A 144,179-nucleotide genomic window follows, 5' to 3' on the forward strand; every position below is an offset into this window, starting at 1 on the left:
CACACAAACTTCACTAGGACTGGGTCTGGACCTCTCTTGACTCACCTACAAACACATGAATGAGCGTGAGCGATAGCCTAGTAAATAATATCAAATAAGAAGATACAAACAATATGTAGAACAACATACTCTGAACGGCCTTGGGCCCAATTCACATTTTTATTTAACATTTATATACGCAATTTAAGTCAAGTGACTGTGGTTTCAAACGGACTGGCCTTTGGCCCATTTATCTTTCATTCCTGTCAAACGGCTTTTGGCCCATCCATTCATGTCAAAACGGCCTTTGGCCCATTCATTCATGTCAAAACGGTCTTTGGCCCATCCATTCATGTCAAAACGACCTTTGGCCCATCCATTCATGTCAAAACGGCCTTTGGCCTATCCCTTCCTGTCAAAACGGCCTTCGGCCCATCCATTCATGTCAAAATGGCCTTTGGCCCATTCATTCATGTCAAAATAGCCTTTAGCCCATTCATTCATGTCAAAACGGCCTTCGGCGCAATCATTTATGTCAATCGGTTGTCCATAATTCAAACTAGCAAACTGGTAGAGAAATAAGCAATTGGACAAATGACAAACTTCAAAATATCGATGTTACTCACAGTTATCGGTTGGTTGGTTTGCCCTGGAGCTCGACCCTACACAGTCCATAAACATAAAAGGGTCACCAACAATTCAATCCGTTCTTAAATTCACATTTTCCTCTTTAGGCTTTATTCTTATCTCTTTAATTCAATTACAATGCTCAATGCATGCCTAAGAGTACTTAGAAGTGAAAGAGAACAGAAAACGAAACTCAGAATGCATAAACAAAATTTTAGAAAATAGGGTCCCCGCTCGAGCGTGGACTTCCCCGCTCGAGCGGACCCTTGAGGCCTGCAAAAGTATTGGGAGCATCAAAATTACGCTCGAGCTTGAAGTCTAGCGCTCGAGCGGAAGGCCTCTCTTCGTGGCTCCCCGCTCGAGCATGAAATTACCTCGCTAGAGCGGACGCCATGTCTGCAAAAAGTGCTGGATACATCATTTTTACGCTCGAGCGTGAACTCGGACGCTCGAGCTGAAGGTTTGTCTACATAGCTCCCCGCTCGAGCGGACATCCAAGTCTGCAAAATACTGGGAGCACGAAATTCACGCTCGAGTGGCGGTTTCCCCGCTCGAGCGGACTTCAAATTTCTGGAAAATCCAGAACATGTTCTTGAGCTTCAACTTCAAATTCAAAGGCTCCAAATGCATGATTTTGACTCAAACTTCATGTATATGTGTACTAACATGGTACAAACACTAGATTACAACATTTTGAAGCTCAATTTCATAAATCAAACCCATGCATGGCTTATTCTCCACCAAATTCATTATTAACATAGCAACTTCATGCATTCAAAGCTTCTACTCCCATAGATTATACATGCATGTGACATATAACCCTCATTCTCATCCCATATAATGAAAAGATGGTCAAACACATGGATTTCAACCAATATTCAACATGAGTCATGTAATTCAAGCCAAAATATGCAAATTCAAGACAACTACACACATGCATGCATACATTGACCTTCAATTCAACAAAACTAACCCAATTTCATGTCAAACTTACTCTTGATTACCCAATTAGCTTGAACACACAAAATTACAAACTAGAATCCATGAGATACTCACCTAGGAGCTTAATTCTCCCAATCTATAGCAAAATCTTGGGTTTAATCTTCCAATTCTCCACAAACTTGAGCCAAACACAACTTTTCTCCTCTTACCCTCTCTAGCCAACCCTCTCTCTACTCTTAGAGTCAAAAATCAGCCAAGATGCAACAAAATAGGAGAATTGAGGTGTGGTGCCCCTTTTACAACAATTCCCACTAACTTAATTTAATAATAATAAATAATTGGGCACTAATTCAATAATTTAATCAACTTAATTTGGTTCGAATCAGTTTTCAATTAAATTTCACCGTAGGCTCTAAAAATCACACTAATCACAATGACGTAATCAATTCCGGGTTCTGTGGCCGATAAAGCCTTCAATTTAATTTTCAAAGTAGACAGTCAAACAGATATTCCTACGGTAAACAGATAGAAATTCAAAACCACATATTTTCACATAATGGCACACAAAATCATATTAAACACATAATCATACTTAGGTTAAGGACCAATTAACATATTACGGGACAGGGGTATCACACCCCATTTTTTACAACCCTTAGGACTTGGGCGCCACTGATTGATCACTCGATGATGAAAGTTATGCTGTGCAAATGTTCGACTTCTTCCGCAAGAAGAGCTTCTAAATCCCAACCTTACACCCTATTTTGACCAAAACTATTTTAGACCTTAAAATCCTCTTTTTTCAAAATATTTTTGCAAATGTTTCTATGTTGTTCTGAAGCTCGCATTTCGTTTAAAATATTGCACTTTTTGGTAAACAGAGTAAGAACAAAGTGGAAATAAATGGAAGAGAGGTGAAATCTTTGAAAAATCTTTAAAAGCATCTTATTTATAAGTTTGGAGTTTAGGGAAATAGGAGGGAATGGAAGAAAACTAGTTGAGGAGGAAGTTAGGCATCAATCCGTTAGGACAAAAATGAGTAGCCTTCACTAAAATAGATATATCTCTTTTCACACTTAGAATTTATATGTGAGGCCACTACCATTGAAAAGTAGACGTCTGGGGCTTCAATTTAGACTCAATAATGACCTAAAACCGAGTTCGAATGAAGGAGATATGCCCATTTGAAATTGGGCCTGGAAGCAGATTTTTGTGGCCGCCCAATTGTGCAAAATTTGGCCACTTTAGTCACTTTAGTAAAAGATTTCAAAAAATGTTTTGCGTGGTCCTATGAAGACATGCTTGGAATTGATATTGAGATTGTACAGCATAGGATCACCTCGGCCTCAAGACTTAACCCCTTTGCTTTCACGCTTTGATTCAGAATGATCAACGATCAACCATAATATAAGGCTTGCATGGCTGAATTGGAAGCATCTCTTGAACTAGGGGCAAGAAGGTCAGATGTGATCAAAAGAAGCTTGCATAGCTAGATGAGAAGTAGCCCTTGAACTAGGGGCAAAAAAGGTCAGATATGCTCGAAGATTCCAAACTGGGTCATTTCTCAAGAGGATGACAAGCGCCCAGTCCATGACAAGTGGTATTAGAGCCAGCTTAGAGGCACTATGATGGGGATGCTACGTGCGACTTACACGAAGCACCTTCATTGTGGGGTTCGCACCAAGGGCGGTGTCTACGTGGGGTGGGTTTCCCAAGGGTAGGGGAACTGACAAGCATAGAGGCAAACAAGGAAATGTCCCGCTAACGAGGGCTGTAGGGATTGGCGGTGATAGCATGTCACGTATGTGAGTTTTACACCAAGCACTTAGCAAGTGTATTAGTTTGTGATTCGTAAGGCAGGCAGGGTAGATCTCTATTACATCACCTGGGTTAGTCCTTGGGCATAATGTATGGGGGTACGCAATATCCCTTATAGAGCTGGCTTCTTGAAAGGATGACAAGCATCCAATCCATGACAGTCAGCATCGTTAGAGGTTCTAGGAAGTGGAAATTTATATGAAGCTGAGAGTCGTAAAATTATGTTAATTTGTGCATATCACTACATCTGTGTAGTGTTTCTGTAACGCCCTACTACTTGTTGGCCCAAGTAACTTGTGGGTCGACCAACAATACCCAAAAACTTAAGTCCAAGTTATTTAGTAGCAAGGTAGTGGTGCTTTATATGCCCAAGATCACCCATGCAAAATTCCGATGTGGGACAGGGTGTTACAAACTCCTCCACTTATAAATCATCGCGTCCTCGCGAGGGTCTATAATCAATCAGAATACCACGACAAGCTCGTGGTCAGCCCAGAATAAGTGGCCTACATGGTTGTGTGCATGAGTTGGCTCTGATACCATTTGTAACGCCCTACTACTTGCTAGCCCAAATAACTTGTGGGTCGACCAACAATACCCAAAAGCTTAAGTCCAAGTTATTTAGTAGCAAGGTAGTGGTGCTTTATATGCCCAAGATCACCCATGCAAAGTTCCGATGTGGGACAGGGTGTTACAGTTTCTCTTTGTTATGTCTACATGTCTAGTTTTTATCTATCTTGTCTATTTTTTTCATTTTTTTTTCTGGAGCTCTTTACTTTTGTATATGTTGTGAAAGATTGTAGTGTTTAATAAACCCTAAACTTATATTTCACATTTTCTTTGATTTTAAATAGATGATTGCAGGGCAAATATTAATAATGGTGCATACCCAAAAAAAAAAAAAAAAAAAGATTACCTAAAGATTTGTGACGATATTTAACAATGTCATACTCAATTTATGGTTCTGTTTATACTTTGAGATGCCTATTGACAATGTTATATATTTTTTCAGGGCCACAAACTCATAGTGACCTGAGTCTGTTGAAGCTCCTGTAAGAATATCCATAAAGTGGTCCATATGCCACATGTTTGTTTTATTTATTTATATTATATATATTTAATTGGTTTAATGACTAATTAATTAGTTTAATGACTAATGGGTAACTAATGTCTGTTCACTATCCCATATGGTGGTTTCATGGGACTTTACAACTTCCCTGATGGTACGAAGTTATAAGGAGTTACACTTGAATATGGGTCCAAGCCTATCTATATATATGCATGTGATAGCCATCAAACATAGATGTTGTTTTGTGAATAGAATAGGCTTGAAACTCTGTCCCTTTCAGTTTTCCCATATGGTTCTGTAAAAGTGTTCTGTGAGTGGGTTTTTTATACATTCAAGATTTGATCATTCAAGGATAAAGATTCAAAGGCTTGAACATCATGGCAGGAGGTATTCTTCTTTCTGAATTAAAATTATTTTAATTCTCATAATTGGTATCAGAGCCAACCTTCTATTATGTTGTTTAGTATTTGTTTCATCTACATAAAATCAAACTTCCGCATCTTACAATGTAGAACGTTTTATTCAACAATTTACTGAATGTTTTGATGCGTACAGTCGTATACTGAATCTAATTCACACCATAAAATTTAACAATTTAGAATCATTGTAGAATCAAAATGAGTAATTTATATTGCATAACTTTTGAATATCACTATTAAAGAAAAAGGAAGCACTGTTGCAATAGTAGAGTCCATCGTGATTTGTGCTAGTGGTATTTACATTTATTTAGAATTTTCTCCTACTCTGAATCTATTTTATTTAGGAGACTTGTTGTGTGTCATTAACTATTATTTTTGATATACACATTAAAGAGCAAAATATTTAATCTGATTCTGTATAAAATCTAGAAATTCTCATACTTTTATTTGGATTTATTTGGTTTATTTTAAAAAGGCATGAAAGACTTGAATTTATTTCTAGAATTTTCATAAAGAAATTTTAACATGCTGTTAAGGATGTTTTGTTTATTATCGTTGCATGTTTAAATAGTAAGCAAATTCAACTGAATCGCATACAGTGAATTATAACATGTTCTTTTAGTTTTTATAATTTTTGAGATTCATTGGCATGTCATCTAAAATAATGTAATATTATATTACATGCATTAAAGTAATTATTTATGCATTGAAAATTCATGTGAAATAAGAGTATGAATACACTATGTGTTAGGCTTATGGAATTTATTTTGGTCCAATTTTTAAGCAAATTCTAGTATAAGGTTGAGTTACATGTGTTTGGTCTTGGGATTTTTCATGTGATATTACTCTGATTGTATGTATTATACATTATGTGCATTGAAAGATTATGTATTTGTTGCGACTATAAGGATTTGCTCACACTAATAAATTATGCCATATTTAAAAACTGTATTCTGTTTTAAGAGTAGCCGCAGCATCTTAAGACATAGAGATGTGATTCTCCGTATTTTGATCACATAAAGTTAAAAATTAATTTGGCATTTTTGCATTGCAATTATGTTTTATAAATAATTTCTTGGTCCCACAAGAAAGTAATTATTTATGAAATTTAATTGGAATAAGATAATGGATTAGGTATTAAAGGGATTGAACACTTTAAACCCACATGTATGAGTTTTCTTTTCCTTACATATTTCGGAACTTATTAGTCTTATTACAAAGTAATAGCAAATCTATTACAGTTTAGTGACCTCTACCCACAGGAAGGTTTAGATTTATTACTGAATTTGACATTGGTTGATTCAGACTATAGCTATTGTTTCAAAGCATTAATAATGTTCTTGGTAATTGCAGTGATTTCTACCTCTGTACTATCTAATGAGTCTTCTCGTATTCCATTCTTGAACAGTGATAATTTTTCGGACTAGAAGGACAAAATCCTTCTAACATTAGGATGCATGGACCTCGATCTGGCACTCCGTGTGAATGAACCTCCTGAACCCACGGACGAGAGTTCCGCTGGAGAAAAGAGTGTTTATGATAAGTGGGAGCGATCCAATCGCTTAAGCCTAATGCTCATAAAGTCACATATTAGCCAGAGCATTAGGGGCTCAATCCCACCATCTGATAAGGTCAAGAACTACATGAGGGCTATTGAAGAGCAATTTGTTAGTTCTGACAAAGCATTAGCAAGTACCCTAATGAACAAACTATCAGGAATGAAGCATAACAATTCTAGGAGTGTGCGTGAGCACATTATGGAAATGAGGGACATTGCAGCTCGTCTTAAGTCCTTAGAGATTGAGATTTCTGAGTCATTCTTGTCAATTTCATACTCAATTCTCTTCCTATGGAATATGGAGCATTCCAAATTTCCTACAACACATAGAAGGGAAAATGGTCTATCAATGAACTTTTAACCATGTGTGTTCAAGAGGAAGAGAGATTGAAGCATGGAAAAGTGGAAAGTGCTCATTTAGCAACACATAAAGGAGGGCAATGGAAAAAAGGCAAAGGTGATCAGAAATGGAAGAAGCTTGGTAAAGTGCCGTTTAAAAATCATGGCAATAAGGGTGCATGCTTCTTCTGCAAGAAAAAGGGTCACATGAAGAAAGACTGCCCCAAGTATAAGAAATGGCTTGAGAAGAAAGGTAATCTCATATCTCTTGTGTGTTATGAATCTAATTTTGTTAATACTCATCAATATGATTGGTGGATTGATTCGGGTTCTACAATTAACATTGCTAATACCATGCCGGGCTTCCTCGGCCAAAGGAAACTGACGGGAAGTGAACAAGGCATCTATTCGGGCAATGGGATGCGTTCGCAAGTCGAAACTGTTGGAACTTTCCGACTTATTTTAAAAAATGGCTTTGTTTTGGATCTTGAAAACGCATTTTACATTCTATCTTTTTCAAAAAACTTAATTTATATTTCTAGACTAGTACCGTTTGGATTTGAATTTCAGTTTGTTGGTGCAAATTTTAGTTTGTTTAAAGACTCTGTTTCTGTAGGATTTGGTACTTTAATTAATGGTTTGCACAAAATAAATCTGGATCCTGTTTTTGAACAAAATCTTTTAACCTTGCATGGTGATATTGGCATTAAGCGTAATATTGTTGATGAGTCCTCCTCTATTTTTTGGCATAATAGATTGGGACATATCTCCATTGAGAGAATAAAGAGGTTAGTTAATGATGAAGTCCTTCCGATTCTTGATTTTACCAACTTTGGTATTTGTGTGGACTGTATAAAGGGAAAGTAGACTAACAAGACTAGTGCAGGTGCCAAAAGGAGTGAGGAAATTCTTGGAATCATACACACTGATATATGTGGACCATTTACTCCACCTTGTCTGAATGGTCAGAGATATTTTATCTCATTTATTGATGAATTTGCACGATACATGTATCTCTGCCTCTTGTTTGATAAGGCCGAGGTACTTGATGCCTTTAAAGTTTATAAAGCAGAGGTAGAGACACAAACAGAAAAGAAAATTAAAATTGTGAGGTCAGACAGGGGTGAAGAATATTATGGGAGGTACACAGAATTGGGACAATTAACAGGTCCATTTGCTAAGTTCCTTAAGGAAGAAGGCATTATTGCACAATATTCAATGTCTGGCACACCACAACAAAATGGTGTTGTTGAAAGAAGGAACCGAACACTTATGGACATGGTAAGGAACATGCTTAGTTATTCTAATGTGTCTATAAATTTATGGAGTGAAGCTTTGAAAACCGTTGTATATATCTTAAACAGGGTTCCATCCAAGGTTGTTCCCAAAACACCGTTTGAGTTATGGAAAGAATGGAAGCCAAGTTTAAGACACTTACACGTTTGGGGGTGTCCAGTTGAAGTGAGGGTGTATAACCCACATTTAAAGAAATTGGACCTCAGAACAATTAGTGGTTTTTTCATAGGCTATGCGGAAAACTCCAAGGGTTACAGATTTTATTGTCCTTCAAATTCACTTAGAATTGTTGAAGCCGAAAATGCTAAGTTTATGGAGGAAGTTGACTCTAATGGGAGTTACCCTCGAAATATAGAGTGGAAGGAATCACAGGATCCTAATACAACAACCATGAATATAGGTGAATTGGTTGTCTTTCAAGATAATCAACCCGATATTCTTGAAAATCAACAAATTCAAGAACTTTTACCATAAGAGGAACAAGTGAACATAGAGCCTATAGCTTAAGTCCCAATTGAGACTACAGAATTAAGGAGATCCTCACGAGCTAGAAAGTCAGCAATTTTCTGGTGATTATTTTGTATACTCAATGGAGTCTAATTTTGACATCGGACCTAAAGATGATCCTATTTCATTTTCCAATGCCATGAATAGGGATGATTCTAAATTATGGCATGATGCCATGAAAGAAGAGTTGGAATCTATGGCTAAGAATCAAGTTTGGGAAATTGTCGAGTTGCCTAAAGTAGTTAAAGTGATTGGCTGTAAATGGGTCTATAAGACCAAGAAAGACTCAAATGGCAATGTCGAACGATATAAAGCCAGACTCGTAGCTAAAGGTTTCACTCAAAGAGAAGGCATCGATTATCATAATACATTTTCTCCGGTTTCTAAGAAGGATTCATTTCAAATTATTATGGCATTAGTAGCTCATTTTGATTTAGAGCTACAACAAATGGATGTGAAAACGACATTTTTAAATGGAGATCTTGAGGAAGAAGTATACATGAACCAACCTGAAGGTTTTTGTTCTGATAAAGATAGTCACATAGTTTGCAAGCTCAAGAAATCCATATATGAACTAAAACAAGCTTCCCAACAGTGGTATTTAAAGTTCCACAATGTTATTACTTCATATGGTTTTACGAAGAATGTTGTGGACAACTGTATATACCTCAAGGTTGGTGGGAGCAAATATATTTTTCTGGTTCTATATGTGGATGACATTTTACTTGCATCTAATGATTTGAGATTGTTGCATAATACTAAACAATTTCTTTCTCACAATTTTGAAATGAAGGATATGGGTGAAGCTTCTTATGTCATTGACATAAAGATTCACAGAGATAGGACTATCTCATAAAGCCTAAATTGAAAGAGTTTTGGAGAAATTCAAGATGAGTGATTGCACTCCTAATGCAGCACCCCTTTTAAAGGGTGACAAATTCAGTTTAAGTCAATGTCCGAAGAATGATTTGGAAAAGGAACAAATGGTTAGCATTCCCAATGCGTCTGCCGTAGGCAGTTTAATGCATGCTTTGGTTTGTACACGACCTGACATTGCATTTGCAGTTGGGATGCTTGGAAGATACCAAAGTAATTCAGGAATGGAACATTGGAAAGCTGCAAAGAAAATCATGAGGTACTTAAAGGGAACCAAGAACTACATGCTTACTTAAAAGCATGTTGACTGTCTTGAGGTGGTTAGATATTCAGACTCGGATTTTGCGGGTTGTCAAGATTCCAGAAAATCCACTTTAGGATATGTTTATCTGCTAGCAGGCGGTGCTATTTCAGGGAAGAGCGCCAAAAAGACGATAATTGCATCGTCAACAATGGAAGCAGAGTTTATAGCCTGCTTTGAAGCAACCTCACAGGCTATTTGGTTAAGGTATTTTATCACAGGGCTTCGAATTGTGGATTCAATTTCTAGGCTATTAAAGGTTTACTATGATAATTTCGCTGCGGTTTTCTTCTCTAACAACAACAAAAGTGGTAGCCGAAGCAAGCATATTGACATAAAGTATCTTGCTATTCGAGACCGTGTTAAGAAGCAATAAGTCAGCATTGAGCATATTAGTACCGATATGATGATTGCAGATCTCATGACCAAAGGTCTTTCTGTAAAGGTATTTTCAAAACACGTTGAGGGCATGAGACTGATTGGTTAGCTCAATAATTTTTCTAGTTGCTGTTTTATTTTGTTTTGTCATGACATTTTGATTATTTTTAGTGAAAAGCATCATTTTGTGCACCTAAAGTATTTGTGAAGCTATGCAGTCCATTGGGACTATTGATCCATAGGGATTATTGGACCTAGAATAACTTATTAGAAGTTATTCATAAAGAATGACACCACATAAAATTGAGAGTATGATACAATGTAATACATGGAAGGAAATACTTAATTGATAGAGTATAACCGCCATGATTCGTGTATTATACCTCTAAGGTTTGGGTATTTTTATTTAATGGCCATCATCAGTTTGTTAGTTACCCGATAGTCAACAACGTGTGTTATATGTGCCAAGTGGAAGAATGTAAGAATATCCATAAAGTGGCCCATATGCCACATGTTTGTTTTATTTGTTTATTTATATTATATATATTTAATTGGTTTAATGACTAATGGGTAACTAATGTCCGTTCACTATCCCATATGGTGGTTTCATGGGACTTTACAACTTTCCTGATGGTGCGAAGTTATAAGGAGTTACATTGGATATGGGTCCAAGCCTATCTATATATATGTCTGTGATACAACTTTCCTGATGGTGCGAAGTTATAAGGAGTTACACTTGGATATGGGTCCAAGCCTATCTATATATACGTCTGTGATAGCCATCAAACATAGATGTTATTTTGCGAATAGAATAGGTTTGAAACTCTGTCCCTTTTACTTTTCTCATATGGTTCTGTAAAAGTGTTCTGTGAGTGGGTTTTTTATACATTCAAGATTTGATCATTAAAGAATAAAGATTCAAAGGCTTGAATATGATGACAGGAGATATTCTTCTTTCTGAATTAAAATTATTTTAATTCTCACAGCTCCATCATACATTTTCTAAAAAAATCAACTATTTCAAAAAATTTGGTTATAATTTTCTTTCTACTTTAATAAAGCAAGACCTTATGACTAACATAATTTGAATTCACAACCTACTTTTACGGATTGTCAAACAGCGATGATACAAGGAAAGAGTTAGGGGGAGAGAATAAGGTAGAGATAGTTAATATAGAGACAACTAATTTATACAAGAAACTAAATATGACTCAAATACAAGGATTATGGCTTCGTTTGGAAAGTTAGGTTGGCTTTTTAATTTTTTTAGTTATTTTAACATCGGTTAAAAAGTTTGTTTGTATTGATTTTTTTAACTTTTGTAAGAGAAAAAGTAAAATGTTTACGATTTGGAGATAACATTTTGTCTTATTAATTTTTTAACCTATTTTATTTTTTCGTGATTAATTTAGCTAAAAAACCAACCCAACGTTCATGCCAAACAACACCTATGTCACTATAAATTACAATAAACAAGGAATGAAGGGAATCGACAAAAACATTTGGACAAATACCCTAATAATTATTTTGTTAAAAGTGGATTTGATATTACAATTTTGAGTAATATAATCTTTTAAATTATATTTATTTTTATAGTTTTTGTTAAAAAAAAAATTAAAAGTTGAAATTATGGTCCAAATCCCCTATGTTCAAACAAAGTTGAATGAACAATGATTATGCTCTTACATATGTTCCCAAATATTAACAAAATGAATCCAACAGCGTAGTATTTCTCCTATGAAAATTATGCTCTTAGTTGGCGCGATGATTTTTTTTTTTTTTTTTTCTGTGCCTAAAATCAAAATGTTAAGGGCCTGTTTATAGATACATTTTTTGTTTTTGTTATTATTAATTTTTTGTTAGTTAGAAAATAGTTGCTTCAGTTTTAGCCACTTGAATTTTCAAATTTTTTTTTTTATTCTCATCAAATGAATAGTATCTAGAAAAGTATATTGCAATTGATTTATTGGAAAATATATTTTAAATCTGTTATTTTTTTATTTTATTTTTTGTATTTCATTTTGTAAAGAAAAGAATTATATATTTTTTATTGTAAAAGTAAATAATGAAACCATAATTTAACTTAATTTATCATAAAAAGTGTATTTTTTTTTCACTTGAACGATATCATTTTTCCCCGCATTCAAGCAAAAAAGGGTGATTATTAATAATTTTTATAGCAATCACACTTTAACTTAATTTTCCCAATAAATTACATTTTGGTCTAATTATTTAAATTTTTAAATAAAAAAACCTAAATGGGTCAAAGTCCTAGTTTTAGAGATGACAAAATTATCCAACTCGATTATATTTATTTCAATTTGATTTTAATAAAAGAAGTATGTGAAAGCATTGATAAAGTAGGGTAAAGTATATAAATAGATAGGTCAAAATTGCAAAAATAAAGTAAAATACAAAATTATATTATTAAAATAGTTAAGTTTAAAACATAGAATTATCGTGCAAATTCTGAAACCCGACCCGGTTAACATCCATACCCGGCCCCTTCTTCATAAATTTGAACCCGTGCATTAGGTGGAAATCGAATTAATACGACGTCGTGGCGTAGAGAATCACAGATTTGCTCTGAAGGTGCCAGCATAAATTTGCCTCCGCTCCCAAATCTTTGACAAGTGCCTGATCACTCCAACACCGCTCACCGAAAACTCTCTCTCTCTCTCTCTCTCATGCAAAGCAAAAGCACTCTCATAAACCACAAACCCTAGCCAGTCCAAGCATTCCGCCCAAAGTTATACATTGGTATAATCTTCCATCTCAGAGTTTCAAAGTGAGCTCTTCTTCAATTCATTTATTTGAATTTCATATATCTGAATAGATTGCCATTGAATTTCAAGTCCAGTCACAATGTTTGATGTTGATTGATAATCGCTAGCTACAACTTTAAAAGGATTAATCACTTCCTATCACTATATATACCAGCAAAAGATTGGTGTATAATAATTTCATTGTTCTTTGACATGATTATTTTATAAAACCATCATTTGATTCTGTGTAGTAAAGCTCTGGGATTAACAACCACATGATTCAAAGTGATCCTACACTTCACAGAAACTATGTGTGTGTCCATTGACATGATATCCATGTTATAGTTACATGAGCCTGTGATTTTATTCATAGAAAGAATAATGGTTTGTAGGTGGGGTTGTGCTATGCGTATCTATATGAATTGGTTTAATCCACAAATGTAACAAGAAGAACAACCCAGATCGTTTTAAAATTTGATCAATTGTATAGTTTTACTCATTTTCTTTTTAGGGTTTTAACTCCTACAGTGAAGATCATTAATTAATATTTCAGAGTTGATTTCCTGGTAATTTACCAAGTTAAGATCCTTTTAGTATCTTTGTTAGTACGTGGTTGTGTATACATGGATATGTAGATGTTTATTTTCTCTGATAGCAGTTAGGAAGAATGGAGCGGTTAGAGTTCTTATGCATTCTATATGAACGATGTTGAACTGAGAATTACTAGTTCAATGTAACTGTTGAATTTCAGTGGAATTCTTACTTTCACACCTCGACCAAATGGCCAAGCGCACATATATGGTAGAATGAGATGATCAACGGAAAAAAGGAAATAGGCTGGATTAAGACTTAAGTTGGTCAGTAATGGTATGATTATACTAATTATATTTTTGGGTCACACAGGCGTTTAATTGGTGACTATTTTGTAGGTTTTAATTTGGAGGATATTCAATATAATGCTGGACACTGCATTTTAGCATTATTTTGAACTGTCGATACAACAATTGCTTAGAGAAGTGAGTTAAGACTTTCAATGGTATGTTCTGCCTTTTCAGTATAGATGTAAACTACTGAACCTTATTTATTTATCTATTTTCTTTCTGTATGCAATAATGGGTTTTCTTCAACACTCATTGAACTGTTATGGTCTATATTAAAATGTTTGTTAGCACCAATCCTCTTGCCTCTATGTCAAATGTTTGACTTTATCAGGGAAATATGTATATGACTGCATTGTCCTGCATTTATGGCTTTTCGATTCTCCATATGCATTGACAAAATTTCTAGTAGCACAGGATCCAAAGCTGTAATGTTGTAATTAGGGGGTTGGTTAACCAATATACATTTTTAAAAAACAAGGGCTTTTTTACACTTTATTCCCAAACTATGTGAAAGCTTTGTTGCTAAACATGTTTTTTGAAAGCATGTTTAGCAATTATGCTTTTAAATTTCCTTGTTTTGAAGTTAGATTTAGAGTAGAAGTTTGTTAATATGAAATGTATTGAAAATATGGATGCTAACAATCCTTTTTTTTATTGAAATTGTTGTTACCAATCACATTGTCACAAGAGTTTGAGTAACATAGGAAAAATTGAGGCCTTTCATTGCGTTGCACGGGCCTCTCTTGATCTGGCCTCCTTCCATCACTAGAACTATCACTTTCTCCTCTAGATGGTTGATTTAATTCATTCTCAACCTCCCTACCACGATCAAATTCATGCTCACTTTCATTCCTACAGTTTCGGTTATAGTTGCTTGCATAACCGTGTAAGGTTCTGAATTTGTTCCTGCAGTGCTTGAACAATTTCAACTATTACGTCTACCTCTACAACTACGATTTCCTCTTCTACCGCTTCCACCCCTTCCACTTCTTGCAGCCATGGTTTTAGCAACTTTAAATATTTTAAACACAAATGACAAGCAACCCCAAGGAAGGGATTTGCTCTGATACCAAATTGATGCAAATAGGGGCAACAAAAACAAGAAACTCTTACAGAAGGCAGCAAATAAGCAAACATATGCAACAAACAAGAAACTCTTACATAAAAACAACGCCCAATTAATACACATTAATGTGTGTTTGGGAGGGATAGATTGAGTAAACACCTAACTTTTGGCATAATACACAAAGTGGTGACCATGGGTTCAATTGTTAAGAACCTTAAATTAATTGATTATAATTGTGACATTGCTAATATTGAATGTAAAGTAGTCAAAAGGGAAAATCACTGCAATCACAAATAGGATCAAATAATCCTACACTAATGATACATTAATCATAAAATGCCCGTTGAAATGAAAATTAAACACAAATTCCCCAATGAACAAGATGTATCTAAATTTGATAATGAAACTGATTCTTTGGCATTATAAATTGAAGGACACATACTTGAACATTGCTTCAATTAGCCTTTTGGCCACGGGATTGATTACAATTCGATCTTTTGCAAGACAAAGATTTGTGATTAGCCAATTCTTCCTTGATTAAGCTTCCAATTTTTATTTTTCTTGCTTTCTCTGCTATTCGATTAGGCAAATGCCTTCTATATCCTTCCATTTTTTCTTGCCTCGTGTTTTTGCTCAATGCATGTAACCCTAGGAACCAATTGTCATGGATGCGAAAAAGATCTAACCTTTAAGTTTAATATCAACAAAAAAGGGTGATTACTAATAATTTTTGTAGCAATCACACTTTAATTTTTCACTTGAACGATATCATTTTTCCCTAAGTGATGGCATTCAAGCAAAAAAGGGTGATTACTAATAATTTTTATAGCAATCACACTTTAACTTAATTTTCCCAATAAATTACATTTTGGTTTAATTATTTAAATTTTTAAATAAAAAAACCTAAATGGGCCAAAGTCCTAGCTTTAGAGATGACAAAATTATCCGACTCAATTATATTTATTCCAATTTGATTTTAATAAAAGAAGTATGTGAGAGCATTGATAAGGTAGAGTAAAGCATATAAATAGATAAGTCAAAATTGCCAAAATAAGATAAAATACAAAATTATATTATTAAAATAGTTGAGTTTAAAACATAGAATTATTGTGCAAAATTTGAAAACCCGACCCGGTTACCATCAATACCCGACCTTTCTTCATAAACTTGAACCCGTGCATTATATCGAAGGAAGGAAAGTGAATTAATACGACGTCGTGGTGTAGAGAATCACAGATTTGCTCTAAAGGTGCCAGCATAAATTTGCCTCCGCTCCCAAATTTTTGACAAGTGCCTGATCACTCCAACACCGCTCACCGAAAACTCACTCTCTCTCTCTCTCTCATGCAAAGCAAAAGCACTCTCATAAACCACAAACCCTAGCCAGTCCCAGCATTCCGCCCAAAGTTATTCGAAGTGAGCTCTTTTCCAATTCATTTATTTGAATTTCATATATCTGAATCGATTGCCATTGAATTTCAAGTCCAGTCACAATGTTTTATGTTGATTGATAATCACTAGCTAGAACTTTAAAAGGATTAATCACTTCCTATCACTATATATATATCAGCGAAAGATTGGTGTATAATAATTTCGTTGTTCTTTGACATGATTATTTTATAAAACCATCATTTGATTCTGTGTAGTAAAGCTCTGGAATTAACAACTACATGATTCAAAGTGATCCTACACTTCACAGAAACTATGTGTGTATCCATTGACATGATATCCATGTTACAGTTACATGAGCCTGTGATTTTATTCATAGAAACAACAATGGTTTGTAGGTGGGGTTGTGCTATGCGTATCTATATGAATTGGTTTAATCTACAAATGTAGCAAGAAGAACAACCCAAATCGTTTTAAAATTTGATCAATTGTATGGTTTTACTCATTTTCTTTTTAGGGTTTTAACTGCTACAGCGAAGATCATTAATTAATATTTCAGAGTTGATTTCCTGGTAATTTACTAGGTTAAGATCCTTTTAGTATCTTTGTTAGTTCGTGATTGTGTATACATGGATATGTAGATGTTTATGTAGAAATTTAATGTATAAAGAGAAATAGAGAATTGTATAGATATTGATTGTATTATTGATTGATGTATATTGTGTTATCTATTACAAATGGTGAGGGGCTCCTTATATAGGAGATGTAGTGGAGTAGGTGGTAGTAGGTGGTAGTGGTAGGTGTGTAGTAGGTGGTGGTAGGTGTAGTAGGTGGAGTAGGTGATGCTAGGTTTTAACAGCCCCCCGCAAACTCAAGGGGGATAGGAATTAACCAACTTGAGTTTGGAGAGAGTAACAAAACAAGAAAATAATCTGAAAAATAAAAAATGGATAGGAGACACTGTATGGTCGTGTCAGACCGTTGTAGAAGACTGTATGGTTATGGCAGACCGATGTAGAAGACACTGGCTCGTGTTGGACCGATGTAGAAGACAGTTTATGGGGTCATGTCGGACCGTTGTAGCAGACAATGTTGTGACAGTTGTTGTGACAGTTTACGGAGTCTTGCTGGACCCTTGTAGAAACTAACCGGAATCAATGTCGGGACAGTTTACAGAGTCTTGTCGGACCCATGAAGGAGCTAACCGGAATCAATGTCGGGACAGTTTACAGAGTCTTGTCGGACCCCTAAAAAGTCGCACCCTCAAAAGGTGTGCCCAATCTGTCAAAAGGCGTGCCATCAAAAGGCGTGCCCAATCCATAAAAAGGTGTGCCGGACATGATGGCGAGGCGCGTGACTACCTTGGCTTGCGCGCCCGTTTTGTCGTCTGGCGTCAAGTGGCGCGCGATGCGCGTATCGGCCCTGGCTATTTAAACCAAGGTTGAGGCGGAGGCTGTGCAAACCAGTCTGAAACCGCCGAACATTTGCATTCTGAAATACTCTGTAAACACTCTGTAACCAATCCTTCTCTGAAAGTACCAGTCGGAAATCGCTGCTTCGCTGAAACACTCAGCAACCCAAAAGCATGGCCTCTTCTTCCCGTCCAGCTACCCAGAACATGGCCTCCTCTTCCCGTGGTCTGCTTACGCTCTTTCCAGAGAAATAACTGGTGCGGTGGCCAGTGAACCTCAACCAAACACCTCTGGTTTTGCTCCGTTGAACTTTCCGATGCGGTCTGTGGAGCAAAAAATGGCGGTGCAAACTGATATTGAGGCCAATCAGTATACTTTGAAGTCATGTGTGGAGACCATGACGGCGGTCACAAACTTGTCGCACCGGCTTCAGAGTAGGACAAATGAGGTGCAACAGTTAAACGCCCAACTGGCTCTGCTCCAACGCATGTATAAGGATGCGCGAACAGAGATAAGTGTGCTAAAGGCGGAAAACAAGGAGCTGAAGCGGAAGGCCACCGTTATGTTCCGATTTGGAGGTCCGCCATATGCTGCAGTGGAGGAGCAGGGAGTAGTGATCGTGCCCAGTGGAGTGGGAAACACGGAGGCAACACCGGCAAGGGCCGTCCAGGACGGAGGCAAGAGGAAGAGACCGGCGGCAGAGTAGAGAAGAAAAAATCCTGCCTGTGGATGTGGTTGTTTTGTGTGTTTTTTTTTTTTTTTTGGTGTAAAATGCTGATCGGGGTTGATCCCGGCATAAAGAAATGACAAGTTTGTAAAATGTTGTTTTTTTATTTTTTATTTTTTATTTTTTATTTTTTTTGTATTTTGGGAGTGTTGTGTTGAAAAAATAAAAATAAAATGAAAGAAAACAAGGGAGAAAGAAAATAGATAAAAAAATATTTATAGATGGATTATATGAAAAATATCAGTGTGATTGTTTCAAAATAAAGTGGGGTTATTTAAAAAGGAGGAAAAGTGATTTGGGAAAAATAAATAAAAAATAAGTGATTTTAAAATCAAATGGAGGAGAGTTTGAGTAATAGAATATAATAAAAAGATATATATATATATATATATAAAATAAAGAAGGTGGGGAACAACATGATAAGGGTGTATTTTAAAATGATAAATAAAAGAAAGTTGAAGACAACATGATACCGGTGTGTATGGATGTGATAATGAGAGTGAAACAAACTTGGTGAGTGTGATTAAATAAATAAAAGAAGAATGGGTGTGCTTTCCTTAGTGCTCCTCTCTCTGCCTTCAAAGTCGAGATTGGTCCTCTGAAAAGGTTCTAACCATGTGCCACAAAATTGGCCCCACCATTATTTGCCTGATAGATAGATGGCTGGAAGCCCTTGACAACACCAGCACCACATATGGCACCAAGGCACTGCATCACTATGTAGAAAACAGCCCTTGTTAGGGACAGCTTCCTTGCCAGAAACAATCCAAAGGTCACTGCTGGGTTAATATGTCCTCCTGAGATACCAGCAGTGCAGTAGACAAGGGCAAAGATCATACCACCAAAAGCCCCATGTTTTTCAAGCATCTCATCAAGCTTCTGTGCTTGGACCACAGTCCTTGGAAATCCATCAAGGATGAAACCCTTTTGACACGAAGGCTTTTTCAAAGCTTCATCGATTATCCCAACAACTAAGTCATCGGAAACAAGTTCTCCCTTGTCCATAGCCTCTTTGGCCATAATCCCAAGAGGAGTTTTAGCAGCAACAGCAGCCCTTAGCATATCACCAGTAGCCAAGTGGCATAAGCAGTACTCATCCTTAATAATTGGTGATTGGGTACCTTTTCCAGATCCAGGTGGGCCGACGAGAATGAGGCGTTTGTCTGGTTTGGTAGAACACTTCATGCGACGCAAGAGCTCGGTCATGAGATCTACTGAAGGAATGTCCTCCAAACTCGCCATTGTCGACCTTCCTAGGGTTTCTCTCTCTCTACGTGTACTATGATACCATGTATTTTTTTTTTTTTTTTTTTTCCAGAACTGTGTTTTTCTCTCCCTTTAGAGACTGAACTAAACTGTAGTAGAAAGAAAAGGTTGAGAAGGTGGTGTAGAGAGAAACCGAAGAGAGAGTTGCCGAGAGAGAGAGGTTGCCCTCTTCATCTCAGAGAGAGTTTATGCATGTTGTGTGTGTGTGTGGCTACTGTGTGTCTGTGGAGAGAGACCCAGCTAGAGAGAGATGAGAATGGTTGATCTTTGTATGTAGAGAAGTCGCCTCTGGTGGCGGCGAACTGGAAGCTATATGTATTGATAGAGATGACAGCGGAATAGGTTGAGGTCCGACGGGCGGCTAAGGTGAGGTTGCCACCCGCCGGGGAAGCGAAAATACTAGGTTCTAAACCTGCTCTGATACCATGTAGAAATTTAATGTATAAAGAGAAACAGAGAATTGTATAGATATTGATTGTATTATTGATTGATGTATATTGTGTTATCTATTACAAATGGTGAGGGGCTCCTTATATAGGAGATGTAGTGGAGTAGGTGGTAGTATGTGGTAGTGGTAGGTGTGTAGTAGGTGGTAGTAGGTGGTGGTAGGTGTAGTAGGTGGAGTAGGTGATGGTAGGTTTTAACAGTTTATTTTCTCTGATAGCAGTTACGAAGAATGGAGTGGTTAGGGTTCTTATGCATTCTATATGAACTATGTCGAATTGAGAACTACTAGTTCGATGTAACTGTTGAATTTCAGTGGAATTCTTACGTTCACACCTCCACCACATGGCCAAGCGCATATATATGGTAGAATGAGATGCTCTACAGAAAAAAGGAAATACGCTGGATTAAGACTTAAGTTGGTCAATAATGGTATGATTATACTAATTATATTTTAGGGTCACACATGCATTTAATTGCCGACTATTTTGTAGGTTTTAATTTCGAGGACTTTCAATATAATGCCGGACACTGGATTTTAACTGTCGATACAACAATTGCTTAGAGAAGTGAGTTAAGACTTTCAATGGTATGTTCTGCCTTTTCAGTATAGATGTAAACTACTGAACCTTATTTATTTATTTTATTTATGTTTACAATAATTGTTTTTCTTCAAAACTCATTGAACTGTTATGGTCTTTATTAAATGTTTGTTAGCATCAATCCTCTTGCCTCTATTTCAAATGTTTGACTTTATATGGGAAATATGTATATAACTGCATTGTCCTGCACTTATGGCTTTTAGATTCTCCATATGCATTGACAAAATTTCTGGTAGCACAGGATTCAAAACTGTAATGTTGTAATTAGGGGGTTGGTTAACCAATATACATTTAAAAATATACATTTTTAAAAAACAAGGGCCTTTTTACACTTTATTCCCAAACTATGTGAAAGCTTTGTTGCTAAACACGTTTTTTGAAAGCATTAAATTTCCTTGTTTTGTAGTTAGATTTAGAGTAGAAGTTTGTTAATAAGAAATGTATTGAAAATATGGTTGCTAACAATCCTTTTTTTTATTGAAATTGTTGTTACCAATCACATTTTTTTTATTGAAATTGTTGTTACCAATCACATTTTCACAAGAGTTTAAGTAATATAGGAAAAATTAAGGCATTTCATTGCGTTGCACAGGCCTCTCTTGATCTGGCCTCCTTCCATCACTAGAACTATCACTTTCTCCTCCAGATGGTTGATTTAATTCTTTCTCAACCTCCCTACCACTATCAGATTCATGCTCACTTTCATTCCTACAGTTTCGGTCATAGTTGCTTGCATAACCGTGTAAGGTTCTGAATTTGTTCCTGCAGTGCTTGAACCATTTCAACTATTACGTATCTACCTCTACGACCACGATTTCCTCTTCCACCCCTTCCACCTCTTGCAACCATGTTTATAGCAACTTTAAATATTTTAAACACAAATGGCAAGCAACCCCAAGGAAGGGATTTGCTCTGATACCAAATTGATGCAAATAGGGGCAACATAAACAAGAAACTCTTACAGATGGCAGCAAATAGGCGAACATATGCAACAAACACGAAACTCTTACAGAAGATACCTGAATTTGGTAGTATTCCAGATCTAGACAACAAGGAAAATAGTGGCTTAACTGCTAGCCTCTTCACCTATAGAGTAGCGATAGAGGGATTGGTAGGTGCTACGGGGTTGAATCCTCAAACCCTAGCCTCCAAATATTTAAAAGCCTAGCTGGTTTGAGAGCTCTGAGCTGAGATCTATATTTTTCTTCAGCAAAAATCCCCTTTCTCTACATATCACTCTCCTTTTATAGAAAGTCAAGAGACTTCTTCGAGAAGCTGACTCAAAACTTGCAAATAAACCTCCCAAAAATATAAAATATATGTCTAACACTCTCAAAACATTACTTATCCAACAAAAATACACAAAAGTCCCAAAAAAGATCCTCACACAGTTTTATACTTAAGGCTTAACACCTTAAAATGACAAAAAAAAAAACCCTTCACCAAAGATAGCCATAATTATTATGCTATACACATATTTATATGGTTTGCATCAGCATGTAACCCTAGGAACCAATTGGCAGTATGTATTGATATACAAGGATGATCCCAATAATTTACTCTCACCATTTTATGAAGTTTTTTTATTGTTATTTTTATTTTTTTTTTCTTTTCTCCCTGATTAATAGGTCATGCATTACAATAAAAAAAAATCTCATGTATTGAGTTCTGCATTCTTTAACTTTTTGTTGATAGATGTTTCTTAAAACTGCAGCAAGCATGCTTGTCTGAATTGTTATACAACAATAACCTCAATAGTTTACTCAATAAGGAGCAATCTAGGGAAGAAAGTAATAAGTTGCATAGACATCTCAAGTCAGATTAAGAAGCTCATCTTTGCTGTGCTAGTCCAATTTTCATGCTTTTAACTGTTGTATAATCACCCTCACCTAATTAACCTCAAGTAATTAAATTACAACTTTTGCTTAAATTGGAAATAATTAACATCATTTGACACTATAAGTAAGTTAATAAAGTTGTAGTTTATATAATTACCTTTTCAATTAAAACAAACTACAGCAAAATGAAAAGGCAAAATATTAACCCCTTTATTGCTCCAAATTAAAGTTTTCCTACAAGTAAACAAATTGAACATCAAGGGCAAGCAAATCATAATACAAATAGGAACCTTAAATTAATTGATTATAATTGTGACATTGCTGATATTGAATTTATAGTAGTCAAAAAAGGAAAATCACTGCAATCACAAATAGGATCAAATAATCCTACACCAGTGATACATTAATCATAAAATGCCCATTGAAATGAAAATTAAGCACAAATTCTCCAATGAACAAGATTTATCTAAATTTTATAATGAACCTGATTCTTTGGCATTATAAATCGAATGACACATACTTGAACATTGCTTCGATTAGCCTTTTGGCCACGGGACTGATTACAATTTGATCTTTTGCAAGACAAAGATTTGTGATTAACCAATTCTTCCTTGATTAAGTTTCCAATTTTTATTTTTCCTGCTTTCTTTGCTATTTGATCAAGCAAATATGCCTTTTACATCCTTCCATTTTTCCTTGCCTCTTGTTTTTCTTCAATGCATGTAACCCTAGGAACCAATTGTCATGAATGCAAAAAAGATCTAACCTTTAAGTTTAATATCAACGGAGAGTTTTTGTTGTAATGCGTTTTACCCTTTAAATCTTACTTTCTTCCAAGTATTCGACAGCTCAGTGATGATCTGGAGAATCGTTTTAAACACCACCCCCCCCCCCCCCCCCCCAAAAAAAAAAAAAACCCTCTTTGTAAGCAAAATTACAATTGGCCCAGCATGTCATGACATTTATAAGGCTTTTCTTGTTCACTGAAGAGTTTTTGTTGAAATGGGTTTATGCCTAAATTGTACGGACACAACACGGACACGTCAACACACCAATTTTCAAAAAATGGAAAACTCAGGTGGGAGACATGTACAAAATATATAATTTTATATATTTATTATATGGTATATATATGAATATATCATTCAAAAATAATAAAAAAATTTAATAATAACACAAATTTTTATAAATTTATATTGTTTTTCTTTTATTATTAGATAAGTTATTTTGTTTAAACTAATAATTAATTTCATGTATCTAATCAATGGATACGTGTGTTTAAGCAATATATGTTTGTGTCCTCCAAGTGTCCGGATCTATTTTTTTTTTATAAAAAAAAAAAAAGGAAACATTTTGATGAGGGTTGGACAAATGTCAAGTGTCGGACAAATGTCGGGAATTATCCAACACGTGTCGGTGACCGACACAGACAAGACACGGACACGCCACCTTCTTAGAAGTATCTATGTTTCTTAGGTTTATACCCAACAAATCTTACTTTCTTGGAGAATTCAACAACTCAATGATGATCTGGAATCCTAGTGTGTCAAGACATTTATGAGGCTTTTTTTGTTCACCAAAAAGTTTTAAATGAAAATTGTTCCTTATTTTAAGTGCTTATAAGGGTTTTCTCCTCAAAGGGAAAATGCCCCCTCTCAACCCCCTCCTTGGTCTCTTGATTGAGAATCTATGCTTGTAAACCCTAAACTAAAATAATAAAGAATAAGTACCACAAAACTTATAAGCCGATCTATGAAAATACAAATAACACCACAACAATAGAGAATCATGGCCTTATAGTTTCCTGCATAAGCCCAACAGGCCTTCATATGATATTCAATTTAAGATCTACCAACAAGATAACTAAAATGCATAAGACACGCAAAAAGGCACATTACCGTCTAAATGCAAGATATAAAATATATCGATTAAAGTATAACCATACATGTGTCCACTTCAAACTACAAGTGGAGAAATAGAAATTTATCCAATAAAAATATTTAGGTCACCAATTTTTATCTTCAATTAGACAATGTTCAACCAGGGCCTTTGGCTAATGGTTGTGTAATATTTTATGTATTATTGATTGATGTATTGTGTTGTGTATATTACAAATGGTGAGTGGCTCATTATATAGGAGAGGGTGAGCGTAGTAGGTGAGGAGTAGGTGAGGAGTAGGTGATGGTAGGTGATGGTAAATTGGTGGTAGGTGATGGTAAATTTTAACAGCCCCCCGCAAACTCAAGGAGGATAGAAACTAACCAACTTGAGTTTGGAGAGAGTAACAAAACAAGAAAATACATAAAAATAAAAGAGGATAAGAGACACTGTATGGTCGTGTCAGACCATTGGTGAAGACACTGGATGGCGGTGTCATAACGTTGTAGAGGACACTGTATGGGGGTGTCATAACCATGTAGAGGACACTGTATGGTGGTGTCATAACGGTGTAGAGGACACTGGATGGCGGTGTCAGACCGATGTAGAAGACAGTTTATGGGGTCATGTCGGACCGTTGTAGCAGACACTGTTGTGACAGTTGTTGTGACAGTTTACAGAGTCTTGCTGGACCCTTGTAGAAACTAACCGGAATCAATGTCGGGACAGTTTACAGAGTCTTGTCGGACCCTTGTAGAAACTAACCGGAATCAATGTTGGGACAGTTTACAGAGTCTTGTCGGACCCATAAAGGAGCTAACCGGAATCAATGTCGGGACAGTTTATGGGGTCATGTCGGACCGTTGTAAAAGTGGCACCCTCAAAAGGTGTGCCCAATCTGTCAAAAGGCGTGCCATCAAAAGGCGTGCCCAATTCATCAAAAGACGAGCCATCAAAAGGCGCGCCAGACACGCGGCGATGCACGTGATCGACAGTGCATGTGTCGGCCTCTTCGTCAGTGTCGATATAAACCAATGCGGAGGCTGTGGAAACCAGTCTGAAACTCTCTGAACATTGTCATTTTGAAACACTCGGTAAAGACTTTGTATCCAACCCTTCTCTGAAACATCTGAACAATGGCCTCTTCTTCCCGTTCAGCTACCCAGAATACGGCATCTTCATCCCGTGGTCTACTCACTCTCTTTCCCGACCTCAATGAGTCAACAAGAGAGATAACTGGTGCGGTGGCACTGGAACCTCAACCAAGCGCCCCGGAGTTTGCTCCGTTGAACTTTCCGATGCGGTCTGTGGAGCAAAGAATGGCAGTGCAGTCAGATGTGGAGGCCAATCAGTATACTTTGAAGTCATGTGTGGAAACCATGACGGCGGTCACAAACTTGTCGAACCGGCTGCAGAGTAGGACAAATGAGGTGCAGCATTTAAACGCCCAACTGGCTCTGCTCCAACGCATGTATAAGGATGCGCGAGCAGAGATAAGTGTGCTGAAAGCAGAAAATAAGGAGCTGAAGCGGAAGGTCATTGTGATGTTCCGATTTGGAGGTCCACCATATGCTGTAGTGGAGGAGCAGGGAGGAGTGATCGTGCCCAGTGGAGTGGGAAACACGGAGGCAACACCGGCAAGGGCCGCCCAAGACGGAGGCAAGAAGAAAAGACCGGCGACGGAGTAGAGAAGAAAAATCCCACTGGGGGTGTTGTTGTGTGTTTGTATTTGTTGTTTTTGTTGTGTTGTTTTTTTTTTTTTTTTTTTTTTTGTAAAATTGTGATCGGGGTTGATCCCGTCATAACAAAAATGATAAGTTTGTGAAATGAAAACCGAGATGGTTGTGAATGTTTTTTTTTTTTTTTTTTTATCAATGTTTCATTATTATACAAAAGATAGAATAAAATAAAATAAAATAAAATAAAAGTAGGGATAGGCAAAAATATATTATAAAAAAAAAAAAATATATTAAAGAAAGTGAGAGATGTGGGCGGTGGATGAAAACATGTGAGAGGCATTGTGTTTAAATAAAATAAAAGAAAGGAAAAGAGGGGGACAAAAGTTGGTGGATAGTTGGATGAAGAGAAAGAAGAAAGAAATAAAAGAAGAAAAGGAAAATGGGTTTGAAAAATTAGAGAGAGATGCTCAGGAGGTGTTGTGTAAAGCGTGAATTGAAAGATGAAATAAAATAATAAAAAGAAAGGTGGGTGGTGTGGGTCAGCAGCACACATCATGTTCTTTGCATCCCACATGTGCTAGCAAATGCAGAAGAAATGGGAGTATCAGGATCCATTGCATAATAGGGTACTAGACCAACAATGACCACGGAAACCAGCATATACAACATACAACATATAGATAGTGCAGCTGCTATACCCAAGGGCAAATCTCGTTGAGGATTCTTCACCTCCTCTGCAGTACTGGCCACTGAATCGAAACCAATGTATGCAAAGAAGACTGTTGCAGCCCCAGCAAGCATCCCATCGACCTCAAAAGGGAAATACCCAACAGGAAGTTCGTAGCCAACCCATCCAGTCTTGAAACCCAAATATCCACCCGCTATAATGACAAAGAGCATGGCACACTGCCCATTGCATCCCATGGCTAGTGTTGGGTTCTGAAAGAGAGAGTGTGGGTTTGGTGTAGGTGACCAAGATGGATGATGGTGATGATGCTCTGATCTTGAAGGTGACCAAGATGGCAGCGGAGTCAAGGTATGTGTAGAGAATTTTAGCGGACTAGGTTGAGGTCCGGCGGGCAGCCAAGGCGAAGTTACCGCCCGTCGGTGAAGCAAAAATATTAGGTTCTAAACCTGCTCTGATACCATGTAATATTTTATGTATTATTGATTGATGTATTGTGTTGTGTATATTACAAATGGTGAGTGGCTCATTATATAGGAGAGGGTGAGTGTAGTAGGTGAGGAGTAGGTGAGGAGTAGGTGGTGGTAGGTGATGGTAAATTGGTGGTAGGTGATGGTAAATTTTAACAGGTTGTGTAGCACCACTTTGTGGTGTGAGGTTGCAAGTTCAATACCTATGGAGAGGAGTTTCATGTGGTGTTTATTTCTCCCCCATTATGGGAATTGTATGTAGTTTATTTCTTCCCAAATTTGAGCTATTTCTTGTGGTGGTGGTTGTTGGGCGTGGTGACTATTTAGTGGTGGACTTTAATTGTCCAGTTGATGTAATGTTTCCTATATTTGTAATTAATCTCTTACTAATTGATAACAATAAAAAAAAGGGACAATTTTCATAAATATATCATACTAAGGGTAAAATTTATGGTGTCTTGAAAAAGAAACAGACAAGGAGATAAGGTACACCCGAAAAACCCAACAATTCAAGCGAAAAATTATATTTAGTGTACAAGATTATGATATTACACACCCTAATTAGACCGAATGGCATCATTGTATAGCACTGTAGCTATTTACCAAATGGAGTTCTAAAGGACGTGTGCCTTTCGTCATCTTGTTACAATTAATACCTTCTTTTAACCTCAAAAAATGAGAGGCCATTTCAACTTACTTCCCAAACTATGTGAAAGCTTAGCATGTAAACTGGTTTTTCTTGAAAGCATGTTAAGTAACTATGCTTTCTGACGGCGATATGGAACCAAAAGCTTTTTGAGATTGGGTAGATAGTATTGAAAATTACTTTGATTGGAAAGAGTTTAGTGGCATAAAACGGGAGCGGGAGCGGGAGCGTGGCCACTTAGAAGAGTTGTAGTTTTTTTTATGATGACCGGGTGTCCGGGCCAACTTATGTGCATTGAAGAAGAGTTGTTGGTTGGGAGCGCTTATATATTATTTTTATGGATAAAAGACAGTTTTATTCTCTAAAGTATGCATTGTTTTTTATTTTGTCATTTTGGTCCTCAAAGTTGTCAATTTCAGCCAATTTAATCCTAGCTCAAATTGACAATTTTGAGGACCAAAATGACAAAATTTAAAACATGAGGGACTAAAATGACAAGAAACTTATAGATACTTTAGGAACCAAAATTGTCTTTTATCCAAGGATAAAATATTTTTCCGGTTACCAATGTAAATAGACATTAGAGATAGGACTAAATTGACAATTTTAAGGACTAAAATGACAAAATTGAAACTTGAGGGGACTAAAATGACAAAGAACGCATATTTTAAGGACTAAAATTGTCTTATCCTATTTTTATTGATAATATGTTTAATTTATCTATATAAACCTTTTTTTTTAAATATATATATATGTTATAAATAATTTAAATTTTTTTTTTTCATATATAAATACATTTAAAAAACAACTATTTAATATGGCCTCTACTTTTTTCATTAATAACATATATGTATGTGTGTGTGTGGGAGAGAATTAAAACTAAAAAAAGTTATCCCAACATTTTTTGTATAAATATGATGAAACGTATGATGAGCCATATAATAACCCGTGTTATTAATAATTTAATAGAGTTGTTGACTAGATACAAAGCACTAGAAGGCCTAAGTTTTTATTGGTGAACAAAGTTTATAAATAGGTCTGAATTTTTTATTTATTTATTTGGACCCAACTCATTGGGTCCCGTTTGTTTTCAGAGGTAGAATGGATGTGATTGATAGTGAGGGGATTGTTAGTGAGGGGATTAAGTAAAATTATGTTTGTTTTGATGATAGTTGTTAGTGTAGGAATTGTTAAATTATTTTTATATAAAATAAATATAAAATAATAAAACAAATACAAAAACATTAAACATTAATGTTTTTAAAAAAATACCCAACATGTAAAAAATTTTAAAAAAATAAAAATAAAATAAAAAAAATTTCAGAAAAAAGAAAATAAATAAAATAATGATTTTTACTTAACAAAAAATTCAAAAAATTAAGCATTAATATTCATGTAAAAATGCCCGACATGCAAAAAATAAAATAAAAATAAATAAAAAAAAAAAATTTCTAGTTCGCCAGACTATTTTTTTAATACCAAGTCCTGGAGGCCCATCCGAATCCTATCTGCAAGGCCTATCTTAAGCCGTTCGACTTTTTAGTCCCTTCCTCAACCCTGTAAACAAACAATACATTAAATGGGACCCACACTTATCCTAATCACAGGGGCTTAGGGTTTACCTGGTCAAACTCACTCTCTTCTCTTTCACACACGCACAACACTATCGCGAGATAGACTCTCTCTCTCTCTCTCTCTCTCCTTCCTCTTCTAATCCTGCTCTTCCCTCTTCGTCTTCATCTTCGTCTTTGTCGATTCACCATAGCAGACTTGTCTTCAAGTAGCCAAAGAAGAACATAGATCTAAGCTTAGAGCTCTCAAACCTGCTAAGGTTTAAAGATTTGGAGGCTAGGGTTTGAGGATTCGACCCCGTGGCGCCTACCAATCCCTCCGTCACTACTATATGCGCGAATAGGCTAGCACTTGAGCCACTATTTTCCTTATTGTCTAAATCTGGAAGATTTCCAAATTCAAGTATCAAATATGAGAGTTTCTTGTTTGCTACATATGTTCGCCTATTTGTTGTCTTCGGTAAGAGTTTCTTGTTTTGCTGCCATTATTTGATCCTGTTTGCGATCATTGTGATTTTCGTTTTCTGCCTACTTTATATTCAGTATTTGCGTGTCACGATTATAATCAATTAATTTAAGGTTCCTACTTGTATTACGATTTGCTTGCCCTTGATGTTCAATTTGTAAACTTGTAGGAAAACTTTAATTTGTAGCAATAAAGGGGGAAAAAAGATTGCTTTGATTCATAGGAGTATTTGTGTTTAATTTTCATTTCGACGGGCATTTTATGATTAATGTATCGCTGATGTAGGATTATTTGATCATGTTTGTGATCGCAATGATTTTCCTTTTTTGACTACTTTATATTCAGTATTTGCGATGTCACAATTATAATAAATTAATTTCGGGTTATTATTTGTATTATGATTTGCTTGCCCTTGATGTTCAATTGTTAATTTGTAGGAAAACTTTAATTTGGAGCAATGAAGGGTAAAAAAATAAAAATATTGCTTTGATCCATGATTAATATTTTGCCTTTTCATTTTGCTGTAATTTGTTTTAATTGAAAAGGTTATTATATAAACTACATATTTATTAACATACGTATAACTTATTGTTTTAAATGATGTTATTTATTTCTTATTTAAGCAAAAGTTGTAATTTAATTAGCTGAGGTTGATTATGCAACAATTTAAAGCATGAAAATTGGACTAGCACAGCAAAGATGAGCTTCTTAATCTGACCTGAGATGCCTATGCAATAGATTGCTCCTTATTGAGTAAACTAATGAGGTTATCCTTGTATATCAATTCAGACTACATTTTGCAGATTTAAGAAACATCTGTCAACAAAAAGTTGTAGAATGCAAAGCTCAATGCATGAGATGTTTTTTTGATAGTAATGCATGACCTATTAATTAGAAGGAAAAAAAACTTCATAAAAATGTGAGTAAATTATTGAGATCATCCTTGTATATCAATACATACAGGCATTCATGCAGCATAATTAAGAAGCATCTGTCAACAAAAGTGTGAGAATGCAGAACACATGTATGAGATATGTTTTTGATATTAATGCATGACCTATTAATGAGAAAAACTTTCTACAAATGAAATGAATCCACTATCAATGTTAACAATGATTTTGCTTTATTCATTTATGTTTTGGATTTTTTGTTTTTACTTTGAATTTTTTGATGGATATCATGGAAGTTCCTTTCTTTAAGGTCCTTGAACATGTTTTTACTTGATCTTCTTTAGACGCCTGTATGGTTTTAAGTAATGCTTCATGCCTTCAATAACATGTATCTGTTAATGCTATTTTTCATTATCTTTAAGCTCCAAATCCTAGAGGGTGGCTTTATTATTGCCTTTGCATTTCTCTTGTTGATAGATATTACGAGAAATTATTAGAGCAAATCAGGTAACATGATTGTATCTTTTTCAAGGTTCAACTACCAGAAGGATTGCCACCATTCGTGCATATTAATCAAAATGATTTCTCGGGTTGTAAGTAAGTCTTTTTCCTTGGTCATGTTTCCCTTGTTGAGGATCTTTCTTTTCCTTCTTTTTTTGAATAATATATATTCTTAATTAACTTAACAAAATTTGTGTATATATAAATGTTGTAGATAAAATCACATTGAAGATAGAATTCTGTGATTTATGGTTGCATTATTGCTGATTGATTTTTTTTACCTCTGTGACTTAAATTATGTGTATGATTCAATCCTGTAATTGTGGATATGATTTTGATTCATCCTATATATATGTGTATTATTGATGTAGCTATGAAGCACGGATACTTCAAAAAGGGTGACGTATCCGTATCGGATACTTATCGGATACCGATACTCCTCAGATACTCGCGGATACGTATCGGATACTTCTTAAAAGTATCAGATACTTCTTAATTAATTTTTTATTAATTTTGAAGTATCGGATACTCGAAGTTATATATTACTTATAATATTTTGTTTAGTTCTTTGATAAGAGGAATATAGTGAGAGTTAAAGTAATAGAATTTGTCAAATTGATGTATCCTTGTTGTCTCTCTCACTTTTCTCTCGCTTTTTCACTCTCACGTTTCTTCTCTCTGCTCTCATTCTTTTTTTGGTGTTGGCATGTAAGGATGATGTTCAATTTGCATTTGCATTTGCTTTTGCTTTTAGTTTTGGATGTTTTATGGATGTTTAAGCACTTTTAGGTTAATAGGAATCCATCTCCTTATTTATTAATTTACTTTAAGTTTTATTTTCATGCATATTACATGATTAAAATTATATAAAAAAAAAAATTATGAATGTATCCCCGCTGTACCCGTATCGTACTTTTTTAAATTTTGACATATCGCCATATCCACATCCCCATATCACCATATTCGTATCCGTGCTTCCTAGGCTATCATTGATGACTTAAAAAAGTATATTTGCTGAAATTTTTATTTAAGAATGGTTTTTTGGCTTTAGCTAAGGTCTTGTGATATTCAATGATGAAGGGGAACAAGTTGAAGCTATTGACCTTGAAGACTCTTAGTTTTATAGGAATCTTTCTTCTTTATCAAGTTGTCTTTTGCTTTACGTTTTATTTTTATGCATACTGCATTACTAAAAATTGTTAAAATAATATTTTTTACGAACGTATCCCCGCCGTACCCGTATCCTAGTTTTTCAAATTTTGTCGTATCGCCGTATCTGTATCGTATCGTATCCGTATCCCGTATCCGTATCCGTGCTTTACCATAGTGTAAATGAAAGATGTAGACTATAGTGGCTTTGTGTGTGGAAGTAGGCCAATCTTGACTAACCACACTAATTTTTTGCTTTCTAACTTTCTCATTCTAAAATTTAACATGGTTCAGAGCAATTGATCCGTGCTGCTGTGGTGTTCCAGCAGCTTTTGCTTCATGAACTATATTGCTAGTCCTTGTTGTCCATCCAATCTCCAACTCAGCTAATGTATTTTGGTACCAAAAATTTCTTGTTCTAGTAAGCAGTTGTCTCTATTGGAACTTTCTTGGTATTAGTTTTCTTCTTCCTCCCTGGGATTTTCACAATCTGATAAGTCATGTAGGTTTTCAATTGTGTTTCACACCTTCCAAATTTGCCTTCAAGAGCTTTGGCCCTTTCTCCATCCAAGTTTTTAAACAAACAAACAAAAAAGAAAAAAATATATAGTAACAGGAACTATCTCCAATATGTTAGCAGGAGTCAACAGTAAAACCAGTGTGGCTGAGAAGACCCACCAGGCAAAGAATAAGCCAAAGTTTGGCAATAAATTGCCCAAGAATGGTGGCACCATGATCAGGTTATTTTCCCTTAGAAATATTTTTTGCAGTAAGGGTGCGCCACCATTGGTAAAGTGGAGAAATGGTGGGTTTACCAGAAGAGGATCTTTTTCTCTAATACAATGTTAAATTTAGAGTATGAATGAAAATAAACAAGAAACAATAACATAAATGGAAGAACAAAAACATAAAGGGTTAATGTGGTTCAGCCAATCTTGGCCTCCATTCACACACAAGGCCGCTATAGACTACATCTTTCATTCACTCTTGGATTATCTTTGATTACATGAAAACACCCATATATATGGAGTGAGAGACAACATAGATAATAGTCAACTTATACTGAAGTGGTTTTCGGGTGACGGGGGAGTAAACCATGTTTTCGGCATTGAATGAATGCGGCCCACGCCGGCGGATTTTGTTTCTTGGTGATCGATCTTTTGAGTTTGAGGAGGTTTCAGTGGAAGCGTCTGGATGCTGCGGTGTGTCGATTGTGGAGAGGGGTGCGGGGCTTCGTCGGGCTGTGGTGGTGTATGGTCATGACGTGCGTTGGATGGTGGCGCGAATGCGGTTTGCTTCGCAGGATCCAGGTAACTTATAGTTTTTGGGTCAGCTCACTGGGGGTAGTAGGACTGTGGCGGTATGGGTTCGTAGCGAAGAGAGTGGTGGTTCGTCCTTTCAAATAGTGGTGACGGCAGGGAAGAGGAGAGCAAATCTTCATTCCCCTATCCGATTTTGGGGATGGGTGGGAAGGAGTGGCCTTGGTCCTTGAAGGTTTTGGGTTGCATAATGGTGGTCCAATGCAGGGTAAGGAAGGGTCCAGACCTCGTCCATCGCTATCCACCATAGAGGGAGTGACTGACGGGGTTAAGGCAGTACGGAGTGCAACGGAGGTGGAATGGTTCCGTATGTTGGATAGGTCGCTTGTTGGTAGAGTGGGAGAGATGGGTGGCAAGGGGATGAGCTTTGCTGCAATGTCTGATTGGGTAAATCGTTGGTGGAAGACATCGGGAAAGAGGTGCGTTCGTTAGGCAGCCATGCCTTCCTCTTTGTTTTGTCAAGCAGACATGAGGCAGAGGTGTTGCTGCAACGACGGTGGATTGCTGATGGGAGGGATCTCCAGTTGGAATGGTGGTCGCCTTTAGCACTTTGTACGTCGAAAGCTACAACCTTGCCGGCGAAGAGTGTTTGGATTCGGGTGATGGGGGTGCCAATCCACCTTCGCGGGGAAGATGTTTACCGTGCCATTGGTGATCAGTGTGGTGGTTATGTGGAAGCAGATGAATCCTCTGTGGATCTAGGCTATGTTCGGCTGCGAATTAGAAGCTCTCATGGCATACTGATGCGTGTGGTCGTCAGATGGGGTCTGTGGCAGTTTTCTTTACCTGTTTGGGTGGAGGAGGGACCTTCGGTGGAACCGGCGGTGCTGGAGATGGTGCGCGGTGGAGGAGGGGGAACGGATAAGGATGGGCGAGATTTGTTGCAATTAGCTCGAAGAAAATGGCGAAATTTGGGGGTCAATGAATATCTGCAAAGATTTGGGCTGACAAATGGGGATAAGGGTGGGCGGGGTTATTTATTTGAATTGACCCTCATGGGCTTGGGTTAGGATTTAAATTGGGGTAATCAAAGGGGACATTTGGGCTTTGCTAAGGTCCAAGCTAAAAGAAATGTGGGTCTGCCCAAACCGAAATGGGCCAAACATCAAAGGGTTAATCGAAGTGGGCCATCTCAAGGTGTCTTATTTAGTCTAAGGAGGGATGAGGGGGCTCAATCTGTGGAAGCCCATGCAAACCCAGTTCTCAGTCGGGTTTTCTCTTCGCTGAAAGCTGGGTTAGGTCCAAGACCAGATGACGGGTCTTCGCCGGTGGTGCGTGACTCGATGGGTATTGCCGAGAGGATGCCCACTGGTTCACCGCCGTTGTTTAGTGGCGTTGTTGATGTTCCTTCAGATTTAGAGGGAGTGGAGCGGCACAGTCGGGTTTTCTCTTCGCTAAAAGCTGGGTTAGGTCCAAGACCAGATGACGGGTCCTCGAAGGTGGTGAGTGCCTCGATGGGTAATGCCGAGACGGTGCCGACTGGTCCACCGCCGTCGTCTGGTGGTGTTGTTGATGTTCCTTCAGATTTAGAGGGCATGGAGCGGCATGTTGACGAGGTGACGGAGCAGCGGCCTAGTACAGTCGGGTTTTCGGAATCGCAACTGCAGCAACCTGTAGGTGATGAAAATCGTTGGTCTGATATGATGGATGAGTTGGCCATGGTGGTTAGGCTTGAGGCAGGTTCGGATGAGGTGGCTGTGGAGAATGTTGTGAATGAGGAGAATGGTTCGGATGAGGTTGAGCTCGAGAGTGTTACTGTTGGTTCAGATGTTGATATACCGGTGCCAGAGGAGGTTTCTGCTTGGGTTTTGTCTCGAATTAATGAGGTAAGCCAATTACTGGGGGTTTCTTTTGAGGGCCATGAAGAAGAAGCATTGAGACTATTTTCGGCATTAGAGGAATCTTGGAGAGGTGAGGCTCCTCTTCAGCAAGGGATGGATTCGACTAGCCATAATGTCAAAAATGCTAGGGAATTACGTAGGTTGGAATGTACTGTTAATTATGACCGGACTCGGGGAGGTGGAGTGCGATGTACCAAACGAGGACATGATCAGCCATTGTTGTTATCATGTGGTTAAAAAATTTGTCTTGGAATGTGCGAGGATTGAATGACAAGGGGAAGTGGGTTTTGGTGAAATCCGTCCTTAGAAGTGCACAGGCAGATGTGGTTTGTCTTTAGGAAACAAAGATGGACTGTATTGTCGGGGCGGTAGTTCGGGATCTTTAGGGTGGTAGATTTGTGGACTGGGATTTCCTCCCTGCACTGGGGGTGGCTGGGGGTGTTCTTCTGTGTTGGGATCAACGAGTGGTGGTGAAGGAGGATGTAAAATTGGGGGGTTTTTCTTTGTCTTGCCTCTTTCGATGTGTAGAGGATGATTTTAGATGGGCCTTCGCAGGGGTTTATGGGCTAGTTTGGGGAGTAGAGAGACCAAGCTTTTGGGAGGAGCTACAGACTATAGCTTATCGCTGGGGGGTCCCGTGGTGTGTGGGTGGGGACTTCAATGTAGTTTGGTGTCTGGAGGAGAAATTGGGGGCTTCCTCAGGGAGGGGTCCAATGTGGCGTTTTTCTTCTTTCATTAATGAAATGGAATTGGTAGATTTTCCGCTTCAAGGCGGTGGTTTCACTTGGTCTGGGGGTGGAGCTATGTCTCGAATTGATAGATTTCTAGTCACAGGGGATTGGGAGGAGCATTTCTTTCAGGCAATTCAACGGCAGTTACAACGTCCAACTTTTGATCATTGGCCAATATTGTTGGATAGTAGGGGTATTAGAAGTGGTCCGACGCCTTTTCGATTTGAGAACATGTGGTTACAATCTGAGGGCTTTGTGGAGATGGTTAAAGGCTGGTGGGTGACTTACAATGTGGCAGGATTGCCTAGTTCACGGTTAGCGAAAAAATTAAAACTCCTTAAGTTAGATTTGAAGAGATGAATAGGGAGGTTTTTGGGAATTGGAGGGGCAGAAGGCTAGAGTCTTAGAAGCTCTGCAGGCGTTGGAGGAGAAACAAGGTGGTGAGGTGTTGTCTGAGGTTGATGTGGTTCGCCCAGAGGAAGTTCGGTAGGAATTTGGTCACATTGCACACATGGAGGAGATTAGTTTCCGCCAGAAATCTAGATGTTTGTGGTTGAAGGATGGTGATCGTAACACTAAGTTTTTCCATCGTATGGCGCATGCTCATCGGTGGGTTAATCAGATTGGTCGGATTCGAGTAAATGGGGTGGAGTTTTCGTCCTCAGAAGAGGTCAAGACAAGTATTGTGGGTTTTTATGAGCATTTGTTTCAGTGCGTAGGGAAGGAGTGGCGTTCGGGTTTGGATGGGGTAAGTTTTGATGTTATTTTAGATGAAGAATGTACTTCTCTAAAAAGGCCATTTACAGAAGAGGAAGTGTTTAAGGCTTTGCAAAGTATGCCTGGGGATAAGGCGCCTGGTCCGGATGAGTTTACTATTTCATTTTTTCAACACTGTTGGGGGGTGGTGAAGTTGGAGGTGTTGGCTATGTTTGAGCAGTTTCATCAGTCAGGCGAATTTGAGAAAAGTCTTAATGCTACATTTCTTGCCTTGATTCCCAAGAAAGGGGGGGGGGATATTAGAGATTTCCGGCCTATTAGTCTTCTAGGGAGTGTGTATAAGGTGTTGGCTAAAGTTTTGGCGAATCGTTTGCGCAAGGTGTTGGTAGGGGTGGTATCAGAATCCCAGAATGCTTTTGTGGGGGGTAGGCAAATTTTAGATGCGGTTCTTGTGGCGAATGAATGTGTGGACTCGTGGTTGCGTCAAGGGATGGAGGGGATTATTTGTAAATTAGATATTGAGAAGGCCTACGATAATGTGAATTGGGAAATTTTTGATGTATTTGTTGGAGAGGATGCAATTTGGGGCGAAGTGGCGGCGTTGGATTTTGTTTTGCATTTCTACTGTGCGAATGTCAGTTTTGGTTAATGGCTCCCCGACAGGATTTTTCCCGACTCATCGCGGGTTGCGAAGGGTGATCCTTTATCTCCTCTGTTGTTTATTCTGGTTATGGAGGCTTTGGGGCGTTTGTTGGCAAGGGTGGTGCAAGTAGGTTTGCTGAATGGATTTGAGGTAGGAGTGGCTCCGGGGAATGTGATGGTATCTCATTTGTTTTTTGCAGATGATGCGCTTATTTTTTGTGATGCGGAGGAGGCCCAGATTGGACATTTGAGATGTGTGTTGTTGTGTTTTGAGGCAGTGTCCGGGCTTCGGGTTAATTTAGCAAAATCAAAATTGATTTCAGTGGGGCAAGTGGCGAGGTCTTCGGTTTTGGTAGCCATTTTGGGGTGCAAAGTGGTATCGTTACCTGTCACATATTTGGGCTTGCCTTTGGGAGCTTCCTTTAAAGCGACAGGGATTTGGGAAGGAGTGGTGGATCGGGTGCATCGTCGGTTGGCAGGGTGGCAACGTCATTATTTGTCGAAGGGAGAGCGGCTTACATTGATTAAAAATGTTCTGTCGAGTATCCCGACCTATTTTATTTCTGTTCATGTGATCCCGGTCTCTGTAGCAAGGCGGATTGAGCAATTGCAAAGGGACTCTTTGTGGGGTGATGGGGGTGAGGGTGGTCATTATCATTTGGTGTCTTGGGATCGGATTTGTAGGTCTAAGGAGCAAGGGGGATTGGGGGTTCGGAGGTTGGTCTTGTTTAATTTGGCCTTGTTAGGAAAGTGGCTGTGGCGTTTCATGGAGGAGAGGGAGCGGCTTTGAAGACGGGTGGTGGTTGCTAAGTTTGGTGTGGTTAGGGGGGTGTGGTGCTCGGGACGGGTGGGTCATTCTCATGGTTGCGGGTTATGGAAAGGGATTTGGTTGGGTCGGGAAGTGTTTTGGCGGCACGTGAGGTTCAAAATTGGTGTGGGGGATAGAGTTCGTTTTTGGCGGGATAGGTGGTGTGGTGACTGGTTTTTAGAGTTTCGTTTCCCTTTGATATTTGCTATTGCTTCGAATTTTGAGGTGTTGGTGAGTGCTGTGAGGGTTGGGGAGGGGCAGTTGAGGGTGTGGAACGTGCAGCTGCGTCGTCATGTCCAAGACTAGGAGCTAGATCAATTAGTGGACCTCCTTGGTTTTTTATATGGTTTACATCTTGGACAGGCGGATAATGATGCCTTGGTTTGGGATTGTCCTAGGGCCAAAGGTATTTTCACGGTGTCTTCGTTCTATGGGGCGCTTGTTGAGGATAAGTGTGTTGTTGATGGCACCTTCGTCTATCTGTGGAAGAGTGTTTGGGTGTCAGGCACGCCATCCAAGGTTGCCTTCTTTGTGTGGACGGCGAGTTTGGGTCATATCTTGACTATTGATAATTTGATTCGTCGTGGGCATATTTTGGTGAATTGGTGTTGCTTGTGTGGTCAGGCTGCGGAATTGGTTAACCATTTGCTTATTCATTGTTCGGTCTCTTCTCGTCTTTGGATGCTTGTGGTGGCAATGTTTGGGCTGGTTTGGGTTCAACCGGGTTCTTTGTTTGCAGTTTTGCAGAGTTGGGTTGGGGGGAGGGTGGGGAAGAGACGTCGAAAGGCTTGGATTCTTGCCTTGCACTGTTTACTTTGGCTAATTTGGCTGGAGCGAAACAAGCGGGTGTTTCATGGGGTCGCTCATTCCATCACTTGGTTAGAGAGGCGCCTTCTTACTATTCTGTATAGTTGGGTGACAGGTTTAGTGGATCCAGATGTATTGGCTTTTACAGATTTTGTGGAGAATTTGATTTGTTAGTTTCGATGGGCTCTTGAGGCCGTTTTTTGTATTCTTTGCATCTTCTTGATGCTTTTTAATAAAGTTTGGTTATTTATCAAAAAAAAAAAAAAAAAATTGAGTGAGAGACAGATGAGAAATGAAGAAAAAGATAACTCTTTTCTCATATTCGGTTTATAAGTTGGTGAGAAATGTAGAGAAAGAGAACTTTCTTATTTTATAGGTTTCATTTCTCACAAAGCTGGTGACATTTGGTGAGAAACAAATTGATTGATTGTATATTTTTCATAATACCAAGATTGCCTTTAAAATATATAGGAAGAAAATAAATTCCACCCATCTCCCATATCCCATACTTTGATTTCTTACTCATCCAAACATGATAGTGACCATCATTTCTTTTCTTTTATCACATAGACGAGAGGCCACAATCATTTCTTTTCGTTTCTCACCCAACGATCCAAATGAAGCCTAAGGGATTGAGATAAATCAAAGATGCAAAGATCATGATATAAATCATGAAATTATATCTTCAACTTTGTAAATCTCTGATCTGATCCCTTTGACATTATGGTCCTTATCTGCAACAATAAATGCATGCAAATGTTCTTGATTGAAGAAAAAGTGACAAATTGTGACATGTTGCTTTTATTTTCTTGTCATTACATAAAATAGTTTGGTATTTTTATTTTTTATTTTTACAAAATAATTGATATTTGAAGAACATGTCCTTTGTATCCTTAATAATTACTGTTTAAGAGGAAGTATATTGGGTACACAAGATAAAAAAAAAAATCTACATTTGCGCCAAAACATTTTTGAATGACATTTAATTTAATGGCATGTTTCTTAAGCCATTCTTTGTTTGAGTGGATACATACTCTTATAAATTTATCATTTTCTTTTCCGTTTGGAGAATCATAAAATGCAAGTAGTTCAATGATAACTGTTTGTAGAATTTGAGCCTGCAATTTAAAGGTTTTAAATTTTCTTTGACTTGAAGCTGAAGTTTAATTGTGCTTATTAGTTGTGAGTCAATTGGCTAGTCCTGGTAATTCAAATGGTCGTTTGTCAGGGGGATCAGGTTGCTGTCTCATTCATAGGGAGTGTGCTGTTTGCTTTATGATGGAAGTAAATTTAAAGTTCTGATGTTACATTCACCTCTGAATTCTGAAAGTTCTTAAGAGAAAATTTCCTTTAAAAGTTTGGAATCTTCTTGAAAAAGATAGATATGATGTTACAATTTTTGTTTTTTTGAATGCAATATATTATCTTTTCTTTTTCTTACCACATCCTGCATGTATACATTCAGTAGCATATGAAAAAATGACTGGATTTTTTTATGTGGTCTTGTTAATTATTAATGGCTATTCATAGATGTGGACTTCTTTTTAGTAGATGTCTCTATTATAGGACTTCCCTTCCTACACAAATATTATGTTCTCGAAAAAAGAAGTAAAAGGGTGCCTGTTAATTTTCTTTTCTCTTTTAAAGTTTTTGTTTTTGTTTGTTTATTTTATTTATTTATTATTTATTTTATGTGTGTTAGGGAGGAGTGGAGGAGAATTATGGTTGGCTGGAGTTTGATATATTTATTCAATTTGATGCATTTTGTAATTCGTATAATTACTGTACTAACAATGATCACTTGCTTATCATCTGATATAAGTTGTGTTCCTAGGCTCAAAAAGCTAAAAGAAGAGGACATTGCCATCTGTGAGTGTAAATATGATACCATTGATCCTGACAGTGCATGTCGGGAGAGGTGCTTGAACTTTCTGACCAGTACTGAATGCACACCTGGCTATTGCCCCTGCGGAGACTATTGCAAAAATCAGGTGAAGATCAGTTCGATTTCTGTGTGTTTGTGTTTGTGTTTGTGCATATGCATGTGCATGGCATAGTATTCTGTGTTACATGTTCCATTTCTGCTAAAGTTGAATGTTGGAACCTATTATTTTTGCTGGTATTTCTGTAGATTGGATTTTTCAGTAATATTCACAGGTTCATTGATGAAAGGGATGCTACATGTAACATGTGAAAAATCATTGTGGGATCTTTATTACTTTAGAGAGAGAGAGAGAGAGAGAGAGGGAGAGAGAGAGAGAGAAACAAAACAAAACAAAAACAGGCTCCACATTCTGAAAACTCTTCTAAGAATAAAGAAACATTATGTGGAGTATGCTGCTGTGTTTTGTGATTTAATATAAATTACTTCCTGATCAGATGAATATCTTATTTAATACTTGTATCAGTGTCGTGAATTGAATAAATTTTTAGATAATACCTTGGGTCGATTTTCCTTTTTCCTCCTCTTTTATGGTTCCTGTTTCTGCATGGTGTTTCAACTGTGTCTAGGGCTGCAAACAAGCCGACCCAAGCCGACTCGAGCCAACCCGAGCTTTGTTGAGCTTGAGCTTGCCTCGATAAATAATTCGGCTCGAGCTCGAGCTCGGCTCGGCTCGGCTTGATAAGATTTTATTATTATTTTTTATATTATTTAAAGGAAAATGTCTCGTAGCTCAAATTTTGTGGCTCAAATGGCCAAAACGACGTCGTTTTGGCCATTTTTATGTTGTTCTGTACTCAAAACGACGTCGTTTTGGCCATTTTTATGTTGTTCTGTACTCAAAACGACGTCGTTTTGGCCATTTGAGCCACTTTTGAGCCACAAAATTTGAGTTACGCAGCATTGTCGTTATTTAAATAAAAATATTATATATATTATTTAATACATAAATAATATATTTATGCTATTATGTATATATATATTTATATATTATTTAATATATAAATAATGTATTTATTATATAATTTAAATAAAGATAAACGAGCCGAACTTATTCGAGCTCGAGCTCGGCTCGTTTACTGAGCCAAGCCGAGCCTTTAATGAGCCGAGCCAGCTCGTGAACAACTCGGTTCGTTTGCAACCCTAACTGTGTCAGTCAGCTCCTGTTGATTTTGAAGCTGAAGATACTTCTAATTTTGATTGGTCGTGGGTGTTAGTTTTACATCTATGATTGTTTAAAATAAAAAAATTCTGAAAAAGGGGAACTTATTATCAATTGTATAATTGATTTTTGATGTTGCAGTTTGCCAGAATGAGAGCACATCTAATAGAATTGGTGGTTCTGCATAATGGTGGCACGCCACTGCCTACATATATTCAATCTCTAGCACCACCTAGATCTCCAAACAATAAATACTGGCACATTCACATTCATATTAATAGATCATTGTAAAACCTTGACTAATATTACACGATATTTTGTGGAATTTCAGCATGTGTCTTAGTTTTTTTCAGAGTTAAATCTCTTGTGTGACTCAAGGTCAATAAACTTGACTTTATTGGTGATGCCACTGCTTTATTTGTGAGATTTGTGGAATGTATTTCTCAATTTTACCCACATAATATCTTGGATGTAGTTTTACTTTATTATAAGCCATGACATTATCATACCCAGAACCTGGTCTTGGGAGCTTAATGCTGCTGGCATTTGATTCGCTTTGCATAGAACCTAAGCTGGCAGGTCTGGTCAGCGTTCTATCACAGTTCTGGTTGTCTTGATCATATTGCATAATTTGCATTTGGCTTTTTGCTTTATGCCATGGTGGGTTGAAGGGGATTCTTTTGTCATGTACAATATATATATATATATATATATTATTTTCACGCTAGAGCAACTTCAATGTGAAGTTTTTTATAGGTCTGGTGAGAATTATTTCTTGGTAATTTATAATTTCACTACTAGGTTGATGAATGGGTCTATATGGGGATTTGAAATAACTGTCCCATTTCTTAGTTTCATATCATTTTCTCCTTCTAAATTTACATTGAGGTGTTACAAATAAACTAATGAATAGTGAATTTTTTGTCTCTATAATCATTATATACTAGTAGGATGGCGCGCACACTGTGTGTGCATTATATTGCACCCTTTTGCAGTTACTTAACCTAAACAGTAGTGGTTTTTTTTCAATATATTTTTTGTAACTTTATATCTCCAATGCATGGCTAAAATTTGTCAATGCTAAATTCGTGGTCATGTTTGTTTGGCAGATGATTTTACAAATACCAAACTTTGCCATGTCATCTAAAATGAACACCAGCTGCCAACATTTAGAAGTATATGGTAGTTGAAAGGATAGAATGGTGGTTGGGTTAAAAATTAATATTTTAATATTGAAAAGTGTAAGATAAATTAATAGAGAGAGAGAAAATAAATTGTGTATATATTGATTGATGAATGTTGTATTGATTGATGTATATTACAAGGATTTATATAGGAGAGGATTTGGGAGTAGGTGAAGGTGGTAGTGGAGGTGGTAGGTGGAGTGAGTGGTAGTGGAGGTGGTAGGTGGGTGGTAGTTTATATTTACAATTTACATTTTACATTAACAGCCCCCCTCAAACTCAAGGAGGATAGGTACTAGCCAACTTGAGTTTGGAGAGAGTAACAAAACAGAAAAGTAAACTGATAAATAAAAACAAAACAGGATAGGAGACACGGTATGGTCGTGTCAGACAGTTTACGGGGTCATGTCGGACCGTTGTAGCAGACACTGTGTGGTCGTGTCAGACCGTTGTAGAAGACAGTTTATGGGGTCATGTCGGACCGTTGAAGAAGACAGTTTACGGGGTCATGTCGGACCGTTGGAGCAGGACAGTTTACGGGGTCATGTCGGACCGATGTAGAAGACAGTTTACGGGGTCATGTCGGACCGTTGTAGCAGACACTGTGTGGTTGTGTCAGACCGTTGTAGAAGACAGTTTATGGGGTCATGTCGGACCGTTGTAGCAGGACAGTTTACGGGGTCATGTCGGACCGATGTAGCAGACACTGTGTGGTCGTGTCAGACCGTTGTAGAAGACAGTTTATGGGGTCATGTCGGACCGTTGTAGCAGATTGTGGTGGTGCACCAAGGGGGTGACTTAGGGAGTGCGCCATGGGCGACTTATACATTATACTGGTATAACCCCCCCTCAAACTCAAATAGGTGTGAAGATAGAAACCTATTTGAGGTTGAAACAAAGGGATTGATAAAGCTGACTGGTGTAAAAGACACTGTATGAGTGTGTATATAGGCTGCCCAAAAAAATATACATGGATGTAGATATCGAGCCCTCAAAAGTCGTGCCCTCAAAAGGTGTGCCCGCACCCTCAAAAGGCGTGCCATCAAAAGGCGTGCCCGAATGCATCAAAAGGCGTGCCATGAAAAGGCGTGCCAGTTTGTCGGCGAGAAGAGGCGCGCGATGCGCGTGGCTGCCTCGGCTATTTAACCAAGACGGAGCTGAGGCCGAGGCAGAGGCTGAGACAAGAAACTGAGAGAAACCTCTGAAGAATTCTGCGTTGTGCTGAGAGAGAGAGGCTGTAACACTGTTGTGCTGAGAGAGAGAGTCTGTAACACTCTGTTGCGAGAGAAAATGGCTTCGTCGTCCCGTGGGCTGCTCACTCTCTTTCCCGATCTCAACGAGTCCACAGGAGAGAGAACTGGTGCGGTGTCCCGTGAACCTCAACTAAACACCACTGGGTTTGCTCCGTTGAACTTTCCGATGCAGTCGGTGGAGCAAAAAATGGCGGTGCAGTCGGATGTGGAGGCCAATCAGTATACGTTGAAGGCATGTGTGGAGTCCATGACGGCGGTCACAAATCTGTCGCACCGGCTACAGAGTAGGACAAATGAGGTGCAGCAGTTAAACTCCCAGCTGGCTCTGCTCCAACGCATGTATAAGGATGCGCGAGCAGAGATGAGCGTGCTAAGGGCAGAAAACAAGGAGCTGAAGCGGAAGGCCACCGTGATGTTCCGATTTGGAGGGCCGCCATATGCTGCAGTGGAGGAGCAAGGAATAGTGGTCATGCCCAGTGGAGTGGGAAACACGGAGGCAACACCGGCTAGGCCCGCCCAGGACAGAGGCAAGAAGAAGAGACCGGCGGCTGAGTAGAGAAGAAAAATCCCACTGTGGGTGTGGTTGTTTTGTTTTGTTTTGTTTTGTTTTGTTTTGTTTTTTTTTTTTTTTTTTTTTTTGTGGTGTGGAGAACGGTGATCAGGGTTGATCCCTAAGATAAATAAAACTAAGTTGTTGTGCAAATCTGTATAAATTTTGTTTGTTTGTTTGTTTGTTTTTTTTTTTTTTTTTTTTTTTTTTTCAAAAAAAAAAAAAAAAAAAAAAGAGATAAAATAAAATAAATAGAAGGGATAGGGGGATGAATGGTGGGTTCTGGCTATTGTCTGTGTAGAGAGAGGTTTGGTGTTAAAGTAAGAGAAATCATAGATATGATGAAAGTTGGTCTAGGGGATAAAAAAAAAAGCAGAGAGAGATAATGGGTGGATTAAAAAAATGTTTTTATCATTAGTGGGTTGATTAAAAAAAATGTTTTGTTTTTGTTTTTTTTTTTTTGAATCTGAATGGTAAAGTAATAAAAAAAGAAAAGAAAAAAAAAAAAAGGTGATGTTCAAAAAAAAATGGAGTGTGTGTGGTTGGGACGGGTCCTACCACTAATTGAAAAAAGAAGCAAAATGTATAAACTAATGAAAAGAAAGCAAAAGAGAGAGAAGAGGGTCAAGTCCCATGTGATGATTTTGATCCTGATGAGATGTTCAAGGCATTCTTTGGCCAGACCGACATGTTTCGCACGTCACGTGTTTACAGGAGGAGCAGAGGGACTGGCAATCAACAGCGTGAAGATTTTGGTGGAGCAGGGCCTAATCTAATGGTTCTTCTTCAGATATTAAAAGGAGAGAGAGAGAGAGAGAGAAAAAAAAGATAACCCGTGTATGCATGTATCTGGGTGTGTGTTGGGAAAAAAAAAGATAACCCGTGTATGTGTGTATGCATGTATCTGGGTGTGTGTTGGGTCTCTCTTCCCCCTTTCTCTCACCTTTCTCTCCCTAAGCCGAGAGAGAGAGATAGATGGGTTTGCATGTGTGGGGTCTCTGCTGTTGTGATCAGGGTGGAGAATGTGATCTCCAAGATCAGTCTATGGCTGTTGGTTCTGATCGGGGCCGGTTTATCATGGTGACGAGTTTCATTCCGAAAAAAAAAAAAAAAAAAAAACGGAACACCTGTTGTTGTGATCAGGGTGGAGAATGTGATCTCCAAGATCAGTCTATGGCTGTTGGTTCTGATCGGGGCCGGTTTATCATGGTGACGAGTTTCATTCCGAAAAAAAAAAAAAAAAAAAACGGAACACCTGTACCAACGGAATAGATGGCTCTGATTGATTCGACGGCGTTGTTGTTGAAGAGAGATGATGATGACTCGGGTGACTCGGTGGTGGACTTGTGGATGATCAGAAGTCCGATCATTGCCCCGATGATCACCGTTGAGAGAGATGACGACGGTTCGGCCCTTTCTGCAGAAAAGACAGAGAGAGAGGCCTTGGTCTTAGCCCATGTGTGTTGGTGGAGGTGACCAAGATGGATGATGGTGATGATGCTCTGATCTTGAAGGTGAATGTTGAATTGGGTTTAGTGGCAGCGGAGTCAAGGTATGTGTAGAGGTCCGGCGGGCGGCCAAGGCGAGGCTGCCGCCCGCCGGTGAAGCAGAATGATTAGGTTCTTAACCTGGCTCTGATACCATGTAAGATAAATTAATAGAGAGAGAGAAAATAAATTGTGTATATATTGATTGATGAATGTTGTATTGATTGATGTATATTACAAGGATTTATATAGGAGAGGATTTGGGAGTAGGTGAAGGTGGTAGTGGAGGTGGTAGGTGGAGTGAGTGGTAGTGGAGGTGGTAGGTGGGTGGTAGTTTATATTTACAATTTACATTTTACATTAATTGTCAAATTATAACATTTTGGACGGGCTAACATTTGACATTTGATGGCCAAAGGGATAACTCACTCCTTTTTTCCCTACATTTTCTTTTTCTTCATTCGTTTCATCAAATTTTTTTTATCCCTTATCTCTTCTTTTCTTTTTGTATTCCAGTTTCCCCCTTTACCCTTTTGTTTGTTGCTGGATGCAACAAGGGTCAGCGGTACCATTGCTGACAACCCAAGCACAGCCACCTTTTTTTTGTCTGTCTTTTTTCTTCCTCTTTCTTTCCATCATTGTTTTTTTCTTCTTCACTAACTTTCTTTCTTTCTCAATACCCCATGGCTGATTCAGCACATCACAACCATTGCCATGACAACCAAATCAGAGCAAAACCCCACCAACTCATGCAAAAAGTTACAGTTTTCTTAACTTCATTTGGAGCAATACCATTGTGTGTTTTGCTTCTTTCTTTGTATTTATTGAGTACATGCACCCACAACCCCTGTTTGATTGAATAAGCGGTGTTGCATCTCAGTTGTAAAGTATAGCAGGAATTGGATACTCAATGAGTCAGAGGCTCATAAATTTGCAACTAAATGCCCTGGGAAGATGTCATGGATTTTTTTTTATATTGGAATTCTTATTTTCTCTTGGCCTTCTGTTTGGCACCTGACGGTACTAACACCACTTCCCTGTGGATCAACTCCACAACTGCACCCACGGACTGTTTGTATGCTTGAGACATGCAAACAAAGTTTCACAAAAACAAACACACGTTAAAAATACATCATAATTCAGATGAAACAGAAAATCCAGTACAAAAATACTCATAAATTCCTTCAACTTTTTGTTACTGTCATTCCATTGATAAATGATATTTTTGGTTATGATTGCCACACTTTGAGTGAGTTCGCATACAAAAATGATATTTTCCACAAGGTCTGCTTTTCAAGTGAGATTGCAATACTAAATGCACACAATTCAAGAAGATCAATGGCAGGAAGGAATTGGATATGTATAGCCATTGGATGGGACGGCAACATAGAGTTCCTGAAAGTTTCTGGTGTGTCATTAGTTGCGTAAAAAGTGGAGTTAAATGGAACTAATGTCTTTTTGTATTTGCTCTCAGCAGTTAATTAACCTGTATATGACTGATTTGTTTATGAGTAATTTTGTATAAAAAAGTCCATGGAACTTCATAAACTGGGATACACCAATTGGTGTTCTCCCCCTATATTGTTAGTATAGATGTGTCACCTCAGCTATAGTACTTATAACCATATTTCAAATGATTGATGGCCTTTCCCATGAACAACTCATATAGTCATTCTGTATATGGTTTTTACTGGTGAACTTCATAGCTGTATCAATATTAGTGGTCTGAGATATTGAGATAATGGTTGGTTCACAGTATGAAATTCTTGCAGTCAAAATTGGTAGAAATATTTGTGAGAGCTAAGTTTTCTTTTTCATCAGAAGTTCGGAACTCAAATCATATTATTGCACTAAAATCTTTTGTTAAAATTGATGTATTATTGATTGATATTTAGTTTTGTATACAATGACTCTCCTATATATAGAAGAGAAAAACATATTCACCTACCACACTCAACTCTCACCTAACACACTTACATCTACCTACCACACTCAACTCTCACCTAACACACTCAACTTTACCTACCACACTTACAGCCCCCCTCAAACTCAAGGAGGATAGATACTAACCAACTTGAGTTTGGAGAGAGTAACAAAACAGGAAAGTAAACTGATAAATAAAATAAAACAGGATAGGAGACACGGTATGGTCGTGTCAGACCGTTGGAGAAGATAATGTCTGGACAGTTTACGAGGTCATGCCGGACCGATGTAGAAGTTGACCGGGAGCAATGTCGGGACAGTTTATGGGGTCATGTCGGACCGCTGTAGAAGACAGTTTACGGGGTCATGTCGGACCAATGTAGAAGACAGTTTATGGGGTCATGTCGGACCGATGTAGAAGACAGTTTACGGGGTCATGTCGGACCGCTGTAGAAGACAGTTTACGGGGTCATGTCGGACCGATGTAGAAGACAGTTTATGGGGTCATGTCGGACCGGTGTAGAAGACACTGTATGAGTGTGTATATAGGCTGCCCAAAAGATATACATGTAGATATATATATCGAGCCCTCAAAAGTCGCGCCCTCAAAAGGCGCACCCACTTCATCAAAAGTCGTGCCCGACAGAAAGCGTCGAGCCATCAAAAGGCGCGCCAGACACGTGGCGATGCACGTGACCGACAGAGCGCGTGTCGGCCTCTTCGTCATGGTCTTTATAAACCGAAGCGGAGGCTGAGGCTTGGAAGCATAACAAACCAGTTGAAACCTCTGCATTCTCGGAGAGCTTGTCTCTAAGAGCTGCAAATCTTGAAACACTCTGCAACCAACCCTGTCTGACAGTACCAATCGGTAATCGCTGCTTCTCTGAAACACTTAGCAACCCAAAAATATGGCCTCTTCTTCCCATGGTCTGCTCACTCTCTTTCCCGACCTCAACGAGTCAACAAGAGAGATAGCTGGAGCGGTGGCTCGTGAACCTCAACCAAACACCTCTGGCTTTGCTCCGTTGAACTTTTCGATGCGGTCGGTGGAGCAAAAAATGGCAGTGCAAACGGATATTGAGGCCAATCAGTATACATTGAAGTCATGTGTGGAGACCATGACGGCGGTCACAAACTTGTCGCACCGGCTTCAGAGTAGGACAAATGAGGTGCAGCAGTTAAACGCCCAACTGACTCTGCTCCAACGCATGTATAAGGATGCGCGAGCAGAGATAAGTGTGCTAAAGGCGGAAAATAAGGAGCTGAAGCGGAAGGCCACCGTTATGTTCCGATTTGGAGGTCCGCCATATGCTGCAGTGGAGGAGCAGGGTGGAGTGATCGTGCCCAGTGGAGTGGGAAACACGGAGGCAACACCGTTAAGGGCCGCCCAAGACGGAGGCAAGAAGAAAAGACCGGCGGAATAGGCGAAGAAGTGAGGTCAGTGGGTGGCCGTCTGTAGAAAAGAAAACAAATCTTTTGGTGTTGTGTTTTGGTTTGTTGTTGTTGTTGTTTTTTTTTTTTTTTTTTTTTTTTTTGGTGTAAAATTGTGATCGGGGTTGATCCCTGAGATGAATAAAGTATGGTTTGGTGTGCAAAGCTATATGGTATGAATGGAATTTGAAAAAGATTAAAAATAATGTGAAAGAAAAATAAAGAAAGAAATAATAAAAATATATTTGAAATCAAAATGAAAGATGGGGAAATAAGGAAAGTGGTTTGGAGAAAATAAATAAAAATAATGGATTTTGAAATCAAACGGAGGAGAGAGAGGGGACAAGCCCATGTGAGGAAAAGAGGGGTTTAAAGAAAGTGAGGGAGTGAGTTGATTAAAAAAAGGATAGTGGGTTTGAAAGTGGAAAGATGAGAGAGAGATTAAATGCATGTCATGTGGGCCGTGTGTTTCTCTCTGAAAAACCAAACATGCTGCCTTGTTTGTTTTCATGCACCACCGAGAAGAGAGCCCAGGTGCAGAGAGAGAGAGAGAGATTGGTGGCCATCATCTTGATCATCCATCTCCTCAAGAATAACATATTTTGCAGCTGGATTGGTTGTCGATGACCTTGCCACATTCTCTTCACCTATTTCACCCTTTTGTAGCTTTTGGTATTTGTACCAATTGAATAAGCTCACGCCAAACAGGATTGTAATAAGGCCAGCCCCTTTCAACCAAGTAAACTGATCATGGAAGTAAAAGACAGCAACCAAGATGGTGACAGCCTCCTTGACAACTCCTGCTATTGTCACAGTTACTGCACTAGTTACTGAAACAAGAATGTATTCTGTCAATACCATAAAAAAGGCGAGAGTTCCACCAAGAAACATGAGAAGGCAACTCCGAGTGATATGCCATGAACTATTGAAGTAATTGCTTGTTCTGAATTCATCCCAAGGATCCATTATCAGAGAGAGCATAGCAGTTGCCACTGCCATCACTGGAGTTACATAGCTCATCAGGGTAAGTGGATTTTTCAGACCATATACTTCTTTCTGAAGAAGAATCTGAGTCATGGTCCAACGAAATCCAGACATAACAGCAGCAAGCATAACAAAAATGAATCCCCAAAATTCAAATTCAGTTTCCTTCGCAACTGTTAACATTATTCCAATGGATATAATAAAAATGATACTGAAAAGTTTAAAGCTTGGAGACTCCAATCTAAATGCAAAAGCAAATATAAGGAGAAATATAGGAGCTGCTGGTTTACACATAGTGGCAAATGTAACAGAGATGAAAACAAGGGAGGCCATCGAGGACATGTCTTGTGTTCTTACATCTGAACACATACACGGCACCGAGACAGTTAGAACAGGTCGGCGGCGGTGCCCGGAGTTGCAGCAGCGGGCAGTGAGCAAACAAACGAAGCTTTGGTTGACGAAGATGCAATCTGTATCTGCAGTAGGCCGAAATGAAACACTGGTTGCGAGAAGAGTTGGCGTCAATTCGAGCTAGCAGTGGTTTGAGTTGCTGCAGTGGTTATTGGCGGTGATTGGAGAGAAGGTATGTGTTGGAGGTTTCAATTGGTTGAGGTCTGGCGGGCGGTTAAGGCAAAGTTGCCGCCCGCCAGAAGGCGAAGAGCACCAAGAGCTTAACCTATAGCTCTGATACCATGTTAAAATTGATGTATTATTGATTGATATTTAGTTTTGTATACAATGACTCTCCTATATATAGAAGAGAAAAACATATTCACCTACCACACTCAACTCTCACCTAACACACTTACATCTACCTACCACACTCAACTCTCACCTAACACACTCAACTTTACCTACCACACTTACATCTTTCACTTGCCACTGTCCTCGATTCAATCTCGCCTTTTATCCCTGACTTCTGTGATATTGGATTGGATATATTTGTTTCTATTTTTATATGCAAGAGTATTCTGTCCAATTGTTTTTGTCCATTCCCATAATTCTTTATTTTTTTGGTTATTTTATACTATCATAGTCTTTGTATTTTAGTCATGTGTACTTTCTCATGTGAATTAGTTCTCTGTATTAACTGTCTCGACCCTCTCCTTCTAACCAACTCTCGCTTTATATCATCACTCTAACAATCTGCAAAAAGTGGGTTGTGAATTCAAACTATGTTGATCATAAGTTCTTACTTTATTCCAAGTGGAAAGAAAAATGTAACCAAATTCTCTGAAATATTTGGTTTTTGGAAAAATGTATGATGGAGCTTCAAAAGAATGGGGTCACCATGTGGTGGTGTTGCCTTTGCATAATTGTAAGATTATTAATGTGCATACTTGTTACATGGCATGATTTTTCAGTAGACTTGTATGATTATATCTTTCTTGGTATCAAATTAACTATTTGCTTTACCTTATGCTGGTTACTCTTATACCTTTCAAGCAACTATTGTTTAGTTTTACCTTGAGATGAGCATTAAATTTCCATTTCTGACAGTATATTGTGCATGTAAAATTGTTTTATTTTTCCATTTTGTTTTGTTCATAGTTTCTTGTTTTTGTTTTTGTTTTTATTTTTATTTTTTTGTTGCAAATTTTAGACAGTGAGACAGTCCAATAATTAGAATAACTCTGAACACATGGAGCCTTTGAGGTTTCAATATCTTGATGTTTCATCAATCTTTGTTTACAGAGGTTCCAGAAATGTGAATATGCTAAAACAAAGTTGTTCAAAACCGAAGGACGTGGGTGGGGCCTTTTGGCTGATGAGAATATTAAGGTAATTACTTTGAATCTGCATATATATGTTCGTAAATGAACAAGCATATTTCACATATACTGGATCGGAACATTTGGTCTTTTCTTGGTTCAAGGTAAGGATGTGATTTGGAAACATGAAAAATTATTCTGTGGTGTGTGCTGATGTATAATTTTTTTAAAAATAATAATAACAATTTTCCATTTATATTAAGAAAGTAAGAACTGCTTCTGATGTATTCTACATATCTTCTGAGAGAGTTGAGTTTTGGTAAGATCTCAATGGCTGATTATATAATTCTTTAAATTCATTTCTATGTTCTTAATAACCTCTTGTCTGTGAGTTCTTTTTTGAAGGCTGGACAGTTCATTATTGAATATTGTGGAGAAGTAATATCATCCAAAGAAGCAAAGCAAAGGTCCCAAGCTTATGAAGCTCAAGGTAGGATATAAATTTGTTAGAATTTCCCATCTTTACCTTCACCTACTCCACTACACACTTCACTTCACCTACCTCCACTTCACCACACACTCCACTTCACCTAACCCACTATCACCTCCACTACACCTACTACCACATTTTCTTCTATATATAGATTGTATAGGAATTGTAATTAATCAATCTTGTAATACATCAACATCAACATCAATCAATCAATAATACATATATTTTCTTACATGGTATCAGAGCAGAGTTAAGAACCTGATCATTCTGCTTCACCGGCGGGCGGCAGCCTCGCCTTGGCCGTCCGCCGGACCTCTACACATACCCCTTCCATCCGCTGCCATGTCCCATGACTCCAGAGTCTCAACCCAAACATGAATCATCGAATTTTTCAGAATAAAGATCCGCCACTTTCATCTCGTCGGAATGGGAGCTTCTGTTTGGGAGATCTCCAGTGACAGATTTCCAGTGGCGTCACATTGCCCCCTGAGATCCTTCCAGTCTGGTTCGATTTCGGCCATGATCCGATGTTTGCATACCTGTTGCTGTCGGTGGACTCGGCGGGAACGGCCTTGGCTCGGACGATGAAGGGGACGGACACGTGTACGGCCAACAACGCCTTCTGCGTTCAGACAGACATCTCCATCGCCTTGGGATTTGCTGATCAAAAGCATCAAGCTCTCTGGTTTTTTGCAGCATTAACTTCTCCTCTTCCTCATTTTTTCTTGCTTCTGCTAAGCAGCATGTGCAGTTAGCTTCCTTTGAATATCTTTCTTCTGAGACAACAAGCACTCGAGAATGCATTCTTTGCAGAAGCCGTGGCCTTTCTGGCAACACATAGGATCGATCAAGGGTTTCAAGCAGAGGGAACAAGCGTCGAATGGCTTAACCGAGTCCTTGCCCAGCCTCTCCTTCTGAGTCCCGTACCCGAGCTTTCGCTTCTCATCGTATGTGAAGAACGCGAGGTCGTTGCTATCCTCGCTCCTCTCTGGATTTCGGGTCGTCTCTTTCATTATCAACGGCTCTCGCCTTCACCTGTATAGAGCCCCCAATTTGAGTGAGGGCTGAGAATACTGATGTTTCGGCTTTGGATGTGTTATCAAACCCACTATACACTTTCTCTCTCTCACTTCACTTTTTCCCACCCCCTCAAAGCCGACTCATCCTGCTGCCCATGTCTCTTCTTTTTTACACCACATACCAGCCAGCCACCAGGGATCTCTTCTTTTTTGAAAAACATAATCCATTCTCCATCCAAAACCATTATCACACATCCACCGCCCACATCCCCCACTTTCTTTATACCCATCTTTTCTTTTATTTTATTATATACCCTGTGCTGGTTCCATTTATATATATATATATTAAAATAATCAATCATAACATCACACCCCTGTGCTGGTTCCACCCATATGGGCTTGTCCCCTATTATTATTATTATTATTAAAAAAAAAAAAAAAAAAAAAAAAAAAAACCGGCAGACGACGAACTTGCATAATACACTCATTTTATTCATATCAGGATCAACTCCGATCACCATTTTACAAAAAAAAAAAAAAAAAAAAACAACCTCATCCACAGGCGGAATTTTTCTCCTCTACTCTACTGCAGGTCTCTTCTTTTTGCCTCCGTCCTGGGCAGTCCTTGCCAGTGTTGCCTCCGTGTTTCCCACTCCACTGGGCATGCTCACTCCCCCATACTCCTCCACTGCAGCATATGGCGGACCTCCAAATCGGAACATCACGGTGGCCTTCCGCTTCAGCTCCTTGTTTTCTGCCCTTAGCACGCTTATCTCTGCTCGCGCATCCTTATACATGCGTTGGAGCAGAGCCAGCTGGGAGTTTAAATGTTGCACCTCATTTGTCCTACTCTGCAGCCGGTTCGACAAGTTTGTGACCGCCGTCATGCTTTCCACACATGCCTTCAGAGTATACTGATTGGCCTCCACATCCGACTGCACTGCCATTCTTTGCTCCACCGACCGCATCGGAAAGTTCAACGGAGCAAACTCCGGGGCGCTTGGATGAGTTTCCAGTGCCACCGCACCAGTTCTCTCTCTCGTTGACTCATTGAGGTCGGGAAAGAGGGTGAGCAGCCCGCGGGAAGACGATGAAGCCATTTTCTAGGCAACAGAGTGTTACACAGTATCTCTCTCAGAAATATCTCTCAGAAAACAGAGTGTTACAGAATCTCTCTCAGAAATCTCTCTCAGAATATCTCTCGCAGGTTTTTTTTTGCCTCAGCCTCAGCCTCCGTCTTATAGCCGAGGCAGCCACGCGCATCGCGCGCCTCTTGCCACCAGCCGACAAACGGGCACGCAAGCCAAGGCGCCCACGTGCCTCGCCATCATGTCTGGCTTGTCTTTTGATGAATTGGGCACGCCTTTTGATGGCACGCCTTTTGAAAAATTGGGCACACCTTTTGAGGGTGCGACTTTTTAAAGGGTCCGACAAGACTCTGTAAACTGTCCCGACATTGATTCCGGTTAGCTCCTTTCTGGGTCCGACAAGACTCTGTAAACTGTCCCGACGTTGATTCCGGTTAGCTTTTACAAGGGTCCGACAAGACTCTGTAAACTGTCCCAACATTGATTCCGGTTAGCTCCTTTATGGGTCCGACAAGACTCTGTAAACTGTCCCGACATAGATTCCGGTTAATTTCTACAACGGTCCGACATGACCCCATAAACTGTCTTCTAAAACGGTCCGACATGACCCCATAAACTGTCTTCTACAACGGTCCGACATGACCCCATAAACTGTCTTCTACAAACGGTCCGACATGACCCCATAAACTGTTTTTCTACAACGGTCCGACATGACCCCATAAACTGTCTTCTACAACGGTCCGACATGACCCCATAAACTGTCTTCTACAGCGGTCTGACACCGCCATCCAGTGTCCTCTACACCATTATGACACCACCATACCGTGTCCTCTACAACGTTATGACACCCCCATACAGTGTCCTCTACAACGTTATGACACCCCCATACAGTGTCCTCTCCAACGTTATGACACCACCATTCAGTGTCTTCACCAACGGTCTGACACGACCATACAGTGTCTCCTATCCTTTTTTATTTTTATGTATTTTCTTGTTTTGTTACTCTCTCCAAACTCAAGTTGATTAGTTTCTCTCCTCCTTGAGTTTGCGGGGGCCTGTTAGAATTTCCCATCTTTACCTTCACCTACTCCACTACACACTCCACTTCACCTACCTCCACTTCACCACACACTCCACTTCACCTAACCCACTATCACCTCCACTACACCTACTACCACATTTTCTTCTATATATAGATTGTATAGGAATTGTAATTAATCAATCTTGTAATACATCAACATCAATCAATCAATAATACATATATTTTCTTACAAAATTTGAAAGAAAACATGTCTGTATTACAATCCTTGGAAATCAATTCTAACTTTTTTATGTGGCTTGATGCAGGTCTCAAGGATGCATATATCATTTCTCTTAACGCCAACAATTATATAGATGCAACTAAAAAGGGTAGCCTTGCTAGGTTTATAAACCACTCATGGTAAGTCACCTAATTGATATAATGAGGTATCAAGGAATTATGAAATGGAATTGTCTGCCTTATGTAATTCTGTTTATCTTCCCTGGCATTGACGCATTATTTTGGTCTTGCAGTCATCCAAATTGTGAGACTAGGAAGTGGACAGTTTTGGGGGAAATAAGGGTTGGTATATTTGCGAAACAAGATATTACCGTTGAAACTGAATTGGCATATGATTATAATTTTGAATGGTATGGTGGTGCTAATGTTCGATGTCTGTGTGGGGCACCTAACTGTTCTAAATTTCTCGGGGCAAAGTCTCCTGCTTTCCTGGTGAGTTCAAAGTGAGAAATTTTGAAGTCTATATTTGAAGATACAATAACATCTCTTTGACATTCATTCTCCTAATGAAAATGAATTTATCCAAACTATTAAAAGGCAGCTGAGTATACTAAAGGGTGATGTGTGGTTTTGTAAGCGAGAATGTTGTAATAATGTGTGCAATAAAGTTGTAATGTGTAGTCTCTTAAAGGGTCTTGTGTATTTGCCATGTACACTTAGTTGTGTGCGAGTGTCTTGTTATCATTACAGTATTTGAATTTTTTGTATACTTGTGTATTAACCTCATCGCAAACTCATTGTCGTTTTTTCTTATGTTTTTCCGTTTCTTTAACAGGAGCATAACCATGTGTGGGAAGAGGGCGATGAAAGGTAATGGGTTATGCATTTATTACCCAAAATTTACAGCCAGTTATAGTCCTTTACACCTACGCTTTGTAATGTTGTATTGAAACTCATTTCAAAAATTTGTTAGCAAACTTGATTATATATGTATGGCAAGTTCCTCTATATGAGTTCGTTTCGTTGAACATAAAGAGTTGAGGATTCCAGTTTACCAAAATGATGAATTGCACAAGGGGCATAAGGATTTCGTGAACAAATTGAATATTTAATTATATGCTAGTTTCTCCATTTTTCCCTTTTCTTTTTGGTGCAATAGTTGTTACACTAACTCTCTTTATTTTATCATTTTTGCTGGCACCTGTGAGCAATAAAAAGCAGAAGATGCTTGTAAATCAACCTTCATGCCAATTATATTTATAGCAACAACCACCATTTGGTTGCTCGTTCTCTGATTGTCATCTTATCATAGTGGTCATCACTTTCTAAGCACCTTCAACTTGCATAGATGTGTGATTTTTATTTCTTTATTGTAAATAATTGAGAAAGAACACTCCTCTCTAAACCAAGAGAACAGATAAAAGAGCATAGATCCTCTCAAACAGCTCAAAACAAAAGCTCTACACCCTCAAAAGGCCTCCTGTTGCATTCCCTCCATAAAGTCTACATAACAGAAAGCTGCTGTTTCCCAAGTCTTCTTTTCTCGTCGGAGACCAACAAGAACGTCAGGCTGATAAAAGCTTACTGACAGAAGTTGGCATTTGTTTCTGGGTAATTTAATTATTGAACGGCTTTACTTGTTTGAGGCTGTTAAACTTGTTACCTGATTGTTTAGTTGGCAAGCACCATTAAAAATCTGTACTTATCTGAGGTTCTGAATCCAAGTAGGGGTCATTCAGAACCAAATTAAATCCTATTTGCATGAATTGTTTATTTTCTACCCAAGTCATCGATCCAAATTATGTTTGTAATTTCTCCCAATTTTACTGGGCAAGGTGCTGAGTGTAACTGTGTTGATGATGTATAATTAAATGAAGAACTTAAATACAAGAAACAATTAAACAAATATTAGGAGTAAGTAGTTTATTATTGGGCTCTAATTGAGACTGGGTTTTTGTTTTCCCATAATGCTGGAAATTGTGTTCATGCATATAATATGATAGTGGTGTTGGTGGTAGATAGTGGCATGTATAGAATATGATAGTGGTGTTGGTGGTAGATAGTGGTATGTATAGAATATGATAGTGGTGTTGGTTGTAGATAGTGGCATGTATAGAATATGATAGTGGTGTTGGTGGTAGATAGTGGCATGTATATAATATGATAGTGGTAGATAGTGGTAATATATAATATGTAAGTGGCATATAATGGGTTATGATGATGTTTGTAATATCTCCTATATAAGGAGTGTCATTTGGTCTTGTAAGATAAGAAGTTTTGAATATAACAGAAATATATTTCTTCTTCCTCATATTTTCGGAGTTCTTCTTCTTCATATTTTCTAAGTTGGTATCAGAGCAACAAAAAACACAGCAGCCCTAAAACCGTCATAGCCATGTCGGAAGTCACGTCCGGAACCACTTCAACCCCTGCCGCTGCCATTCCGGTGAAAACGTCCAACTCTCACTCTGTCCAAATCACCACCATCCGCCTAAATGGTGATAATTTTCTCCGCTGGTCACAATCTGTCCGGATGTATATCCGTGGGCAAGGAAAGATCGGTTACATCACTGGTGACAAGAAGGCTCCTGCTGTTAATGATCCGTTGTTCGACAATTGGGACGCTGAAAACTCCATGGTTATGACATGGTTGGTCAATTCCATGGAGGAGGATATAAGCTCTAATTACATGTGCTATACTACTGCACAAGAATTGTGGGATAATGTTAGTCAGATGTATTCTGACCTAGGAAATCAATCTCAAGTTTTCGAATTAACTTTGAAGTTGGGAGAGATTCGTCAAGGAGATGATTCCGTCACCAAATATTTCAATTCGTTGAAAAGGTTGTGGCAGGATCTTGACATCTTCAACACATACGAATGGAAATCGGTTGACGACTGCAACCACCACAAGAAAACTGTGGAAGACAGCCGTATTTACAAGTTTCTTGCCGGCCTCAACATTGAGTTCGATGAAGTGCGAGGAAGAATTATTGGCAGACCTCCTCTCCCATCCATTGGCGAAGTATTTGCCGAAGTCAGAAGGGAAGAGAGCCGAAGGAGCGTCATGCTTAAGAAAAAAGGTAATGGTGAATCAATTGAAATTTCTGCATTAATTAGCGATGCTGCGGCCAACAAGGCTGCAAATTACCAGCGCAGGTTTGATGATAAGCCACGGGTCTGGTGTGATTTTTGCAACAAGCCTCGCCATACACGCGAAACGTGTTGGAAGATTCATGGCAAACCTGTCAACTGGAAAAGCAGCAAACAAGGAGAGAAGAATCGTGGCTTTCCTACCGCTAATGAAGCCGATTCAGGTCCCTTCAACAAAGAGCAGATTGATCAACTCTTAAAGCTGATAAAATCCAACTCCTCAACCGGTACTCCTAGTGTTTTGTTGGCACAAACAGGTAGAAATCCTAAAGCCTTCTCTTGCCTAAACTTCTCTCCGTGGATCATAGATTCCGGTGCCTCCGATCACATGACTAGTTTTTCCCATTTATTTAGTACCTATTTCCCTTGTTCTGGTCATGACAAAATCAGAATAGCCGATGGTAGTTTTTCACCTATTGCAGGAAAAGGATTTATTAAACTAACTGAGAAAATTAATCTCAATGCTATTCTTCACGTCCCCAACTTAGCCTGTAACCTTTTGTCTGTCAGTAAACTATCTAAGGATTCTAATTGTCGTGTTACATTTTTTGAATCCCATTGTGAATTTCAGGACCAGAACTCGGGGATGATGATTGGGCGTGCTAGGATGCTTGAAGGTCTTTACTACTTTGATGAAGTACCTGTTAGTAATAAAAAAGCTCAGAGCTTTAATAGTACCAGTTCAATCTCTGTTCGAGAAAAAATAATGCTATGGCACTATAGGCTAGGACATCCTAGTTTTCTTTATCTGAAACATTTATTTTCAGAATTATTTAAAGGGATTGATTGTTCTTCTTTTCATTGTGAAAGTTGCATTTTTGCAAAATTTCATCGCTCTACTTATTTGCCAAAACCTTACCAGGCTTCAAAACCTTTTTATTTGATTCATAGTGATGTTTGGGGCCCTTCTAAAATCACTACTCTTTCTGGTAAAAGATGGTTTGTTACATTTATTGATGACCATACCCGCTTATGTTGGATTTATTTGATGAATAAAAAATCTGACGTGAAAAATTTATTCACAAATTTTTACAATATGATTGAAAACCAATTTCAAACCAAAATTGGTATTTTACATTCTGATAATGGAACAGAATATTTCAATGAGCAGTTGGGTGAGTTTTTGGAAAAAAAGGGGATTTTTCATCAATCTACATGTCGGGATACCCCTCAACAAAATGGCATTGCAGAACGAAAAAATAAACATCTACTTGAAGTAGCACGTGCTATAATGTTTTACATGCATGTTCTTAAATATTTATGGGGTGAAGCAATTTTAACAGCCTCTTATTTGATAAACAGGATGCCTACAAAGGTGTTAACATACAAAACACCTTTTGATTGTCTCAAAACTTTTTTTCCTGACACGAGGTTGTTTTCTGATTTACCCGTCAAAGTTTTTGGATGTACTGCCTATGTTCATGTTCCCAGTCAATTTCGTTCAAAACTTGACCCCCGTGCTATAAAATGTGTTTTTTTGGGTTATTCCTCAAACAAAAAGGGGTATAAGTGCTTCGATCCTCAAAACAAGAAATTTCATGTGAGTATGGATGTGTCATTTGTGGAAACAAAATCCTATTTCCCCAACACTTCTCTTCAGGGGGAGACAAGTGGAGTAGAAGACCGTTTTTGGGATATTTCTATCCCGCTCCCCAATGTCATTTATCCTACACAAAAACCACATCTGTCTGATAATGATCACTTAGGAGAACCAAGTTCTATGGTGCCTAGTCAAGAAGATTCTTGTTTAGGGGGAGAAGTACTACAAAATGATCTAAATCTTGAGCTTCAGGTTTATACTAGGAAGCGATTTCATCTGAGGAATAATGACCCGAACGTCCATCCTAATGACCCGAATGTCCACCCGAGTTCTGGCATCGAAATTTTAGGTAATCCTATTCCTTCTATTTCCGACCTTGATGTACCTATAGCAATTAGGAAAGGTGTCCGAAATTCCGAAATTGCATTAAACATCCTATTGCAAATTACCTCTCCTATCAAAGACTGTCTAAAAACCATAGAGCTTTCACATCTAGGATTTCACACTTGTTTGTTCCAAGGAATATACAGGAAGCATTGGATGATCCGAATTGGAAATTAGCAGTCATGGAGGAGATGAATGCTTTAAGGAGAAGTGGTACTTGGGAGATAGTTGATCTACCCAAAGACAAGAAAACAGTTGGGTGTAAATGGGTGTTTACGATAAAATGTAACGCAGATAGAAGCGTTGAGAGATACAAGGCGAGACTGGTAGCTAAAGGCTTCACTCAAACTTATGGGATCGACTATCAGGAGACGTTTGCTCCTGTTGCTAAAATAAATTCCATCAGAGTACTGTTATCTCTTGCAGTAAATTCAGATTGGCCTCTACATCAACTTGACATTAAAAATGCATTTCTCAATGGTGATCTTGAAGAGGAGGTGTTCATGAGCCTACCGCCGGGATTTGAGCAGAGACTTGGAAGTGACAGAGTATGCAGATTGAACAAGTCATTATAAGGACTCAAACAATCACCAAGAGCGTGGTTTGAACGCTTTGGGAAGGCAGTTATCAGTTGTGGCTTCTCGCAGAGTCAAGCAGATCACACAATATTTTATAAACATTCAAAAAACAGTAAAATTGCAATTTTGATTGTTTATGTTGATGACATCATTTTAACTGGTAATGATGAAGCAGAGTTAGCAGCCCTCAAAGAGAAACTCGCAAAAGAATTTCACATTAAGGATCTGGGAGCCCTCAAGTATTTCCTCGGAATGGAATTTGCAAGATCCAAGGAAGGTATATTCGTTAATCAGAGAAAATATGTTCTTGATCTCCTTGGAGAAACAGGTATGCTTGGTTGTAAGATGGCGGAGACTCCGATCGAGCCTAACTTGAAGTTACAAGCTGCTAAGGCTGAAGAAGTCAAAGAGAGAGAACAATATCAGCGACTTGTAGGGAAATTGATTTACTTGTCTCATACGTGGCCTGATATTGCCTTTGCAGTCAGCATGGTAAGTCAGTTCATGCACTCACCAGGGGCAGAGCACTTTGAGGCCGTTTATAAGATCTTAAGATATTTGAAAGGAACTCCAGGGAGAGGCTTACTATTCAAGAAACATGGACATCTTCAAGTTGAAGTATACACAGATGCAGACTGGGCAGGAAGTGTTACAGACAGGAGATCAACATCCGGATACTGCTCCTTTGTAGGTGGGAACCTAGTTACATGGCGGAGTAAAAAACAGAATGTGGTAGCTAGAAGTAGTGCAGAAGCAGAGTTCAGAGCTGTTGCCCATGGAATCTGTGAAGTAATGTGGATTAAAAGAATTCTTGAAGAATTAAAGCTTTCTCACCCGACACCTATGAAGGTCTATTGTGACAACAAAGCAGCTATATCTATAGCTCATAATCCAGTTCTACATGATCGCACAAAACATATAGAAGTGGATAAACATTTCATCAAGAAGAAAATCAATGCTGGTGTAAAAAATTATGTATTATTGATTGATTGTTGATTACAAGATTGATGTGTTGATATATTGTATTACAAATCAGAGTGGCATTATATAGGAGAGGGTTTGGGTAGTAGGTGTAGTGTAGTGGAGGTGGTAGGTGAAGTGGGATGTATTATTGATTGATTGTTGATTACAAGATTGATGTGTTGATATATTGTATTACAAATCAGAGTGGCATTATATAGGAGAGGGTTTGGGTAGTAGGTGTAGTGTAGTGGAGGTGGTAGGTGAAGTGGGTGCTAGTGGAGATGGTAGGTGGAGGAGTAAATTGGTAAATTCTAACAGCCCCCCGCAAACTCAAGGAGGATAGAAACTAACCAACTTGAGTTTGAAGAGAGGAACAAAACAAGAAAATACATAAAAATAAACGAGGATAAGAGACACTGTATGGTCGTGTCAGACCATTGGTGAAGACACTGGATGGTGGTGTCATAACGTTGTAGAGGACACTGAATGGGGGTGTCATAACCATGTAGAGGACACTGTAAGGTGGTGTCAGACCGATGTAGAAGACAGTTTATGGGGTCATGTCGGACCGTTGTAGCAGATAATGTGGTGACAGTTGTTGTGACAGTTTACGGAGTTTTGCTGGACCCTTGTAGAAACTAACCGGAATCAATGTCGGGACAGTTTACATAGTCTTGTCGGACCCATAAAGGAGCTAACCGGAATCAAATGTCGGGACAGTTTATAGAGTCTTGTCGGACCCATAAAAAATCGCATCCTCAAAAGGTGCGCTCAATTTTTCAAAAGGCGTGCCATCAAAAGGCGTGCCCACTTTATCAAAAGATGTGCCATGAAAAGGCGTGCCAATTTGTCGGGCGGCAAGAGGCGCGCGATGCGCGTGGCTGGCCCTGGCTATTTAAAACAAGGTTGAGGCGAAGGCTGTGCATACGAGTCTGAAACCTCTGAACGCTCGGAGAGCTTGTCTCTGCAAATCTTGAAACACCCGGAAACCAACCCTTCTCTGAAACACTTAGCAACTCAAAAACATGGCCTCTTCTTCCCGTCCAGCTACCCAGAACCTGCTCACGCTCTTTCCAGAACTGAACGAGCCCACAAGAGAAATAACTGGTGCGGTGGCCAGTGAACCGCAACCAAACACCTCTGGTTTTGCTCCACTGAACTTTCCGATGCGGTCGGTGGAGCAAAAAATGGCGATGCAAACTGATATTGAGGCTAATCAGTATACTCTGAAGTCATGCGTGGAAACCATGACGGCGGTCACAAATTTGTCGAACCGGCTGCAGAGTAGGACAAATGAGGTGCAGCATGTAAACTCTCAGCTGGCTCTGCTCCAACGCATGTATAAGGATGCGCGAGCAGAGATAAGCGTGCTAAGGGCAGAAAACAAGGAGCTGAAGCGGAAGGTCACCGTGATGTTCCGATTTGGAGGTCCTCCATATGCTGCAGTGGAGGAGTATGGGGGAGTGAACGTGCTCGGTGGACAAGGAAACACGGAGACCGGACTGGCACGGGACACCCAAGATAAAAGTAAGAAGAAGAGACCTGCAGTAGAATAGAGAAGGGAAAAGAAAAATCCCACTGTGGGTGTGGTTGTTTTTTGTTTTTTTTTTTTTTTTTTTTTTTTTGTGTGTAAAATGATGATCGGGGTGAGGCCCGATATGAATAAAATGAGTTTGCAGTTCGTCTTCTGCCTTTTTTTTTTTTTTTTTTTTTTTTTTAATAATAACAAGAATAAGAAAATGAGATCATGGAGTGGGCGGTGGTGACAGGTGGTGGAATGCACATGGGTTGGTCGAGTGGGTTTAAAATAAATGTAGCCGACACTGAGAGAGAGAGAGCTTCTCGGTATTGGGGTGTAGTGGGATTAAAGAAATAAAAGAAAAAAAAAAAAATGGAGCCGACACTGTGAGAGAGAGAGAGAGTGGGGGGAGTAAAATATTAAAAATGTTTGAGTGGGTGAGATGATGTAGCCAAGTTTACTCCTCAGATCCTTCTCCTTTGTTCTCTCTTTCGACCGCTCTCTGTGTTATATCTTGCATCCTTGTTTTAATCACGCTCTGGTCAAGCGGCCATGCGTCATCCACCAGATTTTGGATCCTTTTATTTCTAAATAGTGAGTGAGAGAGAAACAGAGGAGAGAGAGAGAAGCAGAGTGATGGGTTGTTCGAAGATTTCTTTCTCGGCGGCAGCGATGGTGGTGGTTGTGCTGATGGCCACAACAACAACCAGAGTGGCGGAGGGGCGAGGTATCCGATCTGTCCACGGGCTGTGGCGCGAGAGATGAGGTGACTTCGATGGCGTAGAAGGCCGCGAAGGAGGTGTCGACGCCATGGAGGGAAGCCGAACACGGCCCCGGCTCGAGGTGCTTGCTCGGCATCTCTGCTCGCGTCGTTGTCTGGTGCACCATCGGGGTCTTCGGGAAGGAGAGAAGATGATCAGCGCGAAGCTTGAAATGAATTGAAATTTGGGTGATTGTTGTGGATATATGTGTATGTCGTTCGGCGGATTTGAAGGCGATAACAGCCGATCCGGCGACGGAAGAAGCAGCCATGGAAGCTCCAAAGTCAGCCCACTAGTTTAACAAACAATCTTCTTTTTTTTTTTTTTTTGAGCCCCGACCTCCTCTGGAATTTAAACCACCTCCTGAAAAGAGAAAATGCCCACAGTATACAAGGTTGAGGTCCGGCGGGCGGCCAAGGCGAGGTTGCCGCCCGCCGGTGAAGCGAAAAATACTAATTTCTTAACCTTGCTCTGATACCATGTAAAAAATTATGTATTATTGATTGATTGTTGATTACAAGATTGATGTGTTGATATATTGTATTACAAATCAGAGTGGCATTATATAGGAGAGGGTTTGGGTAGTAGGTGTAGTGTAGTGGAGGTGGTAGGTGAAGTGGGTGCTAGTGGAGATGGTAGGTGGAGGAGTAAATTGGTAAATTCTAACAGCTGGCATAATCTGTATGACCTACCTTCCAACAGGTGAACAATTAGCTGATGTGCTAACGAAAGGACTACACAAGAAGCAATTTGATAAGCTGACTAGCAAGCTGGCTATGGAAGATATCTTCAAACCAGCTTGAGGGGGAGTGTTGGAAATTGTGTTCATGCATATAATATGATAGTGGTGTTGGTGGTAGATAGTGGCATGTATAGAATATGATAGTGGTGTTGGTGGTAGATAGTGGTATGTATAGAATATGATAGTGGTGTTGGTTGTAGATAGTGGCATGTATAGAATATGATAGTGGTGTTGGTGGTAGATAGTGGCATGTATATAATATGATAGTGGTAGATAGTGGTAATATATAATATGTAAGTGGCATATAATGGGTTATGATGATGTTTGTAATATCTCCTATATAAGGAGTGTCATTTGGTCTTGTAAGATAAGAAGTTTTGAATATAACAGAAATATATTTCTTCTTCCTCATATTTTCGGAGTTCTTCTTCTTCATATTTTCTAAGTCATAATATAAAATTTAGCAGAAGGTTCACGTGCTTCAAATCTCCTTCAGTCCCCAGTTCTATCTCCTATAGGGAGCATTGAGTTGAACTCAGATGGTAAGTTGGTAACTTCATTGGAAACTATATCATCTTGGTATTAGAGGCATTTTCTTATATCACATTGGAGATACCTATCCCTTTTTCTTTTTCAGCCCCAGCTGTTTGTTTGAGTAACCAGTTTATATTCTGGTTGGTGGGGTGAGTGTTTTTTTGTTTTTTTGTCAAGCCTTCTTGTTTTCTATAATATGGTAAGAAGTGGCTATGCCATAGAGGCAGAGATTCCAGGTTTCCACTTCTGTTAAGGATCTCGGGGAACTGTGGTTTGGGTTTGTTTGATATGTTAGTGACAGGGAAAGCGTTGATTGGCTTAGTTGGTTTATATTGCCAGGCATAGGATCCTGGAGTTATGGGTAATTGATTTGAAAGGTTAAAGGTTTATATAATAGGGTTTTGATAGAAGTTAGTTATGTCTGGAGAATGGCAAATGAGGATGATGTTTAACTAATAGGATACCAGTTCCTATGCAATCTTTCAGGGGGCATTATATCTCCATGGGTGGATGCTTAAAGTTAGGGTTGGCTTCTTTGTTCATGGGGATGGTACTTTTTATTTTTTTTGTTTGTTTAAGAAGGATTCCTCATCTGTCTTTGTGCTTCTTTCTTAATGAAGTTTATATTTCTTACATGAGGAAAAATGGGAAAAAACAAATGAAAAGAAATAGTGGAGTGCTTGGCATTTTTTTAAACTCACAGGAACCACCCCCCCCCCCCCCCAAAAAAAAAAAAGAAAAAAAAAGAAAAAGAAAAAGAAAAGGAGAATTGGCAATGTAGTGGATATTTCGCTAACCATGATATTATATTAGTATATGATTATTTTGATTGTGGTACAATAGCATAAAGGAGACATGAGCTTTTAAATATCTACAAAGCATATGGTTTGTGTATACATTTCTGATTTTCTTGGTTTCGATCCAATCATAGAGATGCACATTTAATTCTCGCATAAAATAAAAATTTAGAATTAAATTTCTGCTGTTCTCTCTTCTTTGCACCTGGAGTTTTCAAAGGATGTCCTAATAAGGTACTTGTGCGATCATAATACTCTCTCTCTCTCTCTATATATTCATTTTTAGTATTATGTTTCATGCAAACCATGTTTATTAGATTATCTGTTGCATTTAATCGACTTTCTTTTTGACATTTTCATTCTTGATGCAGTATCATTTGGTTTTGCATTAGACTTGTTGGATGTCAACCTGCCTGTTTGGGTGCAGGTATGAAGTTGAGAAAATCCCACTCTATGATTCTGCAGAGGATGAGCCCTCACTAAAGCTCCCTACCAATAAAAGCTCCTTTGGACCTGAATTCATTGCCAGTGGAAAGAATGATTTCTCTGCAGTGACAGAGGGTAGTGTTGGATCTGAACCTCATTTGGAGTCCAGTGCTGTAGTTGTTGAGCCATTCTATTCGGTTCCTACAGAAGGTGTGGTAATGAATAGGGTAAAAACTGAAGTAAGTGAACAAAAGAAATTATTTTCGCAAGATACTCTGCATGTCTTTCCACCCAAAAATCCAATGATTTCTCGAATTCGAAGTAATAGTACTTGTCGGAATTATCAAGTTGGATCAGGCTCTGCTTCAAAGAAAAAAGCACCACATATTGGTAACAAAAAGTCAAAACATGGTGGTGGAAAGCAAGTTGATGGAAAACGTGTTGCCCAACTATTTCTGTCAAAGGTGGCACAAGAGGAAATCATCAAATGCGAGGTACAAGCTGTATACTCTTTAAGTTATGGCAGTGTACTTAAAACTTTATGTTTCTGGCTTTTTTGTTCATTAACTCGTGTGAGTGCGGACTTCAACAGGACTCACGTATTTCTGGTTAGGTTTGAGGACATGCTTGCAAGCTCTGTTTGAGTCAGTTCAGATATGCAAGACATGGCATTTGCAAATTTAAAGGCTGTTTGTTTAGTATAGGGACTACTAAGTTTGGTAACCCCAAAATTTATGCACCAATGGGCATTTAGTGCCAACTGCTAAGGCTATGTTTTCCAGAATCCTGTAGTTATATAGATTACAAGTGTAATGGCATTTTTGTGTATTGTTTAGTTTCTTGCATTACCTTTGACTTAAAATTCCTGTAGCCTATGGTGCTAGGGTAGAGAAAAAAATTTAGGAACTCTAGCAATGCTGTGTCCTGACTTGGACAAGAATCTTCATGAAACTAAATTATCGCAGATTCTTCATTTGATATATGATGTGGTAGCATTGCAAAGAATACTCCCCTGAATCGTAGGCATGTAATTTTTTTAGAAGTCTTTTTGCTTTCCCAAACCCTTGATTATACTGTCTTACAGGTTTATCTAATTAGTATTGCCTCAATAGAATTTTCAAAAAGAAGAAAAGCTTCGTATCAAGTTTTACCACAATTATTGCTTGGAACCAAAGAAACAGTATATTTATTTTCCTGAATAAGGTTTACTCCGATCCAAAGTTTCATGTGTTATGTAGGAAATTAAGAACCAAGCCACCGCCAAGCTCGACTCCTTATACAGTGAAATCCGACCCGCCATTGAAGAACATGAGAGGGACAGCCAAGACAACGTCGATATTGCTGTAGCCAACCAGTGGATTGATGTCAGCTGCGCTAGACTGAAAGCAGAATTTGACTTTCACTTTTCCATAGTCAAGAACGTTGTCTGTCTGCCACCTCCTCAAAGGGCATCTGGTGAAGCAAATCCTTCTGAAGCGACAAACAGTGAGAATGATGGGAAGTGAATAGCAAATTAATTTCGAATCTTGTGGGTGACATGTGACCTTGACTTTTACTTTATTTTTCTTCTTCTGAACATGGTGGTGGTAGATGCAACTTTGGGAACTCCATTAATCTGAACTAGATCATAAATAAACTCAGGCACCTAAACCGTTTTCATGTTTTAAATTTTTAATAATTGTATCTTGTGTTTTTTTCCTTACTTTTAAGCCTGTGTTTACTACTCTCTCTGGTGCCGAACTTTTTATAATGTGCAAGGGGATCATGAACCCGAGTATTTGTAAGCATCAGAATCGGGCACTTGATTCATTCATACAATAAGAAAAGATGGTATGTGTAGCATGATTAACTTTTATCTTAATTTGGCCAGTTTGAGTGCTTTGTGCTTGCATGAATCTTCGTTTGGATGTCTATTTCAGTTTATAAGTCTTTAGTCAGATGAGACTATTTGTTATTTGGTCACATTCAGTTCAATGTTTGGGTGCATCCTTTTCTCTCATCTTTATTGAATTTCAAAATTTCTCCTAGTGACCACTGTAATGCTTCGAAGCTCTTGGTAGAAACATTTGCATGCGTTACAAGAATGGTCATTTTAATCTAATCAGCGAGGTCCATTCATACCTGTCCAAATAAGGTGGATTTTATCCAACCCGACACTTATGTGGGGTGGACGTAGATTATATTCTGATTACCCGTAACGGGAGTAGGGCAGAGGCGGATATCGCTTTCTTCAATCCAAGTCTGACTTGATATAATTAATAATATATATAAATAAATAATATATATGCATATATATTATAATTAAATATAAAAAAAGAATATTAAAAGTCTGTAGTTCTGTTTAAATATAAATAAATAATAATTTAAAAATTTTTACTGTTTATATATATATATATATATGAGGAAACAAGAGAAATTATTTAGTGTGTTTAGAATTGAAATGATTTTTAACTTTTTTGATTATTTGTAATGTGGTCGGGTATTTGTGGGTATCGGGCATCCATGGAGGCGGGAATGAAGTTGAAAAATTTTACCGGGGTGGGATTTGAAAGCAAGAACAGAGACGGGGATGACAAACTCGCCCATATACAAGTGTAAATTATTGTTGTCAAATGTTAGGTAAAATGCCCCTTCTAGACAAATGCATTGTTGAATGATGGAGTCATTTGAACAAAACCTGACTTTTAGTGGTGCTGTTTCACTCAATCACACATCATTCATCCTTTGAAACTTTCCAAATTAGGTTTTATTATAACTCTCTCTCTCTCTCTCTCTGGGTCTAATATTTTTTTAAGATATTGGGCCATGCTACACATTAGAATTTTTAGCAGTAAGTCTTTTTTGAAATTTTCTTGGGGAGCTTTAGACAATGGAATAAGTGAACAAATGGTTAAAACACTTCTGATCAAAGTCAATGGTGCACCCTAGCTTCTACATTCATCTTATTTGATTTTCATTAGCTTCAACCTTAAAAGCTGAGCTTTTACCTGTAGTTTATGAGTTAAAATTATTTAAATAAGCTGAACATGTTAACTTTCTCCTCTCAGATGATCTATTTTAATTGCACAAAATTTGATTGGCTTGATAAATTATTTTATAAGATCGTTAAAGGTGTATACAAATTTACAAAAAGTAATCTTGTCCATGTCTACCAGATTCTATTTTATTGGAGTTGGTGCCTGAAAGATTATTTATTTATTTGTTTTGTTGGTAACTTTTAAAGTTACTGTTTAGATTATTTAACATAAAAATTACTAATCCGTACCGTCAAAAATGAAAATAGAAAAATTAATTAGATTTTTGAATGGATGGAGATCGTTACTCAATTTGATTATATATATAAATTAGACTTCTCTCAAATTCAAACTTTAATTTTATAAATTTTTTATATATTTGCATCAATATATTATTATATAAAATGAATTTTTATATTTTCTTCTCTTGTACATATATAGACATTTTCTTGTACATTGGATTTATCAGAAAAATACAATTTTGAATAGTTATGGTATTAAATTATTATTATTTTTAAATTAAAAGTTTAAATTTGATCACTATATACAAATTCAAATTTAAATAGAAAGGAAAGTTATGACCTAAAGACAAAGAAGAAGTGCAGAATAAAAAAAAAAAATCAAAATAATGAAAGTGCAAACCTTTCTTGAATAAATTTATGTATTAATCACTTGTACTTTTAGAGATTATTTTGTCCACTCTTCATTTTTTTTTTAAAAAAAAAATTATATGTATATGTGTTATAAGCGGATGAACAAATTTAGACATGAAAACCAGCAAATCTTCATCACTCTACATATCACCGTTTGATACAACCAATATTATCCGTTGATTAAAGCAGAAACATCGAATAAATATGCTCATGCGACACGCTAAATAACAACAACAATGATTCATTCCCTTTTTCCCTCACCCTCTTTGACCCCTCTCTTATTGGTTATATTTTTTTTTTCTTTTTCTTTTTTTTCCTTCTCCTCCAATCACCACCCGTCACATGGCAAAGGGGTGAAGGGTGACCCAAAAGGGGTCCAAGCATTATTCGAATAACAAAGAGTTTACTAGGTCTCCGTTTGGAAAGTGGGTTGGCTTTTTGGCTTTTTGACTATTTTAGCCTGGGCTAAAAAGCTTGGTTTGGGAAGGGCTTTTTGGCTTTTTGGCTTTTTTGGCTTTTTTTGTGAGAGAAGAATGTAATGATTATGGGTTGGATGTGATGTTTTGTTTGTTATGGCTAAAATAGCCTATTTTATTTTTTGTGGCTAAAATAACCAAAAAAGCCTGAAAACCATCTTGCCAAATAGAGGCTAGACCTGTTGAGTTTGTTCCAAAAAAAAAAAAAAAAAAAAAAAAAAAAAAAAAAAAAAAAACTAGACTGTTGAGTCTCCAGCACCGAAGTTCCCGAGCAACTGTGCTTCGACGAAAGCCTGTTAATGGCCGCTTATATTCACACGCACACACAGTCAGTCAAATTCAACAAAACCTTCAACTCTCTCTCTCTCTCCCTCTCTTCAACTTTCTCTCTCTAAATTCTCCATGGATCACATCGCCCTGGGTATCCTCGCAGCCATCGCTAGCTTCTTCGTCGCCACCCTACTCTTCACCCTCATGCTCGTCCTCTGCCAACGCGGCAAGAACCGAAACCAACAAACCCGAACTCGGCCCAATTCCCAGCTCTCAATCCCCATCGGCGAGAGCGCCTCGTTCGACCCCTCTCTGAATTGGGTCTCCATGCCGGAGCTCATCCAGGCCACCCGTAACTTCTCGCCAGACCTCATCATCGGCGACGGCAGCTTCGGCCTCGTCTACAGGTGCTGCCTCGCTAACCGCACCGTCGCCGTCAAGAAGCTCAGCAGCGATGCTTTTCAAGGGTTTCGAGAATTCCGGGCCGAGATGGAAACCCTAGGTAAGCTCCGGCACCCCAACATCGTCACTATCCTCGGGTACTGCGCCACGGGTTGGGACCGGATCCTAATTTACGAGTTTATCGAGAACGGTAGCCTCGATCAATGGCTGCTCGACACGTCATCGTCGGAGAATGACGTGTCAGCATCATTAGTCCCGAGGCTGCCGTTGTCTTGGGAAACGAGGCTTAAAATTATTAGAGGTGTGGCCGATGGTTTAGCATATATGCATAATTTAGACACGCCAATTATACACAGGGACATTAAAGCTAGTAATGTGTTACTCGACAAGGAATTCGAGGCACACATTGCTGATTTTGGGTTGGCTAGGATAATTGAAAGTTCGCATTCCCATGTGTCCACCCAAGTGGCCGGAACAATGGGGTATATGCCTCCAGAGTACTTACTAGGGGCTACTACCGCCACTACCTTTGGTGATGTGTACAGTTTTGGGATTCTTATGTTGGAAATTGCAACGGGGATGCGACCCAATTTGCCATTTAAGGCGGAGGAGGGGGATTGCCAGGAAGTGAGGTTGGCTGAGTGGGCTAGGAGGATGGTGGAACACAACAGGCAAATGAAAATGCTTGATGCTAATATTTCTAGAGATGGGTTGGGAGAAGCTGGGGTTGTAGAGTTTTTCAAGATTGCTATGTCTTGTGCTAGTGATATTTGCAAGGAGAGGCCTGCAATGAAGGAGGTGGTGGACTTGTTGAATGGGATTTCAACTTGAGGAATTGTACTTTTGGGCAGCTGTGGCAAATTGTGATCTTGTTGTCCAATGCTTGTACGAGTGTTTGATTGCAAATTTGATGAAGAGTGAGGACCAGTTTGTTGCAGTGTTCATTTTGCTGCCATGGTCTCAGTCAAGTGAGCTCATGATAAGGGGGATGGAAATAGCTTGTGGAGCCAAATAACAAAGGTAAATTACGTAAGCATGATTATTTATAGTTTTATGATGGTGTAAAGCATCTTTAGAATTTTTTATTTTTTTTAGGCGAATTGGGCAAGTTCTAGATAGTTTCTTTTATCAGATAATATCATATGATGATTTATGAGGCATGCACGTAGCCATTGTTGTATAATTGTATTCACCAAATCTAAGCTAGCGAGTTTTATTCATTGGTAAATGTTTCATTCAGTATTAATTGGTCTTTGTTATTAGGTTATTAGTTGATGGTTTCGCGATGTTCTTGAAAACCTGAAATTTTCATGGGATATGCACTTCATTTGAGTTGGAAATGTCAACTTTGGATTGTCATTCTCATTGATGGACATTCCTTGGTGGCATTTCTTTGTTGATTTTGTAATGGAGTGGTGGATTAACAAATTACTCGGAAGTGTTATTTTATTGCAACGATTCCTTTACTTGTTCGATATAATACAGTAGTGGTTAGTAGCATCACAAGACTTTGAGGTGGTAGGTGATCATGGTCTCCTTTAATTTAGACAACAGAAACATCATTTAGCTCTTGCATTCGACACATTGTTGTGGTATGCAATTTCTTTCTTGGATTCATTCTTGTTGAATGCAATCTTTTATGAGTGTAATTCGTCCTTTTTCTATGTGGATGTTTATGCGTAAAACTTCATACACATGAATACCATGAATCATGTTGGATTAGTAGTACTTATCAGTTCAAGTTATGTCTATTGGAAATGAAGTAGAAAACAAGGGACCAGAAAAGCATTGCCTATGAGGCATTTTTGGTGGGGGCATGGAGTCCTGACTAGTTTTGTGACTTTGGTATTTAATGAAAAGTTGTTTGCTTTTAGGTCATGTTTGTTTGGCCGACTAGGATGGAGGGGATTAAGAGTACGGTGAGATCGAGTGAGGAGATTATTACTGTGATAGTATTAGGTTGAAAATATAAGATAAAGAGTTTTTGTTTGTACATCACCGGATTAATAATAGTATTGATAGTATTAATATGTAAAATTAATGTTGTTTAATTTTTAATGTTTTTTTAATATTATAATCTTGGTACAACAGCCAAAGTAGCTTAACATGCCCAAAATATATATATATATATATATAATATTGTTGCAGCAGTCAGTTGTCCTCCCAGTCCAGGGACTGATTTTTCAATCCTATCTTGGGAGAGGGAAAGCTAATCTGGTGGTGGTGTAGAATTAGCAATGAGGCTGCAGTAACAATCTCATCCAATAATGAAGCCACCATACAAGATGTTGTGGGACCCATATCATTAGCAATCCAATCCTACCTCACACTCAGCCAAACAAACATGAAAATAGGAATTTATGCACATTTAGGTGTTACTGAATAGGTGATGTGTGCTAAATTTCAGGTCAGTTACCCTTGATTGAGTATAATTGGTGAACCCAAAACAGGTCAAAAGCACCATCTAAAAAATAAATAAAGTGAACAGGTCAAAGCATCCTTTCAATTGATATTAGGTGTCATTTGATGATGTTTCCTGTTTTTAATTTTTTGTAACATGATTGGTACACGTTTTCAAAACATATAAAAACAAATCAAGAAAGCATGTTTGGTGAGTTTCCAGAGGGGTGACCAGAGGAGGGGGTGGGGGAGCACAGAGAGAATGAAAACTTGTGTTGAAAACATTTATCAAAAAATAAATAATTTGTTTTGAAAACAAGAGAGAGCAATTTTTTCTTGATTCCTAAGATTTTGAAAATTAGCTATTTTTATTTTTGGAGAAGAAAACAGTTCCCAAGAGTATTTTTATTTTCAATTTAAAAAATTCTTGAAAACTAGAAATAGAAAACAAAAATGTTACCAAATGGGACTTCTCCCTCATCATATATGGAAATTGATATAGGAGGATCTGTTTAGTGGAAAATGTAACTCTTCTCGACTGAATGCTATTTTATCTAAGATCGCATTAATCATGCCTCTTGGAGTCTTTCTCTTGCTGTTTTGTTGTCTTTTGCTGCTTAGTCCAATTTGGAGATGCATTGAGGTTTATTTATTTGTCAGTTCAACTATTAAAAAAGATGACCCATCATGATAACTGTGAATTGCAAACCACATCATTCTGATTGATATTTCTTTTGTGTTTTATTGAGGATGACAAAGTCGTATTTCTTTTAGAACTGCTTGGGCAGAGATGAGTTTTAATGTATACCAGTACGCCATTTATGTAGGGAACTAAATATAGTTGGAGAATGCATTCACTTGACACTTGACAGAGGTCCTTCAATTTAGTGCTTCTTGATGTGAGATGAGAGTCCATTTAAGCCTTGAAATTTCGTGTATGGTGTTCTGTTTACCAATTGAAACATCAAGTAATAACTCAGTTGTTTCTTCGGGTGAGCATAATGGATCGGACATGTATATTTCAGGTTAAAATGATATTTTTCCTCAACTTCACATAGATCATTTTGTGTGAGAAGTTGCGATGATACTTTTCTTTCATGTTTCCTTTTCCTCATTCCATCATTCCATACATTTTAATGCTCTGTTCAAATTTCCAGTGTGTAGATCATTTCAAATGCCTCTTACTGTATATATATTACATTCACTCTGGAACAGGAATACATATCATGTCTAAATCCATGTTTTGAATGAAAAAAAGAAAAAAAAAAAAAAAGGTTTTGAAAATATTTGAAAAGAAACTAATTCAAGGGATTTGATCTTTTAAGCTTAGGATTTCATTATGGTTTGATGTTTTGATTTGGAAAGCAATTATAATTCTATGTTTCCTATTGATTTTGCATGTTTTTGGGTGTTTTAGCTCGAGTCCTAGGCTTGAAAATGGAAGGAAAAGAGTTAGAACAAACAGTTTTTTTCGGATAGTAGACTTTTGCCCAAAACCGCACGTGCAGCGGCCCTTCCCGCACATGCGGCAGATTCCTCCCTGCAATATCCTTGAAACACTAAAGGAAACATGGAGTTTAAGTTCTATATGCATCAAAACTTGAAGAATCACATCAAAAAATTGAGGTTCCTAGGCTATATGCCTTGTTTTCATTTTTCCTTCACTTTCTTCATTCTTCCTCTCAATTCTCCGTTTTTAAACCAAATTAATTCTAGTTTCTTTTCAATCTTGGATGTTAGGAAGGTCTACAGTAGGATTTGGGTTAGAAATCATACCTTCGATTTGCTTAGGGATGAGTTTTGGTGAAGTTCCTTTGGTTCCTCTCTTTTTTCCCTTCTCTCTTTTCTCCTCTTCTTTTTCTCCTTCTTCCATTTGTTCTTGAACTTGGCTGAGTTTTCTCTCTTTTTTTTTTTGGGTTTGGGGCCTAAGGTTTTATGGTGTGTGGTGGGATAAAAGATCATTAGTTGGCTAATCTTACTTACTTAAGCTTAATTAATCTAGGTTAAGACTAATTAATCTAATCTTATCATAATCGTACTCAACCTAATTAATCCTAATTAAGGCTCACTAATCATACTTAATTATCACTAATCCTAATTAACAAAATAACAAATAGCATGAAATAGTTAAGTTTGTTAGACTAAGGTCTTTAAGCTCATCGCTTAGGATATAGGCTCATCCTATGATTCTCAAATCAAGTTTTAAACTATTCATTAACTCAAAACACATAGCAGACAAATCCTATACATAAGTTTCCAAATTTCTTCTTCTTTTCATCCTAATGCTAGCAAGTCCTAAGTCACACAAGTACATAGCATATAACATGAATGCATGAACAATTAGATATATATGATGCATGAACGGTTTAGTTGTCACATACTTCCCTTCTTAAGAAGTTTGGCCCTCTAAATTTGTCTCACCTTAACTCGAAAACAAATTAGGATATCTCATCTTCTTTTTCCCAAGTAGCATCCCTCCCTTCCATAGTGCTCCTTCCATATAACCTTTACCATAGGTATTTCTTTATTCCGAAGTTGCTTTACTTGGCGATCAATTATTTGAATGGTTTGTTCCTCATACTGTAAGTCTTCATCAATAACCAAGCGTTGATAATCAATCATGTGGGAAGGATCCCGAGCATAACCCTGTAACATGAAAATGTGAAAAAACATTATGAATCTACTCTATTTCTGGTGGCAATGCTAACTGGTAAGCTACTGGGCTAATCTTTTCAAGAATCTCAAACGGCCCTATGTACCGAGGAGACAATTTTTCCTTTTTCTCAAATCTAGTCTAGCCCTTCATTGGAGTAACTTTTAGAAATACATGATATCCAACTTCAAACTCAACATCCCTCCTTCTCAAATCTGCATAACTCTTTTACCGACTTTAGGCGGTTTTTAGTCGTTGAATAATTTTGATCTTTTCCATAGTAACTTGAACAATTTTAGGCCCTAACATCGGTTTGTCTCCAACTTGTGTCCAGCAAATCGGTGATTTGCATTTTCTTCCATATAGTGCTTCATATGGTGCCATGTCAATGCTTGCTTGGAAACTATTGTTGTAAGAAAATTCTGCCAACGGTACGTGAGTTTCCCAACTTCCCTTGAAATCCAATGCACACAAACGAAGCATATCTTCCAAAATCTGTATTGTCCGTTCTGATTGACCATCGGTTTGCAGATAGAAGGTAGTACTAAATTTCAATTCTGTTCCCAATGCTTTCTATAAGCTCTGCCAAAATCTAGATACAAATTTGGAGTCTCTATCTGACACAATAGAAACAGGCACACCATGAAGTCGAACAATCTCATCTATATACAAGGTAGCTAATTTGTCCGTGTTGTAAAAAGACTTCACAAGTAAGAAATGAGCAGACGTGGTCAGTTTGTCTACAATGGCCCAAATTAAATCCATACATTTTGGTGTGCGAGGCAACCCAACTACAAAATCTATCGTAATGTGCTCCCATCTCCATTCCAGGATAGAGAGTGGTTGAAGTAGACTGGCCGGCTTTTGGTGTTCTGCTTTTATTTGTTGGCGTTGTAGGCAACATGAAACCAACTTTGCTATCCCCCTTTTCATGTTTGGCTACCAGTAGACCTACTTGAGGTCTTGATACATTTCGGTGATCCAGGATGGACTGCAAACTTGGAGCAGTGTGTTTCCTCCATGACTTTCTTTCTCAACTCCAGTATATCAGGGGCACATAATCTGCCTTCAAACTATAGCACTTGTTCTTTGATTGCGAATCCCGGTCTTGGCTTTTAATTAATTTCCTCAAATATTTTCTTGAAGTAGGCATCATTCATTTGTCTTTCCTTGATTTCCTCAATAATAAATGGTTGGGTTGAAATTGCAGCTAAAGTCCCTTTTGCCTAATGTAAGACCAATTTTATCTCCATTCTCTAAAGGTCTTGAAATATGTCTCCTTGTTTAGTGAGCAGGCATGCTAGATTCTCCATTGACTTCCCGTTGAGGGGCATCCGTTACTTTATTTACTTTGCCAAGTTAATACTGTATCTACAAATCATAATCCTTCATCAGCTCTAGCCATTTCCTCTGTTTCATATTGAGCTCCTTCTGGATAAACAAATACTTTAGACTTTTGTGATCAGTAAATACTTCATATGTGGCCTCGTAGAAATAATAACACCAAATCTTTAATGCGAAACAACAGCTACCAATTCCAAGTCGTGTGTTTGGGTAGTTCATTTCATGCGACTTTAATTGGCGAGAAACATATGCAATAACCTTGTTGTTCTGCATCAAAACACACCCCAATTCTTTGTGAGACGCATCACTATAGATAACAAATCCTTCTGTACCTGACGATGGTACAAAGACTGGCGCTGCGATCAACCTGGTTTTTAACTCTTAAAAGGTAGAATCGCTCTCTTCTGTCCATTCAAATGGTGTTGCCTTCTGTGCCAACTGGGTGAGCGGCACTGCTATCTTGGAGAAGTCCTTGACAAACCTCATGTAATAACCTGCCAAACCAAGAAAATTTCGAACCTTTGTTACATTAGTGGGTCTTGACTAGTTTACTATTGCTTCAATTTTTTGGCGATCAACAAAAATGCCTTCTTTATCAATAACATGTCCTAAAAATGTCACGCTAGTCAACCAAAACTCACACTTCTTTAATTTTGCATACAACTGTTTATCTCTAAGAGTTTGAAAGATCAATCTTAAATGTTGTTCATGGTCCTCCTCACTTTTAAAGTAAATCAAAATGTCATCAATGAAAACTATAACAAATTCATCCAAATAAGGCTTAAAAATCCTATTCATTGAATCCATGAATGCTGCAGGAGCATTAGTAACCCTAAATGGTATAACCAAAAACTCATAATGGTCATACCTGGTTCTAAACGTTGTCTTCTCAACATCCTCTGCCTTAACTTTAAGTTGATGATAACTTGATCTATAATCAATTTTGGAGGAGATTTGTGCCCCTTGAAGTTGATCAAACAAATCATCAATTCTTGGCAACGAGTATTTATTCTTAATAGTCACATTATTCAACTCTCTGTAATCAATGCATAAACGAAAAGTTCTATCATTCTTTTCCACAAATAGGACTGGTGCACACTATGACGAAGTGCGAGGTCAGAAGAAGCCTTTGTCTGACAAATCTTGCAAGTGAATTTTCAACTCCTTTAGCTTTGCTGGCGACATTTTGTAAAGAGTCTTAGAAATTGGTTGAGTTCCCAACGCAACATCAACTGTAAACTCAATTTCTCTATCAATCAAAGTGTCCGATAGATCATCAGGAAACACATCTAAAAATTCCCTTACTACCGGTATGTTGCTTAAACTATCATTAGATCCCTATACAGTTAAGACACTACACAAATATCCCCAACACCCTTTCTTGAGTAATTTACATGCCTTCGTGGATGAAATAAGATATGGTGGTGGTACTGCGCCTCTACCTTGAAAAGAAAACTCTTCTTGATTTGGTGGTTGAAATGAGACACACTTTGATACACAGTCTATGGTAGCACAATTTGTTGACAATCAATCCATTCCCAAAATAGCATCAAAATGACTTATTTCTATAGGCAATAAATCAACAATCAAGCTAACATTCCCAATTAATATTTCACAATCTCGATAGATAGATGTATATATCATAAATTCACCCAACGATGTAGATGCAGACATTAGAAAAGTTAAAGGTTATGGCGATTTATTCAACTTATTCACAAATTGACTAGATACAAATGAATACGTGGAATCCAAATCTGTCAAAATATACGCATCATGAGCACAGATGGAGAGTATAACTAATACAACGGGCTCCGTACTCTAGGCACCCCCTGGGACTAAGGCAGATTCCCTTGCTTGTCTCACCGGTTCTTTTCCCGTGGTGCTGGGTTTAGTAGTTGGTTTCTGAACCAACCTTGATGAACTACTTGCACCTTTTAAAGAATTTTGTTGGGCCTTGGGACAATCTCTTATTTGATGTCCCATTTGTCCACATTTGAAACAAACCCCTGTACTTTGACAGCAAATCCCAAAATGATTCCTTCCACAGTCTAGACAAACTAGAATAACTTTGCTCCCCTGACTGGTACCACTAGTAGTTCATACACTTGGCTTCTTGATTGGTAGATTTGTTGGTCTCTTTCTTGTATCATACCCTTGTCTCCTGTTAAACCATTCTTTGGATTTCTGTTCATCACTAGCATTCAGCTCAGCCATAATCGCCCTGTCTAAGACTTCTGCATATGTAGAAAACTTGAAAAGATTCACTTTGTCCCGGAGTGGTCCTTTAAGTCCTTCAAATTTCCTTGCTTTATTATACTCAATGTTGACCATGTGTGGAGCAAATCTGGCTAGCTCCGTGAACTTGGCATCGTATTCTGCCACTGTACCCCCTTCTTATTTCACTGCTTGGAACTCTAATGCCTTCCATTGTGGGAAGTACTTGTCGTAGAAGATCTCCAAAAAGCGGTTCCAAGTGACACCCTTATGCTAGCCCTTTACTAACATCCACCATCTACGAGCCTCATTTGCCAGAGTGAAGGTGGCAAGTGCAACTTTTTGAGTTTCTGTACATGGAAAAACTTCAAAAAATTTCTCTGCTTCTAATACCTATGCCTCTGCCTTTCCAAGGATCAACTCCTCTTTCAAAATTGAGTTGGTTTCATCTTTTTGTATTCCCTTATTAGTGCCATCGTTGCCTGATCCGGAAAGTCCATCTGCAGAGGTAGTTGTTGCTCTGGTACTTGTTGCTACTGTTGCGGTTGTGGTTGTTGCTATGGTTGTTGTTGTGGTTGTGGTTGTTCTTGAGTTCTTTGCCTCAATGCCTCTATCGCCTCCGCCACACCTTCTAACATCCTCTCGAATCTATCTATGCGACTGATAGAGGACTCAACTCTTTCCCTCACCATGATGCCATGTATGCAAAGCATGAGTTAAGCATTTATAAAATGTATAATGTCAAATAACATCCATGATGCACATATCATGTGACAACCCCAACATTGACTTGAAAATTCTCATGAAATTAGTGGTGGTGGTGCAATCTGTATGAATGTATTGACAGCTCTGGAGCAAAGTTGGAATATTCTTTTCTTTAACTGCTAAATGGTTTATATAATATAGCTTTGTTTCCAACTAGATCATGGGTGTTTCTGCCATTTGATTATGATGATAGCCCAAATAAACAATCTAACTTCAAACTTCCCAAACAGGCCTTTTAGGGCTTTTTCTTTTTCTTTTTATTTTTTTATATCATAGGTCATAGGAGAAGGATTAAAACTCTTTGATCTCTTTGTGAGATTCTGTTTTACGACACCTTTGTTACAATGATTCTTCTTCAAATCTCTACCGTGTTGTAATTTGTTCATTTTCATCACTTTTTCCTTATTATTGTTCAAAATAAACTGTAATTTATATATATATATATATATATATATTATAATTTCTACTATTTTTCCATACTTTCAAATCTTACTTTTTCAAAGTTAATGCACAATTAGTTTAAGGATAAATTACAAATACACCCTCTGAGATTTACTTAAATTATAAATTACCCTATGTGATTCTAAAAATTACATTATGTCCCTTAAGATTTATAATTTCATAACAAATAGGTCTTTTATTAATAAATCGTCCAGCTAATTAACAGTTTTTAATAATATTAAAATTTTATTTCAATTAATAATTCAGATAATTTTATCAAAATGATTCGTAACTCAAATTCTTCTAGCTCAAATAGTCTGACCGTTTTGGGCAGTGTTTTTTTTCTTTTCTTTTCTTTTTCTTTCTTTCGAACATAGATAGAGGGAAGAAAAGAGGGGAGAGAGAGAGAGAGAGAGAGAGAGAGAGAGGAGAAGAGGAAGAGAGAAGAGGCGACAGAGAAGAGGGAGAAAAGATGATCGACAGTGATGGTGGCGGCGCCAGTGGGTATCGTCGAACTCCTCTTTCAGACTCTATTTTCTCTCTCTCTTTTTTTTTTTTTTTTTTTCTCTAAGTAGATCTGGATTTGAAGGGGGAAAAAATGTTGATGATGATAATGTGTTGATGATGTTGATGAAGATGTTGTTGATGATAATGATGATGTTGACAAAGATGTTGTTGATGAAAATATTCCTTTTTCAAACTCTGTTTTCTCTTCTTTCTTTTTTTCTAAGTAAATCTGGATTTGGAAAAAAAAAAAAAAAATTGTTAATGATGATGATGATGATGTTGATGAAGTTGTTGATGATGATAATGTGTTGATGAAGATGTTATTGATGATGATGATGATGATGATGATGTTGATGAAGTTGTTGTTGATGATGATAATGTGTTGATGAAGATGTTGTTGTTTAGCTCCCTCTTTGTGTTCTCCAGTTCCAGCTCTCTCTTCTCTGTTCTTCTTTTTCTTTTTCTTCACTTTCATGTTCATCTTCAGAAAAAACGAGAAAGAAAGAAAAAGAAAAAGAAAAAAAAAAAAGTCGTCATTTTAGACTCGGGCCATTCGAGCCTCATAATTTTCGAGCTACAAAACAGATTTGTAATTTTATTATTGTATAGGTGAACAGTTAAAAATTTCACTTTTTCAATTAATTTTGTTAAATAAAAAACTCTAACAATGAGATATTTATAATTTTTCAAACTACAATAAACAATTCATATTTTAAGTAAATCTCAAAAGATGTATTTATAATTTATCATTATTTTAACCATACTCGATTTATAAATTTCATTTTAAATTTATGGGGAAATTACCCACAGGTCCCATGTGGAACATGTGGACACCATTTAATCCCATAACTTTTTGAGTACACCCAAAAGTCCTTTCCTCTCTCTCTCTCTGTTTTTTGCTTCCCTTCCTCTCGTTTTTTTTTCTGCATTTTTCTCTCATCGTCTTTGTCATGGACGACGACCGGTGATCATGTCTTTCTCCATTGATCGGGGTTCATTGATAACCGCCAACCATCGAAATCAACTCGTGACTTCACTCTCACCGACGACGAAGATAATATATTTCTGACGAAGAAGATGATATATTTCCGACGAAGATAATATATGTAGATCTACTCAGATCTACATCAGATCTGAGTAGATCTAAACAAAAAATAGTTGTCGGAGTACAATCCTCTCTCTACATGCGCCTTTCTCCTTCGATCTCTTTTTTTTTTTTTTTTTCTTTGCTATACACTTCTGTTTTTCTGTTCTAATGGAGAAAATTTTCGAATTCTGAACAAGTAGTTTTCGAGTTTTAGTTACAGGCGGTGAAAACTGTAAAATTTTACAGTTTCAAATTTTTTTGGTGCTGAAATGAATCATGGTGTAAAACTATAAAATTTTACAGTTTCATAACATGTTTTTCAGTTTGATTAATAAGGATAAATGCTTAATAGATTTTTGTTTTGAAATTGTAACATTTTACAGTTTTAAAACTTACTTTTCAGTTTGATAACTATTTAGAGATTATTTGCTTGAACCTTACAAAAATTGAAAAATAACATATGTTTTCCCCATTGTTGCTGTTTTTTGTCGTTTTATTTTTTTTCCTTTTAGTTTATCAATATTTAGCACATTTTGCTATGTTTTTTTGGCTATAATTTATCCATTTATTCTTTTTTTTTTTCCGGCAATATTCTAGACATTCCGGTGAGTCTCCAGTGATGTTCTTAACGTCCAGTGAACGTTCTGAACATTCCGGCGACTTCCATTAACGTTCCTAACACTCCGGCGAACTTCCGGCGAAACTCCGGCGACTTCCTGGCGATGTTGAACATTCCGACGAGTCTTCGGCGACCGTTTGACGGAAGTCCTACGGTAGTAAGATGTGAACAGTGTCTGTAAATTAAAAATAAAAAAAAAATTTTGGTAACAATTAAAAATATATTGGATTAATTAGTGCAAATATTTTATTTTGAAATTAACTGAATTTTGAACTTAGCACATGAAACTTATCAGTAAGTTTCCCTAAATTTTTTTGGTCAAAAGGTACACGTTTTAAAATATTTTGTCGACTCCGACAAAATAACCAAACTAACCCCAATCTAACCAAGCCAAACCATTCTCATCATCGTCTCTCTCTCTCTCCACTCGGCACCACCACTGCCGACACCATCTCCGACCTCCGATTTGAGTTCAACCACCATGACTTTGCTGTCGCGGGAATCAACAACGACAGCTTCGGATCGAGTTCAGCCACCGCCGTCGCCTCACTGGCCACTCTCACTTCGTTGAAGGCATTGTCCTCTTTTCCGACGGTCAGTTTGCTCTTTCCGGCAACTTCGTCGAGGTGATTTGATCAACGTGAGTTCAAATCGCTCCGGCATGAGTCAGATTCGAGTTGTAGGCCGAGATCTGTGAGCGATCCACAACGACTAATAACTATTTCTGGTTATATATATGTGTATATATGGAATCATCTCCAGCTTTCTCTCTCTCTCTCTCTCTTCACACACACACACACAAAAGCTTTAGACGATGGGGTAAGTGAGCAAATGGTTAAAGCACTACTGAATACTGATCAAAGCCAATGGTGCACACTAGCTTCTACATCCATCTTAGAGCATCTCCAACGGTGTACCAAATGTTTCACCAAATTTGAGTCAAAAAGGGGTCTTTTCCTTAATTTGATACTTCGCGCTCCAACGGTTCAACATCAAATCCGTTTCATCAAATTTGCGCTGGGCAACCGGTTGGTCGACCGGCCGGTCAACCGGTAACGGCAAAATTTTTTTTTTTTTTTTTTTTTTTTTTTACCGGTTTGAACCTTTTTTTTTGAACTTTTTGAACTTTTGGTGGTCGACCACCTAGGCAAATTTTTTTTTTTTTTTTTTTTTTGACTGATTTGAACCTTTTTGTGAATGGTCTCCGGGGCGACCGGTTGGTTAACCGGTTGGTCAACCGGATGGTCGACCCGTTCGTCTCATCCCAACGGTTAGGAACAGTGATTTGGTGAAATGCTTCGCCTGCACTCAATTTGGTACTTTTTTTTGCTGATTTCTCATTTTGATATTCATTTGATGCAACGGTTGGAGCATGGAAAAGTACATTTTTCATCAAAATTTAAATCTGATATCAATTTTGGTTCAGCGTTGGAGATGGTCTTATTTGATTTTCATTAGCTTCAACCTTAAAAGCTGAGCTTTTACTTGTAGTTTATGAGTTAAAATTATTTAAATAAGTGGAACATGTTAATTTTCTCTCTCAGTTGATCTATTTTAATGGCACAAAATTTGATTCGCTTGATAAATTATCTTATAAGATCGATAAAGGTGTATAAAAATTTACAAAAGGTAATCTTGTCCATGTAAACCAGATTCTATTTTGTTGGAATTGGTTCTTGAAAGATTATTTTGCCTCCGTTTGGCAAGTGGGTTGGTTTTTTGGCTTTTTTGACTATTTTAGCTTGGGTTAAAAAGTTTGGTTTGAAAAGGATTTTTTGCCTTTTTGCCTTTTTTTACTTTTTTTTGTGAGAGAAGAATATAATGATTATGGGTTAGATGTGATATTTTGTTTTTTGTGACTAAAATAGCCTATTTTATCTTTTGTGGTTAAAATAGTCAAAAAAAAGTCCCGTTTAACTCTTGCCAAACGGAGGCTTATTTATTTGTTTTGTTGGTAATCTTTAGAGTTAATATTTAGATTATTTAACATAACAATCACTAATCCATAATGTTTAGAATGAAAATAGAAAAATTAATTAGATTTTTGGACGGATGGAGATCGTTACTCAATTTGATTATATATATAAATTAGACTTCTCTCAAATTTAACCTTTAATTTTATAATTTTTTTTTTTTATATATTCGAAACAATATATTATTATATAAAATGATTTTTTATATTTTCTTCTCTTGTACATGTATAGACATTTTCTTGTACATTGGATTGATCAGAAAAATACAATTTTGAATAGTTTTGGTATTAAATTATGAATACTTTTAAATTTAAATTTTAAATTTGATCACTACATACAAACTCAAATTTAAATACAAAGGAACGTTATGACCTAAAGATAAATTTAGTGGGTGTTTGGAAAGTGGATTTTTATGTAGGTTTTTTAGTTGTAGAATATTATTAGATAAAAAATTTTTGGTATTTGGAAAGATAGTTGAGTTTTTTTGTAGTTGGATGTGATGTTTGTAAGAGAAAAAGTTAAATGATTATGGAGTTGGATGTGATATTTTGCTTGGATTTGTTTTTTTTTATTTTATTTTGTAAAAACTATCTTTTAGTAGAAAAAATCCAAAAAAATCAAAAATTTTTTTCCCCAAAACACAGCCTTAATAAGGAAGAAGTGCAGAATAAAACCTGTAAATCTTCATCACTCTACATGTCATCATTTGATACAACCAATATCATCCGTCGATTAAAGCAGAAACATCGAATAAATATGCACCTGCGACACACTCAATAACCAAGCGTTGATTGGACCTTTGAGTCTCCAGCACCGAAGTTCCCGAGCAACTGTTCTTCTACGAAAGCCCCGTTAATGGCCGCTCATATTCACACGCGCACACACTCAGTTAAATTCAACAAACCCTTCAATTCTCTCTCTCTCTCTCTCAAACTTTCTATCTCTAAATTCTCCATGGATCACACCTCTAGGGCATCCTTGCAGCCATCGCTAGCTTCTTCGTCGCCACCCTACTCTTCACCCTCATGCTCACCCTCTGCCGATGCGGCAAGAACCGAAACCAACAAACCCGAACTCGGCCCAATTCCCAGCTCTCAATCCCCATTGGCGAGAGCGCCTCATTCGACCCCTTTCTAAATCGGGTCTCTATGCCGGAGCTCGTCTAGGTCTCCATGCCGGAGGTCATCTAGGCCACTCGTAACTTCTTGCCGGACCTCATCATTGGCGACGGCAGCTTTAGCCTCATCTACAGGTCCTGCCTCGTTAACGGCGTGACCGTCGCTGTCAAGAAGCTCAGCAGCGATGCTTTTCAAGGGTTTCGAGAATTCCGGGTTGAGATGGAAACCTTAGGTAAGCTCCGGCACCCCAACATCGTCACTATCCTCGGGTATTGCGCCACGGGTTGGGACCGGATCCTAATTTACGAATTTATCGAGAACGACAGTCTCGATCAATGGCTACTCGACACGTCATCATCGAAGAATGACGTGTCAACATCATTAGTTCCGAGGCTGCCGTTGTCTTGGGAAACAAGGCTTAAAATTATTAAAGGTGTGGCCAATGGTTTAGCATATGTGCATAATTTAGACACACCAATTATACATAGGGACATTAAAGCTAGTAATGTGTTACTTGACAAGGAGTTCGAGGCACACATTGTTGATTCTAGGTTGGCTAGGATAATTGAAAGTTCACATTCCCATGTGTCCATCCAAGTGGCCGGAACAATGGGTTATATGCCTCCCGAGTACTTACTAGGGGCCACTACCGCCACTACCTTTGGCGATGTGTACAGTTTTAGGATTCTTATGTTGGAAATTGCAACTGGGATTCGACCCAATTTGCCATTTAAGGCAGAGGATGAGGGGGATTCCCAGGAAATGAGGTTGGCTGAGTGGGCTAGGAAGATGGTGGAACACAATAAGCAAATGAAAATGCTTGATACAACTATTTCTAGAGATGGGTTGGGAGAAGCTGGGGTTGTAGAGTTTTTCAGGATTGCTATGTCTTGTGCTAGTGATATTTGCAAGGAGAGGCCTGCAATGAAGGAGGTGGTGGACTTGTTAAATGGGATTTCAACTTGAGAAATTGTACTTTTGGGCAGCTGTGGCAAATTGTGATCTTGTTGTCCAATGCTTGTACGAGTGTTTGATTGCAAATTTGATGAAGAGTGAGGACTAGTTTGTTGTAGTGTTCATTTTGCTACCATGGTCTCAATCAAGTGAGCTCATGATAGGGGGGATGGAAATAGCTTGTGGAGCCAAATAACAAAGGTAAATTACGTAAGCATGATTATTTATAGTTTTATGATGGTGTAAAGCATCTTTAGGTTTTTTTTTTTTTTTAGGTGAATTGGGCAAGTTTTAGATAGTTTCTTTTATCAGATAATATCATATGATAATTCATGATGTGAGAATATATTGTGAAATATATTGTGAGTCTTACAAACTTAATTTAGAGTCCTATTAGAGGTATGATTGTATTAAAGTCATGATAGTATTGTATTTGTATTTTCTTTTTGGTTTAGGAGTTAGGGCTATATATATTCTAAGGTCTGATTGTAACTGGTACACATTGAATATATGAGATACAGAAAGCTATTCAGAAATCTTACATGGTATCAGAGCCGTGTTCGAAAACTTAAGGTCACGATCAGTCTTCGCGAACCCTAGTACCGTCGCCTCTCTCAGCCGCTGCCGTCGTCACTTCAGCCATCGCCTCTCTCAGTCATCGTCGCTTCTTAGTCATCGTCGCCTCTCTCAGCTATCGCCTCTCACGTCGTCGCTTCTCTCAGTCTGCTTCAGCATCGCGATTGATTCGCGATCTATCTCCTTCTCTGGTTCTCTCTAGTTTTGCTAATCGACCACACCTCGTGGTTCGTTGGGCTGATTCGATCGACTGGTTTGTCTTGCTGCTCTGTTCGTGTGTGTGTGTGTGTGTGTGTGTGTGTGTGTGTGTGTGTGTGTGTGTGTGTGTGAGATCGTGTTTTAAGCCCTACTACTTGGCGTTAAAAATATATATATATATATATATATATGAATATATTTTGACCCCTCGCATTTTGATTATTACACTTAAACCCCTGGTTTAGTTACTTTGTTTGATTGCATTGGAAACCCCTCAATTTTCTAGTTATTATGATGTTTCTGGCTTTTAATGAGTGTGCCTTCTGCCATCAGAAGGGCCATTGGAAGTACCACTGTCCCAACAAAGGATGTTTGTCTGCTTTGCTTGTGTCTACCTTGTCTTCTCAGTAATTTTCGATCAAGTTCTGCTCTCCTCCTCTGAGTATTGTTCGGCCTCTCGTCGGTTTTACTACATCTGCTCCGGTTCCTGATCCTGACTTGGCTTCCTTGACTGCTTAGCATAGTCAACTTCAGCATATATTGTCTCCCTCCCAGCCATCTCCATCTGCCTCTGCTGTTTCCTCTTTTCATTCAAGTTTGCTTGGGTCTTTTTCAGATATTTCTTCGTCTATCTGGCTTTTTGACTCTGGTGCCTCTCATCATATGACTCCCCATCTCTCCTTACTTCAAGATTGCACTCCTCCTCATTTTTCTATTACTGTCAATGCTGCTAATGGGTCTGGTATGTCTGTTATATCTGTTGGGTCTGTCCTACCGTCTGCTATGTTTGTTGTCTCTATTCCATCTGTTTTTTTTGTTCCTCAATTATCTGTCAGTTTATTATCTATCAATCAGCTTGATGCCTTTGGTTTTGATGTTATCTTTTTCTCTTCTATCTGTTTTGTGCAGGATCGGATGTCTAAACAATAGATTAGGACTGGTCGTAGAGTTGGGGACCTCTATGTGGTAGAGAGCTTGTATCTGCCTTTAACAACCTCTCCGACTGCCTTTTCCTCTTTTCAGTTAGATTCTCTGTCCAGTCCTTTCTACTTGTGGCATTCTGGATTAGGGCATTTGTCTGCTGACCGCTTACGGTCTTTAGCTCAATCAGGTATCTTGAGAAAAGTTTCTCCTAGTGAACATACTGAATGTCAAGGGTGTAAACTCGCCAAGATGACAACCTTACCTTTTCGTAAAAGCACTTCTATATGTGACACACCATTTTCTTTAGTTCATACTGATGTTTGGGGCCCTTCTCCTATTCTCACCAAAGAGGGTTCTGCATACTATGTGTCATTTGTTGATGACTGCAGCCGTTACACTTGGGTTTATCTTATGACTCATAAATCCAATTTCTATCAGATATACCGTACGTTTCAGGCTATGATTACTACACAGTTTGGGTCTACCATTAAAGTATTACGGTCTGACTTGGGTCGGGAATATTTTAAAACTGAGTTTTGTGAGTATTTGGTCAATTTGGGTACCATTCACCAAACTTCCTGTACAGATTCACCTGCCCAAAATGGTCGCGTTGAGCGTAAACACTGTCATCTCCTTGAGACAACTGGGCCTCTTCTTTTCTCTGCCTCAGTTTCGACTCCATTCTAGGGAGAGGCAATTCTTACTGCTGCTTTTCTTTTCAATCGCATGCCTATTCCCATTCTTTCTGGTCGGTTTCCTTATGAGGCTTTGTTCTCCCAACTTCCTAACTACTCAATCCTTCGTGTGTTTGGGTCTGTCTGTTTTGTCCCTCTTCCTCGCAAAGATAGGACCAAACTTAGTGCGCGGTCTATCCTCTGTGTCTTTTTGGGTTATAGTCTTACTCAGAAAGGCTATCGGTGTTATGACCCTGTTTTCCGTCGTTTTTATGTCTCTCGTCATGTTTCTTTTCTTGAACGCCTGCCTTACTTTCAGCTTCCTCCTGTCACTGCTCTAGTTTCCAAAGAAGATTTGATTCACATTGATCCGTTTCCTTCTGAGGTACCATCTGATGAGTACATCTCCACAGTTCCTCCTGAGCTTGTTTCATCTTCTCCTCCTGCTTCACCTCCGGTTGCTTCTCCTCCTTCAGTTTGTTCTCTTTCTCCGTTGATAGTTTATTCTCGTCGAAAGGCTCCTTCTCCACCGGTTGTCTCTACCCCTACTGCTGATCCTCCTGCTGCTGCCGACTCTGATCCTGTTGCACACCGATATCCTACTCAAGCGCATCATCCTCCAAACAGGTTAGGTTAGTCTAACACATGTTTTTCTGCTTCTTATCATACTTTTTTGTTTGCTATTCACTCTTTTTCAGAACCTCAATCTTACAAAGAGGCATGTCAGGACTCTCATTGGGTTCACGCTATGGAAAATGAGTTGTCTGCTCTACAGAAAACTAGTACGCTGGTTCCTTTGCCTACTGGTAAGAACTTGGTTGGTTGCAAATGGGTCTACAAAGTCAAGACTCATTTTGATGGGTCTCTTGAGCGCTACAAAGCTCGTTTGGTTGCCAAAGGTTTCTCTCAGGAGTATGGTATTAATTATGAAGAAACATTTGCTTTTGTTGCCAAGATGACTACTATCCGTACTTTGATCTCTGTCGCTGCTATTCGTTCTTGGCCTCTCTATCAGATGGATGTTAAGAATGCTTTTTTTAATGGCCATCTCACTGAGGAGGTTTACATGCGTCCTCCTCCTAGTCTTTCCCATTCCTCTGGCCAAGTTTGTCATCTTCGGCGTGCTCTGTATAGTCTGAAGCAGTCTCTCTGTGCTTGGTATGATCGCTTTCAGACTGCTGTTACCAAGCTTGGGTTCATTGTTCTGCTTCCGACTCTACTTTATTTCTGAGACATATATCGGCTGGTTTTGTTGCTCTCTTAATCTATGTGGATGATATGATCATCACTGGCTCTGACTCTTCTACTATCTCTGAGGTTAAGCAGCATCTTTTTCGCACATTCGAAATGAAAGATCTGGGTCCATTATGGTATTTTCTTGGTATTGAGGTTGTTTTTTCTCCAAAGGGCTATTTTGTGTCTCAAGCTAAGTATGCTAATGAAGTCATTCACCGTGCTGGTCTTACCGATACGAAGATTTCTGATACACCTATTGAGCTTAATGTGAAGCTTAATTCTACTGATGGTGTCCCTCTGGATGATCCTGCTTTATATCGTGAGCTTGTGGGTTGTTTAGTTTATCTGACGATCACTCGCCCTGATCTTGCTTATGTTGTTCATGTGGTTAGTCAGTTCGTTTCTACTCCTCGCTCTACCCATTTGGCTGCTTTGGTTAGCATTCTTCGCTATCTTAGGGGTACCATATTTCAAGGCTTACTATTGCCCTCTACTTCCTCTTTGGACTTGGTGGCCTATGCTGACTCTGATTGGACTGGTGATGTTACTGATCGCAAGTCTACGTCTGGTTTCTGTATGTTTCTTAGCGATTCCTTGATCTCTTGGAAAAGTAAGAAACAATCAGCTATTGCCCGCTCTACTGCCGAAACTGAGTATCGTGTTATGGCTCATGCCACTGCTGAGATTGTTTGGCTTCGTTGTCTTTTGTCTGATTTGGGTGTCTCTCAGTCTTCTCCGGCCTCTCTATATTGTGACAACCGCAGTGCTGTTCAGATTGCCCACAATACTGTCTTCCATGAGCGGACAAAACACATTGAGATTGATTGTCACTTTGTTCGCCAACATCTGCAGTCTGCCTCTATCTCGCTTCCTTTCATCCCTTCAGCTTTGCAGCTTCCGAACTTCTTCACCAAGACTCACACTACTGCTCAGTTTCAGTTTCTTCTTAGCAAACTCTTCGTGTTTTCTGCTAAAACACCTTGAGTTTGAGCGGGGGTATGAGAATATATTGTGAAATATGTTGTGATTCTTACAAATTAAACTTAGAGTCCTATTAGAGGTATGATTGTATTAGAGTCATGATAGTATTGTATTTGTATTTCTTTTTTGGTTTAGGAGTTAGGGCTATATATATTCTAAGGTCTGATTGTAATTGATACACATTGAATATATGAGATACAGAAAGCTATTCAAAAATCTTACAGCATGCACGTAGCCATTGTTGTATAATTGTAGTCACCAAATCTAAGCTAGCGAGTTTTATTCATTGGTAAATGTTTCATTCAGTATTAATTGGTCTTTGTTATTAGGTTATTAATTGATGGTTTCACAATGTTCTTGAAATCTTGAAATTTTCATGGGATATGCACTTCATTTGAGTTGGAGATGTCAACTTTGGATTGTCATTCTCATTGATGGACATTCCTTGGTGGCATTTTTTTGTTGATTTTGTAATGGAGTGGTGGATTAACAAATTACTCGAAAAGTTATTTTATTGCAACGATTCCTTTACTTGTTCGATATAATACAGTAGTGGTTAGTAGCATCACAAGACTTTGAGGTGGTAGGTGGTCATGGTCTCCTTTAATTTAGACAACAGAAACATCATTTTGCTCTTGCATTCGATACATTGTTGTGGTATGCAATTACTTTCGTGGATTCATTCTTGTTGAACGCAATCTTTTATGAGTGTAATTCGTCCTTTGCTATGTGGATGTTTATGTGTAAAACTTCATATACATGAATACGGTAAATCATGTTGGGTTAGTAGTAATTATCAGTTCAAGTTATGTCTATTGGAAATGAAGCAGAAAACAGGGGACCAGAAAAGCATTGCTTATGAGGCATTTTTGGTGGGGGCATGGAGTCATGACTAGTCTTGTGATTTTGGTATTTAATGAAAAATTGTTTGCTTTTACATCACGTTTGTTTGGCCGATTAGGATGGAGAGGATAAAAAGTACGTTAAGATTGAGTGAGGAGATTATTATTGTGGTAGTATTAGGTTAAAAATATAAGATAAAGAGTTTTTATTTATACACCACTGGATTAATAATAATATTGATATTATTAATATGTAAAATTAATGTTTTTTAATTTTTAATGTTTTTTTAAAATTTAGAATCTTGGTGCAACAGCCAAAGTAGCTTAACATGCCCAAAAATATATATATATATATATATATATATATATATATAATATTGTTGCAGCAGTCAGTTGTCCTCCCAGTCCAGGGACTGATTTTTCAATCCTATCTTGGGAGAGGGAAAGCTAATCTGGTGGTGGTGTAGAATTAGCAATGAGGCTGCAGTAACAATCTCATCCAATAATGAAGCCACCATACAAGATGTTGTGGGACCCATATCATTAGCAATCCAATCCTACCTCACACTCAGCCAAACAAACATGAAAATAGGAATTTATGCACATTTAGGCGTTACTGAATAGGTGATGTGTGCTAAATTTCAGGTCAGTTACCCTTGATTGAGTATAATTGGTGAACCCAAAACAGGTCAAAAGCACCATCTAAAAAATAAATAAAACAAACAGGTCAAAGCATCCTTTCAATCGATTATTTATAGAGCAAGATATTAGGTGTCATTTGATGATTTTTTCCTATTTTTAATTTTTTGTAACATGATTGGTACACACGTTTTCAAAACATATAAATGATTCGGACCCCCTTTTTCCCCACTCCCTTTGACCCCCTCTTTTTGATTGGCCAATTTTTCTTCTTTGTTTTATTTTTATTTTTTCCCTTTTTTTTCCTTCTCCTCCGATCACCACCTGCCACGTGTGTGTGGGGGTGATTGGAGGGGGTCTCAATCACATCCCTAAAACCAAAATAAAGAAAGCATGTTTGGTGAGTTTCCAAAGGGGGTGACCAGAAGAGGGGGTGGGGGAGCACACAGAGAATGAAAACTTGTTTTGAAAAGATTTATCAAAAAAATAAAAAATTGTTTTGAAAACATTTATCAAAAAATAAATAATTTGTTTTGAAAACAAGAGAGAGCAATTTTTTCTTGATTCCCAAGATTTTGAAAATTAACTATTTTTATTTTTGGAGAAGAAAACAGTTCCCAAATGTATTTTTATTTTCAATTTTAAAAATTCTTGAAAACTAGAAATAGAAAACAAAAATGTTACCAAATGGGACTCCTCCCTCATCATATATGGAAATTGATATAGGAGGATCTGTTTAGTGGAGAATGTAACTCTTCTCGACTGAATGCTATTTTTATCTAAAATCACATTAATCATGCCTCTTGGAGTCTTTCTCCTGCTGTTTTGTTGTCTTTTGCTGCTTAGTCCAATTTGGAGATGCATTGAGGTTTATTTATTTGTCAGTTCAACTATTAAAAAAGATGAACCATCATGATAACTGTGAATTGCAAACCACATCATTCTGATTGATGTTTCTTTTGTGTTTTATTGAGGATGACAAAGTTGTATTTCTTTTAGAACTGCTTGGGCAGAGATGAGTTTTAACGTATACCAGTACGCCATTTATGTAGGGAACTAAATATAGTTGGAGAATGCATTCACTCGACACTTGACAGAGGTCCTTCATTTTAGTGCTTCTTGATGTGAGATGAGAGTCAATTTAAGCCTCGAAATTTCGTGTATGGTGTTCTGTTTACCAATTGAAACATCAAGTAATAACTCAGTTGTTTCTTTGGGCGAGCATAATGCATCAGACATGTATATTTCCGGTTAAAATGATATTTTTCCTCAACGTTACGTAGATCATTTTGTGTGAGAACCTGCGATTATACTTTTCTTTCATATTTCCTTTCCTCATTGCATCATTCCATACATTTTAATGCCGTTCTCTTTCTGTTCAAATTTCCAGTGTGTAGATCATTTCAAATGCCTCTTACTGTATATATAATACATTCACTCTGGAACAGGAATACATATCATATCTAAATCCATGTTTTGAACGAAAGAAAAGAAAGGTTTTGGAAAAGATTTGAAGAGAAACTAATTCAAGGGATTTGATCGTTTAAGCTTAGGATTTCATTATGGTTTGATGTTTTGATTTGGAAATCAATTATAATTTTATGTTTCCTATTGATTTTGCATGTTTTTGGGTGTTTTAGCTCGAGTCCTAAGCTTGAAAATGAAAGGAAAAGAGTTAGAACAAACGGGTTTTTCGGAAAGGAGACTTTTGCCCAGAACCGCACGTGCAGCAGGCCGAACCGCACGTGCGGCAGATTTCCCCCTGCAATCAAAAGATTGAGGTTCCTAGGCTATATGCCTTGTTTTTCATTTTTCCTTCACTTTCTTCATTCTTCCACTCAATTCTCCATTCTTAAACCAAATTAATCCTAGTTTCTTTTCAATCTTGGATGTTAGGAAGGTCTACTATAAGATTTGGGTTAGAAATTATACCTTTGATTTGCTTAGGGATGAGTTTTGGTGAAGTTCCTTTGGTTCCTCTCTTTTTTCCTTTCTCTCTCTTTTCTCCTCTTCCTTTTCTCCTTCCTTCCTGTTTGTTCTTGAACTTGGCTGAGTTTTCTCTCCTTTGTTTGGTTTGGGCCCTAAGGTTTTGTGGTGTGTGGTGGGGCAAAAAATGAAAGATCATTAGTTGGCTAATCTTACCTAAGCTTAATTAATCTAGGTTAGGACTAATTAATCTAATCTTATCCTAATTATACTTAACCTAATTAATCCTAATTAAGGTTCACTAATCATACTTAATTATCACTAATCCTAATTAACAAAATAACAAATAGCATGAAATGGTCAAGTTTATTAGACGAACGTCTTTAAGCTCCTCGCTTAGGGTATAGGTTCATCCTATGATTCTCAAATCAAGCTCTAAGCTATCCACTAACTCAAAACACATAGCAGACACATCCTATACATAAGTTTCCAAAATTCTTCTTCTTCTCATCCTAATGCTAGCAAGTCCTAAGTCACACCAGCACATAACATATAGCATGAATGCATGAATAATTATATATATATATATATATATATGTATGATGCATGAACGGTTTGGTTGTCACATTCTTCCCTCCTTAAGAAGTCTGATCATCCAAACTTGTCTTACCTTCACTCAAAAACAAACCAGGGTATCATCTTCATTTCATCTTCTTTTTCCCAAGTAGCATCCCTTCTATAATGCTCTTTCCATATAACCTTTACCATAGGTATTTCTTTATTCCGAAGTTGTTTCATTTGGTGATCAATGATCTGAATGGGTTGTTCCTCATACTGTAAGTCTTCATCAATAACCAAGCGTTGATAATCAACCACGTGGGAAGGATCTCGAGCATAACCCCGTAACATGAAAATATGAAAAACATTATGAATCTGCTCCATTTCTGGTGGCAATGCTAACCGATACTACTGGGCTAATCTTTTCAATAATCTCAAACAGCCCAACGTACTGCCGAAATTTTTTTCCTTTTTTCCCAAATCAAGTCTAGCCCTTCATTGGAATAACTTTCAGAAATACACGATATCCAACTTTAAACTCAACATGCCTCATTCTCAAATTTGAATAACTCTTTTACCGACTTTAGGTAGCTTTGAGTCGTTGAATAATTTTGATCTTTTCTGTAGTAACTTGAACAATTTCAATCCCTAACATCGGTTTGTCTCCAATTGCTATCCAGCAAACTGGTGTTTTGTATTTTCTTCCATACAGTGTTTCATATGGTGCCATGCCAATACTTGCTTGGAAACTATTGTTGTAAGCGAATTTTGCCAATGATATGTTTCCCAAGTTCTCTTGAAATCCAATACACATAAACAAAGCATATCTTCCAAAATCTGTATTGTCCATTCTGATTGACTATCGGTTTGTTGATGGAAGGCGGTACTAAATTTTAGTTCTGTTCCCAACGTTTTCTGTAAGCTCTGCCAAAATCTAGATACAAATTTGGAGTCTCTATCCAACACAATAAAAACAAACACACCATAAAGTCGAACAATCTCATCTATATACAAGGTAGCTAATTTGTTCGCATTGTAAAAAGACTTCACAGGTAAGAAATGAGCAAACTTGGTCAGTTTGTCTACAATGACCCAATTTGAATCCATACTGTTTGGTGTGGGAGGCAAGGCAACTACAAAATTCATCGTGATGTGCTCCCATTTCCATTTTAGGATAGAGAGTGGTTGAAGTAAACCAGCGAGCTTTTGGTGTTCTGTTTTTACTTGTTGGCATTAAAGGCAACGAGAAACCAACTCTGATATGCCCCTTTTCATGTTTGGCCACCATTAGACTTGCTTGAGGTCTTGATACATTTTGGTGCTCCCGGGATGGACTTCAAACTTGGAACGGTGTGCTTCCTCCATGACTTTCTTTCTCAACTCTAGTATATCTGGGACACATAATCTGCCTTCAAACTATAGCACTTGTTCTTTGATTGCGAATCCTGGTCTTGGCTTTTAATCAATTTCCTCAAAATTTTTCTTGAAGTAGGCATCCTCCATTTGTCTTTGCTTGATTTCCTCAATGATAGATGGTTGGCTGAAATTGTGGCTAAGGTTCCTCTTGCCTTATGTAAGACTAATTTTATCTTCATTCTCTAAAGGTCTTGAAGTATGTCTCCTTGTTTGGTGAATAGGCATGCCAGATTCTCTATTGACTTCCGGCTGAGGGCGTCCGCCACTTTATTTGCTTTGCTAGGATGATACTACTATATCTGCAAATCATAATCCTTCATTAGCTCTAGCCATCTCCTCTGTATCATATTGAGCTCCTTCTAGGTAAACAAATACTTTAGACTTTTGTGATCATTAAATACTTCACAAATGGCCCCGTAGAAATAATGATGCCAAATCTTTAATGCGAAAACAACAGCTGCCAATTCCAAGTCGTGTGGTGGGTAGTTCTTTTCATGCGACTTTAACTGACGAGAAGCATAAGCAATAACCTTGTTGTTTTGCATCAAAACGCACCTCAATCCTTTGTGAGACGCATCACTATAGATAACAAATCCTTCTATACCTAACGGTAGTACAAGGACTGGGCGTTGTGATCAGCCTGGTTTTCAACTCTTAAAAGGCAAAATCTCTCTCTTATGTCTATTCAAATGGTGTTGCCTTATGTATCAACTGGGTGAGTGGCACTACTATCTTGGAGAAGTCTTTGACAAATCTCATGTAATAACCTGCCAAACCAAGGAAACTTCGAACCTCTGTTACATTAGTGGGTCTTGGCCAGTTTTTATTGCTTCAATTTTCTGGGAATCAATAGAAATGTCTTCTTTATCAATAACATGTCCCAAAAATGTCACGCTAGTCAACCAAAACTCATACTTTTTTAATTTTGCATACAACTATTTATCTCTAAGAGTTTGAAGGATCAATCTGAAATGTTGTTCATGGTCCTCCTCACTTTTAGAGTAAACTAAAATGTCATCAATGAAGACTACAACTAATTCATCCAAATAAGGCTTAAAAATCCTATTCATCAAATCTATGAATGCTGCAGAAGCATTAGTAACCCCAAATGACATAACCAAAAAAACTTGTAATGGCCATACTTGGTTCTGAACATTGTCTTCTCAACATCCTCTGTCTTAACTTTGAGCTAATGATAACCTAATCTAAAATCAATCTTGGAGAAGACTTGTACCCCTTGAAATTGATCAAACAAATCATCAATTCTCAACAACGAGTATTTATTCTCGATAGTCACCTTATTCAACTATCTGTAATCAATGCACAGACGAAAAGTTCCATTATTCTTTTTCACAAATAGGATTAGTGTACAGCAAAACGAAGTGCTAGGTCAGATGAAGCCTTTGTCTAACAAATCTTGCAACTGAATTTTCAACTCCTTTAGCTCTGCTGGCGACATTTTATAAAAAGTCTTGGAAATTGGTTAAGTTCCCAGCGCAATATCAACTGTAAACTCAATTTCTCTATCAATCAAATTGTCCGATAGATAATCAGAAAACACATCTAAAAATTCCCTTACTACTGGTATGCTGCTTAAACTATATCAGATCCCTGTACTGTTAAGACACTACACAAATATCCCCAACACCCTTTCTTGAGTAATTTGCATGCCTTCGTAGATGAAATAAGATATGGTGGTGGTACTACGCCTACCTTGGAAAGAAAACTCTTCCTGATTCGGTGGTTGAAATGAGACGCACTTTGATACATAGTCTATGGTAGCACAATTTGTTGACATCCAAACCATTCCCAAAATAGCATCAAAATAACTCATTTCTATAGGCAATAAATTAACAATCAAGCTAACATTCCCAATTAATATTGCACAATCTCGATACATAGATGCACATATCATAGATTCACCCAACGGTGTAGATACTAACATTAGAAAATTCAAAGGTGCTGGCGGTTTATTCAACTTATTCACAAATTGACTAGGTACAAATGAATGCGTAGAACCCAGATCTATCAAAAAATATACATCATGAGCATAGATGGAGAGTATACCTGATACAACTAGCTCCGTACCTCGAGCATTCCCTAGGACTAGGGCAAATACCCTTGCTTGTCTACTGGTTCTTTTCCCGTGGTGCTGGGCTTAGCAATTGGTTTCTTAACCGATCCCGATGAACTACTTACACCTTTTAAAGAATTTTTTTGAGCCTTTGAACAATCTTTTATTTGATGTCCCATTTGTCCACATCAGAAACAAACACCTGTACTTCAGCGACAAACCCCAAAATGATTACTTCCACAGTCTGGACAAACTGGAATAACTTTGCTCCCCTGATTGGCACCACTAGTAGTTCCCACACTTGGCTTCTTGATAGGTAGATTTGTTGATCTCTTTCTTGTATCATACCCTTGTCTATTGTCAAACCATTCTTTGGATTTCTGTTCATCCTTGGCATTCAGCTCAGCCATAATCGCCGTGTCTAATACTTCTGCATATGTAGGAAACTTGAAAAGATTCACTTTGTCCTGGACTGGTCCTCTAAGCCCTTCTTCGAACTTCCTTGCTTTGTTATACTCGGTGTTGGCCATGTGTGGAGCAAATCTGGCTGGCACCGTGAACTTGGCATTGTATTCTGCCACTGTACCACCTCATTGTTTCAATGCTTGGAACTCTGATGCCTTCCATTATGGGAAGTACTTGTCGTAGAAGATCTCCAAAAAGCGGTTCCAAGTGATACCCTCATGTTGGCGCTTTACTAATATCTACCATCTACGTGCCTCCTCTACCAGAGTGAAGGTGGCAAGTGCAACTTTTTGAGTTTCTGTACATGGAAAAACTTCAAAAAAATTCTCTTCTTCTAATACCCATGCCTCTATCTTCAAAGGATCAGTTCCTCTTTCAAATTGAATTGGTTTCATCTTTTTGTATTCCCTTACTAGTGCCATCGTTGCCTAATCCGAAAAGTCTATCTGCAGAGGTAGTTGTTGATGTTGTAATTGTTGTTGTTGTTGTTGTTGTTGTTGTTGTAGTTGTGGTTGTGGTTGTTCTTGAGTTCCTCACCTTAATGCCTCTACCACCTCCAACACACCTTTTAACATCCTCTCGAGTCTATCTTACACTCACCATAATGCTATGCATGCAAAGCATGAGTTAAGCATTTATGAAATGTAAAAAATGTCAAATAACGCATATGATGCACATATCATGTGACAACACCAACATTGACTTGAAAATTCTCATGAAATTAGTGGTGGTGGTGCAATCTGTATGTATGCATTGGCAGCTCTGGAGTAAAGTTGGAATATACTTTTCTTTAACTGTTGAATGATGTATATGATATGGCTTTGTTTCTAACTAGATCATGCGTGTTTCTGCCATTTGATTATGATGATGGCCCAGATAAATAATTTAACTTCAAACTTTTCAAACATGCCTTTCAGGCTTCTTTTTTTAATATTTTTTTATAATAATTTGTTTTTACGACACCTTTGTTACAATGATTCTTCTTCAAATCTCTACCATGCTGTAATTTGTTCATTTTCATCACTTTTTCCTAGTTATTGTTCAAAATAAACTGTAATTTCTATATATTTTTTTCATCATTTCTACTATTTTTTCATACTTTCAAATCTTACTTTATCACCGTTAATGCATAACTGTTTTAAAGATACTCGATTCATAAATCTAATTTTGAATTTTTTTGGTTTAAAAGTACATTCTAATATACTTTGTCCAAAAGGACAAGCTCGGGCAAAATGGCAGAGCCGACCAAAGGTCTGAGGGCGACGCACTTCCCCTAAAGATGACTACCCAGTAGCATTGGAATGGATAGATGTTGGGTGGTGACCGGGCGAACTGACTTTGCAAGAAAGGCCAAAGTTACCTGCACCATCATGTCGCTCCGAAAAGAGGTCGTCCATATGGTAGTCCTTAACATTCAAATCTGGCACAACAGTGGTGTCCATTCCCATATAAAAGTCTCGTGATCCCCCAAGATTAGCTGGTACCTCAGGGAAGTGAGTGGGCTATAGGTCAACAAGCAGCTTAGAAGTTGTTAAGGTAACTGGGTCAGAAGCATCAGCAACAGCAGTAGTACCATGAACGACTAGGTTAACAGCTACCCTCCGCAAGTTGGGCCAAATTAGAGGGGCCCACAGCAGGAACAGCCGCTACATCTGCACCTTCCTCAACAACTTGAACATTGGGGAGTGGGCTTGTTGAACCAGTGGAGACTCAGTGAACTGGGAAGAAACCTTAGATACAGCTCCCAAAAGGGGTGGTGCAACTTCCAATGGCTTCCTTACGCCGCGCTCTTCTCTCGGGGTCTCAGGAACAAAACCATCCCTGCCAACGGAGGAGCGGTCAGAATGAACAGAATCAGCAAGGTTTGGGCGTTCAGTGCCCTCAGCAGCTGTACCACCCTTTATAACTTCTACAGCAGGGAAAACTCGTTCGTTTTCAACAAATGGGACATCATGACCTCCTTCCATATCTGCAACCTCAACGATTGGCTCAGTTTGAGCAACTGGCTCAGCCTCAGCACTTGGTTCTTCTTCAACATCTGGAAGTACCATTCTGTGAGTTCTGAGTCTAGTGACCCTTGAAGCAATGGAAAGGTCGTCATCGTTATTTGAATCTGAGGAAATTCCGATGGTAGTAGAAGAACCTCTGGGGCCCCAAGATGGTATAGCTGATGGGTCGTGAAAAGGAAAAAGATTATGTAATTACTAAAGTAAAAATAAAAAGCCCAAAGAAGTATGAAAGAATGCAGAATATTTTTCTAGGTATAAGTACCTTCCAGAGTCTCTTCTTACTTGGCGAGGCACGAGCCTCAGCAACTGATGCCGTTGCCTCCTAGACTGCCCTCAGACGGGAACGGGTCATGCGCACTATTATACCGATTGGAGAGAAAGCAACTTGCAGAGGCTGGACGAACATTGCCCCGGACAAATGAGGCTTCTCTACCGCAGGCAAGGATAAAAGCTTAAAATAGAAAAATACACTGGTTTGTTTTCCGCGATTAGAGAAGAGACAAAGGGATAAGTCAGGTTGCGGAACGGGTTCCACTGCAGGGACGACTAAGTCACTGTTGCAAAAATTGAAAAAGGAGTTGAGGTTGCGGTACCAGAATAGCCTATTGCTAGGGGTGAAGGTGTATTCTCTTCCAAGCAAGGGCAGCTCCATGAGGCCTAAACCCTCCACAAGTAAAGCAGTGTAATCATGAGCAAACCGCTGGAAGCTCTGATGGAAATCTGTTTGAGGCGGAGGGTTATGTGGGACACCCTGATCCATACCAAACTGTCTAAGGACCTTGTCCGGTCGATAGACAACATTGGACATGCCCTCTTCGTTCCATACGAGCAAAAACCCAGGGCGTATCATAGCAGCGATAAGAACAGAATTGGCCTAGACGTTGTCGGGAAAAATCAACATGACGAGCCTCAGAAAAATAGAACGGAACAACAGAAATGCCTAGAAGAAGCTGGGTAAAAGGGCGGAACATGCGCTCCTCCATGCGGTCAATGTAGTCCACAAAAGGTCTGTTGGTGCCAATACCAGACCACATGGAGCTGCGAGTGAGGGAGTGGCGCACTTGTCTTATGACGAGTTGTCTCTCTGCGTCTAGGACAGGATGACCCTCTGCATCAAGGACTTCGTCGGTAAAAAAGGGCTCATGCTCTTTAGGGACGAGTCCCATGGTAAGAAACCGCTCGTAGAAGAAGATGGTCAGGAACTGGGTATAAACAAAGCTCCATACATCATAGCGGCCCATGGATCTCTCCATGTCCAAATGAATAAGGTCTAGAAGGAAGTATAAATTCCCCAAGAAGAAGGGAGCCAAAGGGATCTGACTGTCGTTGCAAAGTTTGACAGTGAGAGGGAACACCAAGGGATTGATGCTCTCAGTAGGGTTGCTAGGAAGAACAAAAAAAGAAATGAAATAACTAACAAAGGCGGCCAGGTACAATTTGTCACGGTAGCTCGGCCCAACTATGGACTCGCGACTGTCTTCGGTAATGTCACCCACAATCGGTTGCATGTCCTTGAAAAAATGTTTCAACCAGGAGAGGTAGGTGGTCTTGTCTCTCTTGAGCCTTTCTTGAAGCAATTCCCTAATCCTAAGATCGTACCAAGAGCCATACTTTCATGCCTCTCGAAAGGCACCTTGGAGAGCAATGACAGCAGTCTGTTCCGCAGCAGTCAGGGACGCGGGATCAAAAGGGTAGTCCCCACGAGTGCTCAAGTGAAAGAGAACAGCAATATTTTCAAGGGTTGGGGTTATCTCCCCCCAAGCTAGAATGAAAGTATAAGTGTTGCAGCACCAGTGGAAAACAATCGTATCAGTATTGGTTTATACCTTGCGTATGGACAACTCCTTCGAAATCAAAATGGCGTTGAAGAGACGGATATCCCTCAAGCGCTGCTCGAAGCTGTCATTTGCAATGATATCATCAACCCAAATGGACCAGTTTGCTAAAAGGCCCGAGTGAGTGCGGTAATAGATGTATGAATGGGGAAAATCACTGCACTCTACTCGAAACCGCAGCACAGAGACCGGGTTCACCATGTTGGCCTCATCCAGATAGGCCTCACCAAAAGGAAGTAGAGGCTCTTCTAGATGAGGGGCATTAGGAACAAAGAAATCAACGGCCTTCCAAAACAGGTCAGGAAGCCCCTAAAGTATGGGGCCCTCCTCCACTCAGTACAAGGTGGGACAGCCCTGTCGGGTAGAAACCTAGTAGTAGCCGTGAAGAAGAATAAAGAAATTGAAGAAAACTTTGGAAGGTAGGGGCTAGAGAGAGAAGAAGACAATGAGACAAAAAAGTGTATAGTGGTGGAAGTAGGGGACCAGTGAACTCAAGAGGCACTATTTATAGAGAAAGCAGAAAAAAGACGCTAACATGCTTCTCTAAGCCAATTATGATTGTCAGTCGAAAGTCACCTTTTCAGAGCCATTATGACTCCGCAAAAAACCGACGCAACTCATGGCCTAACCGACGCAACCCTTGGGTTACTTGCTGACGTCATACATGTCCGAGAAACAAGGAGTGTGTCCTCTACGCATGCAAGGGGCAAATATAGAGGGTCAGAAATTAAATCCCAAATTAAGTATGGGCCTAAGTGCTGAGGTCGCCCTTTTAAGGCGACTAGGAATGAAAAAAAGAGCATGGGCTAAAGCCCAAAGGGAGTGGACCAAAACAAGTCTAACTGGCCAAGGGTCCAAACAGACTCCATGAAGGAAAATGCCCAAGTCAAGTTGTAGAGGCAACACTTGCAGCAATCAAGTTGCAGAGGGAACACTTGCGGTGGTCAAGTTGCTAAGGCACTTTGCCTCAGCGCCGCTATTCCCCAATAATGTCGATTCCGCTACCATCTGAAGTTGCTAAGGGAAAAAGAAAGCCGAAGTAACAAAGTTGCAGAGGCGACACTTGCGATGACCAAATTACAGAGGCACTAGTCTTAGCGCCGCCATTCCAAGTATTGTCGGTACCTCTGCCATTCCAAGTATTGTCGGTTCCGCAGCCATCTAGAGTTACTGAGGGAAGGAGAAAACCAAAGCAACTAAGTTGCAAAGGTAGTACTTGCAACGCCCAAGTTGCGGAGGCATTTTGTCGGCGCCACCATCTCTAATATTGTCGGTTTTGCCATTTGAACTTGCCGCGGGAAGTGACTACCGCAGCAACTACAGCTGCCGCAACTAACTTGTGGAGGGAACATCTCACCAAAGTGATAGCAACCTTTGGGAAAAATTTCCCCTCTGCAAGTAGAGGCTAATACTTGGCGCTGATAGCAGACCCAAGGCATTACTAGCCCAGGGATAATAGCAGGCCCCCAAAGTTCATTACCTTGACGCCAATAGCAGGCCCCAAGACTTACTAGTTGGAGCTGATAGCAGGTCCAAAGATACCAGTATACCGCGGCAACCCCGCGAAGATGGGAGCAGGGCAGCCCGAGCACAAGGGACTCATTTTCCATTTACCCAGGTCATGAACCTGTCTTAGTCGCACAGGCAGGACTAAGGAAGCCCCCTTGGGCTTAGTATTAAGACACAACATGGTTGATAGTAAGCTTAGTTGTGGCCTTCGCTCTGGGAAGTTAGGGAGTTTGTGGTTAGGTGGCTAAGGGTAGAGTGTTCGCTGAGATAAACATGAACATAGCCGATAGCAGGCTAATGGAGTCCTGAGAATGGATGTACTGGCTGAATAGAACTAAGAAGGCGAGTGCAGTAGCAAGGTTTACAGCTGCAAGTGCACTTGATGAGGGCAAGTGCAGTGACAAATACTCCCGTCGCAACTGTACTTGCTAAGGCTCAAAAGGGAGTTGCAGCGCCAAACACTCCCGTCGCAATTACACTTACTAAGGCTCGAAAAGGTAGTTGCGGAGGCAAACAGATAGTACATAATATATGCAGAGAGACACGTCACACCTTCAGCCTGGTGGCTCAAGGAAAATATTCTATGTGATCTTTAGGGACACCTGTCTTCTCTCTATTTGGCCACTTGGTGCCCTCTTGGTACCAAGGAAAAACCTATAAATATGACCCATTTTCCAAGGTTCAAGAGAGGAATTTTGGAGATTTGGGAGAGATGCTGCCCATTTGTGCACTGCTATACATTTCTTCTTGAGCTACTTGCTCCACCCTCACTCAGCTGTTCACTCTCCAACTTCCCAGACAGTTGCTGCTGCTCATTCTCCAGTCATTCTACCATTGTTGGGCCATTAACATAGTTTTGCCTCTCTAATTAGTTTCCTAACCTCGAACCCCCCTACACTTTCCTACGTTTCAATTATTTTCTCTTAATCTTTTTCTTCATTCCAAAATTTCAATTCACCCCATCAAAACTCCCCGTTATCATCAACATCATTATTTCTTATTGTATTATTATAAATAGAGAAAAATTTAAACAAAATCAAACAATAGACGATAATCACTTTTTCATAATACACCTTAATTATTTATAATTTATTTATTTTTGTGTTTGTGTTTCTATTTCGAAATCTTTAAATTACACATAGGGTAATTTGAAGATCTGGGTTGACTGATTGAAAATTGAAACTTGTTAAACAACAAACATAATTTCATTCTGAGTATGTTTTTGCTAATTCGATTTTGGACTTGTAAACACATAATAGATTATATCCATCTGATTACACACACTACTTATACACAAATTCCTCCGTTCATTATTAGAATAAAATGTAGGAGATTGAGTTGAAGACGTGGGTCTCTGACAGATTGATGTTGCTATTGGGATACTCTAAACCTGTAATTGTTTTGAGTTGAAGGGTGTTTGATTTGGTTTTTATCTTGAAGGGTAATTTGTAAAAAAATATAAGATGTATTGAGACTAAATTATAATTATAAATAATTTAACTGAGAATACTAAGAAATTAGACGTACTAAATAATTTTATAGGCACAAATAGAATCACACACATAGCAGCATCAACCCAAGAAAGTGAACTAGTTGAATTGGGGGAATAGTTGATAAAAATTGATAGATTAATTAGTCTAGTTAAAATTTGTCAACCCGTTCATATATTGATCTAACCCACGTAACACAATTTGTCCCTAACTTTAATATCATTAATCAAATGACATATATCTCTCATTTTCATTGTATATATTCTTTTTATTATTAATTTCATTATTCTGTATGTTACTTCGTAAATTACAATTTTGAATAACATTATACATTTAATTATTGGAGAAATTATTCATAAATCACATTTGGAGAAAAGTTATTCCATTAAATCCTATAAGTTTTCTTTCAAACCAATTAATCTTTTTTATTTTGGGTATGTTATATTTCCTTGATTTGGGGGTTTGAAAGTTTACTTGTTTGCCCTTATGTGTGATTTTGTTTAGATTTTTTCCTAATGTTGGGTGTGCATGACTAAGGTAGGTTTTTACGTTTTTATTTTTTATTTTTTTGGTATGGATTTAGCGGAGTGATTTGTAGGTGGATGATGTTACTCCGTTTGTGGTGTTATTGGTGTGGTGTTCATTCATTTTTGTAGTGTTCGTCCTTACTGTAACATTGACATTAATTAACATCTAAATGCAACGCTAATGTAATACATAAAAAAATTTCTTACTGTATTTTTCCCAAACGTAACACTCTAAAAAAATTCCTTAGTGTAACACTCTAAACTAACACAAAAAAAATTTCTTATTGTAATAATTTAATGTAACATACAAAAAAACTTCTTAATGTATTTTTTTTAAACATAACACTCTAATATAACACACAGAAAAAACTCCTTAATATAACACTCTAATGCAACACACACAAAAATTCCTTAGTGTAACACTCTAATGTAACATACAAAAAAATATTTTGATGTACTTTTTTCAAATGTAACACTCTAATATAATATTCTAAAAAAATTCATAAGTGTAACACTCTAATGTAACGCACAAAAACTCCTTAGTGTAATATTCTAATGTAACATATAAAAAAAACTCCTTAGTGTACTTTTTCCAAACGTAACACTTCAATATAATACTCTAAATAAATTCCTTAGTGTAACACTTTATAATATAACACACAAAAAATCTTTAGTGTACTTATTCCAAACGTAGTGCTCCAATGTAACACAAAAAATAAATAAATAAATAATCTTAGTATACTTTTCCTAAACGTAACACTCTAATGTAACATTAAAATAAAAAAAAAATAAAAAAATAAAAAATATGAGATTCTTCAAACCATTCCAAAAGGAGTATAAATATTCCTTGATAAGTTTTGAACAAATGTATAATTTCAAATTATGAGTGTTACGTTTTAAAAAAGTGCACTAAGGAGTTTTTTTAGTGTTTTTGTGTGTTACATTGGAGTTTATGCTTGAAATTACACTGATTGAAGTGTTACATTTAGAAGAAGTACACTAAGGATTTTTTTTTTTTTTTTTTGGTGAGTATTACGTTATTATGTTTGAGAAAAGTACACCAATGAGTTTTTTAGTGTATTACATTGAAGTGTTATGTTATTGGAGTGCTACATTAAAGTTTAGATTTTTGTTCGTAATGTGTGATTTGTTCTAGAATGAGGAAAAATTCAAAACTTCTATGATGCAAATTGTCCAAATGTGTAATTTTATATTTTGAGAAAATCACTTTTATCCCTAAAAAAATTAAACTAAAACATGTAAGTAACTATCTTTTTATGTATTTTCTACTTTAATGGGACATTTGGGTTTATAAGAAAAAATGGAGGATAAAAGTAGGTTTATCTAAATGTAAAATTACACATTTGGGCAATCTGCACTATTGAGGTTTTGAATTTTTCCTTCTCATAGAACAAATCCCACATTATGAACAAAAACGTAACGTTCCAATGTAACACACTAAAAACTCATTGATGTACTTTTCCAAAATGTAATAACATAACACTCCAAGAAAACTTCCCAAACGTACCAATGTAACACTCCAAAAAAATTTCTTAATGTACTTTTCCCTCCTTAGTGTATTTTTTCCAAATGTAATACTCCAATGTAACACACACACACACACACACACAAAAAAAAACCTCCTTAGTGTACTTTTTCCGAACGTAACACTTCAATCAATATAATCACAAACGAAACACTCCAATGTAATACATAAAAAAAATACTAAAAAACTATTTAATATTCTTTTTTCCAAACATAGCACTCATAGTTTGAAAATTATACATTTATCCAAAGCTTACTAATGAATTTTTATACTCTTTTTGAAACGGTTTGAAGAAGCCCACATCATTTTTTTTTGTGTTACATTAGAATTCTACGTTTGAGAACACTAATGAATTTTTTTGTGTGTTACATTTGAATGTTACACTAAGGAGTTTTTTTTTTTTTTTGAGTGTTATATTGGAATGTTACGTTTGAGAAAAGTATACTAAGAGTTTTTTTTTTTTTTAAAGTGTTACATTTTAGTGTTACATTAGAGTGTGATAAATATTGGTGGGTAGAAATTTTACTCAAGTGTTGGTTTCATTATACATAATTAAATCTAAACCACACAATTAAATTTATGGATGGATTTTGGGAAATTTTTCTATGATCCTAGACTTTTCGTTATTATTTTCTTCATTTTGTATTTTAGTTTTTGATGATACTACTTGTTCCTGAGGAACGGGTCGGGCTAATCCACGTCTCCCACACCGTTGTCCGGTTGCTGGGCCCACTGAGAAACCTGCACAAGAGTCCAACGGGAAACGAAAGTCTCCCAGCAAACCCTCCGACGAGCAAGTTAGAAAAGAGAGACTAATGGACTGTAAAGATAGGGTGATAATAAAGAACTTAACCTTCTTTTCGTCGTATAAACCTGTTTATATCCTTTGTTCATCATTTCCTTGTCCACTCCGACCTGTCATGTTGGCCGAAAGTCTATGTTCTAGCTTGCCTTGTTCATGGTGAGGCTATTTTGTTCTGACGTGAAGGGGTTATCGCATTAAATGCTGTAGGGAACCTCATTAATGGCTGATGTGTGGTGTAATAACTCTACAAGATCTTTGTCTGCTTACGTGGCTGATTATTTTCTTGACAAGTGTTTAGATGCCATTGGTTCTTGGTGCAACATTGGATTCTAATAATGTTGGGCTTTAGTGTTTGAATCGTGCGTTGGGCTCTAAGTGGTAGGCCAAAAACCCCCTATGGGCCCACCTATGTTAGCAGTCCCCCATTCCCAAGTGCAGCTTCAGTCCAACGAAGGAAATAAGGAAGAAGACGGGGATTGTGAGTGGTCGAGTAAGAGAAGTCCGACGGGGAGGAGGGCTAACCGCGAAGGGTAACAGAGTGAGAAGGCTAATTGGGAGAAGGGCCGATCGTGAAGGGTGACTGAGTGAGAAGGCTGACTGAGAGGAGGGCCGACCGCGAAGGGTGACCAAGTGAGAAGACCGACTTGGAGGAGGGTCGACCGCGAAGGGTAACTGAGTGAGAAGACCGACTAAGAAGATGACAGACCGCGAAGGGTAACCGAGTGAGAAGACTAACAGGGGGGAGGGCAGACCGCGAAGGGTGACCGAGTGAGAAGGCTGACTGGGAGGAGGGCCAACGGCGAAGGGTGACCAAGTGAGAAGACCAACTAGGATGAGGGCCAACCGCGAAGGGTGACCGAATGAAAAGGGGAAATAGCGGCGCGCGGGGCTCGAGAGGCGGCGGGGCACGTAGTGTTGTGAAGTGGAATAGACAGGGAAGGGGAAGAGAGTAGTGGATCGTGGTCGTACACATGGCATAATCCCGTAATAAGGGAGGTGATGCATTAGCAGAAGTGAAGGGATTGGCTAATATAGGGTGTTGAAAAGGCGGGGGTGGAAGTTTTTGAAATTTTTCAAACTAGCGAAATTTAATTTCGACCTGTAACAAGCCCCGAACGCCCCGGGAGGATGAGTCCCGTTCTGTTCATTTGGGGTTACTACAGTTCGGACTCGACTTGTGTCACGGTTCTTAATCTGAACCAAAGAGTCCAAATCTGGCAAATCGTTTTGAGAAACAGATTTTTGAAAAAGTAGTGCCAAACATGGACTGCTTTGCCAGATACAGAGTCGCCACCTAAATATTTTAAAATGGGGGAATTTAGGAAACCCTGACTCGGTGCCGAAGGCCACATGTCCGTCATCACCGGAGTTGTCTCGGCTCGGGAGCTTGGGTGCGATCAGGGAAGGTCAGCTATGAGCACCCCCTTTCGCCCGGTCCGAAGACCGGCCTCTACTAACCGTGATATCCGTATTTGAAAACTTTATGTGTTCTTATCCCATTTATTAGCCTATAATTACTATGTTATGCGCGCAGCAAACAAGTATAGACCAAATTGCCCAAATTGGAACAAAACATTCCATGTTCGTTCTGAAAATGGTTTGCTACTCGCAAGTAGGCTAAAATACAGATTTTGCCACCCTCAAGTGGGCTTTTTAGAAAAGACGGTTTTGCCACTATCTAGTGGGCTTAAAACAAATATAGTTTTAACGCATTATCCCAATTTAAGCAATTTGACCTCCACCCACAGGCATTCAAGCAATTTATCTCATGTAAACACTTAGCCGCATGGCAAGCATACTATTATGGCAACATTCACACGCATGTTGGATGCTAAAGCATAACCACTTACATTGTACTCCGTGCCAAAACAATAAACTAGTTAGCAAATGTGCGTGTCCTAGTTCATGTTATTTTGCCTAATGCAACACATACAAGGTGCAATTCTAGTTAGGCTCGGTTAACCTAGATATGGCATACGATATGCAACCAACTGATTCATGTATTCAATTTTGGAATTTGAAAATACGAATGCGGTTAGTATGATGTACCGAGCCCGGTGCATGTTAACAGATGCATGAATGCACGCATGCATATCATAAGGTATGCTAATTTCAAAAATGCCCTAATCTACCATCATAAGCTGGAAAATAAAAAGGGAAGAAAGAAATGGGGATTGGAAGACATACACACACTCACCCACACTTATTACATGTTTACCCTCACTCAGAGGGTTCGAATTAATATTACAGTCCCAAAATAATGAACAAATAAAATTATTACAAAATTTCCTAATTAATTAAAAGAAAGGAAGCAAAAGAATGGAGAGGGTGGCCACAGCCTCTGCCTCGGGGCGCGCAGATGATGCATGCTCGAATCCGTCCTGCCCGGAAAACCCGTACTATACTCCTGTCGCCTCTGTTTGTACTGCCTCGTCTTTCTGAAAATTGCCAAAGTACTGGAGCAAGCTCCTTGCATCTTGCAGAGAACCACCGGCCAGACAGAATTGCCACCGGCACTTCAAAATTACCATCGGCACTTTATTGGATTCATCGGCACTCCATATAGTGCCGGTCGGCACTAAATTCTGCCGGTCGGCAGAAACTTCCTGCAGAAGACAATTTGACAGCAAACAGAGAACAGACAGTGCATGGCATGGAGTTTTTAGACACATGTGAGCATGGTCATACTTCTTATCATATTTTGAACTCAAAGAAGCGTGACTTTCGATCCTTGAACCATCAATGGTACATGGCGGGTCAAAGGATCGAATTTGCCATTTGATATGAAGATGTATGCAACAAACAACATGAAAACCGGGGCCTTATCAAGTTGGAGTCAAAGGTCCCGACGACCGGGAATCAAGGCACATTACATCACTTGAAGTATGAATGGTCCTTGATTCCCACACTTGGTTTGACACCCCAAACCAAGTAAATGCAATGCATGTAATGCTCACAAGCCTCAAATGTATCATGCCACCAAGATGTAAAGCACAACAAGCATTATGCAACCAACATGACAAAATGTATAATACCAAGCGTACAAGATACAAACATGATGCAAACATGGGGCAAATTGACCATGGGATTGATGTGCTACAAAGATTAATGGAACAACTATGCAACAAACATGGAGCAAGCATGCAAGAGGGCTTAAAATGGCAAAGGGGCAGGCCTTCACCCTTCTCAAAACAGTGGCCAAAAGTGCTCAAAATGATGGACAATCAACTCATGTGAACAAGCAAACTTATGATCCCAAAGTTAAGGCACAAAAAGGAAACATTTCACCCTCATTAACATGACTACTCATGGCATGATTAAAGCAAAGCAAAAACAGAATTTGTGCATGCAAAATAGGACCCCAAAGACTCCTAATATGGCAGCTAAAGTATCACCCATGAAGCATATGCACTAAGGCTCATTCTTAGGCATAAGAGGACACACCCTCAAGGCATGAAGGAGGCCATGCATGCACACATATAAGCATGATTCTTGGACTAAAAAAATGATCCTTAGATGATGTTAAATCATGAGGGTAATCACAAACATACATGTTAGAGGCCATCATGCTCAAAGCTTTTAAGCCAAAATACAAAGCAACCCTAACAAACATGTCAAGCATGGCTAAATGGATAACCAATAAACCTTAAGCATGGAAAGACATCACTAAGAACTTCATGGAACTAAGCCAACTCTCACAAGAATCATGGCCTAACCATGAGATGCATTTCTAAGCAAGATGGAGCAATACAAAGCAAGTGTTACAAGCATACAAAGAGGCCCAAATCCGACCAAAAACAGAGGTTATATATGACCTAAGATGCCTAAAAAAATGCTGAAATGAAGCTAAGAGACATCAAGCACACATGCTACCCTTTTGAGCCCAAAAAAGCAAGTAAACAAACCATGAAGGGAGAGGGGTGTCCCTCCCCTATGCAAGACTTCAAACCATCCTTTTTGACACTAAAATACACTGATTTTTAGTGATGAAAAGATCAAAATGCTGAAGTGAACAAAACCTTATCAAAGAGGCACCAAAATAGACCAAACAAGGCCTATGAGGGTGAGTTTGCACTCAAACCACAAAGTGACCTTAATGAAAGTCTTAGAGCAGGGAAATATGAGCCTTTTTTATGTTATACACAAGAGCTAAAACAGTAAACAAAGTAGGTAGAAAACCAATGCAAGTTTGGGGAATAAAAAGGAAAGATGCTCACCCTTGAAGAACCCTTGAAGAACAAATGGTCTAGCCTCCTTCTTTGGATCAAAACCAGTCCAAAACTCAAGAAACAACTCCTCCAAGTCCCTCAATCTCGGAGTAAGGTGTAATGGTGTGTGTAATGGTGCAAAAGTAAGGTAAAACACACCTTTTGAGCCAAGAAACACACACAAGAAGGGAGAGGGAGAGAGGTATAGATATAATATGTATCTATATCTCCAAAGGCTGGTTTTTGCTTCTGTTTTTCTAACCTAGAACCAAGAGGAAAGCCCCTCTCTTATAAGGATCCCTCTTGCAAAGCTTATTCAACAAGCTTGGCTAGAGGGAAATCCCTCCATACACGTGTATGGAGGGGGGAAGAGTTGGTGCCAGCTATCACAGCTGGCACAAAATATCTCCATAAAGTGGATGAACAGTGGTCGGCTACCCAAAAATGCTATTCCGGCAAAAAATAGTGCCGACCGGCAACATATTATGCCGACCGGCAAACAAAAGTGCCGATGACAGAAAATGACCAGCCGGTGGCCTCCAGCCACTGCCGGTGGTGTGTGGGGATGCCTCATAAGGCATTCCCTGCCCTTTCAAGGCAAAACACAAGTGTTTGGTGCAAAACCAGACACTAAACAGTCGAGTTCGGGGATCCTGAGGCAAGGCGCGCGAGCCGAGACCTCCGGGAACTCCAAACGAACACAAACAAGGATAATCACCGAGTGTTCAAACGGTGACGTCCAAGTCTTGAGGATGATCAAAAATGGGGTGTCTACAGTTGCCCCTCTTTGACAGAACTCGAAAGTCATAACAATGACGGGAGTGAATGTCAAAGCCCAGAGACGATCCATTTTTGACAAGGCCGAAGACTTAGACAGGCATACAAGACAAATAAGATATGCGCCCGAAGGCAGGGGCAAAATGCAAGACAATGCACGAAGCCGAGCATAACTTATGATCATGCAAAGAAAGCTGTAATGAAGCAAACATGCGACAGTTTTAAGCTATCATACCAAACTACACTATAATGCAGAAAGGATGTAAGAGAATTATGGAATTCTCAATACGTCTCACTCGGGAGATACAATACCTGTGCGGCTCGTCTGGTTACACCAGCTTCAAATGAACCGTACATACAATATCGTGCCTGCAAAGAAAACAAACTTAACAGGTACAATATTGTTAGCGACATGCATGACAATGCAAGGATGGTGGTATACTCGAAATGCGTGACAGCGCAAAGCAAGTGGGGAGCATGAAAATGCTGTGAAGATACAAATAGGTACGTGGAGCAAGCGGTCTACGCAGGCAACAAAATTGATCATGAACATGCGGTCTACGCAGGTGATGATATTTAGCAAATATGCGGTCTACGCAGTTGAAACATGCGGTCTACGCAGGTGATGAAACTGAACATGCGGTCTACGCAATCAAGACATGCGGTCTACGCAGGTAATGAAATTAAGCATGCGGTCTACGCAATCCAAGACATGCGGTCTACGCAGGTAATGAAATTAAATATGCGGTCTACGCAATCAAGACATGCGGTCTACGCAGGTAATGAAATTAAGCATGCGGTCTACGCAATCAAAACATGCGGTCTACGCAGGTATTGAAATTAAACATGCGGTCTACGCAATCAAAACATGCGGTCTACGCAGGTAATGAAATTAAGCATGCGGTCTACGCAATCAAAACATGCGGTCTACGCAGGTATTGGAATTAAACATGCGGTCTACGCAATCAAAACATGCGGTCTACGCAGGTAATGAAATTAAGCATGCGGTCTACGCAATCAAAACATGCGGTCTACGCAGGTATTGGAATTAAACATGCGGTCTACGCAATCAAAACATGCGGTCTACGCAGGTAATGAAATTAAACATGCGGTCTACGCGATCAAAAACATGCGGTCTACGCAGGTATTGGAATTAAACATGCGGTCTACGCAATCAAAACATGCGGTCTACGCAGGTAATGAAATTAAACATGTGGTCTACGCAATTAAAACATGCGGTCTACGCAGGTAATGAAATTAAACGTGCGGTCTACGCGATCAAAAACATGCGGTCTACGCAGGTAATGGAATTAATAAACATGCGGTCTACGCAATCAAAACATGCGGTCTACGCAAGTAATGAAATTAAACGTGCGGTCTACGCGATCAAAAACATGCGGTCTACGCAGGTATCGGAATTAAACATGCGGTCTACGCAGGTAATGAAATTAATAAACATGCGGTCTACGCAATCAAAACATGCGGTCTACGCAAGTAATGAAAATAACAATGCGGTTTACGCAAATCAAAACATGCGGTCTACGCAAGTAATGTAGTTGACATGCGGTCTACGCAAGGAAAGAAATTGAACAATGATGCAGTCTACGCAAACAATACATGCGGTCTACGCAGGTAATGAAATTTAAACATGCGGTCTACGCAAGTAAAGAAATGATTACAAACATGCGGTCTACGCAGGTAATGTAATTGACATGCGGTCTACGCAAGTAATGAATTAAAAACGCGGTCTACGCAGGTAAAGAATTGACATGTGGTCTACGCAATCAAAACATGCGGTCCACGCAAGTAGAGAGATGATTACAAACATGCGGTCTACGCAGGTAATGTAATGAGATGCGCAAAACCGCGCAACGGAATGCAATGCACAAAACAGTGCGACGATTTGAAATGCACAAAACAGTGTGATGATTTGAAATGCACAAAACAGTGCGATGCGCAGAACAGCGCGAGGTTTGAAATGCACAAAACAGTGCGATGGTTTGAAATGCACAAAACAGTGCGACGGTTTGAAATGCACAAAACAGTGCGATGACCAGTGTGACACGCACGCCACACGGAATGTAAACGGGCTTAAATGAGCAACCACGCACGTATTCCGGAACGCATGACAATGCATGGAATGGAAATGCAATGATGATGCATGAGAAATGTGCACGACAATGCAAAGGGGTGCGTGTTGCAACGCATGTAACACGTGCATAACAATGCAAATGTGTGACGCACGACAGCGCGATGTAATGCATCGAAGTAGTGTGATGAACTTGTGCAACACACATGGGGTAACTTTTGAATTCAAAAGGATACAAAAAGGATACACCTTGTACGAATTCGAGTGCCACGCACTGGAGACACGGCCCGCGGTCAGAACGGAGGCCGGTTGAATGTCGGAGATGCACTTTCTTGCACTTTCTTGAGCTATGAAGACCACGAACTTCTCATATGGCCTAAACAAGGCTGTGGGAACCCCACCGGCCGAAAGATGAGGCCACCGGCTGGCCATCGGCACAAAAACAATTCTATCGGCACAAAAAAGTGTCGGCCGGCACAAAACATTGCCGACCGGCAAACAGTTGCTGGTGCGGGGCAGTTTTGTCTTTTCACCTCGGGTGTTATAAAATAGGGCTTCAAGCCCTATTTCCTCATTTCCTCCACGCCGAAAACCCCCATACTCTCTCTCTAGAGCTTTTCCCTCTCCTTTTTTGTCCATTTCTTCGCGTTCTACGCCCGTTTCGTCGTCGGATTCGCGTTTCTCTTCGCGTTTCGGACATTTTCCACCGATCACATTTTCGTTTCGGTGCCTCGTTTGGCGTTCTAGCCTTTTCGGGGTTCGTTCCCCTCACTTTGCTCTTCGTTTCCGTGCCTCTTCACATTCCGGCCTTCCCGGCCATTTCCGACCCTTTCAGGAGTTGACTTTTCAGTTGACTCTTCGTATTCCGGCTCGGTTTTCCTTTTCCAGCCATTTTCACACCATTCTCTACATGGCGGACGACATTCCACGTGGCGGGACTCGCCCGGACCACGAGATGGATCCCAGGGTCGAGCTCTTACCACTGAGCGAGCGTCCGTTCGACCCGGCGACCTACCGGCCAGCGATCCACGTTCTGCCCCCAGACGGCCTGCGTCAGTTCCGGAGCTTTGAGAGGTACGCGACGCCTGAGCTACTGCTGCGTGAGCCTACCTCCCACCTTTCATTCGGCACTTCCGAGGTAGCTTTTCATCTTCTGCTTTACTTTCTGCAATGTAGGATACAAAAACTGCCATAGTTAGCTGTATTCTCTAATTGCTGAAATCTGATATGCCGTAGACCGTAGTTGACTTGTAAACATACATACAACTGATATCTGTTTGAGACTGACACATGCACACACACTGCACTAGCCCTGAATCACCCAAACACACGGCACACACTGTATTTCACTGCACACACACTGATACCCAGTATTTGTCTGAATCTGTTAGATTTGCACACACGCTACATCTGTTCTGAAACACCCAAACACGCTGACACAGCACACGTATTTCACTGTAAGCACACCGGCACCCGGTATTTGCCTGAATCTGACAAACTTGCATACATGCCATATCTGTCCTTTCAAAACTGCATTTTGAATGTTGTCTTGCAATTGTCATTTTCTGTTTGCAGGAGGGTTCCCATACCATTCGCGGGTATGGGAATACTGGTGCGCGGGAGTGGTATGATGAGCTCCCTGATGCGGTCCAGCGCATCGTGGACCGAGTGGGCTTCGGCACCTTCTGCCGAGGGCTCTCTAGGCTCTCCACATGCAGACCTCTTCTTGCTGCTTTGGCGGAGAGGTGGTGGGACACCACCGATTCTTTCCACTTCTCCGCTGCAGGGGACATGACGATGACCCCTTATGACTTCTCGATGCTCACAGGCATCGGGGTAGGGGGGGATCCGATCCCTTTCGACATCGACATGGATGAGTGGACCGCCGCTCAGGTCCATTTACTGGGGGAGACCCCACCACTAGCTCGTCCAGGCTTCGTGCGGTACTCCTGGTTCGAGACACAGTTTCGGGTCCAGCCCGCATTGGGGGAGGAGGTGCAGATGACCCCGGAGGACGAGGAGAGGTATGCTCGTGGCTTCCTCATGTTCCTGTTCGGGACTACTATCTTCGCCGACCGGGCGAACACCGTGCCTCTCTGTCTTCTCAGCGCACTGGTGGACGTCCGGGATATTTTGCACTACGATTGGGGCGGCGCTGCTTTGGCCACCCTTTACGGCTATATGAGCTCGGCTTCTCGTGGCAGCGGCCAGCTGCTCGGAGGTTACTGGCGAGCTTGGGAGGTACATTTCTTCTCCGCTTTTTCACTTCTGTCTCGTACTTTCTGTACTCTGTACACTGCACACACTGCGGTCTGCTTTACACTTACTGTATACTGTACACACGGCACACACGTACATTCTGCTTTACACTGACTGTACACTGCTCACACTGTACACTGCACACAATACACTGCACACAATACACTGCACAACACACGGCTCTGCCATTTCTGCTTTATTCTGTATATCCTGCTTTATCTGATGGTCATACTGACATCTGTTTTGCAGTTGTGGGTTTACGCCTACTTCCCTAGGCTTGCACCTGTGCCAGTTGCGGAGCCTCCTCCGGCTGTTCCCTTCTCGAGTCGCTTCGACGGGAGATGCACCCGGCGACCACGGGAGACGTTCGGCTTCTTCCGCCGATATTTTGACACCATCACCCCGGCCGAGGTATGCTTTACTTTCAGTTCATTTAGCTTCACTTTCCCACTGCATATTTCAATAACAGTAGATAACAAACTGTCTGTCATTTTCAGATCACATGGCGACCATGGGCTTCCTTGCCGTCGGCGATGCGGGGTCGGTTCCCTGGTGCTGAGGAGACCTCGCGTTTCCGGATCTTGCTAGAGGGCCCGGTCTGTCGGGCTTGGTACCTGGGGGAGCGTTTTCTACGCCAGACCCGCGGGTTACCTGAGCAGATAGTCCCGGCTCACCCTCCTGCAGAGATGAGGGAGACCGAGGGGCTGACCACTGAGCAGCTAGATGATTACTCCATCGGCTGGGAGGAGGCCGGCTTCCGAAGCACCAGTGACTATCAGGAGTACGTGCGGACGTACCTGATGCGCCCCTTGAGCGGCCGTCGAGTAGAGGGGGCCAGGCATGTGGCATCGGCGGCTGGGGCCGGAGCGGGAGCAGGGGCTGGATCTTCGAGGAGGGCCCGGGTCCGTGGTAGGGGCGGAGTGCGGGGAGGACGAGGAGCTGGCTGGCCTGGCCTGCCTGCTGTACTGACTTTCCAGGGGCAGGGTGGGTCGACCTATCAGATTCCCTTCGCCCCTCCACCGGCTGGTCACGAGTTCATTGACATCCCCGACTTACCACTGGTATGTTCTACTGCATTTCGTACAGTTATTCATTTCAGTTTACTTGATATTCCACAGAATATTGATGCATCTGATACTTTTGCAGGCCTCTTCTGAGTACACCCGTCAGTCGTTGGCGATGAATGCCTCGATGATGGGGATGCTCCAGCGGCCATTTGACCTCCTAGCCGTCTACAGCATACCGGTATGTCCTTCTGACACTGGCCTCAAACCATTCATACACTGCTTCGCATAATCTGATGCACGGCACAACATCTGATACACTGATCTCACAGTATCTGAACACTGCATACACTGCATTCTGCACCGTACCCTGTACTGATAAACTGCTCACGGCATTCTTGCACTGTATTCACACACTGCATTCTGCATTGCTAAACTGCTCACGGCACTCTTACACTGTACTCATACACTGCATTCTGCACCTTCAAACTGTTCACAGTGTACTGATGCATTTCCCTTTTTGTGTACTTTTTCAGCCTCCTTTCCAGATTCCCATGGCAGGAGGTGCTCCGGCCAGACCTTCTGTCCCTGCTCGGGGGAAAGATGAGGAGGGCAGGATATTTCCCCGTACCAGGGGAGGGCGTACTCACGTTGGGAGTAGCTCGCGAGCTCCAGTCCCGGACGGTGACGACGACGAGGAGTCAGAGGCGGAGGCAGGGTCATCGGAGGAGGAGACCGGAGACGGTTCTAGCTCGGGCTCTGATGACGACGCTGATGATGCTCCTGGACCCTCGTCCAGGAAGAGGACCAGGACAGACTGACGGCCCTTGGAGTGCTCGATACAGATGCAGATCTTTGCTATCTTTTCTTTCTTTCTTGTACTTTTCTTTTTGTTGGTAGATAGATTACCTTGTACTGCCGCAGGCAGATTTTTGTTTTCTTCAAAACTTGTACATTTGAAAAGATAATGAAATGAAACGGACTTTTTATCTGAAAAAGTGTTTACATTTACACATTTCATGCATTGCATCGCATCTCATCATGTTACACCTCAATGTAAACGAAATTGATTGGTTATCTGAAAATTGAACACTTGCACTGTAATGACCAGATAACTTAAACAGCCAACAGTAAAATAACCCAAGCAACCCACCGCTTGATTCTTGACACACAGCCCTTACTCTGTTGGGGATTAATCTGCACACAGCCCATAACACAGCATTCGATTCATTCTGCACACGGCAAATTCTCAAACAAGCAGCCCAATCTGACAGGACGGACTTCAAAGATGGAACCGGTTGGAGTCGAAATGCGTTCAAATGTAGAGAATGGCACAGCATTCTGAGCATAAGCGATTTTTTTGAAATCGAATGAGGGTTTTTCAAATCGGGATATCGAGCCTACAACCGAACACAGCGGGGAGGACTCAAATATAGGCGCACGACCTAAACACAACGAGACACGCTCAGAAAAGACTAAAAACAAAAGACGAGACCGTCAGATCAAAGAGACACGACACACAGACGCGTAAACGAAAATGGGGGACCTCAGATCACGAGGGGCCAGTTTCTCTTGGCATTGTTTCCCACCCTTTCTGATTTGTGATTCTCACATCACTCGGCTCTCGAGCTCGATTTTTTTCTCAAAACCCTTTTCCTCACTTTTCTCTCAACTTACACCTCTCTATTCTTCATTCTCTCATTTTTCATCCCTCCCCGGGGTGATTGATGGATGAATAGGAAGTTGTGGGTTCATGCTCAACATCGTTAGCTCACAGCTATTTCTTCTGACGGGTAGAGCGCTCTTCTGGCAAGTACGTCGATGACGGGGGAAAGACAGAATGCCTGGCTCAACTGCGCCCCTAGTTCATCATTTTAACCATTTTTCGTTTTTGCTTTCTACTAAAACGGTTTTGATCAAAATGAGAGTCGGATTAACGTACTTGTTCAATTTTTGATTTGAAAAGCATGCAAGTCAGGCAGCAAGCACTGAAAATTTTCCTTTTTGGGTCCAAGACAATGGTCCGGTTTTGGAAAATGAAATAGTTTTCGAGAAAATAGTCAACCTCAGTAAAAATTTTCAAAAACTATTTTTCAAACAGCTGATGCTTAACAAGCATGGAACTTACTCTTCGAGATGCGCAACCTCGGATCGGAGGCAATGGAAAATTGCCCCTGGTTTGAAGGGGGTGGGAGGCAACGGAAAGTTGCCCCTAGTTTGAATGGCGTCTCACGACGGCTTGTGGCAACGGAAAGTTGCCCCTTGTTTGGGATGGTGCCGCAGCAATCCGCAGACAGTCTTCATTGGCGGTGGTCGAGCTCTTGGACACTGCGATGACGAAGACGGTCACAACACATATATGGACACAATCACCTTGAAGGGTGTTGGCCACTGGACTTTGAAGTGAAATTGAAACCATTGCATGGACTGAGACGCTTATGAAAGCGTTGGGAGCTGGACTTCATGATAAAGTTGCCTACGTATCCCAAACATGGGAATCAAGCCTTACGTAGTTCCGGTTAAGGTCCACTCGGGTATTTTAACCTTCACTTTTTTTTAGGCTCTTACTTTTGCCAAGGCGCCCAATGCGGGTTTTCGACCTTGCGAGCTTCTTTTCATTTTCTATTTCTTTTTCTCTTTCTTTTTTCTTTTCTTGCTTTTTTTTTTCTTTTCTTTTTTTTTTCAATCTTTCTTTTTGTATTTTTCTTTTTTTTTTTTTGTATTTTTCTCTTGCTCTAACTTTTGCCTGGGCCGCCCTTCCGGGTTTTCGGCCCAGCGAGCCTCTCAAAGGGTAAAAGTGTAGCAAGTCCATGCCAAATGGTTTTTTTTTTTGAAATTGAAGCCTCTCTGTATCTAGGAGAACGGCTGTTGCACTGATTTGCGGAGAATCCATCCCGGTTGCTCTACGAGCTTCTTCCGACGAGATCTACTCCTTCTGATTCGGCTTTGGTGCCTCCTGCTCGAGGGCTGTTTCGAAACTGGCCACACGGGCCTCCATGGCATTTGTCCGTTGAACTTTCTGAACATTCTGAACGGGTTCAAACTCGGAAAACAAATAGGTTGAATCTTGAGGCTGAGAGCGATCCTAGGCTGCGCAATCTCAAGAGCGATTCCACACAGGTCTTCGCAGGGCCGCGTAAAACATTTGCTTTTGAAAGTTTTTAAGGAAGCGACGAATCGCTCGCGCCGAAGATAGTGGGGAACCAATCTGGATCAAGCCAGGGTCCTTCTCAGTACTCACGTCGATAAGCATGGCTTTATTCATAAAAAGGCTTAGCACGCCTCTCTTTCTCTCAAAATGATCAAAATTTTACAAAACCCGAGGAATTCCTTCCTCTTCGTTTTCATCACCGCAGTGTTCAAAAAGTTTGTTTTTTGGAAAACTTAGGTTAATGCAATGAGTTTGGCACACAGGAGAGCAGGCGAGATGTACTGTCAGCCCGATCAAATTCTCTGGTCCTTATGCTGAAAGCAAGCATGAAGTTGAGATAGCAACAGCTGTTTCAATCGGCTCCGTTGGTGCAACTGGCCCCTCGGCAGAAACAGACTCAAGACAAAAACAGATAATAATTACAAAACAAAGTGGTGTTCGAGGCAACAACCCCAGAATCACCTGGTATTATATACAACAGGGACTGACTCGATACAATCAGACAGACCCTTAAGCAAAAAAGACTGACTCAAGACAAAGAGACAGACTCAAAACAAAAGACTGACTCGACATCCAAGCCAGGATTTACAAAAACTCGGTTTCACCGATGCTCAAAAATGCGTGCCAGACGCTTCATCCAAAATGTACCAAATGTTGCCCGCAGGCGGTTCGCTTTACATACTCGCAGTATCTGAGCCCTCGAAATCCAACAACTGAGTGGTGACGGGTTTGCCCGATGTGGGTGGTAGGATAACCTTGTTATCAATCAAATCCTGCACTTCATGACGAAGGCGGGAACATCCATCGGTACTGTGACCGGACTGTTGATGGTACGCGCAGTACAAGGTGGCATCATGAGTGGCGGGGAGATTCTTCGGGAGTGGCCGGGGCTCCAAAGGCTTAAGATGCCCATTCTTCGCCAATATTAGCAATGCCCTAGACAAAGGCATGTGGAGGTCGTGAAAGACCCTGCGCCCTCGGGGCAGGTACTTTGCAGTTTGAGGATTCTTGCCAGATGCGCTGGCGAAAGGATCAGCTGGCGCTGCCTTGGCTTTTTGAACCTTTCCCGGTGCAGGGTTGGGAACTACAGGAGCTGTCTGGGCGTGACGGGGCCCATCCCGGTTTTCTGCCTGGTTTGAACTGCCTTTGGTTGGAGCGGGGAAAGCATCATCTACAGCTTTGGTCACTATTGCAGATGTTTGTTGCTTGTTCATCCCTCTGACTTTCAGAGCCTCGACTGCCCACAGCAATTGTTCAATAGGGTCGGCATCTATCTTCGCCTTGTCTTTTCCTCTGGCCTCAGCCTGATCAAGGGTCTGGGTTGATGCTAGCATGTCGTGGCTATAGACGGAAGCCACCTCTGGCTGGCTGAGCTCTATCACAATCCGCCCCAGTAGCGGGGGCTCCTGTGGTACAAAATTCCCGGCATACGGCGCCGCTGGCGGTGAAGCCGACATTCCATAGGCGAGGTCTGCCACAGACCTTTGGAGATCGCCTATCATCCCCATCAATTCGAAGGTGGTGGGCTCACGAGCCTGGTATAACTGAGGAGCCCAAACTGGGTGCACAACGGGCGACCTAGGCGGGTATGACATACTGATGGCGGCCTCACTCTGCGGAGTGATTCCCTGCTCCGATATAGCTGCCATAACCACAATTTCTTCTGAACTTTGTGCCGCCATAAATCCTGCCTCAGCAAAGGGGAGACACTGGCTGTTCTGTATCAACTCTACAACTCTCTGAACCTTGTAAGAAAAACAGACAGCATTTCAGCCCAAACTGATCAAACACGGGTGTAGCCAAACAACTGTACCCTCCCGCTGATCACTGTTCCCAGATTTCTGTTCCCAAAATACTGAATCTGATACCCGCGGATAACTGATTCCTACAACTGATACTGATACTGGTGTCCCCAGGTTTAATACTCAAACTTGCAAACTGACATGTGCGTTCCTGTGGGGCAACACTCTAAAAGCACATAGCAAGTAAAAAGAGCCAAAACACCCCTATGTTGGGGTAGGGTTTCCCTGTCCTATTTTGTCAGGAGCTAGGGTTTCACTACGCACACAGCGGTTTCAAACAACTTAGCATCGAGTAAGCAACCTGTCCTAGCTTGGAATGGTCACTATGGATTCCGAATATGCACTGGGTCGAATGGTCAAAAGGGTGCCCCGGTAAACCGGGGTTTGTGTTCCCATACTGTCAGAGCCCATAGCCGGTCAGCCTTATGGACATGCCTTGACAAGACAAGCCTCCGGCAAACCGTTCAGGAATGGCAGATGGCAAACACTGTGTTCCTAGGCGCACCAATGCACATGCAATGCAAAGAAACACATAAATGAAGTCAAAACAGGATATCACGAGTTCGAGTCAAACTCTCTAAAATTCCCCAGCGGAGTCGCCAGAAACTGTAACAAGCCCCGAACGCCCCGGGAGGATGAGTCCCGTTCTGTTCATTTGGGGTTACTACAGTTCGGACTCGACTTGTGTCACGGTTCTTAATCTGAACCAAAGAGTCCAAATCTGGCAAATCGTTTTGAGAAACAGATTTTTGAAAAAGTAGTGCCAAACATGGACTGCTTTGCCAGATACAGAGTCGCCACCTAAATATTTTAAAATGGGGAAATTTAGGAAACCCTGACTCGGTGCCGAAGGCCACATGTCCGTCATCACCGGAGTTGTCTCGGCTCGGGAGCTTGGGTGCGATCAGGGAAGGTCAGCTATGAGCACCCCCTTTCGCCCAGTCCGAAGACCGGCCTCTACTAACCGTGATATCCGTATTTGAAAACTTTATGTGTTCTTATCCCATTTATTAGCCTATAATTACTATGTTATGCGCGCAGCAAACAAGTATAGACCAAATTGCCCAAATTGGAACAAAACATTCCATGTTCGTTCTGAAAATGGTTTGCTACTCGCAAGTAGGCTAAAATACAGATTTTGCCACCCTCAAGTGGGCTTTTTAGAAAAGACGGTTTTGCCACTATCTAGTGGGCTTAAAACAAATATAGTTTTAACGCATTATCCCAATTTAAGCAATTTGACCTCCACCCACAGGCATTCAAGCAATTTATCTCATGTAAACACTTAGCCGCATGGCAAGCATACTATTATGGCAACATTCACACGCATGTTGGATGCTAAAGCATAACCACTTACATTGTACTCCGTGCCAAAACAATAAACTAGTTAGCAAATGTGCGTGTCCTAGTTCATGTTATTTTGCCTAATGCAACACATACAAGGTGCAATTCTAGTTAGGCTCGGTTAACCTAGATATGGCATACGATATGCAACCAACTGATTCATGTATTCAATTTTGGAATTTGAAAATACGAATGCGGTTAGTATGATGTACCGAGCCCGGTGCATGTTAACAGATGCATGAATGCACGCATGCATATCATAAGGTATGCTAATTTCAAAAATGCCCTAATCTACCATCATAAGCTGGTAAATAAAAAGGGAAGAAAGAAATGGGGATTGGAAGACATACACACACTCACCCACACTTATTACATGTTTACCCTCACTCAGAGGGTTCGAATTAATATTACAGTCCCAAAATAATGAACAAATAAAATTATTACAAAATTTCCTAATTAATTAAAAGAAAGGAAGCAAAAGAATGGAGAGGGTGGCCACAGCCTCTGCCTCGGGGCGCGCAGATGATGCATGCTCGAATCCGTCCTGCCCGGAAAACCCGTACTATACTCCTGTCGCCTCTGTTTGTACTGCCTCGTCTTTCTGAAAATTGCCAAAGTACTGGAGCAAGCTCCTTGCATCTTGCAGAGAACCACCGGCCAGACAGAATTGCCACCGGCACTTCAAAATTACCATCGGCACTTTATTGGATTCATCGGCACTCCATATAGTGCCGGTCGGCACTAAATTCTGCCGGTCGGCAGAAACTTCCTGCAGAAGACAATTTGACAGCAAACAGAGAACAGACAGTGCATGGCATGGAGTTTTTAGACACATGTGAGCATGGTCATACTTCTTATCATATTTTGAACTCAAAGAAGCGTGACTTTCGATCCTTGAACCATCAATGGTACATGGCGGGTCAAAGGATCGAATTTGCCATTTGATATGAAGATGTATGCAACAAACAACATGAAAACCGGGGCCTTATCAAGTTGGAGTCAAAGGTCCCGACGACCGGGAATCAAGGCACATTACATCACTTGAAGTATGAATGGTCCTTGATTCCCACACTTGGTTTGACACCCCAAACCAAGTAAATGCAATGCATGTAATGCTCACAAGCCTCAAATGTATCATGCCACCAAGATGTAAAGCACAACAAGCATTATGCAACCAACATGACAAAATGTATAATACCAAGCGTACAAGATACAAACATGATGCAAACATGGGGCAAATTGACCATGGGATTGATGTGCTACAAAGATTAATGGAACAACTATGCAACAAACATGGAGCAAGCATGCAAGAGGGCTTAAAATGGCAAAGGGGCAGGCCTTCACCCTTCTCAAAACAGTGGCCAAAAGTGCTCAAAATGATGGACAATCAACTCATGTGAACAAGCAAACTTATGATCCCAAAGTTAAGGCACAAAAAGGAAACATTTCACCCTCATTAACATGACTACTCATGGCATGATTAAAGCAAAGCAAAAACAGAATTTGTGCATGCAAAATAGGACCCCAAAGACTCCTAATATGGCAGCTAAAGTATCACCCATGAAGCATATGCACTAAGGCTCATTCTTAGGCATAAGAGGACACACCCTCAAGGCATGAAGGAGGCCATGCATGCACACATATAAGCATGATTCTTGGACTAAAAAAATGATCCTTAGATGATGTTAAATCATGAGGGTAATCACAAACATACATGTTAGAGGCCATCATGCTCAAAGCTTTTAAGCCAAAATACAAAGCAACCCTAACAAACATGTCAAGCATGGCTAAATGGATAACCAATAAACCTTAAGCATGGAAAGACATCACTAAGAACTTCATGGAACTAAGCCAACTCTCACAAGAATCATGGCCTAACCATGAGATGCATTTCTAAGCAAGATGGAGCAATACAAAGCAAGTGTTACAAGCATACAAAGAGGCCCAAATCCGACCAAAAACAGAGGTTATATATGACCTAAGATGCCTAAAAAAATGCTGAAATGAAGCTAAGAGACATCAAGCACACATGCTACCCTTTTGAGCCCAAAAAAGCAAGTAAACAAACCATGAAGGGAGAGGGGTGTCCCTCCCCTATGCAAGACTTCAAACCATCCTTTTTGACACTAAAATACACTGATTTTTAGTGATGAAAAGATCAAAATGCTGAAGTGAACAAAACCTTATCAAAGAGGCACCAAAATAGACCAAACAAGGCCTATGAGGGTGAGTTTGCACTCAAACCACAAAGTGACCTTAATGAAAGTCTTAGAGCAGGGAAATATGAGCCTTTTTTATGTTATACACAAGAGCTAAAACAGTAAACAAAGTAGGTAGAAAACCAATGCAAGTTTGGGGAATAAAAAGGAAAGATGCTCACCCTTGAAGAACCCTTGAAGAACAAATGGTCTAGCCTCCTTCTTTGGATCAAAACCAGTCCAAAACTCAAGAAACAACTCCTCCAAGTCCCTCAATCTCGGAGTAAGGTGTAATGGTGTGTGTAATGGTGCAAAAGTAAGGTAAAACACACCTTTTGAGCCAAGAAACACACACAAGAAGGGAGAGGGAGAGAGGTATAGATATAATATGTATCTATATCTCCAAAGGCTGGTTTTTGCTTCTGTTTTTCTAACCTAGAACCAAGAGGAAAGCCCCTCTCTTATAAGGATCCCTCTTGCAAAGCTTATTCAACAAGCTTGGCTAGAGGGAAATCCCTCCATACACGTGTATGGAGGGGGGAAGAGTTGGTGCCAGCTATCACAGCTGGCACAAAATATCTCCATAAAGTGGATGAACAGTGGTCGGCTGCCCAAAAATGCTATTCCGGCAAAAAACAGTGCCGACCGGCAACATATTATGCCGACCGGCAAACAAAAGTGCCGATGGCAGAAAATGACCAGCCGGTGGCCTCCAGCCACTGCCGGTGGTGTGTGGGGATGCCTCATAAGGCATTCCCTGCCCTTTCAAGGCAAAACACAAGTGTTTGGTGCAAAACCAGACACTAAACAGTCGAGTTCGGGGATCCTGAGGCAAGGCGCGCGAGCCGAGACCTCCGGGAACTCCAAACGAACACAAACAAGGATAATCACCGAGTGTTCAAACGGTGACGTCCAAGTCTTGAGGACGGTCAAAAATGGGGTGTCTACACGACCCTTGGAATATAGGCAAACCGTGGGCATTTGGAGTTATTCGCTTTACTTACCTTATAGTAAAAAACAATATATTCCAAAGGTGAACTCATTTGTTTCGTGTGACACGCCTCTGCAACACTTTGCGAACTTCCTTGTGCCAGCGTCCGAAGTGATACGCAGACACGTAGGAGGAATGGCTCGAGATGAAGTGCCAGCCGTAAGGCTAGACTCATTAGGAGATGACGACGTAGTGGAGTTGGCGAAACAGTACCAAGTAGAGTAGAGGGAGGGGACGGGAGCTGGGCAAGCGGCACGGGCTTGCTCGGCGATGATGATCGTGGCCGCTAGGCCAATTAGCCAAGTGGAGCCGGACCACTGGCACACCAAGGCCGACAAGTCTACGTTTATGGCGGAGGAGTTGGAGGAGGTACGAAAGAAGTACCAAATTCCGACGGAGATAGAGCTGAGGCTGCCCATATCAAATGAGAGGGCGTCGGATGCATGGCCAACAGAATTCACGTTGTATGAGAAGGCACTGCGGGGAGGGCTTTTGCTACTACTCCCCCAAATAGTGGTGGACGTACTTAACAAGCTGAAGGTGGCGCTAGGGCTGCTAATGCCGAACGCCTGGAAAATACTAATGGCCTGCGCGATCGCCTGGCTGCAGGCGACCGAAGGGGCGGCGATGACAGTGGAGGAATTCTTCTCCTGCTACAAGGCCTCCAGTCAACAGAAGATACGGGTGACCTTGCAGGCGATGACGGGTTGGGGTCTAGTGGCAAGCTTGCCATCTTCGGTGAAGGGGTGAAGGCCGAGATGGTTTTATGTATCAGCGAATGGTGGGAGAGGCGTTCGCACAACATGGAAAGTCCCACAAAATCGGTGGAGCCAAGGCTAGACGTGGAGGCTGAGAACAGGGTGAAGAGGGTGAAGCAGTAGAGAGAGAATGAGGGGGTGAGGTGGGATGACCTTATCCTTCCTTCAACCCTGTTTACCCTGAGCCTCGGGCCGCAGCTGACGAAGGAAGATTCAGCGAGGGAGGAGCTGGAGGCGCGGAGGAAGGCAGAGGAAGCGGAAGAGAGGAGAGCATTCAACAAAGCGGACAAGTATAAGGAGAGACAGTTGGGGCCTGCGCCTAAACTGGTGATGAGGGAGTGGGTCAGATCATGTCCCAAACCGTTGGGGGACAAAGACCTAATTGACTTTGCCCCACTGCCACTCCCAGTAGACCCGCTGAAGAAGAGGGGCAAACAGGGGATGCAGGCAGTGCTAAAGAAAACGAAGAAAAAGAGGGTGACGACAGAGGGTAGTAAGGACGCCCTTGCTTTAAAGAAGATGAATGAGGGGAGCGTAGAGGAAGTACCAGGAAGGAAAACTACCTAAGTGGCAAAGGAAGGCATTGGCCCAAGAGCCCAAGTGCTGAAAGAGGACGTGGACCGAAGTGCCTAGGCGGAGGCGACGGTGGGGCTTGTGGTAGAAGTATCTTCCAGTCCCGGTGAATGGAAGACTGGGAGCAGCAAACCAGAGACAAGCATCGTGTTGAAGACCGCCATGTACCACGCATGCACGTTGGCAGGTCACTCAGCAGAGCAAGGGCGGGAGGCCAGGGTCATAGCCGACCGACTCATTGGAGTGGTGGAGGATGCGACCGTGCGGTCGATGGCGCGTTTGACGGAGGCCGACCTTCTAAGAGGGGTTTGCTCAGCCCAAATAAAGGCAACAACCTTGGCGGCTGCCTTGATGAATAAAGCAGCATGCGCGAAGATGAAGGTAGAGCTGCTGAGGGCCCAGCTAGAAGGGGTGAAGGCCCAGCTGCAGAAACTAAAGGTTGAAATAGCGGGCTAGAAGAAGGCCGCTCAGAGTGCGTGCACAAAGGGGTTGGAGTGTGCGCAAAGAGAAAAGAAGATGGAAGTATTGACGGTGGTGCAAAGCTATTCAGCAAAGCGTGCTGGTGCTGAGCTCCTTGCGACCAAATTAGAGCTGGAAGCGAAACGCCGCAAGGCGGTATCGCTAGAGTTCGAGCTGGCGGGAGAGAAGAGGCAGCTAGAGCTGGTCCAACAAGCCTACACCACAGCCAATGAGAGGTGGGAAGAGGCCCTTACCAACAACGAGGAACTGCGTGACCAGTCGATCAAAGAAAAAGAAGAGGTGGATCGTCGGATCACAGAGTTGGAGAAGGCCTTAGCAGAAGAAAGTGCCAAGTTGGCATCTGAGAGGGCGGCGTACCTCGACTTATGCGTGGCGGCCTTAGAGCAATTCAAGGGGTCCGCCGAATTCCCGATTACCATTGATGCTGCGGTCGCCAGGAGCTTGGCGAAAGAGGGGGATGGGGGGGCTGGACTGTCGGGAGCGACCGCTGGAAGTAGGAGTGAAAAGGAAGTGATCAAAAGCTTCCAGTGGTCTGACTTCTACAAGCACGAGATGAGCCAGTTCTAAGATAGTAGCTGGATGACTTTCAAGTATGAGGCGCAAGAGTTGTTCCCGGACATGGACTTCAGCCTCGTGAAGGTAGAAGAAGACAACGTCGCCCAGTCTCCCCTAGATGAGGGGGTTGAAGAGGAAGATATCGCGTCGAGCGAGGGAGATTAACTGTATAAAATTATTTGTTTTTGTTTGTTTGTTGTTGTTGTTGTTGTTTTTTTTTTTTAATAGAGGTAGTTTTTGTAATGAATTTGTGTAAAAATTCAAATTTGTTAATAAAATAATGAGTTTTCTTATGTATTGTTGTTGTCGTTATTGCTTTGATTTGTAAATTTGGAATGGTGAAAATGGCTGAGCAGAATTCAATAAAAAGTAGGTGTACAAATGAAACTTGTGCATAAATTGTGAAACTTGTAAGTAAATTGTAATGTAAAAATGGTCAAAATAGGCAATCAAGCTAACTTGTATGTTCACATTTGGGAATATGAAATTTCTTAAGTAAACCATGATGTAAAAATGTTAAAAATGGGCAAACATGCTAACTTGTATCACTAGTGAAAATGGATGGTCATGAACTTGGATTTTAACTAAGTATGGCAACAGCTAAAACTAGCTTTGATTCAGACCGGCTGAATTTTTCATGCGAGTTCTGACTAAGACTTTGAGGGCTCTGCCGCGCTGTGGCTTTAGTTAACTCAGTCTAGCTGAGCTCTTCGTGCTCAGTCTGGCTGAGGCGTAGGTTAACTCAATCTGACTGAGCTTTTGGTGCTTAGTCTGGCTGACGTTTTAGTTAACTCAGTCTAGCTGAGGCTTTAGTTAACTCAGTCTGGCTAAGCTTTTGGTGCTCAGTTTGGCTGAGGCTTAAGTTAACTCAGTCTGGCTGAGCTCTTCGTGCTCAGTCTGGCTGATGTTTTAGTTAACTCAGTCTGGCTGAGCTCTTTATGCTCAATCTGACTGAGCTCTTCGTGCTCAGTCTAGCTAAGGCTTAAGTTAACAAGTTGTTACTGAAACACGATGCAAATAATGGAGATATAAAGTCATTGTCATTTAAGGCACAGCCTATTGATCACAGGTTTACACCATGTATAGAAAGGGCGGAAATGGACAAGTGTGCAGATCGGGTAAAAGGAACATACAACAATGGAATAGTACAAAAATAGGAGACACCATTTCACTAGAAATAACGCTTCAAGTGCTCAGCGTTCCATGGATGGGGGAGGTCTCTGCCCTCCATATCTTGGAGTCGATAAGTGCCCGGGCGAGGTCTGGCTTTGACAACGTAAGGTCCTTCTCACTTGGCCGCTAGCTTGCCCTCGGTAGGATTTTTAGTGGTAAGGGTTGCTTCGCGCAAGACTAGGTCACCCACTATGAACTCTCGCCGATCGAACTTTACAGTTATAATGTGTTCTCATTTTTTGCTGATACGACGCCCGTCTGACAGTAGTTGTCTCTCGAAGCTCTTCAATCAGGTCCAAGTCAGCCCGACGCAATTCTTCGTTGAGTTTTGGATCCGGGTGCAAAACCCGAGGGGTCGGCAGGCCGATCTCCATTGGAATGATCACCTCTGCACCGTACGTTAGGCGAAAAGGGGTCTCCCCAGTAGGGGTGCGAGCGGTAGTTCGATAAGCCCAGAGTACGTTTGGTAGCTCCTCAGCCCAGAGCCCTTTAACGGCTTCCAACTTAGTTTTGATGATCTTCAGAAAGGAGCGATTGGTGACTTCGACTTGCCATTAGCTTGGGGATGGCCTAGGGAAAAGAAGCATGGTCTAATGTGAAGCTCTGCATAGAATTTCCTGAACTTGGCATTGTCGAATTGTTTGCCACTGTCTGAGACGATGGCTTAGGGGATTCCAAATCGGCACACAATCGACTGCCAGATAAACTTGGTTGTGTTCCACTCAGTGATTGTAACGAGGGGTTCCGCTTTCACCCATTTAGTGAAGTAGTCAATGGCAACTACATCGAACTTGGTTTGGCCCCTTCCGATGGGCAATGGACCAACTAAGTCGATGCCCCACTTGGCGAAGGGGTAGGGACTGCAGAGCGTAATCAGTTCTGTTGGTGGGGCATGAGGATGTTGGCAAAGCGCTGGCACTTATCACACTTAAGCACAAAATCGGTGGCATCTTGGTGAAGAGTAGGCCAGAAGTAACCAGTGCGGAGGATTTTGTGGGCCAGAGATCTTGCACCCGAATGATTACCACACACACCCTCGTGGACTTCCCTCATTATGTAGATCACTTGAGCAGGACTGAGACCCCTGAGGTTTGGGTGTGAAAATCTGCGTTTACACAGTAGGTCGCTGATGAGGATGTACTTGGGCGACCGGGTTCTGACTTTGGTGGCCTGCTGTTTATCGGCTGGCAACTCCTCACTTGTCAAAAATAGAAGGATGTCTGCAGCCCATGGGATAGGTTCGTTTTGGATGAAGTGAACCTCTTGCTAGTTTGACAAAGTAGCCGGATGGGCCAGGTATTCAAGGCGGACGGCTGAGGTTTGACTAGTCAGTCGAGGCTAACTGGGCCATTTCTTCTACCTTGGAGTTTTCTGACCGAGGGATGTGTTTGATATAGAAAGTATTGAAAAGGAGAACGAGAGGGAGTGTAATGTCCCTGTAGGCTCACATCGTGTCTTCCTTCGCGTCAAATTCCCTCGTGATCTGCCCGACGATCAATTAGGAGTCACTGAACACTCAGATATGGCTTACACCAATGTCTCTGGCTAGGCGAATACCTGCTATCAAGGCCTCATATTCGGCTTCATTGTTGCTTGTGTCGAACAAGAAAATGCGGGCACACTTGAAATAACCGCCCTCGGGAGCGGTAAGGATGAGACTAGCCCCACTGCCTTCTTTGCGGGATGATCCATCGACATTGAGGGTCCAGGAGTGGGGGTCTTCTGCCTCAGTGTTAAATTGCCTTAGCGGAGGGGGCGTGGTTGGAGTGGGATTGGTGAATTTCAAGATAAAATCGGTGACGACTTGTCCTTTGATCACTGTTTAAGGTCGATAAGAGATTTCAAATTGGCTGAGCTCGACAGACCATTGCATAAGTCTGTCGGACAGCTCTGGCTATTGCATTACCTTCTTCAAAGGTTTATCAGTGAGGACCATTATGGAGTGAGCTTGGAAATAAAGTTGGAGTCGTCTTGAGGCTATGACCAAAGCAAGGGCCATTTTTTCCAGCAGAGGGTAGTTCTGTTCTGCCCCTTGAGAGCTCGGCTAATGTAATAAACTGGACGCTGTGCTGAGCTGTCCTCCCTGATGAGGGCCGCATTGACTACGGTGTTTGATACGGCTAAGTAGCGAAAGAGGGTCTCGCTTGAGTGCGCCTGAGAGAGTAGGGGGATTGGCCATGCACTGCTTCAATTGTTGAAAAGCCTCTTCGGATTCAGTGATCCACTCAAAGGCCTGTCGAAGGACTTTGAAAAAGAGAAGGCACTTGTTTGTTGCACGGGAAATAAAACGGTTGAGGGTGGCGACTCTGCCAGTAAATTGTTGAACCTCTTTGACCGTTCTGGGAGACTGCATTTCTATCAGGGCCTTGATCTTTTCAAGGTTGGCGTCAATGCCCCGTTGACTAACCATAAAACCCAAGAATTTCCCAGATCCTACGCTGAAGGCGCACTTCTCCGAATTCAGCCTCATTTGATACTTGCATAAGGTTTTGAAGGTCTCTCACAGGTCTGTCAGATGATCAGAGGAGAGTTTGCTCTTGACAAGCATGTCATCGACGTAGACTTCAATGTTCCAACCTATTTGGTGGTGAAAGACGACATTAAACAACCGTGGGTAAGTTGCTCCAACATTTTTCAATCCGAATGGCATAACTAGATAGTGGTAAGTTCCTCTGTCTGTGATGAAGAATGTGAGTTCCTGGTCAGCCGGGTGCATCAGAATTTGATTGTAGCCGGAGACGGCGTCCATGAAACTAAGTATCTGATGTCCGGCAGTGGTGTCGACAAGCAGATCTATGCGGGGGAGGAGATAACTATCTTCGGGGCAAGCTCGATTAAGGTCGAAGTAGTCGACGCAGAGTCGCCATTTACTGTTGTTTTTACGGACTAGGACCACATTTGACAGCTATCTGGGGTAGTCTATGTTCTTGATGAATCGTGCCTCCAGTAGTTTGTCTACTTCAAAAGCAATAAGAGCATTGCGTTCCGGGTGAAAAACACGTTGCTTTTGGCGAAAAGGTCGGAAGTGGGGCTCGATGCTGAGACGATGAGTGATGAATGAGGGATCAATACCTGGCATGTTGGAATGGGTCCAGGAAAATACATCATTGTGCTCGGTTAGGAGGGCTATAAGGTCAGCTTTGGCTTGAAAAGATAGTTGGCTATAGATCTTGGCTGTTTTTGTTGGGTTGATAGGGTCGATGGGGACTTCAACAAGTTCTTCCACTGGTTCCCCTCTGACTAACTTGTCTTCGTCTCTGACGTTGAGTCCTTCGATGATCATAGCCTCCTTTAGCTTGACCTCTTTGAGTGAAGCGACGTAGAATTCTCTGGCCTCCGTCTGCTCTCCCCTCACGGTACCGACCACGAGGTCGGTAGGAAATTTCATGGCCAGATGATCTGTGGATGTGACAGCTTGAAAAGCATTAAGGGCTGTGCGGCCGAGGATTATGTTATAAGTAGAGGGACAGTCGACAACAAGGAAAGTGAGTAACTTGGTGGTCTGCCGTGGATACTTCTCTGATGGTGATGGAAAGATCGATGGAGCCTATGGAGGTCACTCGATCCCCCGTGAAGTCGAGCAGTGGGGTTTGGAGAGGGAACAATCTTTCTTCCTCGACCTTGAGCTGGCGATAGGCGTTCAGGAAGATAATGTCGGAAGAGCTGCCGTTGTCAACAAGCGCTCGTCTGACTTTGTAATTGGACAGGAGAGCAGAGATGACGAAGGGGTCGTCATGAGGGTAACGGATGGCTGTGCAATCGGCCTCTGTAAAGGTGATGGGTTCTATCCACTGTTTGGGGTGTTTGAAGGGGCGATCCAATGTTGCAACTTCTTTGTCGGAGCTCTGCTTGATTTTTTTGAGTTTAGCTCACTGGGCCGAATAGGATGGTCCTCCGCATGCAAGTCCACCAGCAGTGACTCTAATCTCCCCAACTAGGGGAGTAGGGTTGCCTTGTGCTAGGGGTTGTGGTGGGGGCCGATCATGGCCTTGGTTAGGTTGTGCGAGTTGTCAGAAAGTGGTGTGTCGACCGTTGCTCCTGGTAGGTTCGGTCCTTGGCCGTTGCTGGGGACAGGCTGCCGTGAACCGACTAAGGCACCCCTGGCGTATCAAGCTCTCTACCTAGTCTTTAAGGTTAACACATTCCTCGGTGTTGTTGTTATGGTCCTGATGGAAACGATAGTATTTGGATTGGTCTCGCTAGTTAGAAGGAGACTACGAGGGTTGTGGCCATTTCAAGTTGTAGTCTCGTTAGATCTGGTTCAAGACTTGTTCCATGGGGGAATTGAGGGGAGTGTACCGCTCAAACTGACTGGGCAATCGGGTAAGTGCCGATCGGTCAACTCGAGCAATTCGATCGGTATACTGAGGTGCTTGTTATGTATATTGGGTGGTTCTGGTTTCAGATTCCTTTCTCTTCTCTCTGAGGGTTGGGTTTTCGATTGTAGAATCTTGGCGGGCGGCCAAAGAATCTTCGACGTTCATATATTTTTGGCCTTTGGAAATGAGGATTGCCATGGAGGTTGGAGGGTTTTTGGAGAAGGAGAAGAGGAAGTCGGATGATCGTAAACCAACTATAAAAGCCGTGAGAATGGCCTTGTCGTCGTTTTTCGAAACCTGCAAAGCCTTGGTGTTGAAACGGGTGACGAAGCTACATAGCGATTCCCCCTCCGTTTGACGGATGTTGAGGAGCTGAGTCGCCGGGCGCCGTTGGCGCTAGGCACTAATGAAATGGCTAAGAAAAGAATCACTTAAGTGTTGGAAAGTAGAGACAGAGTCTGTCGGCAGCTGACTGAACTAGAGTCGAGCCGACCCCTTGAGTGTTACGGGGAAAGCCCGACACATGATCTCATTAGGAAAAGCATGGAGGATCATTAGGGTCCTGTAAGTTTCCAAGTGGTCAACCGTGTCCGTTGTGCCGCCGAAAGAGTCGATCGAAGGCATTATGAACTTAGGAGATAGAGGTTTGTCCCTAATGGAGGCGACAAACGGTGAATTGGTTGTTGTAGAGGGTTTATTCTGTATGTTCTGCATGACTCCTTGAAGCTGGAGTTTCATGGCTCGGAGTTCCACATCCCAGATAGGAACGTTGTCACCACCATAATGCAATGGAGGCTAGACACTACTAGCCTCTCCCTCGGGAGCAGGTGCTTGGACTGATGGATGTAGACCCCGAGGTGGCGGGTTCATATCTTGGGATGGCAGTCACAAACCCTCCAAGTTTGAGGGGTGGGATTGTTGGAAGGGATGGCTCGGGATTCGTTCTCGGTTAGGTGGGATATCTTGTGGTGGTGGAGGAGGCATTGGGAGGTCTTGTTGAAGTAAAGCATTGATCAATGCTTGGTTTTGTTCGGCTAGGCGGTTGATGCTGTTTGTGAGTTCTGTGAAATACTGAATGGCAAGGAGGAATTATCGAGAATGGGTCTCTGGCAACAATGAGCACAATTGTCACACGGAGTGAAATGTTCCCACAGACGGCGCCAACTGATGATACTACTTATCCCTGAGGAACGGGTTAGGCTGATACACGCCTCCCACACCGTTGTCCGGTCACTGGGCCCACTGAGAAACTTACATAAGAGTCCAACGGAGAATGGGAGTCCCCCAGCGAACCCTCTGACGAGCAAGTTAGAAAAGAGAGACTAATGAACTGTGGAGATAGGGTGATGATAAAGAACTTAACCTTCTTTTCGTCTTAGAAACCTGCTTATATCCTTTGTTTATCATTTCCTTGTCCACTCCGACCTGTCATGTTGGCCGAAAGTCTATGTTCTAACTTGCCTTGTTCATGGTGAGGCTGTTATGTTCCGACGTAAATGGGTTATCACATTAAATGCTGCAGGAAACCTCATTAATGGCTGATGTGTGGTGCAATAACTTTGCAGGATCTTTGTCTGCTTACGTAGCTGATTCTTCTCTTGATAAGTGTTTAGATGCCATTGGTTCTTGGTGCAACGTTAGGTTCCGATAATGTTGGGTTTTAGTATTTCAATCGTGCGTTGGTGTAGACATCCCATTTTTTACCGTCCTCAAGACTTGGACGTCATCGTTTGAACACTCGGTGATCATCCATGTTTGTGTTCGTCCTGAGTTCTCGAAGGTCTCGGCCACACGCCTTGCCTCAAGACCTCTCGACTTGCCTATTTTGTGTTTGGTTTTCCACCAAACACTTATTGTTTTGCTTCTGAGGGCACAGAATAGCTTGTTGGCCATCCCCACACCTCACCGGCCATGGCTTGAGGCCACGGCTTGAGGCCACAGGCCATGTTTTGTTTCTATTGGCCAAATGTTTGGCCGGTCGGCACTCTTTCTGGTCGGCCGACCATTGTTTTGGTCAATTTGTCATTTTTGGCTTTGCACCCCCTCCATTCACATGTATGGAGGTGTATAGAGGGATTTCCCTCTTGCTTAGCTTGTTTTGTAAGCTTTGCAAGAGTGAAACTCTATAAAGGGAGGGCTTCTCCTCCCTCCTCAAGGGTTAGAGGTTGAGCTCCAGGGGTCTGGATTAGGGTTAGAAATAGTGTATCTATCTCTCTCTATATCTCCTTCTCTTTTTGCCTTTGTGTGTGTTTAAGTGTGTTTTGTTCTTACTTTTGTGCACAAACACCTAGTATCACACCTTACCTTGGTTGCTGAAGTGCCAAAGGATTGTTGTTAAGATTTTTTGAGTGAATTTAAGCTTGGAAAAGCTGCTGGAGCTCCATTCTTAAAGAGGTCTACAAGGGTAAGAATCTTACCCCTTTATTCCCCATTCTTGCACTAGCTTTTAACCTATCTTGCATCTGTTTTTGAGCTTAGTGTATAGCATATAAAAGTTCTGATTTTGTTAATTTTAGAACTTTGTTTAAGGTCTCTTTGAGGTTTGGGGTTGTTTCCCCCCTCCAAGGCCTTGTTAGGCCTTGTTTAAGGCCATCAATTTTGGCCCTTTCTTTGAGCTTTGCATGACCTCTCTACCACTGAAATCCAGAGGATTTTCAATGGTGGAAAGGTGGTTTTGAGGTCCTAAATGAGAGAGGTCATCCCCTCTCCATATTGCCTTTGATGCTCACACAAATGGCTTGTGTTGTAGCTTGTATGCTTAGCTTTGTTTAGCTTCTTTTCAATGCATATTTGTGCTTATTTTGTCATGATACAGCACTGTTTTAAGTTGGTTTAGACACACCATGCATGCCTTGCATACTTGTCTTGTAATGCTATGAAATTGCCTTGACATGCTATATGCTTTGAGCCTTGTTTTTAGCATGATTTTGGCTTAGCTTTGTGAAGCTTTAATGTATGTTTTAGCATGCTTGAGGTCTGATTTTGGTCGTTTGGGTCATCCATGACTTGCTTTGTATAGCTACCATGCAATCTCCCTTGTAGGCTTTGAGTATTGGCCCCTCTAGCATGCTTTCCTTGCATCATTTCAGTGGTTTGGAACCACTTACCATGTCATTTCAGTCCATATAGCATGCTTGTATACTTGCATTTATGGCTCCTTTGATGTTTCAAAAGGTTGGTGTTTTGTGCTCCATGTTTGGGTAATTATGCATGCCTTTAGACTTAGGCATTTGGAATGCCATTTAAGTGTGTTTTTGGTCTTGTTTAGACCTGCATTGGGACTGTTTTAGGTCCCTATGGCCCTTTGGGGCTTGCTTCATTTTGCCTTGGTTTGAGTCCCGTGGCTAACTTTCACGTTTTGGGCTTGGTTGCATGCTTTGCTTGCTTTGTTTAGTTGGTTTGGCACCATCCTTAACATGATTTTCAGAGTTTATCATGCTTACCATTTGTCCATATTTGTTTCCTTTTAAGTGCGCTTAAAAGTTCCTCTTTTATGCTTAAGTGTTGGACCATGTTTGCATGCATGTTGGTATGTAAATTTGACCTCATTCCCATAGCATTTGGCCACTGTTTTGGGCCTAGTGGAGAGCTGTCTATCTTGGTGTAAGTCCATCATTCGCATGTTGTTACATGCTTGCCTTGTATGTTGTTACACGCTTGGCCTTTGGCATGTTGTTGCATGCTATACATGTTTGTTTTTTAAGATGCTTAGCCTATTAACATGTTGTTGCATGTTTAAGTGGTGTTGCATTTGGCATGCATCTTGTGTTAAGTTGCTTTACATGTTCCTATGCTAAGTCCCCCTCACATGTTGTTGCATGTTGGTCATTAGCATTATTGTTACGTACCTAACACGCTTGCTTGCTTAGGTTGTATGCCTAGTACACATTGCTTATTTGCATGCTCATATTGCATACTTAACTCGCATGCTTAGGTTGCATTTTGCATGCATACCTTGCCTCTTGAATCACCATGATAGGGGTTAGGTCCATTATTTGTTTATGTGCACCTCATTTGACATTGAAATGGCACACTTGGCCTCTTTGGCCATCACGCATTGAAATGTGCGATTGATGGTCTGGGGGTCAAGTACCAAACTCCTCTGAGTCACAAACATGATAAGGAGTGTGGTGGTGCAGACATTTACTTTAAAATGCATTGCCATGCCTTGTTTGCCCTCTGCTGCTGTCAAAACAGGGAAAAAATTTCTTTTCCAGAAAAATGGAAGATAACTAATGCCGTTCCTACCAGACCAATTGTTAGGCACAATTTGGATAATATAATTCAGACCCATCAAGGTAATGTTTACCTTCAATTTCAGAGACCTCCAGTTCAACTCACCAGAAGTATGTCATCTGCTAGTTTTAGAACTGCCCCCTCTCATCAACCTTATAAAGTTGATTATCAAGAGTCATCAAGACAATCGTATTCTGAACCTCCAGATGCAATTTTTCAAGGTCAACCTTCTAGATCTTATTCCAGACCTAATTCTGATGAACCTCAGGAATCTGATCAAGATCCCATTGTTCGCGGTGTCCAGTATTCTAACCAACAGATCCCTCATGGAGTCAATGAACCACCTATTCCTCCAAATATCTATCCTACTGCTAGAGGATCCAGTAAAGGCCAGTATAGCCCTACAGCCAGTGATATGGATTTTAGACTTTAAATGGATCTTACGCCAGGAAGTGAAAACCGCAAGATTCTCAATCAGAATCTTTTACAGGATAAGTATACAGAATTTAGAAAATGGTATTTTGCTGTTCATAGTAAAGAACAATTACAGGAGTATAAAATTCAGTATTATTCTTACCTTGAGGAAATCCAAGTTTTATTTCCTTTTCCATTATGGTATGTACAGAATATTTATCCTCCAAATTCTCAACTTAATGTTTTAGAAGGCATCCAGCAAAAATGGGTTACTACTGATGGACGAGAAATTGTTACTATCCATCCTCCTACCAAAACTTTAGAACTTCAACCTACAGGACCAAATACCAAACCTATGACAATTGCAGCCTATACAGAAATGCCTCATAAAAGTCAATACAAAGATCCAGTCCATATTCAAGATATAATTCCTGTTTTTAAACAAAATAATTACACGAATCTTTTCTGTCAAATAGCCGGTAAGCAGCTTACGCGGATCGAAGAAATGGTATCCCATGTTAAGAAAAACTGCAAAGTAGAACC

At 40.1% G+C, this 144,179-nt stretch overlaps 4 protein-coding genes and 2 pseudogenes across 23 annotated transcripts; 4 read left to right on the forward strand and 2 right to left on the reverse strand.

Annotated features, from left to right (window-relative positions):
- Window positions 1-9,444: 9,444 nt before the first annotated feature.
- LOC145822025 (secreted RxLR effector protein 161 pseudogene) lies at window positions 9,445-10,107 on the forward strand (annotated as a pseudogene).
- A 2,517-nt stretch (window positions 10,108-12,624) lies between these two features.
- On the forward strand, window positions 12,625-70,076 carry LOC114293322 (histone-lysine N-methyltransferase ASHH1). Of its 19 annotated transcripts, none has more exons than XM_082921435.1 (13): window positions 12,687-12,897; window positions 13,626-13,731; window positions 13,804-13,910; window positions 20,554-20,648; window positions 31,317-31,381; window positions 41,122-41,290; window positions 52,911-52,997; window positions 53,333-53,417; window positions 56,875-56,968; window positions 57,082-57,280; window positions 57,624-57,658; window positions 68,187-68,679; window positions 69,424-70,076. In XM_082921435.1, exons 4-13 carry the CDS (start codon window positions 20,646-20,648, stop codon window positions 69,688-69,690), a joined length of 1,497 nt encoding a protein of 498 aa, XP_082777561.1. In that variant the 5' UTR covers window positions 12,687-12,897; window positions 13,626-13,731; window positions 13,804-13,910; window positions 20,554-20,645; the 3' UTR covers window positions 69,691-70,076. The 19 variants fall into 19 exon arrangements, with proteins under 19 accessions (XP_082777567.1, XP_082777576.1, XP_082777560.1 ...); XM_082921452.1 differs by having other exon boundaries at window positions 41,134-41,290; window positions 69,407-70,076; XM_082921442.1 differs by having other exon boundaries at window positions 41,134-41,290.
- LOC145822910 (adenylate kinase 4 pseudogene) lies at window positions 18,705-20,116 on the reverse strand (annotated as a pseudogene). The gene has a single exon (XR_014364767.1). The product of XR_014364767.1 is annotated as an adenylate kinase 4 pseudogene (transcript).
- LOC114285712 (putative sugar phosphate/phosphate translocator At1g06470) lies at window positions 48,741-51,930 on the reverse strand. Its single transcript, XM_028228788.2, has one exon. It carries the CDS (start codon window positions 51,582-51,584, stop codon window positions 50,739-50,741), a length of 846 nt encoding a protein of 281 aa, XP_028084589.2. The 5' UTR covers window positions 51,585-51,930; the 3' UTR covers window positions 48,741-50,738.
- Window positions 70,077-72,523: 2,447 nt separating the features above from the next.
- Window positions 72,524-74,246, forward strand: LOC114293374 (leucine-rich repeat receptor protein kinase EMS1). Its single transcript, XM_028237434.2, has one exon. It carries the CDS (start codon window positions 72,731-72,733, stop codon window positions 73,829-73,831), a length of 1,101 nt encoding a protein of 366 aa, XP_028093235.1. The 5' UTR covers window positions 72,524-72,730; the 3' UTR covers window positions 73,832-74,246.
- Window positions 74,247-87,369: 13,123 nt separating this feature from the next.
- On the forward strand, window positions 87,370-93,898 carry LOC114293442 (leucine-rich repeat receptor protein kinase EMS1-like). Its single transcript, XM_082921433.1, is given in 1 exon segment — window positions 87,370-93,898. A coding segment is annotated over 1 exon segment (1,059 nt). The 5' UTR covers window positions 87,370-88,028; the 3' UTR covers window positions 89,088-93,898.
- The last annotated feature ends 50,281 nt before the right edge of the window (window positions 93,899-144,179 follow it).

This window comes from Camellia sinensis, chromosome 3 (genome assembly GCF_055761805.1).
Source record: "Camellia sinensis isolate YWXY chromosome 3, ASM5576180v1, whole genome shotgun sequence".
NCBI classification, from domain to species: domain Eukaryota; kingdom Viridiplantae; phylum Streptophyta; class Magnoliopsida; order Ericales; family Theaceae; genus Camellia; species Camellia sinensis.

Coding starts and splice junctions, on each gene's coding strand:
- LOC114293322 (XM_082921434.1), top strand. Junction 53,418..56,874: donor CCAAGCTTATGAAGCTCAAG/GTAGGATATAAA, acceptor GGCTTGATGCAG/GTCTCAAGGATGCATATATC. Junction 57,659..68,186: donor TGGGAAGAGGGCGATGAAAG/GTAATGGGTTAT, acceptor GTTTGGGTGCAG/GTATGAAGTTGAGAAAATCC.
- LOC114285712 (XM_028228788.2), bottom strand. CDS start 51,584: ATGTGTTCAGATGTAAGAACACAAGACATGTCCTCGATGGCCTCCCTT.
- LOC114293374 (XM_028237434.2), top strand. CDS start 72,731: ATGGATCACATCGCCCTGGGTATCCTCGCAGCCATCGCTAGCTTCTTC.